Source organism: Urocitellus parryii, chromosome 14, assembly GCF_045843805.1.
Source record: "Urocitellus parryii isolate mUroPar1 chromosome 14, mUroPar1.hap1, whole genome shotgun sequence".
Classification (NCBI taxonomy): domain Eukaryota; kingdom Metazoa; phylum Chordata; class Mammalia; order Rodentia; family Sciuridae; genus Urocitellus; species Urocitellus parryii.
Genome location: NC_135544.1, coordinates 66,832,994 through 66,977,172, shown reverse-complemented (window position 1 = coordinate 66,977,172; position 144,179 = coordinate 66,832,994). Strand labels below are relative to the sequence as shown.

At 44.7% G+C, this 144,179-nt stretch overlaps 1 protein-coding gene across 3 annotated transcripts; it reads right to left on the bottom strand.

Annotated features, from left to right (window-relative positions):
• Positions 1 to 46,342: 46,342 nt before the first annotated feature.
• On the bottom strand, positions 46,343 to 124,994 carry Erich1 (glutamate rich 1). 3 transcript variants are annotated; one of them, XM_026380249.2, is made up of 7 exons: positions 124,900 to 124,994; positions 108,113 to 108,259; positions 92,463 to 92,597; positions 65,765 to 66,229; positions 62,253 to 62,447; positions 57,612 to 57,677; positions 46,343 to 46,425 (listed from the first exon to the last, which is right to left on the bottom strand). In XM_026380249.2, exons 1-7 carry the CDS (start codon positions 124,919 to 124,921, stop codon positions 46,349 to 46,351), a joined length of 1,107 nt encoding a protein of 368 aa, XP_026236034.2. In that variant the 5' UTR covers positions 124,922 to 124,994; the 3' UTR covers positions 46,343 to 46,348. The 3 variants fall into 3 exon arrangements, with proteins under 3 accessions (XP_026236034.2, XP_026236035.2, XP_077648712.1); XM_026380250.2 differs by lacking the exon at positions 46,343 to 46,425 and having other exon boundaries at positions 56,036 to 57,677; XM_077792586.1 differs by lacking the exons at positions 46,343 to 46,425; positions 65,765 to 66,229 and having other exon boundaries at positions 56,036 to 57,677.
• Between the last annotated feature and the right edge of the window lie 19,185 nt (positions 124,995 to 144,179).

The window sequence follows — 144,179 nt, the reverse complement described above, 5'->3', positions numbered from 1 at the left end:
CAGGCCCTGCTGGGAGCTGTCCACGGACCTGGAAACCCAGGGCCGCCTGAGCTGAGGGGTCCTACAGCCCCCTTCCTACTCACCTGGAGGGAGGGCATTCCTGGGCAGAGGGTCTATGTAAGAACTCACCCGAAACAGGTGTGAATCACAGACAGTGTGCAAAGCCCTGAGCACCCAGGTCTTCTGTTCACTGGGTTTCACGCCATACATACCCCTCACTGTATACACACCCCAAGCCCAACACACACCACATACAACACACATCTCACACAGACCTACACACACACCTGTATAAACACCCCCTACACCCAGCCACACACACAACACGTACCAGTGATAGAGCTCACTACCCCACTCTCCTGTCAGTCAGGTGCATGTGGGGAACACACAGACCTGACTTTCAGCACACGTGGGATTTGGAGAAGAAGGAGATTTCTCTGACCCAGGAGAAATTCATTTCAGCATGGAATTCCTTTTTTTTTTTTTTTTAAGATGTCAAGAGTACATTTCTTTTTTTAAAGAACAACAGCAGGATATAGGATCACAGCCTTTGGCAGAGGAAGCCCCAACCGTCCTCTTTCTCTGCAGCAAAGCCAGTGACCAGGGAAGGAAGTCAGATGTGATCCAATTCTCCAGAAAAAAAACTGTTGGACAATTAGGGAAGTTCAGGTGTGGGTTATCATGGTAGCAAACAGTCATTTCTGGTTCTCCACACTCGTTTGCAGACAGCACTTTGAAGTTCAGTTTGTCTGTATTTTCCTTTTTAAAACCGATGACATAATTACAGGATTTTTCCCTGACACATATTTCTTGCACCATTTCATTCTATTTAATAGCAACATATGCAATATTGGTATTAAAATAGTCTTTGTGGTGGTGCACACCTGTAAGACCTGGGAGGCAGACACAGAAGGATCACCAGCTCACAGCCAGCCTCAGCAACAGCGAGGCACTAAGCAACTCAGTGAGACCCTTTCTCTAAATAAAATATAAAATAAGGGTGGGGATGTGGCTCAGTGTTCAAGGGCCCCTGAGTTCAATCCCTGGTACCCTCCCCCAAAAATATTTTAAAATATATTTATTGTGCTTTTCTGTTTACAAAAGTGATGCAATGATAACAGGCAACTTTGTACCTAATGAAAAGCACAAAGTGATTACACGTTTACCAACTTAGAATAATTTAGTAATCCAGCTGGTAAACTTGATACTTCAACAAGAAAAGCAGAAAGGAAATGCTAAAAAGGTCCTCCCTCACACCCTCAGCAAATAGTTCATGGCTCCAACACAATCATGGGTGGGATTCATGGCCACAAAATTCATGCATAAGACATCATGGTAGGTAGGAGCTCAGATACCAGTTCAGATGTCGTGCATCACGTCAGTATGACTCAGTGCAGGGGCCATCATCACAGCCACCACCCTGTCCACACAGTGAAACAGTCACTGTTGCTCTGCTCTCCGGAAGAAAAGGGTTCTTGCAGAGTGGACAACACCCCTTCACTTGTCCTGCTGAGTGAGTCTCCAGAGGGCTGCAGGTGAGAACAGGAGTCCCCTGGTGGGGCTCTAGGGCCTGAGGTCAGGGCCGAGTGCCCAGCCCTGGAAAGCCAGGGGAAGTACCTTGGTGTTAACAGTGCCACGCTGTCCCCATGTGGCCAGGCAGCCACCCTAGGTAGGGTCTGGATGCCAGGCCTCCCTCCTGAGCCTTATTAGAGAATCCAGGTGTGTATGTCCACATGAGAAAACACAATTGAGTCATTTAAATTCTGTTTACGAGAAGAATTTTCCCAAAATTTAAAGGAAAAGAAAACTAACATTTTACACATATAAAAAAGTTACATGTGCTCATTTTTTAAAAAATCTGGGGGAAAAAACACTGAAATAAAGTGAAATTAGTATTATCCCCTACCTCTCAGCAGGTGGAAGACAACAGTCTCCCTGCAGTGACCCCACCCTGATCCCAGGACTGTGAATGTGGAGGGATACAGCACAGGAGACTGACCCGACCCAGGGAGACCTGGAGGGAGTGGGCACGCTGCTGAGGCTTGGTGCTTGTCTCTGAGGCCAATCCAATAATGAGAACATGGTTTGAGAAAAAGGAAAAAGAAGGTCTGTTGCTTTGCTAGCAAAGGAGAAACAGAGAGGACTCCTGTACCGACTGGACTGTGATTCCGCTCGTCCACAGGAACCAGGGGCTTTTTTAGAGGTGATTCAGTGAAAATGAGTTAGGGAGAGGATCATGGAGAAGAGGGTTAGAAAAAAGAAAAAAGAATGTAAGTTTCAAAGCCACAAGGGATATAGTCAAAGCATCGAGTGAACCCCTGTGGCCACCATCCCAGAGTATTGGGGTAGGAGCATCGCTGCAGTCAGTGGAAAGGGAGCTGGGTATGGTGTACACAACTCTTGATTCCCGCTTCTCAGGAGGCTGAGGCAGGAGGAGGCAAGTTCGTTCAAGGCCAGCCTTGGCAACTGAGTGAAACCCGTATCAAAAGTTTAGAAATTTTTAAAAGGGCAGGGGCTGTAGTTCTGTGGTAGTGCATTCCTGAATTCAATCCTTAGTACAGAAGAAAAAAAAATAGAGAGTTGAAAGTTTGGGGGCTGAAGAGAGAACCAGAGACATGCAGGCCCCAGAGCTAGAAAGGACGGAATTCTCCCTGGAGCTTCCAGAAGGAGCTGCCTGGCCACACCCTGGCTCCGAGACCTGTGCGGTGACCAGGAGGGACATCAGCACAGACACCCCACAGAGTTTTCTTGTCAGTGCATGAGCACTTGCTGTCGACTCTGTCTTGCCCCTAAAGAACACTATGCTCTCGATTCAAGCCTTTTACCCAGCCTTTGTTCACGTAAGTCCACATGATAAAGGTTTCCCCATGACAGTGAAAGTTCTCAGCAAGTCTGTGTGTCTTTGTAGGAATGTCCCGATCACTCTCTGGACTCGGTAACAGTCTCTGGAGAGGGACCCTCTCCCCAGCGCCGTGGTCTGAACGTCTTGCCCAGCTGGCTGGGAGTTCCTGGAGCAGAGCCCCACCTGTTTGATGCCTGTGCTTAGACTCTTGCTCCACAGTGTCCTGGCAGAGGTGGTGACAGATCAACTCAGATCATTCCCAAGGTGACTCATCTTACCATGTCCCAAGGTCTCGTGAAGGGTCCCTGTCCACTGACAATGAGATTCTCTTGGGAAGTTCAGGGCCTGGAGCTGACATGTATATCAGTGGCCTGTGCCTGGGCTGGATGCCTCTGTGTTCCTGACCCCAAGAATGTGGCGTGATGGCCACGCATGGCTGCTACTGATAGGAAGCTCCTCAGGTAGGACCCGTCTTCTGAAATCATATCTCCATGGAATGAACTTGGCCCCTGGGTGAACAGGAGCCAGTCAAGTGACAAGGGACACAGAGATCAGAGTGGTGGGAAGTGGGCCCGTTGTGCTGACCCCCACATGCTCTCTTCCAAGAAGAAATTCACCTGCTGCCCCACCTGGCTTAAGTGGGGCAGACCACCTGTTACCTGCAGGAGAAGTGCAGCCCCCAATAATGTCAATCGGGGAACCCAAGGGGACTTTCCAGAGAGCAGTTTCCAAAACCCGGGGAAATAAGAATGAGTCCTCCTAACCATAAAATCTGTAATAATTTATGCTTAAGAATCCAATTAGAGCTGGGTGCAGTGGTACACACTTGTCATTCCAGTGGCTCAGGGGGCTGAGGCAGGAGGATGGCGAGTTCAAAGCAGCCTCAGCAAAAGCAAGGCGCTAAGCACCTCAGTGAGACCCTGTCTCTAAATAAAATACAAAATAGGGCTGGGGATGTGGCTCAGTGGTCAGTGCACCTGAGTTCAATCCTTGGTACTCCCCCTGCCACATACACACACACACACACACACACACCCAGTTAGAACTGGTCAGCATGGGCCAAAGTGACCTAGAGTTGTCATGGCAGTGGGGACTTGACAGTCTGATGTCATCCTGTTGTCAGTCAAAAGGGAGACCTGAGTAGGATTCACTGGACACTTCCCACTTTCTCCTTTGAGAGTGTCCCCTTTCCCTTTAACTATGTGGACGTGTTTGAAATCTTTGACTTGATCACAAGAATCAGGGTTTGAAGGGGTCCTTTGTGCTGCCTCGGTGTCTTGGAAGTTCCCAGCTGTAACATTAGGAGCCGAGGAAAATGTGTCACGCCCAAGATAAGATACATCAGACAAAGGTAAGGCAGGTTCAGCGGCAGGACTGCCTCTCAGCGGGCAGGAGCTGAGTAATTTGGTAGCAGGTTGTGCATCACTTAACAGAGCAGCTCAAAATAAGGAGGATTTTGCTGGTTGGCCGTGTTCTGCTGGGCCAGTGTGGTACTTTTTCTCAGAGCTGCATGGAGTGCTTAGGAAAGTAGACACCAGTCACATCAATCTATCCCTAGAAATTGTGGTTTAGAGATGCCAAGAATATGTATTTTGGAAGAATAACTAACGATGCATCAGCACCAAGTGCCTAAGGACATCCAGCACGCAGACAGCAGCAGAGTGGGGATTTGCTTCCTGCTGCAAAGCCCAAGTGGGAAGGTACAGAGGCCGTCATTCAAGGGAGCTACTGTTGGGTCAGTCTGACGTGGCTAAAGGAACAAAGCACCAGGCAGCCCTCGAGCACAAAAGAACCACCCATCAGGCGCCAACAGACAAGCAGTGACGGTCCCTCTTAGCCACCTGTCAATCAGCGGGGTCTCAGCAAGATGCTCCCACAACCAACCCCAGGAGGACAAGGGACTCTAAAAACCTCCGTTTCCTGTCCCAAGCCCTCCCTTCCTGCCCTAAACCCAATAAAATTCCCATCTGGCTGAGCCTGGGTGTGCCTCCCCCCCCCCCAATCTGATGGACTGGAGGTCTCACCTGGTGCGAATCTCAATAAAGCCTTGTTCAGCTGCCTCCTGGTGATCCCTGGTGCCTGACCTGACAACTGCTATGTGGCTGTGCTGGGGAGACTCACCCAGGCAAGGGTGAGGGCTTTGCAGTGACTACCACAGTTGGTCCTGGTGGATGATGTGGCCTGGGGGTCATGGGGTCACTGCTGTGCAGCCCTGCTCAGGACTGGATGCAGGCCAGTTATTCCTCCCCGTAAGAATGTGGTCTGGGACTCACCAGACCCACCCAGGAGGAACCTAGGGGGAGGGGAGGAATGGTCGGAAATGCCCCCACACCTTCCCCACAGCTCAGCACCAGCTTGAAGCTACACAGTGAGGGCACAGGAGGAGCCTCCGGCCTGGAGAGCACCCTGCAGATCTCTTGCTGTCTGCACCCTCCCCCAAGAACTGGTTGACAGGAACTCACACCTCCTGAGCCTCCTGGGGAGAGGCTGGACTCCAATCCTCCTCAGGAAGCGGAGCCTGGGACTCCCAGGCCTGGGCACACTCCTTGATGCTCCACAGCCGCCGGTTCTAACAGATCGCAGCCCCGCAGGAAAGGTGTGGAATCAGGTTTTTTTGCAGTTTATGCCATTGTTGTAAATATTTCCCTTGTGAGTACAATATCTACCCACAGATTTATAAAACCGCCCCATCTGGTCTGACTTCAAAAGGGCTCCCTTCCCCCAGCCTAAAGGGACACATGCCAGGGATTCTTAGCAGAGGGCTGGGGAGGGGCAGGTGAGGAAGGACCGTCCTCAGCTGGGGGACGGGTGGCTTTCCTTCCCTCTGATGTCGCAGTGTGTGTCCTTGTCCTGGAGATACACCTGATTTACTTGTAACCTAATCCTCTTCTGAATGAAAATGAACACCAACAAACAAAAATCACAGTGATATTTTCACACAGACAGCAACTTGGATTTTTTAATTCACAAAATGAGCCCTTGTTATTCCCACCCTGAGCAACCTCCGGATGGCAGGGCTGTCTGTTTGGTCTTTGGGAAGTTAGAGAATCACTTTAAGTTGATCACTAGAAGTGAAGCAGGTGTGCACACCAGGCAGGAGGGTCACAGCACCGGGCCAGACTGGGAAACAGGGTCGGGTATAGCTCAGAGGGATAGTGCTTGCCTAGCGTTGAGAGACACCCTGCTCGATCCCTAGTACTGGGTGGGGAGGAAACCAGAGGGAAACATGAATCCCTGAAAGTCTACACAGCAAAACAAGTTCTGCCCTAGAAGACAGCAGGAGGCAGGCCTCCAAGGAGGTGCTGTGCGTGGGCTCTCTCTTGTGCAGTGAGGAGGCCCACGGGATAGGTAGAGGAGAGACCCAGCTGGAAGCCGGTAGGATTTTATTGCATAGTTACCGTGTGTATGTACTCGGTAGAAGCTAAGCAGATTATAGGCAGCCACCAATACCATTGCGGCCAACTGTCCTTGCGGCCACCAATCGAGGAGCAGGCCATGGAGCCAGTGCTGGGACCCCAACTTGTGGCCTCATGCTCAGGGCGCTGTGCCTACAGGGTAAGCCGTCCTGCCGCTCACATGCCTAGCACAAGGGGAGTGGCCTGCCACTCAGATGCCCTTCCTGTGTGCCTATATGTATGAAGATTTGAATTTGGTGTCAACACACCTTATACACAGAGATATGAAAAATCGTGGTATATAGGTGTACTAAGAATTGTAATGCCATTAGATTGGATAGAGAGAAAGGATGGGAGAGGAGGGGAAGAGTAGGGGGACAGGAAGGGCAGCAGAATAGAACAGACAACATGATTGATGTATGTACATTCCATGCATCTATTACATGTCAAAATACATTCTGCTGTCATGTATGACTAAAAAAATAAATAAAAATAAATCGTATGGTAAAGAAAAAAAAAGAATTGTAATACAAAAAAGGAGTATGTGTATAATGACATAATTTGGCGTGAACATACTTTATATACAGAGTTATGAACACTTGTGCTGTAAATGGGGAATAATGAATGAAATGCATTCCACTATTGTCATGTATGTAAAAAAAATAAATAAATAAAATGCAAGTTACACAGAAAAAAAATTCCTTCTATTTCACATAAACCTTTTGTTTATGATTCCTGGCAGGACACAAATTAATTGGGTCAAAGATGAATGTGTATAGATAGAAACATTAAAATAAAATCATTAGGAATATGCTAAAATAAAAAAAAAAAAGAAGAAGAGACTTGGCACAGTGAGCATGCGATGCCTGTACTCCACTGCCCACCTGGGCCCTGCGTGAGCCACTGCCCACCTGGGCCTGCACCATCCACTGCCCACCTGGGCCTGCACCATCCACTGCCCACCTGGGCCTGCACCATCCACTGCCCACCTGGGCCCTGCGTGAGCCACTGCCCACCTGGGCCTGCACCATCCACTGCCCACCTGGGCCTGCACCATCCACTGCCCACCTGGGCCTGCACCATCCACTGCCCACCTGGGCCCTGCGTGAGCCACTGCCCACCTGGGCCTGCACCATCCACTGCCCACCTGGGCCTGCACCATCCACTGCCCACCTGGGCCCTGCGTGAGCCACTGCCCACCTGGGCCTGCACCATCCACTGCCCACCTGGGCCTGCACCATCCACTGCCCACCTGGGCCTGCACCATCCACTGCCCACCTGGGCCCTGCGTGAGCCACTGCCCACCTGGGCCTGCACCATCCACTGCCCACCTGGGCCTGCACCATCCACTGCCCACCTGGGCCCTGCGTGAGCCACTGCCCACCTGGGCCTGCACCATCCACTGCCCACCTGGGCCTGCACCATCCACTGCCCACTGGGCCTGCACCATCCACTGCCCACCTGGGCCTGTACCATCCACTGCCCACCTGGGCCTGCACCATCCACTGCCCACCTGGGCCCTGCGTGATCCACTGCCTTCATTCTCAGTTTGGAAACTTTTATCTCAGTGGGGAGACTTTGCCTCTAAAACATCGATCCTGATCTACGTCACTCCTAAGGTGAGATGGGAAGATCTCCTCCCTGATGCGTCTGTGTTATGAAGCACCACTTCACTCTACGGTCATCTCATCCTCCTCTGGCCATACCTGGCACAAAGTGTGATGGACATGTTTGCTCTCCTTTTCACCCTGGGCAAGTCCCCTTGCTGCAGAGGGGAACACCTGCCTCTTGAGGTCCCTGGGTGTCAGTTTGAAGTAAGGGTCAGTGGCTAAGCTCATCTTTTCCATCAGGTGGCCAGGCGAGAGCCCCGGCAGGGCTGTGCGGCTGTCCTGCAGTCGGCTGCTGCCCTTTCAGCATTTGCCTTCCCGCCCGTGAACAGGAGTCTAAATGGCCCTGGGAACCACTCCATAAGGTCAGTGCAAAGATGAGGCACGGAGGGAGCAGCTGGTTTCTCGGAAGTGGTTTACAACTACGGAGGCGTGATACCAACTAGCCAAGTGGGCGCTATGTTCTGTGCTGTTTTCCTGCAGCCAGTGTTAAGGTTTTTTAAAATTCTATTTTATTTTTGTGGTACTGGTGGAACCTGGGCATCTCGCAGCAAGTGCTCTACCACTGAGCTACAGCCTGGCCCTTTTGTATTTTGAGGCAGGGTCTCACTAAGTTGCCTAGACTGGTCACAAACTTGCAATCCTCTTAACTCAGCCTCACAAGTTGCTGGGCTTACAGGCATGAGCCACGGTACGGGGCGGGCAGTATTCCTAAACCCATTGACTCGTTTTCTTCCAGGACACTAATGAGATTCCCTAATGCTGTTTATATCGAGGGAACATGGGCCACCTGTTAAAATTCTTTGCAGAATGGAACCCTCCTGCGGCCAGCTGACATCTCTGTAAGAGGAAGAGACAATTTCATATCCCCATTTTAACCTATTACTAAAAAGTGCTGGCTACAGATACACCTCAGAATCCAGCTGCATTATTTTGGAAAAAACCTTCTCCAAGTTAGACACCATGCACAAGGGATTAGAAGTGGCCCATCCTGAAAGAAGGTGCATCAGGAGGCTGCGGCCTTGTCACACAGAGCCATGCCGTACAGTGGAGTTCGTGATGCATCCATCAACAAGTATCAGTTAGAGTGTCCTGGGCCCCAGGTGGCCGAGGTTTCTGCACTTAGTTGTGGATTCCTGAGGGTGGAATGAGCAAGACCCACACAGATGGGAAGGTCCAGAGGCTGTCATTCGAGAGAGCCGCCACCTGGATGAACTGAGAGACCCACGGAGGCCCAGTCGGGGCTTCGAAGTGGGAAGGGCAGATGGCTCTGGTGGAGGTTGTGGTCGGAGGCTGTGAAGTCGCTGGAGGAACCTCGGTGTGACTTGGCAGAGTGTGTTTGGCTTTCTCTGGTTGGTTCTAAGTTGGAAGCAGGGACAGAGGTCGGGGGCTTGATCCTAGCCCAGGTTCTCATGGGACTCCTGCTCGCGGCTGCAGAGCCCCGGATTCCTGCAGGTAACAGGGATCCCGTCCAGGACGCTGGCTGGTTGGGCTTCCAGGGAACAGGTCTCTCACCTCCTCCTGCCTCAACTCTTCGACACAGGGCACAGAGAAGGACAAGGACCCAGAGCCTTGTCCATCCCCAGCCCCTGACAAGAGATCCACCCGACTCTGCATGGTTCTCCAGTTTTCCACAAACCTGAGCATAAGACACACAGGTGTGGTCGTGCCACCAGTCCCTTGCTCCCTGATGAAGTCTCTCTGTCACATAAAGATATAAAGCTGTCTGCTTCTCTTGTTGGTCTGTCTTTTGCTACAAGGTGGGCAAGGAAAGCCTTCTTCTCTGTACCATTCCATCTTCCTCTGTGCTACTTCCACTATATTAATTAATTCTGAACATCCTTAGGGGTGATAAAATGGACTGAATAATCAGAAACCGTCATCATTCAAGTACAATTGTCTAAACATCCAGAAGAGACTGAAACGACTTTTTCGGCTTAAAAATGATATCCTGTGGCTTCCACATCTCCTGTCTGTGTGTTAAAGGCACATTCCCCCATAGTCTCTCCTGGCTTTATTGATGATTATTCTTCCCGTATTTCCACACCCCGTACCCCACAGGTGTCCCCAGAGCAAGGTTCAGGGCCAAGGAGCTGCAGGGAGGTAGCATGGTGACAGGTCAGCCTCGGGGACAGTGGCCTGTGATTGTGTCCGCTGCCTTGGACCCAAGGCACTCCCCAGGCTTGGATGACCAGCACTTGGCAGCCGTGTGCCTCTGTGTGGGTGCTGCTGGGGCTCAGAACAGAACACCCTGAGACCTGACTGCAGGCACAGACACACACCGCAGAGTGTTGCTTTCTGGTGCACTGACGACCCCAGGGCAGGGTCCGTGTCAGGGGGCTCTGGAAAGTTGCCCTGTGGGAGGCCATTTCCACCTGCCAAGCCATCTCCGTCTGGAAGGCATCTCGCTGTCCTTGGCTCTTCCCTCCCCGGGGCTCCCTCCTCTTCTGTGCTTCAGCCAAAGATGATTTCGTAGATGTGAGCTGTTCTCTGGGTTCTCTTCCTTGTGAGCATATTGGTCTACTTCTGTTGTTTTCAGGGAGTCCCAGTTAAGAACTGCAAAAGGCCAGGCGTGGTGACACATGGCTGTGATCTCAGAGACTTGGGAGGCCGAGGCAGGAGAACTGCAAGTTTGAGGCCAGCTTAGAAAGGCCCTGAGCCACTCAGTAAGACCTTGTCTCTAAATAAAATATAAAAGAGGGCTGGGAAGGTGTTTCAGTGGTTAAGGACCCTTCATCCAATCCCCAGTACTCCCCCCAAGAAAAAGCAAGCAAGCAAGAAACCCACTAAAGAAGAGAAAATCATTCCTCTCGTGGTTCATGTGTTTCTGTACCTACCTTCCCACACATCAGTGTGTGTCAGTGCGTCAGCAAGTACACGTCTGTCAGTGGGCTGTGTGGCTGTAATCAGTACGTGTCGGTGTGCACCCATGTACACGTGTGACTGTGTGTGCACATATGTGTATGCACCGCTGTGGCACGCTGCAGCCACCTCGTGGAGGCAGGATGTGGGCCCAGCTGTCCCCACTGTGGCTGAGCGGCCTCGCCGTGATGCGTGTGGAAGCTCATGTTGGAGCAGCACGGTGGGTGGACAGGGGCTCTGTGCAACAGAGAGTCCAGACGGCCTTGCGCCCGCCCTAGTTTACTGTGAATTTTATTATTTACATTTCCAACACGGGATGCCTGACCTGAAGAGGTTCTCCTCTGGGAAACAGCTCATTGCGGAGAGCCAGCTGACCCGAGCAGGACAGGACCACCAGAAGGCCTTTCCCGGGGACCAGGCCAAGCCCTGTGTCCGGCCCACTCCCCATCTGCTCCTTCCAGGCTCCCAGGGACCTCCAGCACAGCCCATCTCACCTGTAAATATCAATTAAGATGTAAATAAAACACAAAAATAAAGATCAGGAACAAAGATCTGAAACTAATGCAGAGTGATCCAGAATTCAGGATGGTTCTGTAAGAGTGTCTGTGGGGATAGTGCATCTCAGTAGTTTTAAAAAATTATGTCAGAGTTACTGCAAGTATATTTTTAAACCTTCTTTAAAATGAGATAGAAGAGTATTTTCTTGCCACTGTTTCTAGTATGAAGCACATTCTCATATTTGCTAGGTATTATACATGGCCAATACCAGCACAATTTATAGGATAATATCATACTAGCAATGGTGCATGTAGATAAAAGAAACAAAATAGGATATAAAAATTAGAGAAGGGGAGATTAAATTATCTACAAGTGCTAAAATTGTGTGTCTAAACTTCTGAAGAAGTGCAGGACTATTCACTGTGGAAAGATGAGTTTTTCAACAAATGCTTCTGAGACAACTAGAAATCCACCTGGAGATGAAGGAGCTTAGGCCATTCCCTCCTGTCATACATAAAAATCAGCCCAAACAGAAGAGCAGAACCCACAAAACTCTCAGACAAAAACAGGAGTAGATCTTCACAGTCTTGTTTGTCGATGGTTTCTTAGATATGACACCAGAAACACAAGCAAAAACCAAAAAGAGGGGTTGGGGATGTGGCTCAAGCAGTAGCGCACTCGCCTGGCATGCGCGTGGTGCTGGGTTCGATCCTCAGCACCACATACAAATAAATAAAGATGCTGTGTCTGCCAAAAACTAAAAACAATAAATATTTTTTAAAAAAGATGGGCAACTGATCTTCATCAAACTAATACATTGTGCATCAAAGGGTACAAAGAGGAAAGTGAAAGACAACCTCAGAATGGGAGAGAATATTCACATATTCCACATCTGATAAGGGTCTAGTACCTGGAAACCATAAAAACTCTTACAGCAACAGCAGCAACAGCAGCAACAACAGCAACCCAGTTAAAAAGGGGCAAAGTATTGAGATACATTTTCCCAAAGATCTACAAATGGCCTACTAGCACATGAAAAGATGCTCAACATCATTAGATATCAGAAAATGCAAAACCACAGTGGGAGACCCCTTTACACCACCAGGACAGTTATGCCCCCCCCCCACGATGTGCTTTTTTAAAAGGGGGACAGCGAGTGTTGGCTGGCTGTGGGGAACTGGAGCCTGCCTACCTTGCTGGTGGACTGTGAACTGGGGGCCTGCTGTGGAAAACAGTAGGGGTCACTCTTAAGTTGAAGCTAAGATTGACATTGAACCCTGTACGTCTACTTTGGAGCGCATGCCCCAGAAAACTGAAAACACAGGTTCCAAGAGAAACCACACGGATGTGGTGTTCTGGGCCTAGACCTGCCCCGAGCTGGGGCAGCGTGGCATCCGTTCTCACAGGCACCAGGCATGAGCTTGCGAGACGGGTCGGTGCAGGGGAAAGTGGGTGTGAGAGCAGCAAGCCCTGATCTGAATTCCCCGCATCACTCTGTGGGGCAGGAACAGCAGTTTTTAGGCTGGGCCTAACCCGAGTTACTCCATTTTGAGTCCAGGTACTGGGCAGATGGTGGTGGTCTACAGGTACAAACAAGGATGGAGTCATTCTGCCTCGGCCCTGTACTCAGAATGGAGCCACCTACAGCAACAACCGCTATGACACAGAGTGGTGCCGCTTGGGCCCAGCCTGAAGGCCGTGTCTGATAGATCAGAGGTGACTCGGGCAGGGATGGTCACCGTCAGGGGGAGAGTGGGCCCTCAGAGAGCAGACGGAAGGCCCCTCCTGCCCTCTAGTTTTCTAGGAGGGTCCCACTCGGGTCACCTCTTGACTTTTGACTGACAGGAGGTTGACGTCCGACTTCCAAGTCACCGCTCTGGGTCGCTGTAGCCCAGGCTGACTGGTTCCAGTTGGAACCGGTTCTTACAGATGTCACAGTTACAGGGAACTTCCTTCTCTCTTTGAGTTCTGGCATCTGGTCTGTTTAAGGGTCACAAAGCCCCCCACTGCCCTCACTGTCCCCCACTGTGGTTTTTTTTCCAACATTTTGGCATTTCAGTCTTGCATGTCCTAAGCCAGACAAAGCCGCGTGTAAATTGCTTTTTTTCTCTTTCTTTCTTAAAAGAGAGAATCAGCACTTGTGAGAATCAGCACAGTGAGTGGGCCCAGTTTGTAAATTATTCCCTTAATCAACTGCTGACATCTGTCTGTTCCCTGTCAATAGAAGCATTATTTTCAGCACCAAATGTTGGAAACAACCTAATGTCCACCAACTGACAAAAGAAGAAACAAAATATGGTCTCTCCATAGAATCAAGGGACATTATCACACAAAAAGGAGGAAATGATGTGGACACAGGACCACGGGGGCTGGCCTTGGACGCTGGGTGAGAGAGGCCACGGACTGCGCAGCTCCACTTGTGCGGGACGCCTACGGGGCAGATCCACCGAGAGCTGGCTGACCTGGCCAGGAGCCGGGGAGGGCACAGGTGTGACTGGGGGTGGGGACAGGGCTGTCTCTGGGGAGATGGAATGTTCTGGAGTCACCTCTGCCGTGAGACATTGTGAATGCACTAGATGCTAGGGGAATTTCACACACACACAAAGGCCCTGCAGAATCAGGGAGCTGATAAAAGAGATCTGGTGGGATCCACAGAAAAGCGGCCTCCAACACCGGGAGAGTCTGGTGGGGCAGTGTGCTGCAAAATAAAGACAAGCGCACATTTTCAGGTACGGAAACAAAGAGGCGGAGGGAAAAGTCACATTTATAAAAGCAAGAGTCTCTGGATGAGCTGTAGCTCTCCTCCTCGTCTCACCTCCCTGCTCCTGTCCCCCCGCGGCCACCCAGTGGGAGGCGGCTGCAGGTTCCGTGGGGTCTGCCCAGAGGTTCTGGAAACAAGGAAGTCTCCTTTCCTTATTTCTGTAGTTCACGGAGGGAACCTAGGGTCCTGTCCACGCGAGGCCAGCCCCAGCCCTAAGCAGCATTGGAGGATGGCCCCATGACATTTGCCCGGTACTGCCCTGGTGATGCGTTATATGGCAAGTGGGCTCCATCGGATGGTGGGATGAAGCAGAGAGCTTTTTGGGTGTGGTGAAAGGGAAATCAGAGTCAAAGATGGCAAAGGACTCAGCTCTTGATGCTGCTTTGGAGACGGGGGCCGTGGAGAGTGACTCAGGGAGAGAAGCCCCAGGGGACAGTTGGTGAGGAACAAGGACGTTAGTTCTGCTGCCAAGACTGAACTCAACCATCAACCACAGGTGCCAGGCACCACAGAGAACCCTGCACCTGCTGGAAGGACCCCTGACCACTCACCTGCCACATACCTTCCTCTCCTCTGGCCAAAGTCCCCGTGGATGATGCTGGAAGAGAAAGCCTCCTCCAAACTTTCTGCCAGTCCATTCCCAAAGCATGATTTATGATGTTACCAAGTGGAGAGAAGATAAACCACGAGGCGGTGTTCAAAGTCTCTAGGACTCACTCTAAGAGAGACCGCGCTTCCTGTGCGTCCACGTCTGCTCTGGATGCCAGAGGCCTGGCCTCTGCACACGCTCACTGTGAACTGTGCGGCCAGGCACGTCTTACACGAGTCTGCTTCTCTGCTCTCTGTGTGGGACTGACTTGTGCACAGGCCCCTGGAACTCACGGTTATGTGAGTTGGTGTGTTCCAGGGAGTGAGAGAGCCTGTGTCTCTGCAGTGAGCCAGACATGTGAGGTCACAGATTTCAGGGAGAAGGTGCAATGAGCAGAAGCCATTGGGGTCAGACTGAGATGAAATGTGAAAGCCCTAGGGGTCTACAATTTACCAGAGAAGAAAGCACAGAGCAGAAACAGACAGGCACAGAGAGGGGCCAGTCGGGTCACAACGCCAGAGGCACCCTTCCTGAAGTGTCTCAGAACCTCAGAGGATGGGGCTGGGGTTGGAGCTCAGTGGTTGAGCCCTTGACTAGCCTGTGTGAGGCATGGGTTTGACCCTCAGTACTTTATTTATCTAAAAATAAGTAAATAAAATAAAGGTATTGTGTCCATCTACAACTAAAATAATAACAACAAGAAAATCTCAGAGGAGCTGGGCCAGATGGCACACTCCTATAATCCAGTGGCTTGGGAGGCTGAGGCAGGAGGATTGCAAGTTGGAGGCCAGTCCCAGCAAAAGTGAGGCACTAAGCAACTCAGTGAGACCCTGTCTCTAAATAAAATACAAAATAAGGCTGAGGAAGTCTCCGTTAAGGGATCAACAATATAAAACAATGCTCCATAAGGAAAGTAACCACAAAAGTGTGGGCGGAATCCCAGAAAACCAAAGGCCCAATGTTCTCTCTCATATGTGGATGCTACTCACAATGGGGCGGGGCACTAGGAAAGAAGAGGTTACCTTAGATCAGGTAGAGGGCAGCGAAGGGGGGGCGGGGGGTGTGGGGACAGGAAAGACAGTAGAAGGAGCAGACATGGTCAGGTATGTAGACATGTGCTTCATGACAACGAGATTCTGCAACATGTGCACTCAGAAAAATGAGAGATCACATCCCATCTCCGAAGGGTGTATCCAAGTGCAGAAATGCATTCTACTGTCAAGATGACTAATTAAAATGACTTAAAAAATTAAAAGAACAGGAGAGCAGCGCCCGGTGTGGCACGGCCAGGGGCAAGGTCCCCACAGACAGACAACCGCTGGGACAATGCCGCGAGCCTCCAGTGTCCCCTGGACACCCCCAGTCAGACCTCCTCACACACAAAGCCCGTCAGGGAAGTCAGCGTCACCAGGAGCAGGGCCCCCAGCCCTGGCCCCGCCAGCCACCAGCCGCAGCCCTGGCCAACGCCGGGACCGAGGAAAGACCGCCAGCTCCGCTGCTGAGCCCCCGGATCCTCACGCGGCCTTGAGGTGGCTGCCAACGACGGGGCGGTGTCCAGGGTCACCCGTGGAAAGGCGGTCCTTCCTCCTGGACGGAACGGCCTCCTGTCTGAAGTTGGTCGGGCACGATCACGGGTTTCTTTCTGGCTCTATTCTGATCCTCCACAAAAGCCACGTCCTGACTCTGCAGGGCACAGGATGAGTCTGCCGAGGGGACGGAACGGTTCCTTCCACCTCGCGGTTTCTTCCACCTCGCGGTTTTCAAAATTGTCTTTAGCTGTTCCAGTTCCTTTACTTTCCATATAAATTTTAGAATGATCTGGTCTATATCTCAAAAAACAGCTGGGATTTTGATAGGGATTTTGCTCCACTGTGTCTCAGTTTGAGACCCTCGCGCCTCGGTGAGTCTTGCACAGCTTCACTCAGGCCTCTCCCTCCATGGGACCTCCCTTCAGGGCAGCGATCTCAGCACCCTAGGACCTTGGGTGGCACGTTACTCTCAAACTCACTTTTTTAGTGATCATAAATGGTATCCTACTTTTAGTTTGGGTGTCTATGTTCACATCTGGTGTATAGAAATGCAGTGAATCTTTGTGTTTATGATGGTTATTGAAGTGTAATTGCTTTTTATTACTGACTTGTATTTGCTGATATTCTGTTAAGAATCTTTGCATCTATTTTCATGAGGGATATAAGCCCAGAGTTTTCTTTCTGTATACTGTCTCTTTGTATCAGGGTAATACTAACTTTATAAAATGAATTATGAGGGGCTGGGGTTGTGGCTCAGTGGTAGAGCACTCACCTCACACGTCCAAGACCCTGGGTTCGATCCTTAGCACCACATAGAAATAAAATAAAGTTAAAAAAATGAATTATGAAGTAATCTCTTTCCTATTTTCTGAAAGAGATGGCATGGAATTGGTGTTAATTCTACAAAAACTCAGGGCTGGGGTTGTGGCTCAGCGGTAGAGCGGTTGCCTAGCATGTGCGAGATGCTGGGTTCGATCCTCAGCGCCACACAAGAACATAAAATAAAGGTATTATGTCCCACTACAACTAAAAAAAGAATCCTACAAAAACTGGGTCGAATTCTCCAGTGAGGCCCTCTGAGCCTGAGATTTCCCGTTAGGATTTCAGTGTGCCTGACTGAGGTGGGGCTGTTGGGATCGCTCATTCCAGATGAGGAGAGTTGTGCGAGTCTGTGCGTTCAGAGCGCCATCCACTTCATCGGAGGCGGATCTCGGTGTGAAGTCGCTGGAGAGCACTTGTCTTTCTGGGGTCTGCGGGGTCGGATGACGTCCTCAGCCTCACCTCTGGTGCTGTGACCTGTCTTCCCTCTGTCCCCTGGGGTCCATTGTCCTCCTGCAGACGGTGAGAGCATCCCGTGGCTGCGGCTGGTTTTCCTGGGAGGTTTGGCTGGAGTAGGGCTGCGGTTGTCTCTAAGTCACCTCTTTCTAGGCTGCCCTGGGGGCAGTCGGCTGAAAGGGGCAGGCTTTAGGGGCTGTCGCTGGCCACTCCTCCGTGTGCAGCCCTGGCTTCTTCAGTTCCCAGGGCCATGGGGGGCTGAGAGCCTCACCGTCCCTCCTTCTTCTCGTGCGTGACCAAGAAGGGTGATGCGTACTACATTCCTTCACAGACGATGAGTAGGGTTTTAATTGAACTTCGTGTGAGGAATTTGGAAAGTATCTGGTTATCGTCCCATGAGAGGAAGTCCTAGGAAATCTCTTTTGGGGACAGAATCAGAGCTGGTTCTGTGATGCCAGATTCGTGGGACCCCAATGGACCTCCAGGAGCCGAATCCGATGCAAGCACCCAGAGTCTTTATTCAAGCTCGAGCCTGGACTCACAACTCTTCCTGACGCAGCGGTCCCAGGGAGTGAGTCCTGCTCCTTTGTTCAGTGAGATTTTATAGGTTTTGGGGGATACTCTATGCATCACAACATCACACAGCAAATCATTCCCTACCGCGGGAAAGTCAAACAACAACTCTTAACATTGATTAGCACGTTCACTGGTGGGAACAAGTTGGGGAGGGGTGATAGGTTAGTACAAGAGGGGGATTTGTTTGAACTGACTGGTTTAGGCCATGAGGGGTGTTCATACTGAACTACATGGTTTCCCAACACGTTATCCACCACCATAAACTACTGGGGGTCACCTGGCATCCCAGGTATCTCCCTGTCTCATGCTGATTGGTGGCTGCTAGGGGGCTGCTCTGGGTCCTCACCTGGCCTGACTGAGTCAGGGACACCTGGCACCACAGACCTCTCCTGTTATTTACAGACACACAACTCAGCAGGTGGGTATGTGCCTGGGAATGCTCTGTGGTCAGTTTTTCCAAGGACGAGGGTCACGCCCCCTTCCTGAGGACAGGCCTTGAGGTAGAAGCTGCTGTTATTTATTTATTTTTAAAAATGGAGTCACATGAGTTTCTCAGTTCTTCTTCAGTAAAGGGGCCTTAAAATAAAGAAATAATGCTGAGAATGACAAAGATTGTTCAGGAACTACAAACGTTTCATTTTTGTTTATTTGTGTATTGTAATCTTTTTCTCAGATTGAATCTGCCCTAGGAAAAAACCTAATGAACATTTCTGTCTTTTCTTCAGGGTTCTCTAACTTTTCAGTTTAAACTCATGAGATGAAGAATTTGCTGGCACAAACATCCTGATTGGCAAATAAGAATGGTCCTGACACAAGGCAGTACCCTGGAGGTCAAGTCAGACCCAAAGTCACAAATACTCCCTGAAGTCCACTGCACGTCCAGCACATGTCTCCTGTTATTAAAGGACACTAGATATTGTTGGCCAATTCAAATCTATTCCACTCAAGCCTCTCCTCACTTCTATCAGTTTATCAAGTTAGATCGTTGTTATTTCATCCTATTCACGGGGTGATGTCTAGCAAGCTAGCTGAAGTCTGGGTCCAACGTCCAAACCCTGAGGCTGGGTTAAGACTAACTAACCCCTTTTGTTTTGACATGAAGGAGTTCAGAATTTGTAATCTCAACACTTCTCACTTTGGCATATTACTTACTTTGAGCTGAAATGAATGGAGAATCAATCAACATAAAACAAACTCTTTACCTGCTCTCAACTACCTGAAATAAAGTGTGTGATTCCCCACCCCACCCCCTCTTGTTCTAGTGCTGGAGGATGGAACCTAGGGCTCATGCCAGCTAGACAAGCCATGTCCCCTGAGATACCCCACTCGCCCCCAAGTTTTCCCTTTGGTAAAGAACATTTATGTCAAAAGGACATTTCGTTGGGAAGAGAGTTGGTCCCAGACCACCTTCATCAATTGGAAGACCACCTGCACAAGGAGGCCACCTCCCTTCACTGACTATGCCTCCCCAGAATCACCCTAGAACCCCCAGCTCGCCTCCTGTCTAGCTCCCGATCGAACGGAAGCCCTGTCCTCTGGCTTCTCTGAATGGGCTCCCATTCCCATTTACCCAGCAGGCCTCCTCCTGTTGATCTGTCCTCTGTTAATTGAATTAACGGGCCAGCCAAGAGCCTAGGACGGCCCAGGAAGCAGCTTTCTCTCCCCTAAAGACCCTACATTTCCATGTGATCCGATTCTAGCTGCTCCGTGACTTGCTAAGGCTGTGTGGCTGTCAGACGCTGCTCCTTCGGTAGGACCACAGCTGAAGGGAGATCCAGGCGGTGTGCGCAGACTGCTTGCCAGGCTGCAGGGCGCCAGGACTCCAGGGATCACCCCACCTAGAGTAGCAGCAACCTTTGACCTCTCCTCTGGGTGGGTTCTCTATACAATTAAGTTCCACTTAAACACAAGTTTAAGTGGCTAGCTTAAAAAAGGTTCTGTGGTTTCACTTAAACATAAGTTCTCAGATCCTCTGAAAGCCACAGAACCAGTCAACCTCCTCATTACTTGAGGCTCCCAAAAAGGAAGCCCCGGAGCAAGTGGTTTGGTGGAGCCAGGCCCTTCCTGGATGGGCCCCAGTGGTTTCCAGCCCCAGGATCCAGGCAGGCCACGTGGATGGTGCACAGGCGCCTCCTCCAGCTGTGACCCCACTCCACGCCGCCGTCTGCGTCGGCCTGAGGCTGTTCTGAAATGGGACTGCTTGAGACCAACCCCCCTACACTGCCAGGCCACCAGAGCCACCCGAGGCCTCGACCCCCTCAGCAGGGTCACCCAGCTTCCAAGGCACCAACCCGACAGAGCGTTTGGAGGGCTGAGAGGCATCCGCTCTGCCTGCCTGTCACGCCTCCTGGAGAAGATGGAGTCGCTGAGGGGAACCAAAAGAGTAACCAACCCCAAACCCAAACCCCCAAGACAAGGCTTGACTAGCACCCTCCCATCCCACCCCCAAATTAAAAACAACAAACCACTTACCCACAGAGTTCTGACTCCTCGAGAATGCACGGGATGCTGCTTCTGCAGGGGACCCACCAGCAGGCAGAATGACTGGGCAGGTCTCTAGCCCACCGCCTGGCTCCTGGAATGTAGGGGCCAAAGGGATCCTCCCTGCACATTTCACCTTGGGTCTTCGTGTGTGCCAGAGCCTAGCAATCACAGCACACTTTCCATCATCCTGTGAAGGTGACTTCTGCGTTTAACCAGCCAGAGACTCGCGACTTGGTCCAACATCTGTTCTTGTTTCAGCGTCATCTCAGGGAATGTGTCCTGGGTTCCCTGTCAAAACAGAAGACGTGGCCTTTGGACATTCTAAGACTGTGGCAACTTTGAAATTCTCTTCTAGTGTCCTTGGAGTATGATTACACTTGAGAGACTGTATCTTATTAAATAAAATGAAACAAATCACTTTTATGTGTTTTTTTAATGATTAAAGAATAATAATTTTATTTCAGAAAAATAAGAAAATTCAGTAAAATATAAAGGAGAAAATCAGAATAATCCATTATCAAAAGTAACCATTATTAACATATATTTTCCAATATTTATACACATAAGTGAGATGAGACTGTGTATGCAATGGTTTTGAATATTTCACTAAACATGATAGACTCTATTGTTTAGAGCGGTTTAGGTTTATAGAGTAAGTGAGCAGAGGTCAGAGTTGCCCCGTGCCTCCCCCCACTCTTGGTTTCCTGTTGTTAATGTCTCCTAGGTGTGGTCCTTTTGTTGCAATCTGTGAGTCGATATTGATACCTCCTTATGACTAAAGTCCTGGTTTAGTTGAGGGTCCCCTCTTGCTCGTGTGCGTTCTGTGGGTTTGGACAAAGGTAAAATAACATGAACCCACCAGAACCGTATCAGAGTAGTATCTGGGCTCTGCCTACTCACCCCTCTCTACCTACAAACCCTGGAAACCACTGATCTCCTTACTGTCTCCTGAGTTTTGCCTTTGCCAAAATGACGCAATAGCCTCTTCAGATTGGCTTCTTCCACATAGTGACATGCACTTCAGTTTCCTCCATGCATTTTCATGCCCATTAATTAATTTCTTTTTAGCACCGTGTGGATGTATCAGTGTATCCATTCACCGACGGAAGGACATCTTGGTGGTTTTGGAGTTCTGGCAATTATGAGTAAAGCTTCTATAAATATACACATACAGATGTTGCATGAATGTAGTTTTTAATTCATCTGGACAGTTTGGTAAGGTGTGGTTAGCTTTCTATAAAACACCGGGTTGTCTTCCAGGTGGCTGTGCCATTTCATTCACCAGCACTGAGTGTTCCTGCTGCTCGGCATCCTCGTCCGCATTTGGTGCTGTAAGGGTCCTGGATTGGGGCCATTTTGGTGTTGCGGTGCTTTATTTCTGTCTCAATCTGCAATTCCCTGATGGTATGAGGTACAGCATCTTTCACATGCTTATTTACCTCCTGTAGGTTTTCTTTGGTCAGGTGCTTGTCCATTCCTACTGTTGACTTCTAAGAGAGTTCTTCCTATATTTTGCCTACAAATCTATAACAGACAGACTTTTTCAAAGGTTTTCTCCCAGCCTGTGGCTTACCTTTCATTCTTTTAACAGTGTCTTTCACAGAGAAGAAGTTTTTTATTTTAACGAGGCCCTGCTTAGCAATTGTTCTTTTGGTGGACAGTGACTTGCATCTAGAAAACCTGATCATCATGCCCCAGGCCACCTACACATTCTCCATGCAACTTCCTGGGGGCTTCATAGTTTTGTATTTCATGCCTAAGTCTATCACCATTTTTAGCTAATTTGTGAAGGGTGTAAAGTCTGTGTCTCTCTCTCTCTCTCTCTCTCTCTCTCTCCTTGTATGTGGAAGTCAAGTTGTTTCTGCACTATTTGTTAAAAATGCTATCATTCTCTCCTGACTTGTCTCTGACCCTTCACCCAGGATCAGGTGACTATATTTGTTCCTTCAAAAATACCACCCTGGCTCGGTTGCTGTAGCTTCGTGGCAGGTCTTGAAGCCAAGGAGCGTCAGTCTTCTAACACTGTCTCTATCCAGGTTGGATTGAGTGATCTGAGCCTTTTTCTTCTTCATATAAACTCTGGAATCAATTCATTAATATCTACACAACGAGTTTCTGGAATGTGGCTGGACAGCATTCATCTCCAGATCAAGTCATGGGAATGACCTCCTACCAGCATTGAGTCTTCTGCTTTTTATTTTATTCTTTAAAACATCGCCCTTTTTCTTAAACATAAATAATTTTCTTAAAACCATTTTTTTTAAAACAAACAAACAAAAAGAGTAGTGAGTTGCACTGCTTCACATTTTCACCAATCTCCTTTATGTCTGAATAGAAGACAATTGGATACTCAAGTCTGCTTGGTCATTTGATGCATTGCTTTGGTTGAAGGAGATAAGGAAAGTGGTTTCATATGAACTTGCAGATGGGGGGAGATCTGCCTGAACCCCCTGAAAGGGGTTCAGAAACCGCCAGGAACCCTCAGACCACACAAAAACCACTGCAATAAAGTCCACTGCTTCTCACTTGAAGAGTCTTATAGCCATTTAATTAATATTACAAAAGGCAAATCCTCCCATAGCAAAGATATTTGAACAAATTGCAAAGGGGTGGGATGAAGGAAACCTGAACCCTGGTAATTAATCTAAAGAGGTATCAGTTTTTCCTTTGTATAGTGCTTGGCCTCCTCCACATCACTGAGCTACATGCCTAGTCCCCATAGGTTTTGAAGATAAGTTCTTGTTCTGTTGCCCAGGCTGGGCTTGAACACCTGGGCTCAGTAATCCTCCTGTCTCTGCTCCCCAAGAAGCTGGCATTACAGGTGCATGACACTGTGTCCGACTAAACAAACATTTTTAGCTGAAGATTGAACTTAGGGCCTTACTTATGCTAAGCAAGCACCTTACCACTAAGCCTCAACCCAAGTCTGACAAGTTTTTAACTTGAGTTCAAAATTACTGTCAGTAGGTTGGGTTGTGGCTCAGTGGTAGAGCACTCACGTAGCACATGCAAGGCACTGAGTTTGATCCTTAGCACCTTATAAAAATAGATAAAATAAAGGTACTGTGTCCAACTACAACTAAAAATATATGAAAAAAATCACTGTCAGTAAAGTTTATATATTACAATTTTAAAGCTTACTTTTCCAAGCTAAGAGAAAGTCATGTCATATACTATCAGCGTTAACATTGTATAGGAGTTTTGCGTCAGGCAAGGCCCCTAACTGTGCCCACATGATGTCATTTAGTCCTCAGAAGCCCACATTAGAGAAAGCTCAGAGCAGAATCCACTCGCCCGAGGTTGCCAGACCCAGGTGAGTTCGATGACTGCAGGTCCCATGCTCTTCCTCATCCAGGGACCACTGTTGTCACACAGGAGGGACACAGAGTTGACCAGTCTCCGGGTGCCAGGGATCCACACTGCCCTTTGCTAGGCCAGATTCCTGTGATCGAGTGGTGACTCTGGGGTGTCTCTGCTCTAGCACTAATGAACAAGTACTTCATGGTCCACAGCTGTCCAGTTAGGGTCAAGGGGAACTTTCGCTTCTGTCCACTTTTTCACATACACAGAGACAGCATCCATTCTAGAATTCAACTGGACTTTATTAAACACACAATACAAGATGGCTGCAGGAAGCAAACGGAAAAGACAAAGGAGAAAAAACACAGTTCTACCTATTTTATAATTAGGTAATGAACACAAAACAGTGAAGCTTGATGGAAGATTCTCTGTTTCTAGTGTCTATAGTTTTGGATTCCACTCTCTGATGTCCAATGGGCACACCTGCTTGTTTTGAGCCAGCGAGAGACGCCGTGGAAGGGAGAAGCATGTGACAGACTCCCCATGGTACACAGTTCAGAAGTAGCAGATGCCTGGTTAGTGACACTCTGTGCAGAGATCCACAATGCGGTTCCTGCAGATGGCACAGTTGTCAACCACAACATCCCAGGCCCAGAGGGCCACTGCACGCCGCTTTTTCACTTCAAAGTACCTCTTGCCCACACCACTCCAGGCATCTACATCCATCACTGCAGCCTTTTTGAAAACATACCCCCTTGATTTCTTTCATCTCAGAAGTTTTCTTCATATGAATGTTGTACATATTTTGCTAGATTTAAACTTAATAGTTCCAATTTGAAGTACTGATGTAAATAAATAGTTTTGTGTTTTTGGGTGCTGGGGATCGAATCCATGGCTTTGTGCATGCAAAGCAAAACACTCTACCAACAGAGCCACATCCCCAGCCCTGGCTTTGTGTTTTTTAATTTCAGATTTCACTGTCGGTTGCTGGCACATAGGAAAACAGTTGACATGTGTGCATTTACTTTGCTCCTGCAACTCTTCTATTTATTAGTTTCAGGAGTTTGGTGGTTTTTTTGTTTGTTTGTTGTTGTTTTTTTTTTGTTGTTGTTGTTTTTTTTTTTGTACTGTGGATTGAACTCGGGGCACTTAACCGCTGAACCACATCCCCAGCCCTATTTTGTATTTTATTTAGAGGCAGGAGTGCAGACTCCAGGACTCGTAGTCCCAGAGACTCCCCTAACAACACAGAGAGAACCCACTGAGGCCCAGCTTCGGGGCATGGCTGCTCTCAGGTGAGCAGAAGTGTTTATCCGTCATGCACCTTTACTTTTTCTTTTCTAGTGTCTCAATATAAAATATATATATCGATTAAACACAAACCGTTGTCTTAGGAAAGTAAGGTCAGGGTTGGAGAAGCACTTCTCTTGCGCCATTTGGTGATGGTGATGCACCTGGGTGAAGAAGAGGGTCCCCCTTGCAGGTCCCAGCAGGAGGTGGGGCCACTTCCCAGGCTGCGAAGCCCCCCCTTGGGGGCCCTGGGTACCGCCAGCAGGAATGGCCAGCAGCTGAGTAAGGAGTGGGGGTGGGGGACCTCACCTGGTTCCCCAGGACATGGCAGTGCCCTCCTTTGGGTGGGAGGTACTGGCCTAGAGTCTCATTCCTGCAGGGGAGCTGCCCACTGAGCGTCCAGGGGCCTCCCCTGGCCTTTGGCAGCAGTGGGGCTCCTTCAGAGCAGCTCTCTGGCCCTCCTGGGCCTGTAAGTCGTCCTCCCGCGGTCCCCTCCTGCCCTTCTTTTTGGGTCAGCCTGGGTCAGCTTCTGTGGCTGGTTTATGGAAGCTGTGCCTGAAAGGCCAGTTCTTTTTAAAATCATGAACTATTAGGCTCAACTTGCCAAAGAAAAAATGCTGGTGCAAACCTCACGGTGGAGGATGTCTGATGGGTGTGGGTGAAGGTGACCCTCCTTCTCCTTCCCTTAAAGATGTGGCAGTTAGTGCCTTAGGTCAACTCTCAGGGGAGAGGCCTGACTGACCCTCTGGCTCCTGGTTTGGTTTGAGGGGGCCCTAAGCTAGCTGTGGCACTCCCTGGCACCACGCCCACTGTCTCGCTTCTCAAGCCTGGCGGCCGAGTGCTGTCTGCTAGGTGGGACAGCACTGTGTACCCCTGGGCTGGAGGACTGCTGCAGGCCACCTCCCCACCATGCTGCCTCTGCCTGTCCCACCTGGGGCCACTCATGAGATGGTGGCTGGTGAGTGCCTGGGGGTGTAGGTGGACTCCCGCTAGAATTCATTTGTGCCTCTTCAGTTTAACTAATGATTTGTATCTAATTCAGTGCAGTAAATATTTAGTGCTGCATTTGTCTGAGGACAGTCAGACAAATGTAAGCCTGGTCCACAGAACAAAAGTTAGTCAATCCAAATTCCTGGGCAACTGTGTTCATGTAGAATGAGCACCTGTTTGACGAAGGCTTTTAAAGTCATGCATAATATTTCTCCAAAATTACCCAATTGCCAAAATACCGTAACCTGTCTTTTCTCCCAGTAGAACAAATGCTAAGCATAGTTTTTGCTCCCCCAACTGAAACGTTCCACAATTAAGTAAATGTTCAACTCCCATAATTAGATTTCCATGTTGACAGCCCAGAATCAAATAGATTGGAGTAGACTGACTGTTGGAAGATCAATTCTTCTTATTTTAGCTTCGAGTGAACTTTCATGCTAATTAACTTAACATGCTAATTAACGTTGAACAATAAGCATCGCTCTATTCCACAGTTTAGGCCCCTTACTTTTCTCACCTTTAGACTTTAGGCCCTGTTGCTTTTCTCACCTTTAGAGTACCTTACATTGGGAAGCCACTGGTATCATCTCCTCTGACTTGGAGATGCTTCTAAGTTTACTTTTTTATTTGTAATAACTTGGAAATTGCCCACAAAAATTCCAAAAGACATTTTGATTTGGTTCAGAAAGATTCAAGGAAAAAAAAATTTAAAGGAAAAGTGAATAAATTGGACTTTATCAAAAAAACTTCTTATCTTTGAAAGCAGATAACAGAAAGGACAAGCCACACACTAGGAGAAAGTATTTTCAAAATAAGCAACTTGTATTCAGAATATACAAAGAACTCTTACAACACAATAAAAAAAAAAAAAACCACAAAAAAGCAAATTTTTAAAAGTGTCCAAAGATGTGGACACTTAATCAGAGAAAATGTACCACTGATAAATGAGGTGTAAAAGTTTGCTGAACACTGACTGGTGTTGAGTAAGCACAGGGCGATCACAGTGACTGCGGACAGGGATGGCTCAGCGGGGCTGTTCAAACCTGCACATTCCAAAGGCAGGTCTTCAGGGTCGTCCCTTGGAACGGTTGCTCTGCTGACAGAGTCGTGTATGCCTGAAGCTTTGCACCCCACTGTTCAGGTTTGATAAGGTAAGTCGTCCTAATAATGTGATCTTTGATGAACGCCTGGTTTGGCTCAGGTGGGTGTGGGGTGAGGTATGGAGACAGCACAGCTGTCAGTCATGAGCACTGTATGACTGCTCTCGCCGTCCCCAGTAGAACTCTCTCCACATCCTCGCCAACATGTATTGTTACTTGTATTCTTTATAATTGCCATTCTGATTGCAGTGAGCTGGAATCTCAGTGTAGTTTTAATGTGCATTTTCTAATCGCTAGAGATGGGGAATATATATATATCTCGCTACCAAACTATGGGCATCGTAGTGTCATAGATGGCACATTATGCTTTGTATTTTGCTAGTGTGAATATATATATATATATATATATATATATATATATATATATATATATGTGTGTGTGTGTGTGTGTGTGTGTGTGTGTGTGTGTGTGTGTGTGTTGCTGGGGATTGAACAGAGGGCCTTACGTATGTGAGGCAAGCACTCTACCAACTGAGCTATGTCCTCAGTCCTTCATGTATTTTTTGATCATTTGTATTTTTCTTCTGTGAAGTGTTTGTTCAGTTTCTTTGCCCATTTATTGTTTGAGTTATTTATTTTTCTGGTGTGAAGTTTTTTGAGTTCTTTGTATATCCTGGAAATTAATGCCTTACCTGAGATGAAGATTTTTTCCCAATCTGTAGGATCTCTGCACACATTCAGATTCAAGGAAATCAATCTTATGTGGGGATATAGAGAGTATCACAAAGTGAATTTTGATAAAAATAGACGTGTAAGGAGTCACATTTACAGACTTAGATACATGTAGGAGACAATATTTCACTAGTTTATTTTCTGTGGGCCAAGAGAAAGAATGTTTCCACTGCTGTTCATTTTGTTTGAACTTCTTTTTATGTAACTTGGCCTGAGAATGAGAATGACCATGTGGAGATGAGGTACCACCCCAGGAGTCACCCTGTGTCCTTCCTTCTAAAATGCAGCTTGCTACCAGAATCATGCTGCCAAAGGGAGGCGTGACAAGTGTAAAAGGCCCAGAGGTGACCTGCCCTGCCATCCCATTCTTCCACTCAAACAGAGTCCCCAGTAAGAGTCGTGAATGCTGCCCACCATTCCTCGATGGCCCCACACCAATGTTCCAGGTCTGAGAGAGTGAGCAAGGAGAGCCCCACCCAGCCCTCCTTTCCTCTGAGAATGTACCTGGGAGAGCCCCTTCTAACCCTTTTTTTCAATTAGGATTTCAGGCTGGGTTATATGAGTGATTCCTTAAAGTAATAAGAAAAGGTCGTATCCAAGTATTGAAAAACACATAAACGCACTGCGAATGCACAGAGAGGTGTACTCATTCAACTCCTGCTGCAGAAAGTCCTACGGTGACATAACACGCTAGTGATGGGGTCGCATTCGTACTTAAGACAGAGGTGTCCCGCTCCCCAGGAGGGCCTCTGCAGGGGCCCAGCCACCTTCACTTCCCCACTGCATAACCCAGGTATCTGGAAGCCCTTCCCAGAGGCCTCTTAGATGGAATAAAGCTCCGTCCATCAGAGGGAGCCACTCAGCCGGGGCTAGGGGCAGAGCCGAGGTGTCCAAGGCACGGGAGGGGATCCAGTTCTGCAGAGGCAGCAGAGCCTGAACGTCCTCTTCAGCAGGCAGAGCAGCCCTCGCTAGAGTCCACCTTTAGCCCCTCAGTTCTGGAAGCTGCGGGGGCCCTGAAGCCACCCTGTTGTGTCCCACCAGTTCCAGCCTGGTCCTTTGTAGCCCTCACAGTGCAGACTGGTTGGGAGCAGTCACGGCCAGCCTCCAGCTAAGTGGGGGAACGTGGGTGGTTTCAGGCAGTGTGGACCCTGCTGGCACTGAACATGAGGCCCACAGAGGCAGAGAGGAAGCGCAGGGTCAGTGGCCACTGGGCCCTGTGGGTGCCCTGCCTTCTGTGGATGAAGTGGCAGCCTCCTGAGTCATCTGATGAGGGGGACCAAGCTTGGTCAGCTGCTTCTACATGCACCCGAGCCTCAGAGGAGGCCGGCAGCGCTCAGGGGCGATCAGCTCTCGGCATCTGCGCCACCTTTAAAGAATGTCTTAGTTCTCATCGGAAATTAAGCTCAGGCGCCAGCTTTCTTTTGAACAGTGTCAGCACGTGACACTTTCTGTGTTGTTTTACTCTCATTTTATTCATTTTTGTTGTGGTGAGATGGAGACCTTAGTCTCTTTGGACTGTAATATCAAAACACCACGGATTGGGTGGCTTACAACTACCAGCATGCGTTACCCACGGCTCTGTGTGTGTGTGTCTGAGTGTGTGTGCGCGCGCTCGTGTGTGAGTGTGTGTGCGCATGTGTGTGTGTGTGTGCATGCATGTGTGTGCGAGTGTGTGTGCGCGCATGTGTGTGTGTGTGCATGCATGTGTGTGCGAGTGTGTGTGCGCGCGTGTGAGTGTGTGTGTGCACGCATGTGTGTGTGTGCGCGCACATGTGTGTGTGCACACGTGCGTGTGTGTGCGCGCATGTGTGTGTGCATGCATGTGTGTGTGAGTGTGTGTGCGCGCATGTGTGTGAGTGTGTGTGCGCACATGTGTGTGTGTGTGTGTGTGTGCGCACGCATGTGTGTGTGTGGCTTGTGGGAGGGTGTCAGGTCCACTGATGCCAACTTCTTTCTCTGTGCACACGTGGTCTGAGGGCAAGGAAGCTGTCCAGGATTCCTCTTATAAAGGCAGAAATCCCGTTATGAGGCTCCATTCTCAAGGCCTCACCTCCTCCCAAAGCCCTCACCTCCTGAGACCCTCACGTTGAGAGTTGGGGTCCAACATGCAAATATTGGGAGGACACTTCACTAGCAAAATGGAAAAACATAATGTGCCATTTATGACACTGTGCTGCACGTAGCTTGGTAGCTCCTACAGCCCTTGTCTGCTAAATAACTGTGACAATAAGCATATCTTTTGTTAAAGGATTTGATTTTTTGGTCTTGTTTCCTGAAGCAGCTTAAGAACAGCTTCAAAGTCACACAGGTGACAGGCAATCTTTTGTTAAAATGATGTGATGCTGTGATAACGTTGAGAGTGCTAGGACTAGAAGCAGCCTCAGAAAGCTACGTGTGCCTGATTGCGGCTCTCACCTTCCCTCTCACCTGGGCTCCCTCCCTCTAAGACAGGAAGGCCACAGAAACCAGACTCTCATAACATTTTTGTAAAGAAAAAAAACACAGAACTCCAAGAAATGCCCATGTTTGTAGGGATGTTCAGAGCAAGACGCCACGGCAAAGGAGTCTGAGAAGAAAGGCTCGAGGGCTTCCGAGAAGCAGGTCTTGTGAAGCCAGGGTCCAGGGCACACGGCCACACAAGGTGCCCAGGAGCCCAGTGTGTCCCAGAGATGGAGTCTTTCACAACCTTTCATGAGGCAGAATGTCGGGGAGGACAAGGCTGGTGATGCGCTGAGTGCGGCTCGGTGTGCGGCAGCTCCTCCAGCAGCTGACATCCACTTTGGGGCACAAAAGGGAGCAAGTGTTTACAGTGCAGAGTGGTGTAGGTGAGGACTGAGGTGTCCTCGGTCACCGAGCAGATATCTGGGAGGGACTTGTCAGCACTGCCCTCCCCAGTAAGCCAGGTACAGTCACTTCCACAGTCTGTTGCAAGTGTCACTTTTACAAGTGCCTCCAAATCCACCAGGACAGATGTGGCTTGTAAAATCGCAGCCCTTCAGGTATCAGGAACCTGCCCAGGGCTCAGCCACAGGAGTAGGGCCCTGAAGGAAGACAGGAAGTCTGCAGTGAGAACGTCTCCCCTCGGCCACTCCCTGGGATTAAACGTCAGGCTATCACTCCATTCTGGGTAGGGAGCTACCGAGTGCTTGCTGTGACTAAATCAGGACACATTTGTCCTTTGTTGCATAACAGAAAAGCTATCAGGGAAGGGCCAGGGTGTGGGACCTCCACGGTTCCAAGGACAGCCCTCTCTGGGAAGTGGAAGGTGATAAAAGAGAAGGGAGAAGAGAGGAGACCACAGAAGTACCCAGCCTTAGATTGTGAGGGTGGCTCACTGTGCAGACAGCCCTGGCTGGTCCGCCCTGCTCCTCCCTGACCTCTCCCGCTCCCTAATCTCAGGGGAAACAGGACCACCTCTCTTCCCCATCCTAGGAGAGGTACCTGTCCTGAGCACACACCCGCCACAGGAACCAGGTCATCAGACTTTGGGGATGGCACCAGAAGACCTCAGAAACGACCATCTCCCAAGTAACCAGTGGGTCACAACTCAACGGAGCCCTCGTGGAATGTCGGCTTTGAGTCACCTCTTGAAAGCCCCTGTTCCTGCCGATGGCAGAGTCACGGCCTCTGGGCCTGGAGTCCCGTGTGTTTCTCCCTTGCTAGCGAAGCCATAAACCTTCTTTTTATTTTTTCTTAAAACTGTGTCCTCATTATTGGCTTGGCATCGGGGACCAGGACAGAGCTTTCGGTAATAAGAATCTTACAGGGATCATACAGAAGCACCGTCCCATGCCAGTGACTTATTCTGGCCCCACGGGGGCATTTGTCAAGGTGTGAGCACGCAGGCTGAGCACAGAGTACCAGGACTGGTGGGTTGGGGCTCGACTGAGGCTCAACCCCAGACAACTGCCACTTCTCCTGTGACACTGGTTCCTCCTCCTGCAATCCTTGCTGTTGTGTCCAGGATCCCAGGAGGCAGGTGGTGCAGCTGCAGACCCCGTTGTCATTGCAGCTGCCCAGAGGCTTCACACCTCATCTGTCCTGATGTGGTTCCTGCAGGGATAGTTGGACACGGCTCTGGGTGCTTAATAAGCCAGGGTCCCCTTACAGTAAGTGTCCAGCTTCTCCAGGTCACTGCTTGGAGGGTCAGCAATCACACAAGATATGCAGATGCCTAGGTACCTGTAGGCTGCACTTGACAGTAGGTACTGGCACCTACCCCACATGTGTCCCCAGCTGGACCTGGGGTCAGAGGCAGGGGCCTCTCTGGGGAACGTTTGTTCCTGTGAAAGGGTAAAGTTTCTAAGCTGGAAAGCTTGAATGTAAAAGATTAGGTATTATTAAGTTCCTCTGTTACACCCAGAACTTGGAATTCCTGAGATAGTTAAAACAACGCCCTACTGGCCATTTAGCCTAGGGCCCTGTGCAGTTCGTCACAGGGCCCGAACCAATCAGTTTGAATGTGTAACCTGCTTACGAATGACCAATCACCCCCTCCCGACCTGTTCCCGCCAATCACGTCTCAGAGTTGTTGTTCAATTTCCCCGCGCCTCATGATGATTTGGTCTGATGTATGCAAAGCCCACCGCCCTCTCCAAAAAGTGTACTTAAGCTCCACCTGACCTCCGTTCTGGGCTCTGAGCTGTGCTCCCTTCTTGATTGGGCACAGAGTCCCAGCGTGCTGGAATGGATCCCCAATAAATCCCCTTTTGCCAATTGCATGGAGTCAGTCTCTTGTGTGGTCTCTCCCTCCGACGTTCCGCCGGACCCCCCCTTACACCTGGACAGCCAGCTGTGACTGGGAAGCATGACTTGAGGCCAGGGAGAAGCCAGGAGCCAGCCTGGCAGTCGGGTTCACTCGATGCTTTGACTGTATCCCTGGCGGCTTTTTCCCAAACTTCTTCTCCCTGACCTTCCCCCCTCCCCCGCATCTTCTTTACCCTAAACTTCTCCTTCCTGATCTCTCCTCGCTGATCTCATCTTCTCTGAATCACCTCTATGAAAGCTCCCTGTTCCTGTGAATGGGCAGAATCATGACCTCTGGGATAGGAGTTCCCTGTTTCTCCTTTGCTAGCCAAGCTACAAACTTTTTCTCCTGTTTTTCAAAACTGTGTCCTCGTTATTGGATTGGTATCCGGGACAGAGACCGAGGTTTTGGCAACGGCCTCCTGCCCATCTGAGGCCATGATACAGACTGAAGACCCAGGGGTCTCCCAGTACAGCGACAGATGCACACTGATGCAAGCCAGGATAGAAGCTGGGATGAATGGCAGTCTCCACCCACCCTCATCTCCCCGCATGCAGGAAAAACAGCAAACAAACCCCGTCAGGCTCACCTTTCACCTTATGGTCAGCCACCTTCCAGAATTTGCACAGGACTCGGGATGGCTTTTAAAAACGACTTGCCAGATTAAGAAAGCTCATTAGCAGACTTTCTTTGATCCTGAGTTTAGTGCACAAGAAAGGGAAATTCACCTTGAGAGATTGCCAGTATTTCCAAAGTCAGAAGAGTAGATCATGGACTCTTAGATGCTGCGGCTGGAGGAAGACTAGAGACACCACTGAATAGTTCAGTTCACCTGGAGGCAACACTCTTCCCCAGGCCACCATCCAGGGGCCATGGTTTTGACTCAGCTGCCCTGAGCTGACATCTCCGGGTCGTGGCTCCTGAGTTCTGAGACTAAAAGGAGGGGAGGCAGGCCCTGCCTGGAGGGATGTGGAGCAACCTGTGAAAGGAGAAGTGCCGCAGGGCGTGAGCCAGCACCTGACAGCCCTGTGCTCTGCCTCCTTCCAGCGAGTCTCTGAACATCCAGTCCCCAGCCCCAGGCGCAAACTTAGAGTCTTTTCTTACTCTTAGGTGTCGAATTGTGTTCCACCCTCCAGAGACTTGTGACAGTCCTGACCCAGTACTCCAGAGTGTGGCTTTATGTGGAGATGGGGTCATCAAGGTAAAGCAAGGCCACAGGGTGACATCTGATCCAACAAGGCCAGTGTCCTTCCAAGCAGATGAAGAGACATCAGGAAAAGGCCATGTGGGGGCCCAGGGAGAAGATGGCATCCGCAAGCCCAGGAGGGCAACCTCAGAGAGGCCATCCCCACCGTCACCGCTGTCTGCACCTTTCAGCCTCCAGACCTGTGAGAAACAGATCCCTATTTGCCACAGTTGTTACTGCCCTGCGAGGGGGCGGGGGCGGCTGTCCTGATAAAGTGAGCTCTCTGCGCACGGAGGAGTGGTGTCAATTCCCCCTGCAGCTTTCTCCGGTGACAGTCTGAGGCTGGCTCTCTGGTCAGAGCATCCCTCACCCCCCTCAAGTCCAGGCATCACCTGCGTCCCACATGGAGAGCCAGAGCCTGCAGGAGCACCGAGGGGCGTCTACAGCATCCTCTATGCAGAAGGCACCACCCAGGGAACACAGACAGACCTGCACTCCAGCCTCCACCGATCCCCCGGCCACGGCCCCAGGTCCGCCTGTCGCCTCCTCCAGGACCTGGGTCACGTGACTATTAGGGCTACAAAGGAGGTTGGAAAACAGAGTTCATCTGGTGTCACAGGAAGCTGGGAACCCTGATGTGGGGAACGGTGAGCACTCTCCTGGTCCCTGAGCACCCCATCTCTGTTTCTCCATAGAAGAAACAAACAAACAAACAAAGCCCTCTCCAAGGAAGAGACTGGAGTTCCTTCATGTTACTGCCTTTAGTTCAAAATTCAGGACATCGGCATAATACCTTCTGGGCCGCGTCCAGCAGAGAGATATTTTTCTCTTGGACTGAGACCCATGACTAAACAAATGCTGATTACATTCCCTCAGCGCCCATCCCACCAAAGGTAGATCATGGGCAGCAACAGGATTTTCCCAGCCCAAATCGAGGGGCACAGCCTGAAGTGGCAACAGTCTCCTGACAGTGACAGGAATCACTGGGTCATTTCCGAGTACTGCAGGTCTCTCCTGACGTCTGGACCAGCACCAGGAAACACCCCCCTCGGGTCTGTGGCCATCACAGCCCACTTTCTGGTTTAGGGTCCAATTCAGACTCCAAAAGCATCCTGGGCTTTGGAGATCCCGTCCAGGGGGCTGCTGCTGCCGGAGACCACGCCAGAGCCCTCTTCCTGCCTTTGTGGATGGCTTCCTTCTCTGCTCTCTGTTGTCCTTCCTGACCTCCCTCTGTCAGATGAAGACCTGGACTTGGTGAGACCCTAGGCTTGATGGGAAGGCCACGTCCTTAACCTGATCTCCACCCCGGAGCACAAATCCCTGGCGCTCTGACAGGTCTCAAAGCCGGTGGTGTCCGTCAAATCTTTCAGTCTTTTTATTTATTTGTTTGTCTGTTTATTTTTAGTTGTCGCTGGACACAACACCTTTATTTCACTTGTTTATTTTAGTCTGTGGTGCTGAGGATCGAACCCAGGGTCTCACGCGTGTGTGGCGAGTACTCTACCGCAGAGCCACGACCCCAGCCCGAATCTCTGTCTTAATCCTACTACGTGGAGTACGAAGTGGCTGGCTTCCCCTGCCCTGCAGAGCGCCTCTGTTGAAGAGCAGCCCATCCTGGCTGAGCTCCCCGTTTTATGGAATAACTTGGAAAGTACTGACAGCAGCAGCCTCCAACCCTCGGCCTTTCTCTGCTTCTCCTGTGGAGCCACAGATTGGTGGGCCTCATCTGCCTGCTAAGTGGCCACAGGAGACAGCTTTATCAAACGTCCTGTGCCTCCTGAAGTCGGGGATCTTCCCAGCTGGCCACCCCTCCCTGCTAACATTGTGTGATGCTGCCAACAGGTGTTTCAAGTTTTGTTGAAGCAGCTCACCACTTCTTTGTACAGAGTTCCTGGGTCCTTAGCTCAACCCACCATTCTGGTAGGCAGATCACCATGTGACGTTACTATCTGAAAAAATAATGAGAATGAGCTCTCCTCATAGAGCCGCTGAAGGAAGGTGTTCTGCTCCGATGGTCGGCAGGGAGTGAGCCGACCTAGGGGTTCAGGGGTCCACTCTTTCTGTCTGTGGTTCTGCTCTCTACCATCTGCAGACAGCTGCATTCCCGGCAGTGTGCAGAGAAGCTGTGAGCGGGTCCGGTCTCATTGGCCAGGACAGCCTGGGAGGCTGGGAGCACCTGGCTGTGTGAGGAGGAAGAGTGAGGTTTGGTGAGTAGCCAGCAGTATCCATGGAAACATGCTGGAGGTCACTCAGCAGTGGAGGAGTGCAATTTGAACCCAGTCCTCAGGCATGAGGTTGTATGGAAGGCTGGGCATGGGGGGCAGCGTCTTCAGTATGTAGACTCGACTGCTGGTGTCATGTGCCATGCCAGGCACATCTTACTGCTGAAGCTGTGATTCAGCAGATGTGTGGGGACCTACATTTTTTAAAAGCCCCAACATTCTAGTAACAGGGTTTCTGGAATAGTAGGATTTGGTGAGGGAGCTGGCACATCAAAGAAAGATCACAAATCAACCCGGCAGCCTTTTTTTAGAAGCCTTGAAGTGAGCTGTTGTGTGACTGTGACAGTGGTCAGGCTGTGGGAACACCACTCAGGAGGCAGTGGGCACAGGTAGTCCCCAGCCCTGGGTGTAGACAGTCCTTACTTTGTACTTCTGGTGCTTAACCTGCATCATCATTTCAGAACTCTTAGGATCCTAAAACCTTGTTTAAATACAATGAAACTGTCTAGGATGGGAATTTCCAAGGACACCTTTTTGCAGACAGTTAATAACATTGACCACACGTAACTGGATTCTTGTCAAATCTGCCTTCTATCCATCGCAGTTCCTTAAGGAGCATGTCAGCATACTTACCTAGCCTGGCCACACCCGCAGCCACCTCATCCTTCTTGATGTCAGCCACCAACTGGAGAAGCCCTGCGGCTCTGTAAGCTTGTTCCCACCACAGAAGCCAGCCAGAGCAGTCAAGTCGCTCTCTTCTGCTCCTCTCACCGCCACGGCGACACCCTCCCGGAAGTCAGCTGTCCTCCCTGACCTGCAGCCTGCTCCTGGAAGGGCCATGTTGACCAACGGTGTCCTGTTTTCCTATCTGCATTTCAGTGATCACCATCAGTCCAGGCTCTATTTGTACCCCCTGCCAGATTCAGAGATGGCGGTGCCTCAGCCATTCTAATTGAAGAACACACACCCATCTGCCCTCTGAGACTGTGGACATGCTCCAACATGAACACCTCATGGTACTGGGTCTGTCCATCTGAGACCAGTCTGTAGAGAATGTCTCCAAAGTCCTGGCTCTGGGTCTTTTTGCTTGTTCTACCCAGACCACAGAGAGTGCAGATGCACCAGGCTGTAGACCTTGGTCACCATGGTTACAGGAGCACTCCCACACAGCCCAAAGCTGGGCCTGCCCTGCTCACTCCCATGATGTGGTGCCTCTGTGACCTTGAATAGGGTGATCACTCCTTTCAGCCTGCAAAATCCCATCTGTAGGAGATAAAATATGTTCCTGGACAGACTGATAGAGAGATAAATGAGTGATAAGCATTTTGCTCTGAGAACTTGGTTCAGAGCCTCTGGCTGCACCGCAGGTTACCAAATGGCCCGTCTGTCAGACCAGTTAGATGTCCAGCAATGGTGATCAAGAGCACTGAGGCTAGAAATGACCCCACCTTTGCATCCCACTCTGCTGGTTTCTAGCTGTCTGACCCTAGTTGAATTCCTGAATTATTGAGTTGATGTTTCTCATTAGGGCTCTCACGAATTATAGAAAAAGCACCACTGAGGTTGGCCAAGCACCAGTCCTACGCTGATGAGAGGCATCACCTTTGAGACAGAGTCTGTCATTTCCATCCCACAGAGGAAGTAGATATCAAATAACCTGCCGGAGACATTCACAGTACATGGCAGAACTGTGGGCGAAACAAGAGAATCTTGGGCAGTGCACTACTTCAAGAACCAAAGATATGATGGTCCATATTTCGTCTAGAACGTTCTCTTCCTGACTCCTCCAGCTGCAGACTCCTCAGCCCAGTTGAACAGCCATTAACTTCCCCACAGTCTGCTTTCATAAAAGGACCCAGGAAAGCAGAGAAGGCTGGGGCACCAGATGCCTCTCCCCTCCCTCCAGTCCACCTCCTGCAGAGCGACACACAAAGACGGCCTAGATGTTCAAGTGGTGTCTTTCTATTCACGTTTTCTAGCTTGCCGTCTGGAAAAACTACCAAAGCCAAGGAAAATGCTTTAATGAGATTTTGCTATAAAGGGGCATTTATCTTCATTTCATATGTGTAAGGCAATACAACCCATTCTTAGCTACACTGAGCTGCTGACTTCCAGTCTCCCCTCGGTGCCGGTACATACTATTCTCATCCACTTGCATCTTGTTATAGTGAAGGTGCAGCATGATGAAGGCTACAGAAGGGTGACCACGCTGAACGCAGGGGCTGGCTCCACCAGTAGAGAGGTGATGAGCAACTCAGTGAGACCCTGCCTCTAATAAAATACAAAATAGGACTGGGGATGTGGTTCAGAGGTCAGGTGCCCCTGAGTTCAATCCCCGGTACCCTCCTCCCAACAGATAAATAGATAAATAAATAAATAAGAAAAGCAATGGACTTTTTGATTTGGCAGGAGAAGTGTACAGACAGCATGGCATTCAGGTGGTGGCACTGATATTGCTGTCCAGGTCCTGGGCATGTGTGCGAGAAGCCTCTGGCCAGTGCTGCTGACCGAGCTCACCGACAGAGGGCGCTCTCCAGCACCATCTCACAAGCATTGGTTTCTGCTGTAGAATTGGTTGTTTTTCCCTACTTTTGGTGCAGTGGGATTGAAACTGTTCCAGTTTGATTTTTTTTTTTTAAAGAGAGAGGGAGAGAGGAGAGAGAGTGAGAGAGAGAGAGAGAATTTTTAATATTTATTTTTTTTAGTTCTCGGCGGACACAACATCTTTGTTGGTATGTGGTGCTGAGGATCGAACCCGGGCTGCACGCATGCCAGGCGAGCACGCTACCGCTTGAGCCACATCCCCAGCCCCTCCAGTTTGATTTTGACAGATGCCAATAAAAGCTTGAAACCGTCCATATTTTAAAATACCAGAAATTGTTATTTTTCTTTAAAAAAAATTCCAGTTTTGTTTCGACCGAGACTTCATCACAAGTGCTTCCAGGGTCAATGAGTTTGAAAGGAGATGAAGAATGTGACAGATCACTCCAGAACAGCTCAGTTCACTTTTTCAGCTCGCATGGGGTTTGCCTGGGTTCTGCCTTGAAGAGGACAAACCCAAATCATCATTTCCAGTACTCTGAGACCTATTTCTGAATATGTCTGCACATCCTCTCATTTCCTGACAAGTTAGAGCAGAAGACTGAGCATTTACTGTACTCCATGATTCCACATTCAGGTAGACACATTGGTGGGAAACGGGGGGTGATTTCTTGGAACCTGACCATAGGTTCCTTTTTGACATTTCCTTTAATTAATTCTTGTGAAGGAAAAATCTTCAGCTTGGCATGGACCTGCCTCTAATGACTGCTCTGAGGAACAACGTTCCCACCCTAAAAGAAAGCCAGCTGTCCGGGATGCCCCTGAGTGGCTACCTATGAACAACAGAGCATCTTTATCAAAATCAAAAATGAAAATGAAGAAATCTGCCAGTCCCTGAAGGAGCGATCTTGAGAAAACTGATGTGAAGAAGTTACATGGCACACAATCACAACTCTGATGGCTTTTGTTAGCTTGGTGAAGGTCAATAGCTCGTACCCTGAAGTTTTTCTTTAAAGTCCCCTCTTGCTCCACATCTACAAGACCTTTTTCCAAAGATGAGTCAACTGGTGCTCAATGATGTTAAATCAGTGCTACAAGAAGGAAGGTGTCACCTCTGACTTGTTCCAATCCTGTCCAGGGAGTGTGGCTTCGGTCCTCTTGGCTTTGGTCTGAATGCCCTGCTCTTGCGGATTCCCTGCCTCCCATCACACTTCCTTTGACACTGCTCCTTCTTCCCAGGCTCATCCCAGACACCTGCACCTGCCTGTGGCCTTCTCAGGTCCCATCAGAGTGAGCGCCTCTCTGCTCTGTGCCCCTAGTCTCACGTGTGGCCTCCTTACCCCAGAGACTGGGGACTCTCACTCCTCCACTCTCCACTGGTCTGGCTCAGGAGCTTCGCTCAAGAGACATCACTAAAATGTTTGAAGAACAGACACATCCACATGCTACCCAGAGCAAGAGGAAAGAAAGCCAGGCGTGAAAGTGGCCTGCCGGGCACTGAGTCTGTCCTTGCCGACTCCTAAGTGAAGGAGGACTGAGGAAACCCACAGAGATGGCCTGACTTTGGGTGAGTGTGTATAAGGTTGGATGTCTGTGTGGGCTTTAAGACACCAGCTCTTGGAGATGTGTGACATCAAATGCTCTCATGCTGCGGGTCCCCATCCCGGGAGGTCATGGAGTACAGGTCCCTGGCGTGGGCACACGAGGCTTCATGATCCAGTCCATTAGTTTGTTCTAACTCGTCTCAGTGGATGAGAACTTCCTAAAAAGGACATCGTGGTCGAGAATTGAGTCTCCTCAGTTACAGAGACAAAGCCACAGTGAGTGTATCATAGTAATCATCCATTTGCTCAGCTGTGATGAGGTCCTGCTCTGGCTTTCTCACAAAAGTATTCCACATTAATCTTTAAGAAGCACCAGCTCCTGCCATTACCGAGTTCTAACCTTCTCAGAGGGTCTGACATCTCTTGCACACCTAGAATGTGTCCAGGATCCAGGGGTCTAAAGGATGGGTTAGGCTCCAGGCAGCTCAGCGTGATGGAGGACATGGGTACACACGCCGCTTCCAGACACAGATGCACTTGCTGGGTCATGGCTTCCAGTGAACGATGCAGTTTTGCTGAGCCATACCTGCTGTTAGTGGGCAAAGTCCTTTAGGATGCTTAAATCATCACTGACCCAAGATCCCAGGAACCCTAGACCCTTAAAGACCTAGAGAGAAGGGCCCCTGCTGCCCAGTCGGGAAGCCTGTGTGTTTCTTGCAGGCACAGCAGTGTCTGTTTTGATGCTCGGCTTCATCCTATCACTGGGCACTCTGGGTATCATTCCTGAGCATGATCCTGTGTGAAGAACAATGGATGGTATAATAGGAAGCTCCTCCACAGGTAGTGAGTTGGAGATTGGCACAGGGTGTCTCACTGGCTATTTCTAGTGATGAGCCAGGGGGTGGGATGTTATCAGATGTGGGAAATTTGGACAGTGGGCTGTGGTACTTCATGGTGATTGGCAGTGATAGGTGCAGTAAGGTGACCCTGGTCACAGCCTCTGTCATCCCTTTGCCCTGTGGTCCCACTCCTACCAGGTGAGTTCACGTGGGTGAGATACATGGACCCAACTTCTGGGCACCAGGCCACCCCCACTTTACATTTCCCCACTGCGCAGCACACAGTCACTCCAGTATGACGTTCAACGGGAAAATGTCTATCGTTTAATTAAACCAGAAACTATTAGAATTATTCCTCCAAGTATTTGGCAATTAGCTGTTCCAAAATGATAGCCATTGTAAAAAAATACCATGACTCATTTACTTTTAGCATATGCTTAACTAAGACTTTCATTAATTATTATGAAACTTAACCAGGAGATGTCTGTGTTCACAGGAGTGTTTTACCATGTTACAAGCTAGAATGACTTTGAACAAAATTGATATAGCATTTAGATGTTTTAATAAAAGGAGAAAAAATTAGAATATTTTCCCCTAATGCAGCAACCTTATGTATTCAGGGCAATTCTCCAACTTTTTACTAAAAATAAAAAGGAAAGCCTTGAAAAAATCTTCATGTCTCACAAAGATTAAAATTGAGAAATTTGCCTAAATTGATGTTTAATGAAATACAGAAGAGAAATTGGTTGTGGATAGTGCTTTTCATTCCAAGGTATGAAAAATGGCAGGGGAAGAGTCTGATGTACATTCCTAGACAGACACACCTCTTAGAGGTACCACCTGTTCAGCTGTCCTGTGCTCGGCCAGCTCTGAGGCTGGGTCTGATGCAGATCAGAGGTTCAGGCCAGAGCAGGCAGGTGGCAATTCCAGTCTTCAGCAAGGACTAACTCTGTCAGGAAAAATCAGGGTCCCTGAGCTCTTCCATTTCATCTATGCCTGTTTATAAAGGAAACAGTGAGAAGGGAAGTAGGTGGTGCCTGCGGTCAGCAGTAAGTAACATAGGTGATGCATTACTTCCTTAGCACGTCACCTCCTTAGTCCTTGCTGTCAGCACCAATGGCCCAGAGTCCTTTAGAGGTCATAGAAAGCAGTCACCGAGTTCTGGACACTCTGCCTTGCTGGGAAAACCAGGCATCGCTATGTCAAAGTCCTCCCAGACTCAGCTTCATCTAACATGAGCCTCAGAAGTTCACGCAAGGTCCTCATGGAGTCCCCAGCAGAGTCCTGTCAGGGCTGTGACTAGCCCATTTTCAGGATGGACACTGAGGCTCACCAGGCTCTGGCAGCCTGCCTCTGCATGCCCGTCCGGCTGTGAGTCTGGGCAGTGGTTACATGTGCTGCTCCCACAGAGTGTGGGATTAGTACAGCCGTCCCACGTTGGCAAGTGGATAGTTTAGGGACATTATCATTTTGGACCTGCAACTATCTCACAGACACTAGCCATGTCCATGGCACTGAAAACAAAGACACACGATGACAAGCGATGCTGAATTTTTTGTTCTTACTTAATTTCACAAGAAGGCATAAAGAAGACGGTCTACTCAGAAGTTCTAGCCATCGTGACCCTGTGCACAGGATACTTAAAAGGGACTCCACATGTCTTTCAAACCAGTGTTGCTGGAAGACTAAGTGGAAATGTGTTCCTATGGACACACAAACTGCTACTGTCTCAGAATGCACTATTTTTTCCAGTTAGCAGAAAACACCATGATTGCTAGCACCAGGCTGGAATTTTCTCAGAAATAACTTTTCCCATTGTTGGAAAATTTTTTAATCCAATGTTCTGCCTGGAATAACATAACACAAGCAGGAATTATGCCAATAATATTATATGTCTTATTTTATTTTGACTAACATGTGTTAATCATATACATTAATGCAATGTGATATGATTTTTCAACATATGCATTATGCCTTTCCCTTCCTAGCCTCTAGTAATCACTATTCTACCTCCAGGTCCCATGTAGGTTCCACATATGAGAAACAAAAATGTGATATCTGTCTTTCTGTGTCTGGCTGATTTCTCTTCACATAATGCCCTCCTGTTTCAACCATGTTGCTGAACATGACAGGCTTTCATTCTTTGTGGCCAAATTATATTTCACTATGTACATGTGCTGCATTTTCTCTATCATTCATCCTTTGAGGAAACTAAATACATTTCATATTTTAGCTATTGAGAATATTGCTGCCATACACATGGGTCTATAGGTGTCACTTCAGTATGTTGACTTAACTTCCTGTGGATGTATTCTCAGGAGTGGGATTGCTGGATTATACGGTAGAATGATACTCAGTTCAAGGGACCTCCATCTGCTCTCCTTAAAGCTAATTGACATTCTCATCAGCAGGGCACAGGGTTCCTTTTTATTCACATCCTCACCAACATTTGTTATTTTTCTGTTTTTATATTAAAAAAAAAACAATAGCCATTCTATTATAGTTTGGATGTGAGGTGTCCCCCAAAAGCTCATGTGTGAGATCAAGCAAGAAAGTTTAGAGGATAAAGGTGATGAGAGCCTGAACTCAATAAGTGGATTAATCCCCTGATAGGGCTTAAGTGAGTGGTAACTGAAGGTGGGTGGGGTGTGGCTGGAGGAGGTGGGTCATCGGGGGCACGGCTTTGGGGTATGTATTTTGTATTTGGAGAGTGTAGTTCTTTCTCTGCTTTCTGATCATCAGATGAGCTACTACCCTTTGCCACACCCTTCTGCCATGATGCGCTGTGTCAACTGGAGCCCCCAGGAATGGAGCCAGCCTTCTATGGACTGAGACCTCTGAAATGGTGAGCCCCTCAAATAAACTTTTCCTTCCCCACAACTGCACTGGCCAAGTCTTTCAGTCAAAGCAGAGAAAATCTAAGACATAAACTGGTACCCAGTGCAGGGTCATTACTCTGACTAACCTGACCAAGTGGTTCAGAGGACTTTGGAGATTCTTGGAATTTGTTGGAGGAATTTTAAGTTTTGTAGCAATGCAAGCTGGAAATTCTTTAGACTGCTGTAAGTATTAGGTCCTTAGGCCAAAATAATTCCATTTTGAAAATTAACACCTGCCCACCCAGGCATGACCTTCCTGTTAGGCCCACCCTCAAGGAGTCCCTAACCAAAAAACCACAACAAAGACATCAAGTAACACTCACAGGACCAGAAGGGTCATCTTTCACTACTCCATTGTCCGTGAGTATGTAGTTCAGAAGTTTTCTCAGCAGGTGCGGCGTGCCTTGCAGAAGGGCAGCCAGGCAGATATTCTCTGTCAATAAACCTCTGCTTGACTCAGAGATGTGTCTTTCATGGATGTCTGAGCCAGCTACCTAACAGTAAGCAGAACTTATGGCCAATTCTGGTGGGAGCTCAGAAGACCAGAATGCCAATGGGTCTGCAAATAGTGAAGACAGGTCTCGAGAGGTTTCAGAGGAAAAGGAGGACTGCGGTAATTGGACTAGAGGCCATCTGTGTTATGTGCTGGCTGAGAAGTGGCCTGTATTTTCCCTGTGTCCTGAGACTTTCTATGAGGCTGATTTTAAAAGCAATGGACTGTAGGGTATGATGAATCACGCCTGTAATTCAGCAGCTCCAGAGGCTGAGGCAGGAGGTTCATGAGTTCAAAGTCAGCCTCAGCAAAAGTGAGGTGTTAAGCAACTCAATGAGACCCTGTCTCTAAATAAAATACAAAATAGGGCTGGGGGTGTAATTCAGTGGTCAAGTGCCCCGGAGTTCAATCCCCAGCACCCTCCTCCCAAATAAATAAATAAATAATAAAAGCAATGGACTTTTTAATCTGGCAGAAGAAATGTATAGACAGCATAGCATTCAGGTGGTGGCATGGATATTGCTGGCAGCTTTTAGCAAAACTTATTGTGATCATCAGGAGCAGAAAACAGAGCAGAAAGATTTGAAAAACTTGGAGTTGAAAAGTAAGAGTGAAACTGGGACTAAGGAAGTTGCAATGGTTAAAGACGTTACTGCCACTAAAGAAAACCCAAAGACTTTGCCCAGAGACAGTAAGAAAGATGATTTGAGGGTATCTCAGGAATTGGCAAGACCACACTCATCTCAGACTCTGGGAAGTAAAAGCAAAAATTCCCTTAAGAGACAAGGGGGCACCCTTCTTGCACGAGGGGGCCCAGGAAGTTTGTTCAACATGCTCCGGCACCCAGGAAGCTAGCTCTGGTGAGGTAGTCTTGTGGGGTTTTAATTTGAATTTCCCTGATGGCTAATGACAGTGAATATTTTTTAACATTTATTTTTTAGTTGTAACTGGACACAATATCTTCATTTTATTTATTTTTATGTGGTGCTGAGGATTGAACCCAGAGCCCCACACATGCTAGGTGAGTGCTCTACCACTGATCCACAATCCCAGCCCCAGAGTGTTTTAAATTTATTTGTCGACTGTTTGTATATATTTTGATAAGTTTGTATTCAGATCATTTGCCCCCATTTTTAAATTGGATGGATTACCGGTTTTTGTTAAGATTTTTGAGTTCCTGATTTATTCTGGATGTTGATTCCTTGTTGGATGAATAATTGGTATATCCCATTTGTCTCTTCAATTTGTTGATGGTTTCTTGTGCTGTGCAGAAGTGTTTTAATTTGATATAACCATATTTGCTTGTATCTCGAACCCCTGAAGGTTTCCACCAAAGAGCCCCAGCGCCACTGTTCCTTCCTTTTCCCCTCCCCCTCCCCCCAATCACCTTCCCCTGCCCTACCCATCTCCTGTTTTCATGGGATCCCCCGCCTCTTTTTTTTTTTTCTTATTTTGGGCTAACTTCCACATATGAGGAAAAACAGCCAACTCTTGACTTTCTGAGTCTGGCTTCTTGGACTTAGCATGATGTTCTCCAGGTTCATCTATTTGCTGGTAAATAAAATTCCATTTTGTTCTTATTGGTAGCTGAGTGAAATTCCACTGGGTACCTGCGATTCCACCTTTATGTACACCATATATCACTAACTTAATAAACTGTACCTGGAGGGAGAGCCAGAGTAGAAGAAGGGGGATGGCAGCAAGGAAGAGAGAAGGGAATGGAAAGTGCTGGAAACTGAAGTGGAGCAATTCACATTTCATGCTCACATGATCATGGCAAAATGAACCCCGGTACGATGAATGACCATAATGAACTCATACAAACATATTAAAAATCCACAAGTTATCTTAAAATATTTTATTAGGATTTCAAAAAATGTCTACTGGCCTCTATGAAATGCTCTGATTTTAAATATCGATTTACACTGCCAATCTCTGATGAGTCCTCTGTCTCTACACATTTTGTGATATGGGAGAAGCGTCTCCTACCTTCCTCTTCCAGGGTAGATGTCTTCTTTGTCCTGGGTTTCGTGGCCAGCCCTGCAGTGAATGCGCAGGCTCCCTCTCCTAGTAAGCGCAGGTACTCGCCTTGGCGTTGCTGAGCCAGCGCCAGCTGAGGCCAGAGCCCAGGGGAGCAGAGGCAGCTGTGGAAGACAGGGCAGGCGGAGCCTCCTTCAGTCTTTCCTTGCAGGGTCCTTGCAGTGCCCTGTTAGACACCCTGTGGGACTGCAGAGCGGAACACGTCTCACACGCAGCACTGCCGCTTCCACAGCCACCATCCACATCCACCCCAGGAGCAGGCAGAGTGTGGTTTCCATCTCATGGTGGGAGACCAGGAGCTGAGAGTTGAGCTTTCCACAGTCCCCAGCTCACAGTCACCCGAGACTTAGATCCAGAACCCCATTCCTCGGGTAGACGTCCTTTAGGTAAGAGCACCTAGCCAGGTCACATGAGTTTCTAAAAACCTGCTTCCTTCTGGCAACAGGTATGGAAGGCATTTAAGGGAGCGTCTTGGCTTCACTTCACCTGACAGACAAACTGGTTCTCTGTTGTCCCCCACTCACCCCAAAACAACTACAACTAGATTGTGTAGGTAGATGCATGGTGGGTTGGGTGAGGGGGTAGGTGACTGGTTGGATGTGTAGGGAGATGGCTGGCTTGTAGGTTGGGTAGGTAGGTGGGCAGTTTTCCCTGACTGCTTGGTCTCCTCTTGCTGAGGTAATTGTGCAGTTTTTGTTATCATTCATCATCACCCTTGTTCTGTTAATAGCCTTTGCTCTAGCTTGCTCCAGTGATCTTCATTCATTTATTCCCTACTCCCATTCCATTCTCCCCCTTTTCTACAGTCATGCATGGTGAACTGAACATCTTTTTATTTAAACATATTCTTGCAAAAGTTCTATTATTGTTTTGTGTGTATACAATTTAATTCATGAAAATGTTCTACATGATTCATCGTATCTTCTTACTTTCCTCCAAGCACGCTGTTTTAGGGAAAGAAAAAGTCCAATGCTACTTGCCTGTCTGAAGTGCTACTTCCCACAGTCCCCAAAGCCAAGCCACTGGCTCACCCTCTTTCCCTGGGAGAGACACCAGGAAAACACAAAAGATGCTAACATGAGACTTATGGACCCGCATGAGAATTTCCCTGAGCCCTGCCCATAAAAGTGGAATTGTAGTCACAGTTGAGTATAATCATTCTCAAATCCTCCCAGATGCCTGCATTTTCTGCACTTGGTTCAGAGGTGTACACACCAACATCCCTACCAACACCTTCCTAAACTTTCCTCATCTTTTTTCACCCCCAAGAGTTATTTTGAGTCTTATGCTAGTTTGTTGCCTTTGGCTCTCAATTCCCTTTTCATTCTGGTCTATAATACCATATAGGCCACCCTCCACATGACCTGTGCTAAAGCCAGGCCCTCACTTATTCACTTATTTGACACATACCAAATTCTGCTATGTGTCAAATGCTGGGCGATAGTATGGAGACTGGAAAGGATACAACATCAGGCAGAACACTCCCTGACTTCCTGGGGTGTGGTGATCTACAGGGAATGTCAAGCAGTAAAGCCTAAGGTTGTGAGGAGGCAGCTCAAGAGACCAGGCTGTCAAAGCTGGGGACTGGCGGGGAAACCAGGCAGGGATCAGCCTTTGGCCAGGCAAGAGGAGGGGGAGAGTGTTCCTGATGGTGCCCCTGGCAGCACTGGGCCCTCCCCAGGAACCTCTATGAGGTCTTCAGCAGAGAACAAAGCTTCATCTTTTGCTGGGAAAGAAGGCACAGTTCTGGGCTGCACAGAGCTGAGGCGGGGTCAAACTCCAGAATGTGACATCCAGCTGCACCGTTCACCTTTCTTCTGGAGAATGTGGTGTGCAAAGTTTGAGCTTCTCATCGTCTCAGTCCTCCAACACTGCACATTCACTCGTTCCCCGCCAGTCTGGAGGCTGAAGTCCCAGATCAGGTTTCAGCACAGTTGTGTGGAGAGCAATCCGTGGACTTCGTGTGGACCCAACCTGCATGGATGCCCACTGAACAGGAAAATCTGGGATTTTGGGAACTTCCAATGGCAAGATCACCCAGATACATGTGAGTCCTATTTAGCTCTGCCAGGTCCCACACAGCACAGGAGATGGGTGATCTGCTGGAGCCACACAGCCTCTCAGAGATGGGTGTAGCCTGCCAAAATGCCAATCGACCTGCTGACCGCAAGAGATCAAGAAGCAAGACTCCACCCTTGAAACCTGATCCCTATCTTTGATGTACCCCCTTAAATAAACTACTGGAACCCTCTTTAAATCATTCAGCTCCAGCTCCTATGTAGGATGGACCTATCAGGTACTCCATGCTTCTTAAAATTATAATTCTGACTTTGTCTTATTTGTTCCCTAATTATTTTGGAATTTATTTTCTCAGGTGGCTTATCCCCTCCTGACCAGGAAAAATCACCCTTGTGAGGCGCTAGCTGCCTCGCGATACAGTTGGCTTCTGTTGAGGGCCTTTCTGGGTTGCAAATGGTACCATCCTACTACAGCTACAAGATGGAAGGGCAAGACAGCTCTCTGGTCTCTTTGGAGAACACTAGCCCCATCGCACCACCCTACCTCCATCACTTCACCCAAACCTAGAAAGCATCCCAAACCCACCTTCTGATACCATCTGATTGGGGAAGGGCCCTCCAAGGAACATCTATGATGGCTTCAGCAGAGAACATGAAGTTTCTGGGTGTTGGAGCAACACATTCTGTCCACAGCAGAAACCACTCTGAGGCCCTGGTGGACCCCTGACCCTCCTGAGTGGTCTGGTCTGCTCTCAGGTCTGCACTCTGAGGCCCTGGTGGACCCCTGACCCTCCTGAGTGGTCTGGTCTGCTCTCAGGTCTGCACTCTGAGGCCCTGGTGGACCCCTGACCCTCCTGAGTGGTCTGGTCTGCTCTCAGGTCTGCACTCTGAGGCCCTGGTGGACCCCTGACCCTCCTGAGTGGTCTGGTCTGCTCAGTGCCACGGCTCCCAAACTCTGAGGCTTTCCTTTCCTGTCCTCATTGTCATGAGCCACAAGCTGATGCCTGTCAGAGCATCTCCTCACTGGGTTTTGGTATCTAAAAAAGGTAAATGGCTGCTATGGTTTAGATAGAAGGTGATCCCCCAAAGCGGATGTGTGAGATACTGCACGGCCGATCAGAGGTGAGATGACTGGATCCCAAGAGCCTCAGCATAATCAGTGGTTAATCGACGATCTGGGTTAACGGGGTGGTAACTGTAGGCAGGGAGGGTGAAGCTGGAGGAGTGGTCCCTGGGGTGTGCCTTGGGCTTGTGTTTTGCCCCTAGTGGGCAGCACTCTCTCTCTGCTTCCCGACTCTCAGGCTCTGAGCCCTTCCTCCATGACGCTCTCCCACCTCAGGCCCATGGCGATGCCTGACCCTGAACTCCGTCTCTGAAATCATCAGCCAAAGCAGACTTTTCCTTCTTTGAGTTATTCTTGTCAGATATTTTGGTCACAATGACAAAAAGCTAAGAAAACAACAGCTGGTAGCCCACTCTCCCTACTGCGATATCCGAATTCTTCACTTCTGCAGTCCCTTGGCCCCTGGCACGGGCAGAGGCTGTGCGGGAGTGTCTGACATCTGTCTCCATCACTCTGGGAATAACTGAGCTGGTGTTTCAAGACAGGAGGGTCCTTCAAAGGGATCAGCCTCACAGAAGTGATATGGAAAAACACAAAACAATTACGATGGTTTTCTTTCTAACAGGCATCTTTCTGGGTTGGGCACTTAGGAGGGCTGGAGGGAGGAGGTGGGCATGGGTGAGGGAGCCATGTCCTTGGACATGGGAGCCTCTGTTGACAATGGTCCACTTTGTGCTTTGAATACAGCCTTGTTGCTCTGCCACTGTGACTTATTTTTAGAATGGACATGTTTCTTTCTCTTCCTCTCTTTCTTCTCTTCCCCAATCCTGGGGAAACAGGATTACCTTTCTTCCCCATCCTAGACAAAGTAATGGGTCCTGTGCACACACCTACCATAGGAACGAAGTAATGCAGACTTGGGGATGGCACCGACGATCTCAGAAATGACCACCTCCCAAATTAAAAAGTGATTTACAACTCCAGACAGAGAACATGTGGAACATAGCCTGTGAATTGCGACTTTAAAAACCTCCTGTTCCCCCTGATGGGCAGAATCACAGCCTCTGGGGCAGGAGTCCCCTATCTTTCTCCTTTGATAGTAAAGTGATAAAAATTCTTTTTCCATTTTCTCAAAACTTTGTGTTTGCTATTAGAATGGCATCAGGGACCTGGACCAGGCTTTCAGTAACACCTCCACTGAGCCTGGCCCCAGGAGACGTGGCTGGAAGTACAGTGAAGGGCTCATGTGGGAGCAGAAAGTGTTTTATTTAGCAAAGAAATATTTTGGTGAGGCCTTTTTGTAAGGCAAAGGCAAAGCCAAAATTCTGTCATGTAACAAACAGCAAGTGGAGTCCCTGTCAGCGAGTGGACGGTTGTTAGCAACTGACCACCCTGCCAGCCTCCACCTGACCTCCAGGAGGTAACTGGCGATGCTATTGGTGGAGTGTCCCCAGAATGGTACAGTGAGCCCACAGGGTGGACAGAGGCACCACTGTGCAGGCCTGGGAGGGGGGCTTCTTCACAGTTTCTTTTCTTGACCAGAACTTTCTTCCCAGAATTCCCTCCCTCTGTCTTCTGAGGCCACATTCTTTCGTGTTCGTCTCTTCCTTTGCATTCTTTCCCAGTGCTTTGGACTGGATCATGTCTCCCAGATTCATGTGTTGATACCCTGACCTCCCATGGGACTATGGATAGGGCCTTTGAGGAGACAATGATGACTCAACGAGGCACAGGGGAGAACCCTAATCCATTGGATCGGTATCCTACAGGAGGAAGGAGCCCAGCAGAGAACCCGGGAAGGAGGAGACAGGACCAGGGAAACAGTCTCACCCTCACCTTGACTCCGGACTCTGCCTCCAGGGCGGAGGAATGAGTGTGGGCCACAGGCGCCCGGTGCGGCCGTGCCACCCAGCACTCACTTCTTTGTGGGGCCACCCGTCCTCTCCAGTTATTTAGCTGCTCCTACCTCCTTGCTCCCTCACACGGCACCATTCTGCCCAGAATATGAACAATTCCTTTGTCCAGCATATCCAAATGCATGAACTACCCTCAGAAGAGTCACATTATCAAGGGACCTGTGTTCCAGTCAGCCTTATTTTACTTCAGAATGGCCCCAGATCACCAAACGGAGGAGGCATGAGAGGCACCAGGGCATAAGACATGGGAGGAGACTGAGTCTGGTGCTGTGTGGAAATGCTGCAGGGCAGGAAGGGGAAAGAGCATCCGTAGGATTCAGTGCTGTCTTTGGAATCTACCAGGTCTTGGGGTGGATCCCCTGGACCAGGGGCACTGGGATGCCCAGCAGCTTCCCTGAATCACCTGTATCCACAGCAACTATGGAGCCGCCGGTCTCTGTGTAAGCAGCTGGTGCTGGGCTCCAGCCCATCCCCACGAGGCGCCTTCCTAAACAGTCCATGAGAACTTGAAGGTCAGGTGTATCAGGGGGAGGTGTCAAGCTGAACCATCCATCCCCTGCCTCCAAATGCTAGTTGGCCACCCAACCACTGTGTCCCCCAAATTACAGACACACCACTCATGAGAACTACTTCCATCCATTACTGTCGTCCACGACTGACACAGCCAGGGGGATCCTCACAACAGGTCGCACCAATGGGGTTGTCTAAGCCGGGATTTTTGGCCTCTAATACTGGGAAATAAATAGACCTCTATTCATCATAAAGTTCCCAGTCTCAGATATTTTGGCATAGCAACTGAAAATTGACTAATAAACAATGTTTTATATAAGCATACTTTAAAAAAAAAGTAACAGTAACAAAAATGGCGTGATATTGGCACCAAAACGGATACAAGACCAATGGTACAGAAGACACAGAGACAAACCCACATAAATACAATTGTCTCATAATAGACAAAGGTGCCACAACATTCACTGGAGAAAAGATAGCCAGTATGGAATTTGGCCACATCCCCAGATTCACTACTGGTGTCACTCCTAGGCCACACTCAGACAAGCCTGTGCAGACACACTGCCTTTGGGAGCTCTTCACAGTGGGCAGAGACCCATGAGGACCCAGAATTCCAAGATTCTGCTGCTTTTGTCCTTTTGTGTTCATCTTAGGCTCCGTGTTTTTAAAACGTGACCATGAATGAACGCCACAGCTCTGAACCTGGAAGATATGCCCAGGCACCCTGTACCTGGCCACTCTTGCCATTTCTGAGGGAACTGTCCCTCCTCCTAGGGCCGATCCTGTTACTCTGCTTTACTAGACTTTTCAAAGTTCCAGAATCTGTAGGGCATGACACCTTCACTCCAGGGTGGCCCTTGGCAGCCAACACAGCCTCCAGAGTTCTTGCAGGACCTGACTGAGGGCCACAGTCTCACAGCTGCCCCCTCGCCGCCTCAGGTGAACACTTTATAGCGGTTTAGACAGACGTTTAGACTACCCATTTGATAGTGTCCTGGAGGTCAGCTACCAGACTGGTGGGGGCCATGTGGCTAGAGGTACCTGCGTACTAGTCAGCCTTATTTTACTTCAGGATGACCCCAAATCACCAAATGGAGGATGCAAGAGAGGCCCAGAGCCTAAAACATGGGAGGTACCTGCATTTTTTTTCTGGGGTGTGGAGGGGGGTACCAGGAATTGAACCAGGGCAACTTGACCACTGAGCCACTTATCCAGACCTTTTTTAATTTTATTTTAAGGCAGGGTCTCACCAAGTTGCTTAGAGCCTTGCTAAGTTGCTGAGGCTGCCTCTAACCCTGTGATTCTCCTAACTCAGCGTCCTGAGCTGCTGGGGTCACAGGCGTGCACCACCTCACCCAGCTTTTCTTCGTGTTCTTGATGACCTTGTTATCGTGGTCTTCTGCTGTGTCCTCTCTTTCCTCTTCCTTTCACTGAGACCTAAGGTGTCCTTGTGATTAGAGCCCCCTCTTCATACAGGTGAGGGATCTGGATGAGGAATCTGCTGCAAGGATACTGGTCCTGGCCACCGTTCATCTACAGCACTAAGGCGGGTCTCCTTCCTCCAGGAGCTCCTAATGGCCTCATGGGCCTGGGCTTTCCAGTCACCAGGCTATAATCCCCCTATTGAAGGAGGCTATTCATTAATAATGTGTGTTTGTTAGTATGAAAATAAATATTGACAAACTCATAGTCTTCCTATTGGTTCTGAACATCCACTTTGTATCTTTTAGGTGTGAAACATTTACATATTTTCCATGCCCATCAACTTAATGCACTGTTGGTGGGAGGGAAGTTCTAATTTGTTGCCCTTTATTTAATTTCACAGAATTCCTGTGGACGCTCCTTTCTTCTATAAAACCACTTTATGACTGTGTACATTCTCCTGACCCTAAAAATGCAGGGGAATACTGACACCATAAAATAAGTAAGTGGAATGACAATCAGGGTTCGTTAGTTTTGTATACTATTCTAATTCCAAAAAGAGCAATGCTTCTTCTAGAAAACAAAGCAAATAAATATTGTCTCTAATATGTCAGCATAAACATAATAATCTGTTTATCCCACTGTGATTGGAATAAGATAGTAATCAGATCAATTTATCCTCTATAGTGATGCAAAATATGCATGCAACCATGTAGTTTATTTTCTGTAAATTTTATCAGTTAAGACAAAGGGAAGGAAGATCTCAAGGAATGTGAGGAATTTTTATTAGATTGCTAATAATAAATTATAATCATGGCAAAAAGAAAAAAGATCCAGTATTTTCCAACCCTGTCAATGTTAGATTGAATCCTGTGATCTTAGTGCAGTTGGTGCAACTTGATGTGGCAAGAGCAAGCACAAGTGTGTCCCTGGCTGACCCAGAGCAGCCTGTGCTGAGCTTGTGCACACCCAGCTTGGTCCACTCTGGGTTCCCTTCTGTCCAGCTCTTACATGTGGCCAAAGCATCTCTGTAGAGTGTCTTCTCATTCCTGGCACTGCTTTCTTCTGAGAGCCTGATGAATGCATCCAGTCCTTTCCAAAGTGAGAAGTACACACATGACCACCCTGCCACACAAAAGTCCTGTGTGCTTTGAAGAGGTGATGCATTCCCCAAACAGATTTAGCAGTATACTTTATGCTGCTGCTTAACAAATTACCGAAGCCTAGCGCTTAAGATAATCCCATTTACCACCTTAGCGCATCCCTATGTCATAGGCTAGGTATGGCTAGGTTGGGTGGTCTTCTGAGATCTCATGGGGCTGCTGCAAGAATCCATTCCAGAGATTGCAGGACTAAGGTTCTGTTTACTTTCTGGCTGTCAGCCAGAAATATTCTCATCTATCTGAGACCCCTGAGTGAAAAAAAAAAAAAACAAAGGCAAGAGTAACAGGATAGGCCCTTAATGAGACCCTGTCTTAAAATAAAATAAAAAAAGGTCTGGATAAGTGGCTCAATTCCTAGTATCCCCCTCCACACCCCACAAAAAAATAAACAGTGACACGGTGATGCCTGTAGTTCTTGCTTCTCGGTGGGCCTTCACCTGAATCCACACGGGTGGGGGACTGCATCCCGTCTTCACTCTGTGAACCTGCTGGCAACACACAGCTACTCTGCCACTGTGACTCTGGAGGACCTGTCCTGGCGTGACCCAAGTGTGGCTCCACTTGCCAGTCTTTGCTAAGCTGGGGGTGCAGGTTGGCCACTTGTTGCAAGGTGACCCATCTCTAGAACCAGAAAAGATACTCCATTTCCATCTGCTTCTATAAGGTTCCACATAATGGAAGGGACATCTCTGGGGGAACTTGGTGATGATGATGGAGGGTGATCCTAAGGCTTCCTTTCCTCTCCGTCTGGTGGTGGTGGTGGATTCAGCAGCTGCTAAAGAACCACGGACATTCCTTGAATTTACACAGTACTCAGATCTCAAGCTATTTTTGCGGGATACATGGAACCTACAGATTACCACCAGCAGAAGTGGGCAAATTTATCATGGAGTCAGGTCTGAGTCCTGGCCACACTTTCTGATTGTGCAAAGAGCAGATGACAATGATGTCCTGATGACGCCATGCCCTCAGAGGAAGGTAGAGGACATCATCCTAGGTTCACTTTTGAGGAGAGATGGGTGTTGTCTCTATCAGAAGCCAAAATACCTGGCCTAAATCCATATGAAATCTTAAGGAATCCTGAATAGCAAAATAATCTTGAAAAAGACAAATTGGAGGATTTAAACTTTGTGATTTCAGAACTTAGTAGACATATACAGTAATCAAGATGGTATAGTTGATTCTGCAATCTGTATTTGGGGTAAAAATGGGAGTTCATAACCCACTTGAATCTAATGTATGAAATATGATATGTCAAGAGCTTTGTAATGTTTTGAACAACCAATAACAAAAGATGGTATAGTAATGGCACAAAGGCAGACATATAGACCAATGGATTGGGGCAAAGAGCACAGCAACAAACCCTCACAGATACCATCGGTTGATTTTTTCAAGGGTACTGAGAGCATTCACTGGGGGATAGTCACTTCAACAATGGGAAACTGGATATCCACATGCAAAAGAAGGAGGTTGGATCCTCACCTTACATATACAAAAATTAACAAAATGAATCAAAGATCGAATCTGAGAATTAAAATGATAAAACTTTAAAAAGAAAATACAACATAAAATCTTTATGACACTGGATTTACTTGTGATTTCTTAGATATGACACCAGAAGTACAGGGAAAAAGGAGAATACTTAAGTTGGACTTCATGGAAATTAAAAACTTTAGTACATCAAAGTATACTACCAACAGAGTGAAAAAGCAAGCTTTAGAAATTCGAGAAAATATTTCTCGAACACTCATTTGATAATAGATTAATATCCAGAATACATAAAGAATTCCTAAAATGCAACAGTAAGAACTAAACAATCCAAATCACAAATGGGCAATGGCATGGACAGACATTTCTCCAAAAAAGATATACAGATGGCCAATAGCACAGGAAAAGATGTCAACATCCTCAGTTATTAGGGACATTAAATCAAAACCACCGTGAGATACTACTTCACATTCATTAGGATGGTTATTATCAAGAACAAAAAAAAATCACAAGCACTGGGGAGCACAGAGAGAACCTGACGCCCTTTTACACTGTCGGCAGGAATGTGAAATGCATTTGACGTGGAAAAGTCTGGCAATTCCTCAAAACATTAAACACAGAGTTACCATCCGATCCACAATTTTACTTTCAAAAGAATGAAAACAAATGTCCATAGAGAATCTTGTGTATGAATGTTCTTATCAGCATTTTTCATCATAGGCTAAAGGGGGAGACAACCCAAGTGTCCATCAACAGATAAATGGATATAAAAAATATGGTCTATGGTCACAGACTGTGTAATGTTCTTTAGCTTTAGAAAGGATGAGAGTGTGATGAATGTACAACCTGGTGAAGGGACTAAAGCTTCTAAACCATCCACCTAAAAATGATCAAGGCAATACTTTTTATGTCCTGTACATTTTACCACTAAATGATAGCTATAAAGCTATCATTTTCATGGACAGAGACAATGCCCTTCTAAAATGTTAAACCAATTGACTGACGCTTTTAAAATTCAGCAACTAAAAACTGGTTACTCTTCCCATGACAAAGAGAGAAAAATAGGCTCTTGACACTCTCAACTTAGAATAATCCTCCATGAACAAATTACTCAGACCAGAACTTTATAATACTCACAAGGCAGTCCTAAAACCAAGATTTTCAGATACAAAATGATGTAAAACTTCAGAAAAACATAACAACTTCAAACTATATAGTTTGTTTAATAATGCTCATTTTCATTTTTTACAGCAATCAGAAAAACAACCAAGTTTTATGTAGTCATTCAAGACATATACAACTGCAGATAAGGGAGAAATTTCAATTTTCCCCAATTTCTCATTTAAAGTCTCAAATGTCACCTTACCCATTATATACAAGCACAGAAACAAATAATATGTCAGAAATGTCTTTAATGTTCCCAGGACTTGAGTTACAAAGAAAATATCAAGAATTTAATCTTCTTTGTATATAAGAATTAACTCTTTTTTTTAAAAAAAGAGTAGTTATAGTTGGACACAATATCTTTATTTCATTCACTTATTTTGATGTGGTGCTGAGGATGGAACCCAGGGCCTTGCATATGCAAGCAAGCACTCTACCACTGAGCCACAACCCTGAGAATTAACTCTTAGTCTATTCTGTATTTGTCTTTTACATTTTCTGGTTAAATACTAGCTCTTCTTAAAGTGGTACACTGATTTCACTCACTGTCTTTCTCAGGAAAGATGTGTGTAATCCAGTAATTAAAGAAGGCTGAGATGACTCTGGCATGGTCTGAAAGAAAACAAAAACAAAAACAAAACAAAACAATGAATAAAATAGAGCTGAAGCAAAAAGATAAATTACAAATTATTACTGTGTAGTTATTAGCCTTTAGGCCCCAAGTAGATCCTGAAATAGTCTAATTATGATGTAGACAGGGCCACAACACAACCTGTGAATCACACATTATGCAACAGACACAGAATTGGTTCTGAGTGTCTGTGTTCTACTGGGGCTCTCAAGCTCTACTGTACCCCAACTTCATGCTCTCATGGTATTACAGGGTTACACTTCACATGCGAATTGAAATCATAAGGAGATAGAAGTTCGTGTCAAAGGTGAACAAGCAGGAGAAAACTGAAAGGGGGACAAGATGGGTTTTAGGGAACTCACTTTCATGAGGCCCAGTACTATACCAGAACAGCTAGAGCAAATGGTCAAGGGACCAAGCAAGTCTTTTTTTTTATATTTATTTTTTAGTTCTCGGCGGAAATCACCTGCCAGTCCTTGCATGGCTTCCTGGGAGAACCCTAACTCTGATAAAGATTCTCTTTGAATGCTAGGCTTCCCAATGTGCAAAGACTCTAGAATCTAGTTTAGGACAATTGTACCACTTCTAAAGTCATCAGCCGAGGGCATAGGTACAGGGAGGAACCTCCCCAGGGTTAGTCAGCTCCTGGGTTGCCACTGCTGCTGACGTGGATGCTTTACTTCCAGACCAGATTGGAACCTGAGACCTGGTGCTTTCAGGAGAGAGGTCCCACCTGACCACTCTTCTGAAGCCACTCTGAGACCCTCCCCAGGCTGAAGCTCTTCTGACCAAGGGCAAGGTGCCTGACCTCTGCAAGCCTCCTTTTCTCACAGAGAGGGTGGTAAAACTTCGCCTCACTTGAGACTGAGAAATTCTAGCAGTAGGTCTCAGTGCCTGCCTGGGATAGCAGTTCAGCCAATGGCAGCTCTGACTTTAAAGTGTGTCTGTGACACAGTGTAACATGCCAGCACCAGATCCACTCTGTCACTGAGCACGGACCTATTCCAGGGCTGCAAAAGCACAAGAACTGGGCTTAGGAAATGTCTGTACCCGACTTGAGTGAAGTGTCGGATTTAGGACATGCGGCAGGCAGAAAACGTTTTGTACCTGATGTGAAATGCTATCCCTAGAGATGAGACACTCATTAGATTTCATAAACTAGTTTCATGAGAAAGTAAACTTAATTTAAATAGTTATAGAGGCCAAATCAGCATCAGACAAATTTGATCTTTGAAAACAAAGTTTGATCATATAAAATTTTATTTTACAAAATAGCTCAATATAGAAAAAACTAAGTGCCTCCTACCACCTGCTCAAGGGGAATACACTGAACAGAGATATTAGTTCTATCAACTCCTTAAAGCACATGTATTGTGGACAAAAACCTGCCCAGTGAGTTAATACTGGGGACCTCTGACTCCCCGACAGCTGCCCAGGCTCAACGCACTTCAGGACACTGCAGAAGAGTCTTGTGCAGATTTAAAGAACTAAAATTTCAAATTTTAAGTGGTTTATTTTCATCCCACAAAAATTTAAGTATGTAGTGGAGACTAGAGAGGGAGAGGAAAAAAAAATCTTTAAGGAAGAAGCAGGATTGTTTTGGCTGGAGATCAGTGTCTTTCCTGCTTCCCTTCTCATCAATAGGTGGGGTCATCTGTGGTTGGGCAGTATTCCTGCCCTCAGGATGGTGAAGGTCACTGGGGTGTCACTGTGTGGGGTAGTGGCTGCTGGGGAGAGGGGGAGTTAGAAACTGGGTACCTGGCCAGCTAGAGTTCCGACCTGGAAGTTGCCCCAAGTGAAGATGGTGATGAAAGTCGCCCAAGATGGAGGCGTCAGATCAGGCAGGGGAGCCGGGCAATGACGCTGGACCATGAGTTCAGAGGGGATCTCTGTGGCATGCAGCACGTGGCTGCTGGCTGACTTTAGAGCCTGTGTGAAGTTCTCGGTGCAGGCAGGCTACTGTGCATAGGGAACTATCTCTGCCGTTGCAGAGTCCCAAGATGGTGGCAACTGGGAGAGCCCCACTAGATGGGGGTACATACAGGGTGGTGGCCAGAGTTCCCACTTGTGGAAAGCTGCCAGGTGTCCTGCATGGGAGTGGCATTCTTGATTTCTGCTCGGGTGGGTGGCTGAAAGTTCTGTGTAGGGTGCTGCAGCTGATGGTTTTGCTCAGGTACCTGGTAGTCCTGTGTGGGAAGTAGTTGGGAGACCTACTCTGATGCTGAGGCTTGGAACCCTGGACAACAGGGTGCTTCCTGCTTTGGGGCAGGAATGTTGCTCACAGAGAAGCAGAATTCTCACTGCTTGAATCCCAGGTCACAGAGTGATACAGAATGCTGCCTCCCTGGGCCCGCCATCTTGGGTCCCCCAAGCATACAGTTTTAAACTCTGCTTTCAAAGTAACTGCTAACCTATAAGAAACTGGCTTGTCCTACTGTTTGTTTCAGTGTTGCCATTCCAGAGTGCACTGTCATGAACTGTATCCTTCTGATGCAGAGAATTTTATTATCTTCTCCTTTTGTTTTCTGCATTGCCACAGCCGGGAGGTGCTAACAGACACAACCCAGCCTGGTGGCGACTTGTTTCAGGAACAGCTTGGGCCTTCTGTGGGCCCAGGCCCTCAGTCAACTCTGTGGCTGTGATGGAGCAGTGATGGCTGCAATGGGCATCACTGGGCACTCCAGCAGCTGCGAGCTTTGGATGGGTGGCAGGCCAGAGCAAAGGAGCTGAGGGGATGCTCTTTCCTTCTGTGCAGGTGGGTCTATTGGCAGTCAGGAGCCGGCTATTCTTCTACCTGCCCCTTGAGCCGACTGCCTCCTCTAGTCTCTTTCCTGTCTTCCCCCTCAGCCAACCCTTGTGGCTGGTCATCTTTGTGCTCTATCTCTCCTGACTTCCTCTCCACCCCTCACCAAGGAAGTCTTCGTCACTGGCCCCTCTCTGCTGTGTTCAGGTGATCTCCACTCCTCACCTGGATGCTCCTACCCAGGTCTCCTGACAGGGCCACTCACACCAAACCTACTACTACTTCTTTGCCTACTTGTTTTTCCCACGAGCTAAGGCCAAAGCACCCATCTGCCCTCCCCCACCCCGACCCAGGCAGCCAGCAGATTCCGTTGGCTTTCTCTCCATGATCTGTCTGGACATTGGCCACACCTGTCCTTCGTGCCACTTCACCCTGGCCCATGCTGTGGTTAGCTCTCACCAGGGCCATTATCACAGCATCCCCAACTCCTGGTTTCTGCTCTTGCCCCCTTGTTCTAGCAGCCCAGAGACCTGACACTCAAAGCCTTCTAGAAACTTCCGGTTTCTCTCTGAATAAAGGCTAACACATTGTCATGACTACAAGGCTGGTCAACTCCCAAGCCTGTCATCTGTTCTACCCTCTGTCCTCTGTGCCACCACACTGGCTTCCTCACTGTTCCTTACTGTGGCTCCTTTTTGCTCCTAACTCAGGGGGCCATTCCTGTCTCAGTCTACACTTGGCTACAAGAACACCTGCCTCTGTGTCTTCCTCCTCCCTATTAGCCTCTTACCCACGAGAACTGCTAGGTATTTTACTTAACTGTCTGACTCATTTTGTCTTTCCCACTAGGGTACAAGCTCCTGAGAGCAGACTCTTCATCTGCCTTCTTCACCGTTGAACCTGGGACCTGAGCAGCTCCCCACACAGGAGGGTAAAGAGACACTGCTCCTCTACAAAGAGGGAACCATACACATGGGGTGGCACTACGCTATCCCAAACCAGAGCGACCTCTTCTACCCACGAATCAGTGTGCATTGCTTCTGCTACTTGCATGCTTATGCCCTAATGCGATTGTTCTTTTGTTCCCTGGCTTGACTTGCTATCTGGCTTCCAGGATGTGAGTCTTGATTTTAGGTGTGCTGTGATTTCAGCTGTCTCCGATCACGGAAGCCTGTGTCATCCTGTCCTGTAACTCCTCACAGCAACCTGTAGTTCCTCTTGCTCACTCACTCAAGTGAATCGCCCAGAGCCTCCTCAGCATTGGATGTGTGCTTGGATCTCACTATCTGGAGATTTCTTAATTACACCCACCATGGCCCATGGCCCCACACATGGCACTGGGGAGACACGAACATAATGGGTCCAAGCATGTGGCAGTTTGTAGGCAGTGGTACTGGAGAAGTACACAAAAGAAAACTCACCAAATCATCTAACACCCTTTCTCACTGGAGGGGTGCAATAATGCACCAAGATCTTTGGTGGGCAGAAAAAATCTACCTTCTGCAAACACAGCAGAAGAGAAGGAAAAGAGGAAGAAATGACTTCTTCTACTTTTTTTTTTTAAATTGGCTCTAAGAATTGATAGCTTACAAGTCTGGAAAACTAGATGGCATGTATATTTCTGCATATACTATGAGAAATACTTTTACATCACGCAGTGGTACAAAAAGCCTATGTCTCCATGGGATTTTGTTTCTCCAAACCATATGTGAGTTGTTGTATTTTCTAGCCCATTGCTGCTTTGGTGGGTTTTCAGAGGAAAACCTTGACAAGTGTACTGGAGCAGCACAATGAATAATGGTTCAGTACTTACCGGGGGGCATCATGCAGTGCTCTGGGAACATCTCCAGAGCATGCTCCAGTCGCTCAGTGTCTTGCAGAAGCAGCAGCGTTCTCATGTGATCCAGAATGGACACGTCAGAAGGAGACATGCTGCGAGACTCAAGACAGGTGAGCAGCTCTTTGGCACTCTCTGCTGACACAGCGGAATCTGCGTCTCGGGCAACACCTGGAAGAAGTCAGCATTACTGAGAAATACAGTCATAGGTTTGTTTCTGTAAGCTGGAGACAAATTCTTACCTTTTAAAGAAGCCTCAAACATGCATTCCACCTAAAATGAGACTCAGGAATATAGAAAGCTATCAGGAGAGAGAATCAGAGATCTCTGACAAGTGAACAAAGATAAGAGGTGTCCACTATTTGAATGACAATGAAAACCTGGATCTGTTTTTATGTCTGATTTTTAAAAACCTCTTCCAAGTATGACACAAAACTCTATCATGAACACCAGGTAATAAAACCAAGTTCTCCCCAGCCACGTCATATGTCTTTAAAAACCATTTAGGTTGATCAAGGAGAAGCACTCATGCAGGGACCTACCTTCTCTTTTACCTGCTGAAGGCGTGCAAGTGGTTTAGGTGTTGGTCTGTGAAGACAATGTGTGCTTTTTTCTGGTTGTTTCTGACATTTCTATCACTGCTTTCAGCTGTTGGACTGCAGTGTGCTCAGGTGTGGTGTTTGTGTGACCTTGCTTGAGTCCACATGACTGGAGCAATCTGTGACTGTCTCTTTTATCATTTTGGAAAATCCCACTATCCTCTCTAGATACAGCTCCTGGTTGGTCCTTCCTCCTCAACCTTGGATTCCAGCTACATGGAGGTCAGACCTCATTATGTCCATGTGGGTTAGGCTTCTTTATATTTCCCATCCTGACACCCTCATCCTGGGGACTTTCTTTGACCTTTCCCCCCAGCTGCTAATTCTCTTTTATGTTGAATCTGATCTGTTTTTAAACTCATCTTTTAGTTATGAATTTCAGTTGTCATATTTCTCAGGTCTAGAATTTCCATTTGATGGTCTTAATGTTATCTAATGTTTTTCACTTGAACATCTTAATTAAAGTTGCTTTAAGTCTCTGGACAACATTATTATCATGCTCTCTGCTACTCTCTAGGTGGGGTTTTTTGGTTATGTGGTCCTGTCTCTTGGCATGCGGGTAAATGCTCATTTAAAAAATCACAAAGGTCTTGGGTGATATTTTCCTCCAGAGAGGGCTCAGCCTTTTCTCTGCTATGCAGGGGGGCGGGGTCAGTATGACCCATCAAGGATGGGACCCACCACAGGGAAGGATGCACCTCTGCTCGGCCTGGCTCTGAGGGCACAGCCTGTGGGGCCATGCTCAAGCGTGGAGTGAACTCTTGCATGCTCAGATTCTCAAGGTTACCCAGAGGTCCTGTTACCTTCCACCTCCAGCCTCAGAATTTGGCAAAGGTTTTCAGGGAAACCATCGCTGTTGGGCTCTATTCTCTGGGCTCTTTTCTCACTTGTTTCTGAACACCCTACTTTGATAAATACTCTACTGGTTTGTCTGCCCCCTACCCACCAGGCTCCACTGGATCCTTTCCCCAAACCCTCAAATGCCCCACACCCAAGAAATGGCATCTACCTTGAAGGAAAAGTTGGTTATGGATGCTGGCTCACCTCCCCAGGGGGTGTCTGGGATTTTGTGTTCTTGGAGCTGGTTTCCTCTGAAGCTTTTGTATTATTTCAACAGATTTAATTTTTTTTTAAAGAGAGAGAGAGAGAGAGCAAGAGAGAGAGAGAGAGAGAGAGAGAGAGAGAATGAGAATTTTAATATTTATTTTTTAGTTTTTGGCGGACACAACATCTTTCTTTGTATGTGGTGCCAAGGATCGAACCCGGGCCGCACGCATGTCAGGCGAGCGCGCTACTGCTTGAGCCACATCCCCAGCCCAGATTTTTAAATTTTTAATCTGTCTTTTCTATTTATTTTTGGTCCAACTACTAGTCTGCTACAAGCTCCTCTATAATATACAGAATGAGATCTCTACTGAGATCTCCAGAATCCTACCTCTACTTGTGTCCTTCTAGTAAACCACTAATAAACATGTGAAGAGAAAAGGTGAATGTCACCTGCAACCACCTCCTGGTTAAAACACATCTATTCAATGGTATTTTTTATCACTCTTTAAATCAGTTACTTACTGCTCACATTATTGTATGGCCAATATTTCTTGATTTGTAAGAACACTGTCAAATGTCTTGCTGGCATTTGGATCTACTAAACTCACCACACTCCCCCAGATCTCCTAGCAGTATCATCCAAATAGGAAAACGGCTGGTTTGGAGCGCCTGGGTTCTGGGTCCGACCACACTGTGTGTGGTCAGCATTGGCTTCTTTCTAGTCCTGAGTTCTGTTGTTCAGAAAGCCTTATGCAAATGTGAGCAATTGTTGTCCTTGGGAATAACTCAATTTTTATTTCTCATATACTCTATCAATACAAATATTCACTCAAAAAATGTTTATTGAAAACAAATCAGTAAGTTACATGTGAAAGAGTAAAACACATGTGTCCTAAGGAGAGAGTCGTGCTTCTTTTACTTCTCTAATAGCTTATGAACAAACAGAAAGTCAAAATCTCCAAACTGGATTTAACTTTATTTAGAAAAACACTACTGAAGGGAAAGCGAGGAACAAGAGATGGTGAGTGAAAAATGAAAGACCGAGACCAGGCAGAGATACACACGAGAGAGTTCATTTGTTAGAGCTGACAATAAAGGCCATCTCTCTGTAGAAGAGAGAGGCTAAACAGGCTTGAGTTCTGGGACTTCTATGGGGAGGCTCAGGAATCGGAGCTGGGCGGTACTGATGGGGGGTTGGTTAGGGGTGGGTTGGTGTGAGGGAGCCTCAGAAAGGCTCACCTTGGGCGGAAAGCGAAACATTTCCCTTAAAATGGCTGTCACTTAAGATGGCCATCCAGGTGCTAAGGAAGGACCTTATAACGACCCAACATGATGCTCCCCAAACCTGATTTTGGAGGAATGAAGAACAAGCCCATCCATCTTGGAGCTGCTGCTCCCCTGCACTGGTGGTGCTGCTGCTCTAGGCAATCCCCCTTAGGCCACAAGGAGGAACAACACAGCACAGTAATGTGCTACTTCTGCTCTCTGGTGGAAAGAATGCAAATTTTCTGATTTTTTTTCCCTTTGAAACTAATTGTTTACTTTGAATTTTCTAATACATTTTATTTATTTTTTTTCTTTTAGAGAGAGAGAGAGAGAGAGAGAGAGAATTTTAATATTTATTTTTTAGTTTTTGGTGGACACAACATCTTTGTCTGTATGTGGTGCTGAGGAACGAACCCGGGCCGCACGCATGCCAGTCGAGTGTGCTACCGCTTGAGCCACATCCCCAGCCCCTCTAATGCATTTTACACTACAAATGTTTAAGTATTTTACTATATTTGTTTTTTCCTAAATATGAAGTGGATGCTATTATTCAAAGGAAAGCAGGAAAAGACATACCATCATAGAAATAAATTTCTTGTGTTGATTTCAGAAAGTTCAGGATGCCCTCTGCCTTTCGACTGTGAATCTCAAAGTCTTCCTGGGTGGTGGCCGCATCTTCTTCTTGGCTGGCCTCTGCTGAGGTGGCCTCCTTGCAGTGCTGGACTCCTCGTGTAGCACCCCTCAGGTCGTCCTGTTCACTGCCGCTCTCCTCAGGCTGGTACAGGAAGCTGACGCCAGTGGCCCTGCTTACGACGCCAGCTGCTTTCTTCCTTCTAATTTGCCGCTTCTTTTTTAGCTTCCTTTTCTTATTTTTGCTCATTATGGGGCCATCTGTCGGCTGTGGCTGTATTTGTTGTAAAAGATTCTGCTGTTTCTCTAATTCTGCCAGTTCTATATGAACATTATTAGGATTCTTAAATTTTTTCTTTGATTTATGCTTTCTAATTCTTCTTCTTTTTGACTGACCATGAGGATCCTGATCTGTTTTAAAAAAAATCATATAAAGAATTTTCAATGTACTTGAACCATAACAAACGTATTAGGTTAGCGTGGCAGGAATGTACCTGCCCATAATACCAGTGACTCTGGAGGCTGAGGCAGAAGGATTGCAAATTCAAGGCCTGCCTGGGCAATTCAGGGAGATCCTCAAAATAAAAAAATTAAAAGGGCTGGAATGTTGCTCAGTGGTGGAGAGCCCCTGTATTCAATGCCCAGTACTAAAACAAAACAAAGCAAAACAAAACATGTATTAGGTAAATAAATTTTCATTGGGATTTTATAATCGTAGTAGAAAAAGAATCTAAATTATTTGCTTCTGATTCTCAACCTTTCCTCACAATAATTATGCTACCAAGATCCTGGGATTGAGCAGTCTACAATTCCCTCCCCTCAAACAAAGTCACATATAGACATATACACACAGCTGTTACAATTATGACACCTAGAATGTTTTTTAAGGATATAAGAGTTGGTGTTTATTAGGTGTAAAGTTTCATTCTGATAGCCATAGGAAATTTTTCATGAATTTTTGTACTGTTTACATTTTAATAAAAATCATTCAACTTTTTACTTGCGAAAACTAGAAAACAAGCAGTCTTTGGGTAAAAAAGTCCTGAGATGTATTATTTGCCAATTTTCCTGATATAAATATTTCCAGTATGACTGACTGCAAACTGCCACTGTGACACCACAGAATGGGAAAAGAGATTCACACCTGAGTCTCTTGTGCTGGTGGGAGCAGCACCTCACCTGAAGGGTGCCAGAAGTAGAAAGGAGGAGGGAGGGCTGGGGAGGGGGCTCAAGCGGCTCGCCTGACATGCACGGGGTGCTGGGTTCGATTCTCAGCACCACATAAAAATAAAAAAATAAAGATGTTGTGTCCACCGAAAACTAAAAAATAAATATAAAAAAAATAAAGGAGGGAGGGGCACACCGCTCAATGGGGGTGGGGTACAGTGTCAAGAATGGGGCACAGCAATCCAGAAGGGCACACAGTGTCAGCCAGAAGCACCAGTAAGGAGAAATGTGGATGTATAAGTCACTGTTAGCATAGGAGGGTCTTGGATGTGTGGATCAGGCACAGTTTACAGATCACAACACCAACAATCAAGGTGCATATGGAAAGGAAGAAAGGGTGATGTAAAATCCTGCACATGTGTGCCCCCTTGAAGGTCGTCAACCACGCAGAGCTAATCGGTACCATATCGTGTGAAGGACACTCATGCCTTCTTCAGGTCCTGTCGGAGCAAGTCAGCCTCCGCAAAGCTAGCCACTGCACTTTGCAGTGGTTGGGTTTTCAGACAACTCTCATTTCTAGGAAGTTCTTGTTCAATTGTCTAAGCCACATCTTACCCCATGACAGATCCCTATGAGAAATCAAGATTAAGTAATGTACATGAAATTTTTGAAATACTGTATGAAGGCCAGATATTTTTAGATTGGACAAAAACATGTTTTCCTATGATTTCTACTGAGTCTATACTAATTTCCCTTCTGAAATTAGAATATGTCTAATTTGTCTTCCATGTTAAATTCTTCAAAGCTGCTCTCACAACCCACCCAAGTTTTCTCAATAAACTCAACAGGGAGCCGCCTGGCCAAGTGCTAGGGGACAAAGCTGTGGTCACATCACAAGTCAGTATGCAGCCTAACTGCCATCAAGTTGACTAAGCAGGCACATCATGCTTACATACATGCCATGCATACTTTAATACCCACTGAGCTCATCTCTCATCTGACCCAGATGCCCTCTCCAGCTTTGTGTTTTGTGGCATTGTCAGATCAGACACTGTGTGATGGGAATGAATGATGACTAATTCCACTGCTATTTTTGAATGAGAGTTCCCAGTTTTCTCCAGAAATGCTTAGCAACCGTATCTATGAAACCTACTGCTATCTCAAACTTGGCAGGGAGTCAAAACTCCTTCTCATAATATCATGATACAGGATTAGGGTCCAGCACATAATTAGTGTATTTCATTGCTTTCCTTCAATCACCAATGGATTTTTGAATACAGTATTTTCCCATTTCATCTGCAAGTGTGAGAATCGGTGTCAGGGACCTGCTAATAAGCGCAGCTGGCAAACGAATCCTGAGTGCAAATATCTCTGAAAAATAGTCGACCCTTGAGACGGTCTAAAAAATACTAATATTAAAAAAATTTTATTCCCTAGGTTCAGTTTTGAAAAGACAAAAAAAATTTCTTTTTGTTGATGTCTTTTTAAATAAAAACATACTTTACTTCATTAATTTGGATGAGAGATTCCACAAGTGTTTCATAACCCCAAAGGAGGCCCAGTGGGGGTCAGAAGGAGCGCCCTGACACCCACCAAGGAGAGCAGTCGGAAGCAGCTCTGGGATGCTCTCCACACTCTTCCCTGGCTGGGCCACGGAGCTCACGTCAGTTTCATCCTGGGTGGCTCCTTTTCTCTTTTTAAGGGGTCAGACTGTAATATAAAGGGCTGTCCTATTGAGAATGATCATACTAATGGTCTATTTTAAAAAGACTGTAAATCAGACCTCAAAAAGTGGACGTGGCAAAAATGCTCTGGAACAATATTTATCAATTTTCTCATATAAATTTGTGTGGGCACTTAATATTGATTTATTTTTATTATTTTATTTATTTTAAATTTTTTTTTAGTTGTAGATGAACACAATATCTTTATGTGGTGCTGAGGATGGAACCCAGTGCCTCACATGTGCTAGGCAAGTGCTCTACCACTGAACTACAACCCCAGCCCTATTTTTAAAAAAATTATTTTAAAAATTTTCTATTATTTTACTATTATTTTAATACACCTTTAAAAAGAGTTCAAACCAAGGAACTTAGAACTCACACTCAAAGACGAATTATACACATTGCTCTTTAAAAGTAACATCTCGGAAATACTCAGGAGGCTCCACTGTAATGTGTAGGATGAAGTCCAGTGATTCTATTTCTAGGCTAATAAACGGCATTTCTCTTTCTACAATGAAAAAGTGATAAAAACATTTGTTTTGTATTGAGCATGATCAAGTGAATAACATGGAAAGAAAACAACATTGATCAAAAACCAAAATCTGTTCAAAAACAGAGCAGTGGAGAAGATAAAATAAATAGAAACCAAAGACCTCATTTTATAAATTCCATTTACATCATGGGACTCAATTTCCATTTTTTTTTGCAGGGGGGGGGTGGGGGGTGGTATCAGGGATTGAACTCAGGGGCACTTGACCACTGAGCCACATCCCTAGCCCTATTTTTATTTTATTTAGAGACAGGGGGTAGCACTGAGTTGCTTAGGGCCTCGCCCTTGCTGAGGCTAGCTTTGAACTCACGATTCTTCTGCCTCAGCCTCCCAAACCGCTGGGATTACAGACCTGTGCCGCCAAGCCCGACTTAATATCCATTCTTAAAGAAATGTTGACCTCAATGATATACTGCTGTTGAGTTCTTGATGAGTAAATACTGACTTGGAGGCCACAGGTTGGCCCAGAAAATGAGAATACAACAGGCTACCTCCCTGATCACGACAGATGAGGAGATGACCCCACACAGCCACAGTGACCCTCCACTCCACCTAGTGTTGCCAAAAGCCTGGGCCTTGTCCCTGATGCCAATCCAATAATGATGACACAGTTTCGAGAAAAAAGGAAAAAGATTCATTGCTTTGCTAGCAAAGGAGAAGCACAGAGGACTTCTGTACCAAGGGCTGTGATTCTGCCATCAGCAGGAACAGGGGGCTTTTTTTTTTAATATTTATTTTTTAGTTGTAGTTGGACACAATACCTTTATTTTATTTATTTATTGTAACGTGGTGCTGAGGATTGAACCCAGGACCTGCTAGGCAGGCACTTTACCACTGAGCCACAACCCCAGTCCAGCACGGGGGGGGGGGGGCCTTTTAAAGAGATGATTTAAAGGCTACATTGCACGTGTTCTCTGTTGGCGTTGTAATTCACTTGTTAATTTGGGAGACAGTCATTTCTGAGATCTTTTGGTGCCATCCCCAAAGTCTGGATTACTTTGTTCCTATAATAGGTATAAAGTCAAGGACAGATAACACTGTCTAAAATGGGGAAGAGAAGTAACCCTGTTTCTCTTGAGATTAGGAAAGGGTAGAGATTAGGTAGGAGCATGGATAGAGGAAGAGAAAGAAGCATCTTAAAAAGACATCGAAGGGGCAGAGCACAGCGTGGACTACTGTTATACCACCACTAAGCCACACCCCCAGCCCTTTAAAAAAAAAGTTTATTTTAAGACAGGTTCTGGCGAGGTCACCCAGGTTGGCCTTGAATATAAATCCTCCTCCTCACCCTCCCAAGTTGTTGGATTACAGGTGTGTGCTACACACTCCCATTGGCATTTAAAGTACTGTTCTCCATCAATTCACAATAACTTCCCAGTTGGGCTTTGGAGGATGGAAGGATAGACATGTGGAAGGAGGGGAAAAAAGCAAAAAAGAAATAAAAGGTTTGATGCTCAATGACCTAGAGATAAACTCAGGCTGTTTTTACATGAATGTGAGTTCCTCTCTCTTACCAAGACTTCAGCATTATCCCTTTTCAGCCCAGTCACATCCAGCTTTGTCTAGAATTCCTTCTAACCCTTCATAGGCTGCCATTCTCTTCCCAGCCCAGCTCCTGATTAGCTTTCTAGTCAACGTGGGCATCATTCCCTGGCCTCCCTCTTTTCTATGCACCAGATCCGCGCCTCCCCCAAGCCCAGTTACCATCATTCCAAGGTTAAGATCTATGTGATTCCTTTGTTCTCCTGTCTGGCCACAGGGAGGATCACAGGGTGCTTGGGTAACCTACTATCCACACTGGACAACATCAAAGGCAATACCAGTATAGAGTCTTTTTGAGAATGAAAGATGGGTAGACAGGCCACTTAGTCATGCTTTATTTATAGCATGTTGGAATAAGGGGGTACAACAGAGTTGTGTGGCTCCAGTGTAGATCAGAGAGCCAGATTCTAGCACCAGTCTGAGATGCAGTGACCAAGGCCTCAGCTCATGGGCTGTGGAGTGGGGACACCACAGCCCCAACTGTGCTGCAAGCTCCTGGTGGAACCCTGAGTAGGTTGAGTCATGCGGCTCCAAAGAAAGGTTAACACGAAAGGCCCAGCTTCTGGCCTGGGAGAGTCCCTGTCCTCACCCACTTCCTAGGGCAGACACTGCTGACTGCCCTGCAGCTTCCTAAGTGTGCGTTTGTTTCTTTCTTTCTTTTTTAAACTCTGCCCACTCCCATCCCATCCATGCTGGGATTGAACCCAGGGGCTGGTGCACGCCAGGCAAGCACTCTACCACTGAACCACCCCCATCCCGGCTTCCTAAGTTCTGCCAATGGGCCCAAGCAGTGATGAAGGAAAGAAAAGTAAAGAAAGCTTAGCTCTTTAGATGCCAGGAAGGTCCCTGAAGACACAGAGTCAAGGAAAAAGGACCCCGGAAGCTTTATTAGACCACTGTAAGCCCCTCTCTGGTTCTTCCTTCCTACTGAGACCAGCTCTAAGGCACATGTGATCTTGGGAGGCAGCCTAACACTCTGCACTGCATCTCCCAGCTCCCTTCTCAAGTGACTTGCTCCAGCGTTTGGAGGCATATAACTCAATTCTTCACATCAAGAAAATGAAATCTACAGGAAAATGGGCACGTGGAAAGCAAGGATGGAATTTACACAGAGGTCTGGCTACTTACAATCTGAGAAGCACACAGTTTGAACTTACCGTCCCCAAAACACACCTCCCAGACATGCTAATTTAAAAAATAATCTAAATTTGTCAAAATTCTCTGAGATACTAATCATCACCTACATTCTGATGAAATGCTGGAGTAAGAAGCTGTACCTTGTTACAATAAAACAAGCTCCAGTTACAGAGATGATTTAGCTTTTAGTTCCTAATGACATTGAAAAAATACATGGAATCTTAATAGTATAAAAAAGAAGTTGGGTTAAAACACAAGTCTAGACACTGACTTTTTCATGATTTTAAATGTGGATGCCTGGTGGAAATTAGAAACCATAATGGGAAAGACTGATTTGTCATCAGAAGTGAAGTGTACATATCTGTTGTGAGCTAAATATTTACTTTATAAATACTTAATATGTATGTAAGCAAATATATATTACTGAATCATTTTTAAAAAGATCAGTTCTGTAACAGGGGTTCATCTGATGCCCTGACTATATCCGCTGTGGCTTGGAAACTTACACTTTTTCTTCTTTTTCCTAACTGTCTTCTCCCTGATCTTCTTGCCTCTGATCTTCTCTGACCTTCTCCCGGCCCTGATCTTCTTTTCCCTCATCTTTTCTTTCCTAATCTCATTTTCTCTGAATCACCTCTTTAAAAGCCCCCAGTTTCTGCTGATGGGCAGAACCCCAGCCTTTGGGACAGGAGTCCCCTGTGTTTCCCCTTTGCTAGCAAATAAACCTTTTTTTCCTCCTTTTTCTTAAGACTATGTCCTCATTATTGGGTTGGCATCAGAGACAAGAACAGAGCTTTCGGCAACAGTTCTTCCTAAACAGACACTGCACAGAAGAAAACAAGTGGTCAACAAATATATGAAAAAGTGTTCAACGTCTCTAGCAATTAGAGAAATGCAAATCAAAACCACTCTAAGATTTCATCTCACTCCTGTAGAATGACAGCTATCAAGAATACAAGCAACAACAAATATTGGTGAGGATGTGGGGAAAAGGCACACTCATGCATTGTTGGTGGGACTGCAAATTGGTACAAGCATTATAGAAAGCACTATGGAGATTCCTCAGAAAACTTGGAATGGAACTACCATTTGACCCAGCTATCCCACTCCTCGGTTATACCCAAATGTTTTTAAATCAGCACACTACAGTGACGCAGCCACATCAATGTTTATAGCAGCTCAACTCACAATTGCTAAACTATGGAACCAATCTAGGTGTCCTTCAACAAATGAATGGATAAAGAAAATGTTTTTACACACACACACACACACACACACACACACACACACACACACAATGGAATATTACTCAGCCTTAAAGAAGAATGAAATGATGGCATTTGCTGGTAAATAAATGGAGCTGGAGAGTATCATGCTAAGCGAAATAAGCCAGTCCCACAAAACCACAGGTTGAATGTTTCTCTGATATGCAGATGCTAATTCACAATAAGTGGGGTGGCTAGGGAAGAAGAGAGGTACTTTGGTTTATTTAGAGGGGAGTGAAGGGAGGGGAGGGGGTATGGGAGTATAAAGGATATCAATGAATTGGATATTATTATCCTATATACATATATGATTGCACAACTGGTGTGAGTCTATATCATGTACAACCAGAAGAATGAGAAATTATACTCCATTTATGTGTGATGGATCAAAATGCCTTTTATTGTCATGTATAACTAATTAGAGTTAATAAAAAAATCTTTAAAAATTAGTTTTTCCATTTTTTCCTAAAAAATATTTTGATACTGAAATAATCTTTACCTTTTCTATGTTAGTTTCTAATAGGCTGAAATTACATGTATTCAGGAAATGTGTTCACTTGTCCTGTTTGTATATTTGAGTCTTGAAAACTAATAGACACATAATGGCAGAGTGGGCAGGCAGTGCCTCACTGATAAAACACTCTGATGTGTAGTCTATGAAACACATTTATATTTGTTAATTTTCTATGTTAACTTTCCATAAAATGACCAACAAAGTGACAAGAATTTCATAAGCAATACAATAAAGGATTTAAAAGAGGGCAATAAAGTTCTAAATACCTGAATTAGAATAAAATCATGAAGCAGGCCATTAAATAAAAATTAAAATTAGATGAAGTTAATTTATTTTTAAACTTGAAGAATAGGAAAGTCAAGAAAGCAAAATAGTATAAATGAAGAAAAGACTTGTTCAAATTATTTAATATCAAGGTACAAGCGGCTTAAATAGATTAAACATAGCCTTGGAAAAGGAAGGAAAAGACAAGGGTGAAGTGCAGGCTCTCGGGACTCAGCAGACAGGCTGGAGTCTTCTTCAAGGGGACCCCGTGGAGAGCCTTTCCCAAGCTTCAGAGCAAAGCAGGGCACACCAGCCTTTCTTTTGAAAAACAGTATTGTATGCTAATAAAAATATATGACATGCAATCAATAAAGGCAATGTCAAGTTCCACTTATTTTCTCCTTTAATGTTAGATCATCTCTCAGGCGATGGTACACACACAGGAGCCATTTACACAAGGAGAACACAGCTCATGCAGAGTCAACGCCTGATGAAAGAAGACGACGACAAGTTTGACGCTGACATCTTTTCATCCAAAACAAACCAGACCTTTCATAATCATTCTGTCTAAAACCAGCCAATCCTTTGTTTACTAGGAACAGTTTGTTAACTATCAAGCACCAGCTCAAATTTCATGTCCTATCTAAACTCTCCCAATTGCCCAATCCTTTGTGTTCCCACAGCACATGGTCCAGGTACTGATAACAGTTGCTACTTATTGGTAGAAGCTGTTTTTTCTACATACTGACCTACCACCCCTCCATGAATAAGGATCGTACAACGTCTTTTTCCTTCTCTTCTCCCTACCCTTCCTCTTCTTCATTTTTATTGAAAGGGTAGGATTTATTCAAGTGAGAAGAGACAGAGCTCCCACAGGATGAGAGGAGACCTGACAGAGGCTGCCCATATCTCTGACTTCTGACCTACAAGGTTCCCCACAAACAGCTTAGATTTAGATGCCATAGAAGTAGATACGGAGCAATAACAGGACAATCCTTGCACTCTGAAAGTCAAAAGCAAAAGTGGCTTGTTGGGCTTGGGTTGTGGCTCAGTGGCAGAGCACTTGCCTAGAATGTGTGAAGTACTGAGTTCAATTCTTAGTACGGCATATAAATAAATAAAATAAAGGTTCGTTGACAGCTCAAAAACAAATTAAAAAAATTTGTTTATCTTCTCCACAAATAATGACTCAATTGTCTTTGGAGCTCAAAGTAATAGCTACCTGTGACCCATTTAAATTTACAGCAGCCGAGTTACTTGTTGATATCCCCATTTACAAAAAGGTACTCTCTTACTCTGGGTTTCTCTCTCCCAATCAGACTGATAAGGATTAAGTTAGGTAGGAATACTGGGTGCCCATGATTTTACTGAGAGCCCTTGACAGTGAAGGAGTTGATCTACGTCACACAGCCAGTGCTACTACAACCTAAAACAATGCAGTGAGTCCCAGGATTACTAGGAACCCAGAAGCCATGGACCAAAGTGTGCAAGAGAGCCACCTGGTGGAAATGGAGTATAAAGCCATCAGAATATGGTCAGTCGTCTCCAAGTAGAAGAGATTTATCAACTTGTCTAACTCACTGCCTAACTGCTAACCTTTGTGAGCACTAGTGTTTCTGAGTAGGCTGTGATTACCCTGGGATTAAGGACTGACTGAAAATATAAATGCAATGAAATTTACATTGAAAACTCACAGACTCATACTGCTTCCCTGTTTCAAGATTCAGCAGTCTTATGTAAATCCTTCCACCACAGTCCAGTGCCAAAAGCCAAGTGCCAATGTCTCGGCTTGGCACAGAATCACGAGCCACCACACAGCTTTGTAGGTTCAAACAGCAATTCTTTATTCCCGATCTCACACCAGCCTCCACACACGTTCAGGGGCAATTCCAATATGTCCGATCCCAAATCCTACTCCACGAGGCTTTTTCCAAATCCCATTTTAATCTCACGAGAACTCAACGGGAACAAGCAGCAGGAACACCCTAATCCCAGCATCAATAATCTTCAACCTCAACTTCCCTAAAACTCCTATTGTCACGCCCTAAACCCAAGGACGGAGATACTTCCTGCAGGAATACACCCTAATCCTGGATCCACCCTGGTGATTGAGCAGGGTCACCTTTCTCAAACACACAAGCAAGGTCGCAGCAAATTTCCAAGGCAAGTCCATTTAACATGGGGTACACTGGCAAGGATTACGATGCGTCATACCTACTTGGTAATGGCCCTCAGCAGTCCAGCTGCAGGGCCTAACCTTGGACTCTCATGGAGGAATGCTTATCTTAATGCATTGTGCAACAGGGAAGTCCTAACACCGAATGCTATGTTTTGGGACAAAGTGCTGTCAGAACACTGGTAAGTGCAGTTTCCTTGTTCCTTTGACAAGAAGTTTTTCCCCTGCTGGTGTGGGGCTGGGCTACAAGGCAGTTTCTGGACTCTTGGTGTCTTAACTTCTGTAAGGTAATACGTATGTATTACCCCCGGCTTATCATGACTGTTACATGTAACTGTTACATGTACCCACTATAAAAGCTATTCTTGCTGCACAATAAAGTAGATGCTGAACCAGGAGACTACTACTGGTTCTCTAAAACCATTTCTGGACGGGTTTTTCTGTGCCCTCAACCTCCCCACTGTTGATGATGGAGGGCTAAGCCCCCCAGCACAGTCCCATTTCTGTACAGTGTCCATGTTGAGTATAACAACCGTATGAATTTTTGCCACACCAGAAAAATTTTCCTTTCATATTTCATGAATAATTTTTAAGAAAAAGGAACAGATAGCGATAAAGATATTGTACAAATTCCATGGGAAATCACATGTAACCAGTAAACAAATTTGTATCCCTGCAACAAGTGAGAATAGGTAGGCCCGAGGGAATAACACAAGTCCTACTTAACAAAATGAAAACCACCCTCAGGTCAGAGGGTGCTGCCAGGCCACGACCCACGTACCTGGAGTCTGCAGAGGGTGATTGCTGGGAGGCAGCCGTCCTTCCGTGAGCATTCTCTTGCCCCTAGTACTTGCTAGGAGACGAGGTACAATCAGGAAAGAAGCCTTGATGGGTTCTGCCCTGTGAGGCTCAAAGCTTCGTCAGGTCACTCACTGGCCTGCTGATTTGTTCTGTGCCTGTCAAGTGCTTCTGTTCAGCTCCTCACCTTCTGTTTTCTCTCTCCTTGCTCTTTTACTTCTTTCTCATCTAATCCCTCGTTATACAGACTAGAAAAGTGAGATCCAGATGGCTGAAAGGTAAATGAGATGGGAAGACATCTACGTTCTGGCATGTTCCCCCATTTGGCTCTGCGGAATCGTCAGTAGCCATGGGACGGTCTCTGTCTAAGGACTCTGACGGCTCAGGTCACCAGCAGTGCCGTTCTGTGGATGAGCAGGCTTGGTGACCACACAACCAGATGAGGCCACGCATGTGAAAGGCTCTGACACTGAGAAGTGTTGTACGAGTAGTCTTCTTGACTTGGACTTCTGAATTGAAGACTAACTTAAAGCTCACTTTTTCAGAGGTTAAGTTGTGCCCTAGAGAATGTGATGGGCTCTGAGAACCTCAGATTAATTCTCATTCTTTCCTCAAGAGTTCTGTTTTCTTCTTTGGGCTATGTTTGTATTTTCTGACATCCTATAGATCTTTCTTCACAATTAGGATTATTACTATAATCATTTTTCCATACTTGAGTGTCTCTTCAGCTTTAGGCAATTTGCATTGTATTTTAAAATGATCTCCTATCTTATTTTCATACTGTCTCATTGTGGAACCTCTATTAGTTGAATACGCATTAACCAATATCTAATAAAAGTACTCATAAATCACTCTAGTAAGATCTAGAAACAGTATAAATCTTTGCTAAGATATAAATATTAGTGTAATCCAAATAATTTTGTGAATATGTGCCAACAATGCTTTGGAATAGGTAAGTGTGATTTACCTCCCTTCCTTCCTCCCTCAGCAGGCTTAAAAAAATTGTGTAGATTCCACTGATAAGGTATTTCAAAATTAACATATGACCTTCTGCACCCACACAATCTTTACTTATTATGACCATTTTTATTAATTGTATATTAATTTTATACATAATTCTATTAATAGAATTCAGCATGATATTTCTATACATGCATACAACATGACCACACACTTGTTGGCAATTTGTTTTTCTCAGATATTTTTTATTGGTGCACTATAATTGTTCATAATGGTGGGATTTGTTGCTACATATTTACTCATGCACATAATCAATGTTTTTCACCAATGTCATTCTCCAGTATTTCCTCTCTTTCTGTCCTCCCTCTACCTGGTCCCTTTCTCCTCTATTGACCTCACTTCTATTATCATGAGATATTTACCCATCTTTATTTTCTTTTGTCCTTTTTAGCTTCCACATTTGAGAGAAAATTTATGGCTCTTGACATTCTGAGTCTAGCTTATTTCCCTTAACATAATGTTCTCAAGTTCCATTCATTTTCCTGTAAATGAAATAATTTCATTCTTCTTTATGGCTGAATAAAGATATATCACCTTTTCTTACATCACTTATCCACTGAGAGACACCTAGGCTGGTTCCATAGTTTGGCTATGTGAATTGTGTTGCTATAAACATGCATATGCATGTGTCACTATAATACGCTGATTTTAATTCTTTAGGATAAATTCAGAAAAGTGGTATAGTTGGGTCATATGGTGGTTCCATTTCTGCTTTTTTGAGGAACCTCCATACTGATTTCCATAGTGGTTAGACTAATTCACAATCCCACCAACAGTGAATTTATTGTTTGTATTCTTGATTGCTGCCATCCTAATTGGAGTGAGAGGAAATCTCAGTGTGGTTTTGATTTGCATTTGCCTAATTGCTAAAGATGTCGAACATTTATTCACATATTTGTTGGCTATTTGTATTTCTTCTTTCACAACGCATCTGTTTAGTTCATTTCACATTAATTAACTGGGATTTTTTTTTTTGGTGTTAACTTTTTTGAGCTCTTTATACAGTCTAGATATTAATCCTCTGTCAGAAGAGTAGCTACTAAAGATTTCTCTCCCATTCTGTAGATTCTCTCTTCACGTTATTTTCTTTGTTGTGCAGAAGCTTTTTAATTGGATATAATTCCATTTGCTAATTCTTGGTATTAATATCCAATCTTTTTTGAATAGAGCATTATAGTTATACATACTAGTTGGGTTCATCCCGACAAGATCATACGCATGAAATCTAATCCACTCTATTTCAGTCCTTGTTCCTCTTCCCTTCCCCTCTCTCCCTCATCCTTCTATTCCACTCCATTGAGCCTCTCCTTGCTTTCCACACACAAAGAAGTGAAATTCCCTGTGGCATATTTATATGTGGACATAAGATTTTGTGAAGTCCATTCTGCATTTTCTCCCCTTTCCCATCCCTCTTCCCTCCCTCTCAATAGCCTTCTTCTACTCCAAAGATCTTCTCTATATCTTCATGATATCCTATGACTCTTCCTGCTGTTTCCCTTATTTTGCTCTAGCTTCCAATATGAGAAGCAGTCACCCCAGAAAACATCTGACCCTTGATTTTCTGCATCTGGCTTATTTCACTTAGCATGATGTTCTTCAGTTCTAACCATTTACCAGCAAATGCCTTAATTTCATTCTTCTTTATGGCCAAGTAAAACTCCATTGTGTACCTACACACATTTTCTTTATCTACTCATCTGTTGACAGGCATCTGGGCTGATTGCATAATTTGGCTATTGTGAATTGTGCTGCTATAAACATTGAAGTGGTTGTATCACTATAGTGATTTTAGTTATTTTGGATAAATACTAAGGAATGGGATACCTGGATATATGGTGGTTCCATTCCTAGTTTTTCGAGGATCCCCACACTCCTTTCCCCAGCCCACATAGCCTTTAATCAAACAAATACCTAATGCTGCGCTAGTTAGCTTAATGGAGACAAGAAAGAATCTGGGTATAGAATACAAGTGCCAACAAGACACCAGACCCTATGAAACAGGTCCAGACTTTTATTTCAACGTGTTGACAGGTGTGAGGCTGTGGAGGTCACTGATCTAAACGAAGATGTCTCCATCTTCAGTCTACCTCACAGCCACCTCACCTAACAACAAGGAACGACAGGCTTTGACAGAGTTCAATGTTCTGTCTCACTTTAACACATTAAAACAAGAATGAAAAACTACCATCTCCGACTTTTCCATATCCTGAGCAAGTGTGAAACACAGAAGCACCTCCTGAGCCAGCACAGGGCTCTACTGGACCTGGCTGTACCCTATTACTCAAAGGAACTGGAAATTGAGCAACCCAATGTAGCAGTCACCCCAGAATGCTCAGAGCTACGTCTCAAGCTCTTCTCAGCAAAGATAAAAGCTGAACAGTAGCTAAGACAGCATCAGTAAGATCTGAAAACTATCTGCCTTAGATCGAAGGCCTGATTCTGTCAAAACACATTTAAAGGATGGGTGTCTAACTCTTACAGAATGCACATGGGAACTGTGCATTCAGTTCATGCTTTCAACAGTTTGGAAATTAATACCTATTTCAACTGGTGCTTGCTATTGGAAAAATAAACACAATAGCTTTCATACAAATGACTTGGATCCAGTGACTCTGTGGCTTAATCCGAGCACAAAGACCATGTCATGCAGTGAAACACTCTTGTGATTATGAATCAGAAGAGTACTGACACCTGCCTTAAATGCTATTTGTATAAATCATTATTCAACTTAGTTCACCAAATGCTGACTTAGACATGCTCTAGCAAGCACTGGGCCAGGGCAGTTCAGGGAGGGAAAAGCTGGCCACACGCACATCTGTGCAAGTTTGTGTATATCCGTTTGATTGGCACAACAAACACATGTGTGTTAGGCCAGGATTACTGACTCCATAAGGTAGACAGGGAAAAGCCCTGAAGAAGGACCACACAATTAGGAGAGAGAGAAGGGAGAAGACATGTCTTTGTCTGTGGGGAGGATGGGTAAGAAGAGTTGACTTGAGAAGGCTGAGATTTCTCCAGGGAGGATGGACCTGATCATCGTGGATGCTGAGCAAAGGCCCTGAAGCAGGAGGCAGAGGGTGGGCAGCAGTCACATGCTGTTGGTTGGCTAAGGTGTATATTGGAGGGGGAGGGTTGTCACATGCTGTTGGTTGGCTAAGGTGTATATTGGAGGGGGAGGGTTGTCACATGCTGTTGGTTGGCTAAGGTGTATATTGGAGGGGGAGGGTTGTCACATGCTGTTGGTTGGCTAAGGTGTATATTGGAGGGGGAGGGTTGTCACATGCTGTTGGTTGGCTAAGGTGTATATTGGAGGGGGGGGTGTCAAAGAGGCTGCAGCCTGGGGCAGTGAGTCTAGAAAGACAAACTAGACTCTGCTGAGATCAGATGATGGTGGAGGACACCCCAAAGCCTTTACTGAGCAGTGCACTAACTTGGCAGTAACTGAGAAAGAGGGGAAGCCCAAGGCAGGCACAGGGGTGGTGGGAGCTGATCAGGTGCCCAGGGGCAAGGTCACAAATACAAAGAATGATAGTAAAAGAAACCTGAAGTGATAGAAGAAGAGATGATGAGCCTCACCACAGGCCAAATGGCATTGAGTAGGTGGGCTGGGCCTCCCAGGAAGAAGACCCAGGCCAGGAGGCCGTAGAGAGGGCAAGGGGGTCGTAGTCAGTTCTGCCCCAGTGTCCTGAGACCCACAGGGGTAGGACCCTGATCCTTTCCCTTTACCTGGTCTCAGCTGGACTTGCCACACTTGCTCTGCTACAGGCTGAGCTGACTGGCCATCCTGCCTTCCCTGCTATGGCTGGTAAAAATTGCTGGTAGGCAAGACAGCCAGAACCTGAGAGTGCAATGTATGCTTATTAGGGTTCGGACGTGAGATGTCCCCCCAAAACTCACAGGTGAGAGAGTGCAAGAAGGGTCAGAGAAGAAATGATGGGGTTGTAAGAGTCTTAACCAATCAGTGATTTAATCCCCTGATGGGGTTAACTGAGGGTTAACTGAAGTGGTAGGGCGTGGCTGGAGGAGGTGGGAATTAGGGCATGGCTTTGGAGTATATATTTGTGTCTGGAGAATGGAGTCTCTCTCTCTCTGCTTCTTGATCACCATGGTGTGAACTGCTTCCCTTTGCCACACACTCTGCAGCCCGGAGAAATGGAGCCAGCCTTCTATGGACTAAGACCTCTGAAACCATAAGCCCTTACGTTAATTTTTCTTCCTCTATAGTTGTGCTAGTTGGATCCTTTAGTCACAGCAGCAAAAAAAGCTGGCTAAAACAATGTTGTTTTGGGTATACACTAGTATTAAATTATTTAGATATTAGATATATTGTTGAAAGAAAAAAGCCACCCAAAATCATGAAATAGAATGGAAGGATGTGCTGCCCTGCGGAGGAAAGGCTGACGGGCACAAGGGGAACACAAGATATGCAGGGCTTCCAGTGAAACTGACCAAGTTCCTTGCAATATTTTCAGAAATAGAATAAAGAATCTAGGAATGGCTTATTCTCGTCTTCCCCAATTCTCCACAGAAGTGTGGTTATCCAGAGAGGTATACCAGCCTAAAGGGGGTGGCTGGTATACCAGAGTGATGAGTGTGCTCCAGCCTGGCTCTGCGTCCTGACCGTGGGCATCTGGCAACTCTTTGGGGTAGGGCTTATGGGAAGTACTAACAGGTAGACGCATCTCACAGGCACGGGGAGTAGATACTGGAGGGACTATGGCAACTAGACCAGCCATGCAGGAGGGTAAAAAAGCCTTGCTTATTCTGCTGTGTCCATTATGAGGGAGAAGAAGTGGCAGCCGTCCTTGGTTCAGGCCTCGAGGTGAGCACTAGGTAAGTAGCTCAGGGACTGTTTTGCTGCTGCTGAAATTACAGATATAGAGACTAGGTGATTCAGGATCTTCCGCCTCCCCATACTTTAGAGTTCACAAGGTTCATAAAATCTGTTATAAGAAGAAAGGTGGGCACCATCATGAAACATAGCAATTAATATGGGCCACACAAAAATGTAGTTATTTAAGATAGTAATAACTAACCAATTTATAGACTGGTAACATGGCAATTACTAAAGACAATGAAGCTTTTATGAAGAAAATAAGGAGAATGAGGGGACAGCTGGAGAATTCTAGATTTCAGTAGGCGGGCAAGAGGCACCCTGGTTTCTATAGGGCAAATGCCTCATCTGGGCATAGCTATGGCTCTGTGATACCTGAATGCCACCAGCTGGGATGTGATACTGCCATCAACTGCATGAGCAGACCACTGCCAGGGGAGACTGTCCAGCCCCAGATGCTAAGATGCAAGGAAAAGGGGAATTAATTTACTGTAAAGATGTTTTCTAAGTTCACTGAAGAAAATCAACAGATAATGCAATAGAAGGTGCTGAATTTAGGTAAATGATTTTTTTTCTTCCCCCTCCTCCTTTTTTTTTTTTTTTTAAAAGAGAATCTACGTCATGCTCTCCTAAACAATAGATATTTCAGATGGATCAAATGTTTTGTGTGAAATATATAAAAATACGGCACCACATGAGGATAATTTATATGTTTATTATCACAATTGTTCTTTTTTAAAAAATATTTTTTGTAGGTGGACACAATACCTTTATTTATTTATTATTATTTTTTTATTTTTATTTTTTTTTTAAAGAGAGAGTGAGAGAGAGAGAGAGAGAGAGAGAGAGAGAGAGAATTTTTAATATTTCTTTTTTAGTTCTCGATGGACACAACATCTTTGTTGGTATGTGGTGCTGAGGATCGAACCCGGGCCGCACGCATGCCAGGCGAGCGCGCTACCGCTTGAGCCACATCCCCAGCCTCCTTTATTTATTTTTATGTGGTGCTGAGGACTGAACCCAGTGCTTTACACGTGCAACTGCTCTACAGGGAGCCACAACTGCAGCCCACACAGCAGTTCTCCCTGGGGTAGAAATGGCCCACGTGGAGCATCCTGGGTGCTGCCTCCTCGGGAAGGTGGATGGCCAGCCGGCTCAGCCTCTAGTGGACGTCAGGCACTGCCATTTCAAGTTGGCTCACTCTATGGGGGTGATGATTTTTCTTATTGGTTTATAATAATGTGTTCTATTTTAAGGAAATTAACTTATCTACCATGTAACATGCAAATATTTCCTGTTTTTGTTCCTTTTTCAACTTTGTTTATAGTGTCCTTGGCCATAAAGAAATTTTAAGTTTCTTCATGGAAAAGCTGTGAGTTTACAGTTGTTGGAACTAGAATCCCCCCGGGACCATTTTCTCACATGAACATAGAGGGGATGTCCTATCTAAACAATTGGCTGAAATGTGAATTCACATTTTAGGAATATAAATTGGGACTGCTGTTCCAAAGACTCTAACACCTTAAAACTTGGGAACCTACTTCCATTTCTAAGAATTTTCTTCAGGAGCTGATCAGACACATCTGTAAAACATAATGATGCATACATGCCTGTACAAGGGTGTTTATATAAAAAGGTGCTAGCGTAGAAGAGAAAACTAGTTATAAACAAGTTATTCTTAAATTATATTTAATCCTTCTTGAAAAAAATGATATATCTCTATATACTGAAAAGTAAAATCCTCCATAATACATTAAAAGCAGTCTATAAGACAGCATATACAACATGGCATGATCCACACAAAACCTGCATATGTATACATAATATGCATGGGGCAAGATTTTAATAGATGCTGTCTCAAGCCCTGAGGTGATATCTCACTTTATGTATAACCTCTGCAATGCTTGATTTTTCTTTGATTAGCATTTTTGTTTTTTTTTTTTTTTTTTTTTTTTTTTTTTTTTTTGATTAGCATTTTTGTGATAAACAAAATATTCTCCATAGTAGGGAAAACAACACCCCCTACCCCCAGCCCCCAAAGGTCAGAGCATATAGAAAAGGAAGAGCCTTCCTTCCTAAAGGCTTGCTTGTTTTTTAGTTTAAAACAAAACATTCTGGAGAGGTTCCAGGACTTGTTCTGGCACCAATTGCAGGCAGGGCTTTTGCCCTTTTCATTATGAGACCAGCCTCTGCAGCTACTGCTGTGAACAGGTCCAGTGAGGAGGCTCACCTCTGGTGGCACTCAAGCTAGCCGCCCCAACAAATATGCCTCAGCTCAGTTTCTTCCAAATGACATACGTTTATCAATTAGAGAAAGGAAGGATGTGTGAAATCAGTAAAGGGAAATGGAAGAAATAGCTAATATAAGTATTTACTTTAATTGGGGAAAAAGGATACTCAAGTGGTGGTCCTGACAGATGCATTGCAAACCAAGTGAACACACTTCAAGTACTGCCAGCTCAGGATTACCAATGTTTTCAACAATGCACATGCAAGACATCAGGCTCCACAACTGCCTGAGGGTCCACTGGAGAGCTAGAGTTGAAATTAAAGATCGTAGTCATGACTCTGTTTCTAAGGAGACGGAAGGGGATCAAGGCTTGTTGCTATCTGTTGCAAAGCTGACTTCTCAGTCTAGCTACTCATACGTGTTAAACAAACATGGGGCAGAGCAAGCAGCACAGAATGAGACATGAAGATATAAATGTAAAAGGCAAATCTGTCATAAAATGAAATGTGACACAAGGCTGCCTGAACACAGAATGTTCATACTAGGAGAAGAGATGAAATAATGAAGGTCCACAGAGCTTAAAATCAGACTTTATTGGAGAAGACAAGAATTCTACAAAGGAAAAGTGAAGTTATTTCAGTTACAAAATAAAATGCATCAGTTATTGGAACAATACATAATAGTTTCATACCAACAGAAAACCAGTTTTATGAAATACAGAACTCATGCAAGTGGAAATGCAGTATCCAGTTCTGTTTTCAAGACTGCTCTCCTTGACTTGACTCACTGTGATAGTTTAAGTACAAAAAGATATGCCTTCTGATGGTCTTGATGAGGCATGTCAAGATTAGGGTGTGGGAACAGACATACTCACCTGTGCTGATGACGTTCCCATGTGTGTTCACACACAAGTACATGCCTAACCCTTGCTAGTGAAAGAAGATGCAGAGACAGGAGTCACCATGGCTCAGAGCTACACTGGGTTTGAGCACCTCAAGGCTTGACATAGTAATAATGAGTATGGACAGCAAAGATGGTGTGACACTAGACAAAGCTGGAGGGGCAAGACACAGGTTTTCAAACTCAATGGAGATCTTGAGGAGGGAGCTCAAGTCTAGTTAGAGTCCAGGAGGCCAACCTGCCATAATTAAATACAGAAGAAGCATTCTCCATGTAAAATGTGAATTGCTTAATGACGGGAGCTCAAGAGAGTTTACAAAAGACTTTCAAAAGCTTCTCCTCTAGTTTTTAAAGATCTTCTTTCTTCTGTGTCTTGCTTTGTGTCAGACACCCACGCAAGTGGGACCATGCACAGACTTGGAAACACAGAGATATGATGTTCTCCGGAGGGGGCTTCATTCAAAAGCAAATACCAGCACCTCCCACAGGGACTTTCACCTCAAGGTCAGAACTACTTGCTCACCACCCACATCGGGAGACACCCCTAACTGCTGCCATGTCTCCTCTGTGTAACAGTTAGATACCCTGGTGCCATTCAAACTCTTTCCCTTATTTATTTATTTATTGGTACTGGGAATTGAACCCAGGGTGCTTAAACACCGAGCCACATCCCCAGTCCTTTTTCTATTTTATTTAGAGACCGGGTCTTGCTGAGTTGCTCAGGGCCTGGCTAAGATGCTGAGGCTGGCTATGAAGTCACGATCCTTCTGACTTAGCCTTCCCAGACGCGGGGATTATAGATACGCACCATCAGGCCCAGCTTTCCCTCATCTTATGCTGGCAAACTGTCACTAAGACTAACAGCTCCCACCTTGGAAACCCTTCAAAACAGTTCTGTATTTTCTCTATCACTTGGTGGGCTTCTCATTTACTTCCCCCAGAATGAGAAGGTCTGGACTACAAATATGGTCCTGCTACCCACTGGACTCACAACGGGGCATGGATCCACACAGCAACAGGACAAATCTATGCCTCCTCCATGTGGAATACACATAGCTTGTCACTCTTCTACAAGGTTTTCTTGATACCTCTGCTCGTGAGTCCTCTGTGTGGTCCTGCTTCCACCTAATGGCTGACTTGTGCTTTGAGATCAGCACCCCAGGCCCTGCTCTGCCTTTTTCAGACGGGGCTCCCAGGCTCCCTCTTCCTGTTCCCTCAGGACCACCTCTTCTTTGACAGCTCACCAGCCACTACCATGATGGCTTGCATATGAACCACCCCAACCAGTATGACCACCTGGAAGGCAAGGTTCCTGTTTGCCATCTTCATATCATGAGGGTCTAACATAAACATCTAAAAGGCACTTAATAAAGAGAACTAGTTATGGAACATTGATGATTATGTGTATTTCCAAAAAGGGAAAGACGTAGCTCAGAAAACTTAATGTCTTCAGGAATTAATCTAAAAGGAATGAGTTACATAATTCAAAGGCAACTATCAGAAAACAGAGGTCAAGGAAAAGCAACTGCAAATGAATGAAAACAATGAAAGGCTAAAGGCTGAGCTTCCCGGTAGCTGAAGAATAAAGGGCATCAACAAGAAACACACTCATGTCCAGTAAGTATACCAGTTCATAAAATCCAAACATTTTTCTGAATTTTTATGTAAATGTTAGTGATTGCACTATGCTCAGTAATAATTTTTTTGTGGGGGGGCATACTGGGGATTGAACTCAGGAGCACTCAACCACTGAGCCATATCCCCAGGCCTATTCTGTATTTTATTTAGAGACAGGGTCTCACTGAGTTGCTTAGTGCCTTGCCATTGCTGAGGCTGGCTTTGAACTTGTGATCCTCTTGCCTCAGCCTCCCAAGATGCTGGGATTATAGGCGTGCACCACTACTCCAAGCTAAGTAATAAAATTTTAACAGATCGTTTTATAATAAGCAAAGGAAAAGAAACAATAAACATTCTATGTCTTTAACTAATCTGCAATAAAAGATGAATATAAAAATGAAACTCCAAGTCAGTATTTTTTTATGGACAGGTACAGTAACATAAACCAGGTATATGGCTTTCCTATGGTCTGACTTGATACAAAGAACATATTTCCAAAACCTAATGAACTTAATGATTCATGTTTTCTTTGAACTGAACTCTCAAATACTGGAGTTGGACTTTGGATGAAAACTTGACAGCTCACCAATACGCACTTTTCTTGGTGGTGCACCATTTAGGAATGCTAAGGATAAGAGATATTTTCTTCTTAAGTGATTAGACTTGTATCTTACTCGGGTGCTCAGGAACATGCTTCTGGACAGTAGTAAGGATGGGACACTTTCTAATCAGCAGCTCCTACCTGTCATGTGTATCTACTAGACATCATCTAGAGTCTCCAAATCCTGTAATGTGAGTCACCCAGAGATGAATGTGATTCAGTATATTCTGAGGACAAACATTACTTATGATTCTAGCCACCCCAGAGGAATTTTAATATAACTGCAATAGATTATATAACTTCATGTAGGGCAGCATCCTATGAATGTTCCAAGACAGTGAGCAAAGCAGTGTTCCTGCCAAATAAATGAGTTAACATGCTAAAGAAGATTGGTGTGCATTTCCCACAGAAAATATGCTAAAAGCAAGGCTCTCTTTTGGTATAATCTGTGGAGAGAATTGTTCTGTCACTAGTAGCCAAGGGTTCACAGGCTCTTTAGAACATGAAACATGAAGAGAAATGATGCCCTGTGGAAGAGGAAAGAGCAGGAGCCTCCACTTACCTACGGTTCTGCTGCAATTTAAACCACAGCCCAGGTGGGGAAAGTTCTCTGAAAAAACCCCATTTGCATAAAATTATGCATTTTAAGACTGGAATTCAGGTTTAACAACACCACTTCCCTTTCCTACAATTCTGCCCACCTGCTCCTAACTAATGATAAACTTGAAAGAAATCGGAGTCTGTGAAAGACAGGAGGCAGAGTGGAATGAACTGCTGAAATCTGGGTCTTGTTCTGGCTTCTGAGCACAGTACTGTCTTCATCACAGATACACACAAGCCCTGGAACAAGTTTGATAGTTAATAAGCACTGGATTCTGACTTTTCACAAGGCACTGGGCCAGGAACCAGGGAAAATGAGACAAAGAACATAGTCGAGTCCCATGAAGCTCAGGACTGACAGATGCAAATATGGGCCTAGAGTAAATGTTATAATGAAAGGCCTAGACTAGGGGTTCAAAGAAGGCTTCCTGGAAGGAGAAGTAGCCCCTGAGTGCCATGAGGAATTCAGATGTCACTGTAAAGGCCAGATGGGTGGTAGGGGTGCTAAGGGCAATCAGTGTGAGCTGCCCATGGACTGGTACTTACAGAACAGGTCTGAGCAAAGCCCTGAGCACAGTGTGTGGAGGAAACTGGCGGGGGCCAGAAATGGTAGCAGCCAAGGCAAACATGAGCCAGGTCTTATCTTTCACAGTCTTTAAGAAGTTACCATCCAGGTGATCAGTTGATTCTGGAAATTCAAAATAAAATCAACGACTGGAAGTACTTCTTTGAAAAGTAGGGACACTCTGACATTTTCTTTTCCAGCTTTAGTCCTCATGTTCTCTTTCCTTAAAATTGCAACTGAAGAAATTCAGAACCTCTTCTTTCTTTCCTCTTCAATGTCTCTATGTCTTATTCCTGTACGATCCTTGGAGGTGGTCAGAAAGAGGTGTATATCCTGGGCCCTGACTTTTTCCTGCTGCAGGCTCCTAGCGAGCCCCCTCAAGGCTCCAGGAAGGCAGCAGGCCTACCTTGGCATCATGCCCCACCTGCCTGATGCAGTACAGTGCAGAACTCTGAATATTCTTTCATTATGGAGGACATAGGTAAAGTAAGTAAACACTGCTGATTCATACCTTTCCTCCAACCTTATCTACTCCAGTGTTCTTAAATGGTCTACTTCATGGGGGTTACAGTAAAAAAAAAAAGGGAAATAAAAATGTTTAGAGATAAGCTATAAGCATTCAAAATATCAACTTCCCAGCCCAACTTTGATTAATAAGTGGTTTAAAACTGTTCTGAAAAACTGGGTTAATGGTTTCAGTTCATGATAAGTTATTAAATTAACTAATAGGACCTCTTGTAGGAGCTATTCCACAGAGCAGACGGCAACCATCCATGCTCCAAAAGGCCTTCTGAGGACAGTGCCAGATGGTGAGGGCAAACACAAAGTTGGGATCAGGTCAGGGAGGTTCAGAGGCCCCATCTGAGGAAACAACTGACAGGTGTAGGCCTGCTGCCAAGCCCTCATGCCCTTGCCCACCCACTCCATGGCAGTGATCATTATTCACCATTTCCTTCTAAAAACAGCTCCCAGGGACCAGAAAGCAAAGGAGAAAATGAAGTAAGAGTATTATTTTGCCCAACAACTTCTAAAAATGTTACTTGTAACAATGTATTCGAAGTTTCAATAATGTTACCATTAAATGTGCCTAGGTGCCACAGCTATTTAAATATAATGAATCCTAATTGCTCAATTCTCCTGTGTTTTTTTTTTAATTTTGTAGTTGTAGATGGACAGAATGCCTTTATTTTATTAGTTTATTTTTATGTGGTGCTGAGGATCAAGCCCAGTGCCTCACACATGCTAGGCAAGCACTCTACCACTGAGCTACAGACCCAGCCCCTCTCCTCTGTTCTTTGTAGGGCAATTAGGTTTGTTCTCACCAGCCCATAACTGTTCCCAGAAACCTGTCTGGAGGAGGTGGCACAGGCTACATAGGCCATTGGAAGAAAGTAATTACTTGAGGGACCAGGACCCTTGATCACGATGAAACAGTTTATGTAAGAGAAATATCTGTCTATGTAGCACTAACATCTTTCCATTTTCCAGAAGTTTGTCCTAGCTTAGTACCACCAAACAGCTTGGGAGGTGCTGTTAGCTTACAGCAAAGAGAGGCTTTCTCAACCAGAATCCCTGTGGCCTCTCGTTAACAGGCTGCCTGCAGGGATATCAGCAGCACAGCTACCTTACATTGTTACTGAGCACAAGTGAGGGCCAACTATATACAACAGCATGTGAGTAAATCAACTGCATACAACACGGCAAGGCTGAGAGCCAATTGCATACAGTGTATGAAAACCAAGTATATATGAAAGCAGATGAATGAATGAATGAATGATTGAATGAGAGTTAAATGTATGTAGTAGCGAATAAGTGAGAGCTAAATATACACCACAGCACACAAAAGAGAGCCAACTGTATACAATGGCACAAGGATGAGAGCCAACTGTGTACAATAGCACATGAGAGCTAACAATATTCAACAGCAGATGAGCCAACTGCATATATTGCCAGATAAATGAACTAACTGAATACAAAGACATGAGTGAAATAATTCCCAACAAAAATGTGTGAATAAGAACCAACTGCAAATAATAGCATGTGAATGAACCAAACATATTTTCTTGTTCAACACATTAAGTACATAATGAATTTACTCACCAGAGTAATTTATATCCATAAGAACACAGTTAAACTTTCTAGTTAAAGAATTATCTAATAACTGTATTTCAAAGATTTTCAACAAAGCTTGAAATAAATGAATATACAATGCCTTAGTTATCCCACTTTTGATTTTATGGTCTCTGACTCTTTAATTAGGAAGGCAGAAAGATCAGTATTAGAAAACTATATTTATTTCCTTCCTTCCCACCTTCCTTCCTTTCTTTTGGGTACCAGGGATTGAACTCACGGGCATTCAGCCACTGAGCTACATCCTCAGCCATATTTTATATTTTATTTAGAGATAGGGTCTACTGAGTTTGAATACATGATCCTCCTGTCTCAGCCTCCCGAGCTGCTGGGATTCCAGATGCGCACTACCACAGCTTACATTTTCTTAATATTCAAATTAATTAAGGTTTATAGTGTAGACTTTCTTAGTGTATACTTGCTAAAGTCATCTAGGGAAATTAGATGTATATTTTTCCAAAGAGATACAAAATAATTTCATTCCTTGATAAAAAAATTTTCAAAAGCTTGGAAAATTAAAAAAAAGTTCTATTAATAAAGACAAGTACTATTAATATTTTGACGTATTTATTCCAGACTTCTAAGTTCCCCCACTAAGTATTTTTTCCTATTATTACAAGTTCTTTTATAATCATTTTTTTAATATACCAGGGATTGGTATATTACTAGGTATATACCAGGGATGCTTAACCACTGAGCACATCCCCAGCCCTTTTTAATGATATTTTATTTTGAGACAAGGTCTCGCTAAATTGCTGAGGCTGGCTTTGAAATTGTGATCCTCCTGCCTCAGTCTCCTGAGCCACTGGGATTAAAGGTGTGTGCCACCCTGCCTGGCCTATAATCATTTTAATAGTTGTAAAATATGTATCTGTACACTCTGTGGTTGTTACACAATGATATGGTTACCCATATTCCTCTAATTATAAATTTAGATAATTAATTTGTGATACTAGAAAATAAAGATTTGTCTGCAAAAATTTCCCCTTTCTTCCCACACAACATTTCACCTTCTGCATCTGGACCACTGGAGGCACTCTCGGAATCTGTGCGGCTGCTGGGCTCTGGCAAACAGGGAACATACCCCTCAGGAGGCAAACTAACAGTATAGAGCCGTCGTTCAGGCTGGATCTTAATGTCACCATCTGTAAAGAACAAAGGGAACTGATGTGCACTGGTAAATATTACATAATGTAACCACACATTTATTTGTCCTGACTACATGAGAATTGTTTCTCCAAAAATATTCAATGAAGATAAAATAACAAATAGCTCAATAAAATCTAACCACTGACATAAATACCACTTTTAATAAACCAAGAATTTCACCAAAAAAGTGAGTCAATTATATATCTAGCCAGGAGAAAGGAACTTCTATGATTATTTAAATGCACATTAAGTTACTTATAAACTTCTGAGTTTTCATAAGATAAAAAATAAAACTATCTCATGAATATGAAACAGAAAATATAATAGTCCACAAAACATACCATTCATTATCATGTCATGAAACTTTCAACATTTTGGTGCAGTTTTTCCAAACCTTTTCTCCATATGTATTGATAACGCATATATACTGGGTGTACATACCCACAAACAGTCATAGACAAGCATGCACAGACATGTATGTGCACTCACACAGAATATATGCAGACACAGACACACACAGATGCATACAGATATATACAGACATCCAGACACATCAATGCCCCCTAAAGGTATACACACTTGTATGAATACAGAAACACAGAAACATATGCAGACACATAGGCACATGGGATCATGCCACATGTATTATACATTTTTACAGATTATAGTTAACTGTTCTCTTAAACTCTGCACATGGAGGCAGACTAGGCCTGTCATGCATGGTTGCTATGACCACCCCTACTGCCTACTCTTCTGCACACCTGGCCACTTGGTTCCTTCATATAAATTCCTACAGATGGAATTACTGATTTGAAGGGTATTAGCCTTTTGCTGACTTTCTATATGTACCATCTAGAAAGGAAACTAACTATAAGAGGGCTGCTTTCTTTCACACTCTTTAATATTGGGTAGTATAAATCTTCTTAATGCTCACATTTTCATTTAAAAATATGGCAAAGTGACTCTCTTATGTTTGGCAAACATGCATGAATATCCCAATTAGTGTTTAACAGATGAACATTTTATTTTAAAACAAACAATAACAAAGATGAAGCAAAATCACTGAGATATATAATAGAATATATGGTTTCAAGATATTTAATATAAAATATTAAAAGTAAAAACTTTGAAACATTTTGAAATACCTCTGCTACAATGTATTTCATTCTCTTAAAGCTAAGATGCCACAAATGTAGTTAATTTGATTCACCACAGTTGATTAATTACTATGTCACTCTCTGCTAGAATCAAGGGCAGATGGAGACGTGCTTCTGAGTATACTATCTCTATCGGTACCATCAACATTTGATCATTTTTTACAGAATATTTTTGGAAGTTTTTAATCAGCTAAATCTTTCTTAATAAGAAAGTTAAATAGAACGTAGAAATGTCATTGTTCACTTAATTATTAGGATGAATATGGGAGGTATCATGGAATTGAAGCATGAGATGATTCATGCAATGGAAAATTACAATGAATCTAAGAAGTTTTTGAAATGCATCATGGTAGGCAGACAGAGTCTTCTGGGAAGCCACATGCTGACTTTACAAGCTAGGCTTTTGAGCTGCAAAAGACAACACTGTCATCATCAGAGGTGTCTAGGAGAGGTAGGCAACTGTTACCCAAGGTCTTGGTCTGCTTTTCTGTAAGTAAATGTATCAGGTAATCTATAGTAACATCTATTTCTATTTCTATATTCTTTCCAGGGAAAAATGATTTGTTGTGATGACATTCACCCTTCTAAATGTTAGCCAATATACTCCATACTCAGTTATAAACAAGGAAGACATGGGTCACACTTTGTGGAACAGCCAACAGCCATTTGAGTCTCCAACCCACCATCTTCACCAGATATGTGGAACATTCAACATCTGAGCTCAGCTTTTGGGGATTGCTAGTCTTCCAGGGGAGTGATAGAGACATGGAGAGGCAAGAGGGATGCACTCTCTACTTGAGGAAAGTCAACAGTGGCATATCCCTAAGAAAATACACAAGAGGTCGGAAGTCCCTAAGTGTTAGAAGGGACACACTTTGAGCAGCTCTATTGGTTTTCTATGATTTAATCCAACTCACTTGGAACACAACCCACTGATTCTACCTCTTGCACTATCCCCAACCCCCACCCCTCTTTCCAGCTATGATTTGGTAGAAATCTGCTTATGTCTACAGAGCAGAGTTCCTTTCTCTCTCTGTCCACCTGGCCAATACCAGTGCTGAATACCATAGAACCCTCACTTCCTCTCTCACATCTGAGAGCCTACAACTGTCACCTTAAGTTCAGGACCAGGCATCTTTATGTCCTTGGTGCCACATGAAAACCATCTTGCTATCTTCTCTATAATGGCCCTTACTCTTGACTCACTGTGAAAACTAATAAAATGAGAGGGTTGGGTTTGCAGCTCAGTGGTACAGTGCTTGCCTAGCACATATGAGGCAATGGGTTTGATGCTCAGCACCACATAAAAAATAAATAAATAAAATAAAGGTATTGTGTCTGCCTACCAAATAAATAAATAGATAAATAGATGAATAAAATTGGGAGAGTTACACAGATGTCTGCCCCCCACAGTAGATGCCACAAGGACTTTTCATCAGACACAGTGACTTCCAACTTGCCCTAGGCAAGGTCATCTCGTCTCCCCAGATAGCACTCTAGTAACTCCTCACCAATTGGCCATTCTTCTCCAAATTCCATAAGGCCACAAATTCTTCTTAGCCACAGTGGTTTCCAAGTTTTACAAAACACACAAAAATAAGTACTTCTTTAGTATGGTCAAGAGTCAGTTACATTACCAGGACTTTCACCAGTTTCTGACGTCTCTTCTTTTCCCTATCATCCCTGCCTCCTAATCTAGGTTCACTTTGTTTTTGCTAAAACACACTGGATTGTTTTCTTGGTTAGGGTCTGTGGGTGGTAAAATCTCTGGTTTGTAGATATGATAATATCTTTCCCTTGGTCTCTATGTAAGATTTTATTCCTGACATTTACTTGATAGACAGCTCAAGACTACACACATGCCTGATAAGCCTCCTTGCCACGTCCGCTCTGGGCTGACTCCCTCCCAGGAGGAATCAAATACTACTATGTATTGTGGATTCTTGTAGCTATCAGAATTAATTCAAACAAATAAATCAACATATAACATTCCTTTTTCCTTCCTTTATTTCCCCCAGAGATAAACTCTCTCACTGCCTCATACACCTTCCTACTCATTTCTGTAAGTCATGAAGGGGCTCAGATCCCTTTTGTTGACTGCATATGCTTCCAGAGGACAAATGTGCCGAAAAGCATTTCACCATCCTTTCATCATTGGAAATTTAGACTTTCCAAATCCCTCTTTATTCTGAACACCACCATAATGAATAACCTTGAGCATGGCAATTCTGCATATGTGTTACTCTGCAGGAAAACTGGCTGGAAGTAAAACTGCTAGAACCCAGGTGTGTGTGTTTGGAGCTAACGATGTCCATGGTGTATGTTCAGGCTTTAGACAGTCAGATCTGCTCACCTGCCTGCTCCTGACCCAGGGCATGAACGAAAGTTTGACCTATGACAACAGGGATTCCAACACACTCTTGATTTGTTTCTATTATAATCAGAGATAGAGCATCTTTTTTTCAGGGATGAGAGATTTGTATATCTGTCTGTGAAGTGCCTCTGATGCTGCTTTGCCCAGAGTTCTTCTGAACTTGTAGTCAATTTCTTATTAACACGTGAGCTTTTCATACATTAAGGAAATTAATTCTTTGTCAGTACCAATATTCAAATATTTTCCTAGTTCATTGTTTTCTGCCTTCATGGCCTTTTGGCAATGCAAAATTTTGCATTTAAAATAGTATAATTAGAGCTGGAGATATATCTCAGTTGGTAGAGTGCTTGCCTTGTATGCACAGAGCCCTGAGTTCAAGCCCCAGCACCCCCCCCAAAGTATAATTAACAATCTTTCCTTTTATGCCTTTAGGTTTGTACATGAAACTCTACAGGGAAAAAAATCCTCTAATAGTTTCTTCCAGCACCTTTATGGTTTCCTATTCAAACTTAAGATTCTGGATCCTTGTGAAGTATTGCTGAAGGAGTTTCAGATGGTGAGGTTCAATTCATTTTTTCTCACATAGCTATGCAGGGGCCCCCAACAAAACCGTAAAGTAATCCACAACCCACTAATTCCCAAGTCCCATTGTGCTCTGTAGATAGAGAGCCCAGCAGCATAGAAATGTCCAGCCTGATAGAAATGCTCTATACCTGAGTGTCCAATTACTCCAGGACCAGGAAGTTTTTGAAACAGTGTCAGTTTAACAGGAAACATAAGTTTTAATCTTCAATTTTCAAATTAAATAGCTAAATGTGGGCACAGGCTGTTGTCAATAATTAACCATCCTGAGCAAAGGGAAGATCTAGTAGTCTGTCACCTAACTGTCGGTCAGAGTCTCACTGCCTCCTGACCCAGACGGTAAAGTCACCTCACTGTGGGTAAGGGTCTCACTATCCCTTGACTTGAGTGGTCGTCTTGCTCATCCTCTTGCTCCATCTGCCCACACTGCACTTCCTTCATTTGATACAGTACAGCACACTCTGACAATAAGCCTGTGCCAGCTAGTGCCTCTGTCAAGAATAGCCTGAGGACTAGGTCTCCATGGGTTCTGCACCTTGATGTTCTTCATTGTGTGTTTCATTCAAAATGTGCCTCTGTGACCACCTCCTGCACTATGCTATTTCTTTATAAGTTCCTATTAGATACTCTGGAAACATCTGCAGTCAACCATGTGCTGTGCATGGCTTTACTGTATTTTTTCATATTTTGCAGTTATTCACAGATTTTATCATGTAGTCCCAGTAGAATGTGAGTTTAATCTTGGCAGGATATATCCATTGCTATTCTACAATCAGCAATCATCATCCAATATCTTACTAAATGAATCACTGTCTGATTGGTTATTCTCAGTGTTGCTTCTGTAATACTGTGATGGATCTGAGGTGCCCTGATCCCTAGGAATCCATTGCTCTAGTCAACTCATCAGAATTTATAAATCCATAACCTGCAGCAGCATTTTGGCAAGGCAAAAACCTTCCTTGTGTACAAGATGAGTCCAAGCTATAATGTCACAGCTGGGTTAGGGCAGGGTTCAATCCCAACTAGCCTGGTAGTATGGGCCTCAGCTTCTCCATTTCTGGAATAGTCATCTCTCCCATAAATGACAGCTGTAAGATTGGATCATGTGTCTATGCCTGGCATGTGGCCCAGCATCAAGGACAGCAGCACAGAGGGTGTTGATAAGGAAGGAGGAGCAGCAGCACTGGTGAGAGGGACTCTGGGGCTCTGACTGCTCGTGGGGCTACAGCCAACTCAGAGGGCACCACACCTGAGTGCTACGGTTCCCTAGGCTTTCCCCAGGCCTGTGACCGCTCAGGTGCAGTCTACTGAACACACTCAGGAAGGCACAGCTTCTCTAAGAAGGATACTAGGGATGTCATAAGACTATGATAGGCAAGACCTCCATCCCACAGAAATAACTTCCTGAAGGGAAAGAGAAGAGGCAAACAGGCATATATTGTGTCACAGAAAGCTAGGTGACCTGAACTAATCTAACAGTGGGAGAGGGACACCAACCCTAGGGGACAGACTCACTGTGCAAAGGTATCAGAGTTTCCTGAAGTGATTCTGGCTACACCCAATTCTGGTCAGAATCCCTAAAGGCTGAGTAGTAGGCTCTTGGGCATGTGTGTCTGTAGGAAAATGAAGCTCTTATAATCCACATACCCTGCAGTTACTTTTCCACTCAAATTGTCCTTAACATTGAGGCTCATTTGTTGCAGTCTGGCTGGGCACAATTCAGGAGCCACTTGTCAAAGGAAACGAACTTTATTTTTAGAACCACACACGCCAAACAAAACAGCTCCTCAGGAAAAAAACCTTCAGAGCCCAACTGCCACCACCGGCTTCCCACAAGCCTCTCACCCTGCCCTCAGGGGAGAGCAGTTTACCTATTACTTACCCTCAGTCATTCCGTGGGGCCCACCATTGTTTAGAAGTCCCCGATACCAGGCACTGTCAGGATTAACCCATCTTACAGTCAAGACAGCTGACATTTTATGAAAAAAAGAAAATCAATATGCGAAGTGTTTGTTACCAGTCCTTTTATTTGCTTTACTTGCCACTCCTACATTTCTTACCCTTTAAAACTAGGATTCAAGTGATTCACCTTCCACCTCCTCTAAGTTATACACTGCACCAACTACCTTACATTACTGCTCTCAAAAACAAAATCTGCTTTTAAAATGATTCTATGGATGTCAATTTACAAGTTTTCCAGCTTAACTTGCTCCATGTGTGTACATCTTGAAAAGCTGACAAAATAGCAACATCTGATGATAACATGGGGAAAAACTTACTGCCACAGGAAATCAAGCATTGTTGGTTTCTTTCTTCTTGCTTATTTGTTTTATACTTTCTAGTTAAAACAAAAGACCTGCTTAATTTGTTATACAAAGATGTGTATATCCATATCCAACTGAAATTAATGTGCCAGAGTAGAAAATGTCCATATTCAGAGTCCATCGATGCTTTGGGATTCTGAGGTAATTTCTGGTATGGAAAACAGACTTAGCACTCATTGAACTAATTCATTGCTTTAAGGAGCTTGTAACATTCTATTAAATGAACATACCACACTTTGTTTCTCCACTTTTTAGTGATGGTCACAGGGATTAGCAGGGATTTTTCAAACCTATTTTAACAAAAGCAGTTGGGTATTTTCCAGTTTTAGTATCTTAAAAGACAACAATAACAATAATAAACATCAAAAATGTTACAGTAAGCATGGTAATCAACCAAGGAAGGTAATAAAAGTATCCCATAGTTCCATCAATAAGTTAGCAACTATTAAAAATCTACATAATTTTTTCCTATATTCAATATTTTAAACTAAAGTTCACGTGACGGTAATACATTTTTCCCATATTAAGGACACTGGCAATATCTACACACATCTTTAACATCTGACTTTAATGGGTGAAAAGCATTTCATCTTATGAATACAACACATTTCATTCAACCATCTTCAACTATTAGGAATGTAGATTTCCAATTTTCAGCTCAAATAAAAGTAACATTGCACAAGGTGGAGGTTTAGGCAGGAATATCACAAGTGTGAGGTCAGCATTGCCAACTTAGGCCCCCTCTCAAAAATAAAAAATAAAAAGGGCTAGGGATACAACTCAGTGGTAGAGTACCCCTGGGTTTGGTCCCCAGTAACAACAACAAGAGACAATTCTGCCTCCTGGAGAATTAAGAAAATTGGCACATGCTTCGAATCACAAGGACTGTGATTGCCCAAAGCCTCCTATAAATCTGCACACCCAGAGGCAACACTTTCTGGCATCTACCCTATTCTGGTTCCTTGTGGTGCCAGCTGTGTCTCCTATGTTACTTGCTAATCCAGATGAAAACCATCATCATCCCACACCTGAGAGTTGAGTGATTTTAATGGAAACTTGAGAGTTGGGAAGGGAATCATATAGCAGCCTGCCCCATCTTTGCCATTTGGTCTCCTGACCTCTCTTCCTGCATCTCCTCTCATCCCTATGGAAGTCTGGGTCTGCCAAGATACATGCCCCCAGCAATTCAAACTGTCAGACCTCTGAGAGGTAGGTAAAATATGGCAGTCAGTAACAGGGTTTTCTGTGAGAAGGGGTCGGATTTGGGATATGCTGAAGGCAGCAGATGCTGAGAGACAGAGAGAGAGAAGGGGGGAAGGGGGGGAGGGGAGGGGGGAAGGGGGGGAGGGGAAGAGGGGGGAGAGGGAGGGAGTGGAAGGAGAGAAGAGAGAAGGGGACTGCTGACTGCTGGTTTGGGCTTGAGCAAGTGGAAAAGGACACCACTTCCCTGAGATGGGAAAGTGGGAAAGCAGGCTTTGTATCCTGCTTTACAAAGTTTTCCTGCACAAAAATCCCCGAGTTTGCAGACAGCTTGGAGAGTTTAGTTTAGGAGCCGTAAGATACACATACATAGGAGACATAAAAGCCCTTTAAATTCCCTAGTAAGATGGCATGGTTGAGAGAAGAAATTTGAGGAGTGAGTTGTGGGGTACTCCAACATTTGGAGGTTGTGCACACAAGTTATCTTAACATGTGGAGGGGAATTATTGTGTCAAAGATATAGACTTTAATATTTTAATAATGCTATAAAACTACCCTCCAGCAAGGCTGTACTAAGTGACATTTCTACCATTAATTTCTAAGATATTCATTTTTTTTCTGAGTTCTCAATGACAAGGTGTATATATGTAATTATGAAAAACTCTTGTCAATTTGTGAGGCAAAAGTAGCATGAGGGCTCCTTAGCTACACGTTTTTAATCATGCAGAGGTTCTGTCAGGAGTCGTCCTAGAGAGGAGCCTCAAGTTCCAAACACAATGTCTGTATTAGTTGTAAAGTTCAGATTAGACACTGCACATTTAATTGCACTCTACAATTATCTTAATATGAAATATTTAAGTTAATTATTATCAGAGGGAAAATGGCAAACAGTATTTCCTATCTGTGTGGGGTAAGTGGAGATGCTACTGTAGGAATTCAGTCCCATGAATGGCACCAGAGAGGTAGGCCCAAACCACATGTCTTAGCAACACTTTTTCTTTCTTGGTTTCCTTATATTTCAAGTAGTTAGATCTACAGAAATACGTGGCCACAGAGCACCACAGTTTATTCTGCAGAGGTAAAACTGAGGTACAAATCCCCCAAAGTCTGTGCCAAGAATGCATGATGGGATGTCTCTAGAAGAACAAGAACACAAGAACCTCTCACAACAGTCAGGCACTTTGCTTCAGAGTGCACTGTGTCTCCGTGACCCTCTCTACTTTTTCATGGACTTCCTCAAGATAGGCTTTCAGTGGAGAAGAGAATTGCTTTCATTGTCCTTCTGATTTTCATTAGATTTAATTTAATGAATGCTAGTGTCCAACTTCTCAGCACATGCACACACATGCACATATGCAAATGCACACATCCTTCCAAGTGTACATGTGCACATACACAACCCACAATCTCATGATTGATTTTCACTTACCCAGCTTCCACACTACAATTTCATTACAGCTATTTTATGTGCTCCAAAGTAATCTATGACAAAACAAAGCTTTTTACTAAAGCTTCACTGCCTTGTAATTGTTAATTGAAAGTGCTTAGCCCTGGAATAATATCTGCCATATAATATGGATTTATGAGCCACTATTGCTGAAACAGTGAACAATTAATGTGGAATGACTAATATAGCAAATAGTGCCATATCCAGAATTTTATCATCTCACAAAATATTCCCACTTCAGTTTTAGTTTCAAAATGTATCTACCAGCTTTGTCACATAGTGCCAGCACACACAACTGCAGAACCAAACCACTTCAAAGACACTTCCCTCTTCATACTATTATTTCCTAGAAAGCACATATATCCAAACACTCAAAGTTCAAGATGCCTATTCTTTTTTTTAAAGAGAGAGAGAGAGAGAGAGAGAGAGAGAGAGAGAGAGAGAGAGAGAGAGAGAGAGAGAGAAGAGAGAAGAGAGAAAGAGAATTTTAATATTTATTTTTTAGTTTTTGGCAGACACAACATCTTTGTATGTGGTGCTGAGGATCGAACCCAGGCCACACGCATGTCAGGCGAGTGTGCTACCGTTCGAGCCACATCCCCAGCCCAAGATGCCTATTCTTAAAGACAAAATGAAAAATTTATCAGCTGCTTTGATTTAAATCATTTTTTTTTCTTTTCTTTTCTTTTCTTTTCTTTTTTTTTTTTTTTTTTTTTTTTTTTTTTTGTCACTGTGACCCGAAGACCTGACAAGAACAATTAGAGGAGAAAAAGGTTTTTTTGGCTTATGGTTCCCGACATCTGAGTCCACAGATGGTTGACTACATAATTCTGGACTCCAGAATTATGTAGTCACAACATCATGCAGACGGGTGTGAAGCAGGAAAGCAGCTCAGCACAGGACAGAGAGGAAGCAGAGAGAGAAAGCTCCATTCACCAGGGACAAAATACAAATCCCCAACACCTGCCCCAGTGACCCACCTCCTCCAGCCACACTCTACCTGTCCAAGTTACCACCTAGTTAATCCACATCAGTGGATTAATCTACTGATTAGGTCACACCTCTTATAATCTAATTATTTCATCTCTGAAAATTCTTAACATTGTCTCACTCATGAGCTTTTGGGAGACACCTCATATCTACTGAATGTCAATGAGAGAGTGAGGCAGATCATGGGACTGGCTGCCACCAAGCCTATTGCAGACTATCATTTGCTCAATTAACCAGTTAATCAGTCAGGGTAAAATGTTCCTACATCAGAAGTTTCCATTTCTGGTGAGACAGCAGATAAAAAAATATGAAAACCTTTCCATCATAACAGTGAGAAACACCCAGTGAAATACAGCAAATATTCCTTCAATGCCCAGTCATGCTCTTGAGACCAGGGCAACTCCAGGCCATCAATCCTGAGAGTTCAGTGCAAGAGCCAACATTATTGAATGCAATATGATGGACGAAATTGATTCTCTCCAAAGTAATCTGTGACAATACAAATGCAAACAAAGTTTTAAGAGTTTCCTTTTTTCTTTTTGGGTACTGGGGACTAAACCTGGGGACAGTTTACCACTGAGCTGCATTTCCAGCCCCCTCTCCCCCTTTTTAAATTTTAAGATAGGGTCTAAATTGCTAAGGCTATCTTTGAACTTATGATCCTCCTGCCTCAGCCTTCTAAGTCACTGGGATTACAGGTTTACACCACAATGCTCAGCTAATTTTTAAGAATTTCTGTGTGCAACTAATCTGATTTTAAAATATATACATATGAACTCATGTCCTTCAATTTTGGGACATGTGCTTGAATTTCATAAAGATAATTTCATGTATTTCTTCCAGGAAGGCACTAGAAAAGCTGGATATCACTATGGGGGAAAAAGAAAAAGTCACAAGCCTATATAATTGCAGACTTCAGAACTGATTTGAGATGAAACAAAAACATAAATGGGAAACCTGAGTGATAAACGTTCTTGGAAGGAAACAGAAGACTATCTCCACTGCCTGGAGGTGGACCTCAGATTTCTCAGAGGGGATGCAAAAAGCTCAGATGATAAATGAGAAAAAATTGGTAAGTGGAATATATCAAACTAACTTTCTGCTCTTCCAAATATTGATTAAAAATGAATAAGCAACCACTGGAAAAAATATTCATAGTAATGATGTATGGCAAAGGACCTGTGCTCAAGATGTGTAAAGATCTACCAAAACTGATAATTAAAAAGACAATCCAATTTTTAAATGGGCTAAAGATGAAAAGATATTTACAAAAGAAATATAAACAAATAATAGCACAAATAAAAAGTTAACAAAGCATTCATCGATAGGAAAATGAAAATTAAAACAGGAAGATTCCACTTGCCATATGTAAGAATGTTTTAATACATTAGATTCACAAGAGCTGGGAAGGTAGCTCAGTGTCAGAACACTTGCCCAGCATGTGTTAGACCCTGGGTGTATCCTGGCAAGGATGATGGGTCTTTCATTCATTGTTGGTGGGAATGTCAAGTAATAAAATCACTTCAGAGAACTCTTAGGCAATTTCATAAAACGTTCAAGCATATGTCTACTTCATGACCACATAATTCTACTCCTAAACATTTATCCAAGGGTAAAAAATATGACCATCAAAAAAAAGTATACAGATTGAGTTTCTCTTACCTGAGCTGTTTGTTAGCAGAAGTGTTTTGGATTTAAGGTTTTTTATTTTTGATTGTGAAATATTTGCATAGTCTTAATTAGACATCTTGGGGAGGAGACCCAAGTCTAAACACAAAATTCATTTGTTTCATATATTCCTGATATACATAGTCTGAGGATAATTTCATACAATTCTTTTAGTAAACCTGCCTTTTGACTGCGAATAGTCACATAATATCAGGTATATATCAAGTATACATATTTTTCTAGAATATTATAGTAGAAAAGATAGAAAATGAAGGAGAGGAAATTATCAAGGAAACAATCCAACAGCATGTATTTCCAGTCTAAAAGGGCCATTGAATATCTGAACAATGGATAAAAATAGACCTACACTTAAAACCTCAGTGTCAAATTCCATTCTACTAAGGCCAAAAAGAAAAACCCAAAACAATCTTGGGGTTGGGGAATGATTCCATCCATGGATCCAGAATCAGAATGACAACAAACTTCTCATCAGTGATACTGGACATTCAAAGTAAAGTCTATAAAAATAAGAGAATGATTTCTAACACATAATTCTATACCTGTGAAACTTCTAATGAAGTGTAAGAATGAAGATTTGACATTCAAAATCTCTAAAATATTTATCTCCCCAAAACTATTTCTTAGGAAGCCTGTAGCTTGCAGTGTTTATAGATACTTTCTTGTTGCTATGACAAACACATGAGGAAGATTTAGAGAAGGAAAGATTCATTTTGGCTCATTATTTCAGAGGTTTCCATCCATGGTCAGCTGACTTGAAGGCACAAACATCATGGTGAACGTATGGAAGGAGAAAGCTGCTCACCAAGTGGCAGCCATCAAGCAGGGAGGAAAAGTGAGGAAGGAGCCGGGGACAACTGTACCCTCCTTTCAGGGCATGCTCTCAGTGACCTACTTCCTACAACTAGGCCCAGTCAACTCTTCAGTTTCTACTACCTCTCAATAATGCCATCAAATACAAATCCTTCAGTGGACCAGAGCTCTCATGATTCGGCTATTTCCCCAAATCCCCACCTCTGAATACTGCTATATTGGTAACCAAGGCTTCAACACATGAGTCTTTGGGGGATGTTCAAAATTCAAACTCTAATACTTGTTTTTTCATTCTCTTTATAGTGTATTTTACAGATCAGAGGTTTTTAATTTTAATGAAATCCAAACTTATCAATTCTTTTTCATCAATCATGCTCATAATAAAAATGTCATCACTATACCAAGATTCCCAAGATTTTCTTCTCTATTATCCTCTTATTGGTTTGCATTTCACCCTTACGTATATAACTTATTTTGTGCCAATACGGGCGTGTAAGGTCTGTGTCTGTCTATCTATATTTTACATGTGGATGTCCAGCTGTTACAGCACCAATTGTTGAAAAATCTGTCCTTTACCCAACAAATTGCCTTTGTTTCTTTGTCCAAGATTGGTCAACTATATTTGTGTGCATATATCTTATTGCTACCTAATCTTTTCCATTGATCTATTTATATTTTCCCCCTAATATTAAACTACCTTGATTAATGTAGTTTTACAGAAAGTCTTGAAGTCAGTAGTGTCAGACCTCTTACTTTGTTCTTCCCTTTCAATACGGTGTTGACTATTCTCAGTGTTTTGCTTTTCCAATAATTTTTTAGAAAGTTTATCAATATCCACAAAATGCTGGTATTCTGACTGAGATTCCATTGAATTCAGAAATCAAATTAGGAATAACTGACATTTCAATGCTATTGAATCTTTCTATGCATAAACTTGGACTATCAGTTAACTTATATAGTTCTTTGTTGACTTCTTTCATCAGAATTCTGTAGTTTTCTTCATATAGAAGTTATATAAATTTTGTTAGTTTTACACCTAAATATTTTTTGGGAGTGCTACTGTAAATGGTATTGTGTTTTTAATTTCAAATTCCACTTGTTCATTGCAGGTATACAGGGAAGTGATTTTTATATATTATTCTTATATCCTGCAATCCTCTTTAGTGACTTATTAGTTCCAGAAGTTTGTTGATTCTTTCAGATTTTCATTACCTGCCTTTTAAACTCTGTTTTTATTCTGATTTTTAAAAACTAGTAAAATAGATATGCGTTAGTTTTCTAAGACTGCCATTACAAAGTACCACAGACTGGGTGAGTTAAATGACAGAGATTCATCATCTCACACTTCAAAGAGCCAGAAGTCCAAGAATAAGCTCTATGTTGGTTCCTTCTTGGGGCTGAAAGAAAATGTGTTCCTGGCCTCTCATTAGCTTCCAGGTGGTTATCTTCTTGGGTCATTCCATAGTCTTCCCCCATGTGTGTCTATTTCCTAATCTCCTCTTCTTGTAAGGACACCAGTCATATTGATTTAGTCCATCCTAATAACGTCACTTGACCTTAACTATCTTTTTAAAAAGACTTCCCCCTCTCCAAATATAGTCATATTCTAAAGTACTGTGGATAAGAACTTCAAAACATGTGTTTTCAGAGAAAGTGATTCTGCCTATAAGAGGAATATTCATTGAAAAGTAAAAAATACATTCAATGGCAGTCATTTACTCCTTAATTCAAAGAACCTTAAGAGTTCATAAGATTTTTAAAACATCAAGTCATATGAGAAAAATACAGAAAGGGAACGGGGGATATATAGGTTCTATAGGACAAATATGTCAGTACAGTCTCATATCTCTAAGAAGAAAATGTCTTCCTTCTCATCTGTCTTCTATCAACTGGTACCCCAAGCCAGAATGGTACCATAGGCATTCATTATATTGTAAATTAAACAGGTTTACTGAGCTTACCTGGAAATCTAATCACAATGCATAATGTTATTTCCCTGGAAAAATGTGTTCCAAGGAAGTTGGAGTCTGACCTGTGGCGCAGGAGTCTGACTGTGGGACTGCTGGGCCTGCCTGTCGAGATTCAACTGAGGGAGTGTTATATGATATAAACACTGGGAATTAAATTTCTTTTCTCAAGGTTCTTTAGCTGAACTAACAGATCAATCAGCTTTCAGCAACAGAATCATGTGAATGACAAATACCTAGTGAGAAACTATTACTAAAGAGATAGGGAACTGATCCTTAAAACGGAAATTCAGGAACGCAGTTTGGTTTGGACTAACACCTATACATTCATATATTTATTGGGAAAAAAAGCAGCTCTACCCATATGTGTTTGTATTTCATGTGGTCTATTCATTTGACTCTCATACAGTAGTTTCCCATTAAGTTAACATAGCTGCATTGCTAGGAAACCAAAGTTGGTAGTACTCTCATTGTAGACACTCCTACTGACCAAGTGATCTTGGGTAGGGCTGTCAGTGGTACAAACATATGCTAAAGACCAATATTCAAGGAACATCAAGCACCATTCCCAAATGGGCAGAAGCCAAATGGTACCAAGGTCATCAGGGGTCAGTACAACCACTGAGGATAGATGACAGAGATAGAGGCTACTTTCTCATTCTGGTTGAGCCCAAACCTCCTACAGTCTAATCTCTTCATCCAGAAAAGAACATGCAAATGAACTCAAGACGCGGTAGCTTAGTGTGTGGCTAGGGAGTGCTAATACTGGCTTTCCTTTACAAGTTGATTCTGAACACATCAGAGTGTGTGTAGAAGGATTCCTGTCCCATTGACCACTGCTGTCAAGACTTTTGCAAAACTTGATCACCAAAGAGAAGCCTGAGGCTAAGAGGATACATTTTCCAGTGTAAATACAAATCACTGAGGAAAACCTGAGTATCTAAACCATCCTTACTTACAGACAATCTCACCTGTCAAATGATGAATACGCTTGTGTTCCACTTTCTCAGAGATTGTCTTCCTGAATGGTGTTTCCAAGGGCAAAAGCTGGGGTGTTTCCTTTTCTTGGCCACTGGGAACATTAGGAAAAAGTCTCTTCAGCACCTTTTCAACAAACACTATAAAGGCAAGCAAATAATAAAATAAATAAATGCTTTACTATGTTTATTTAAATCAAACAGGGCTTTCATTTGAAATAAAAAGAAATCCTCACCACTTGAGAGTCAAGCAATTGGCTCCCCACACTGGTCACTGGACACTAGGGAACACCTAGTGTCCAGACTCTCAAGCCACCACTGAGACATACTCTGGAAATGACCTAAACACAGACTCTCAAGCCACCACCGAGACATACTCTGGAAATGACCTCCATTCCTTGCCCTTCAGAAGACATCCACTTTGCTGCCTGTTGGTGCCCTACAGGGCACACCCCACAGGCCATCAGGGAGGCCAGGCCTACCCCAGGTTAAACGCACAAAGATGTGCACCTGCTGTGCATAGACTCTGATCTTTCATCTTCTGTTGAATTTCTCCTATAGTGCAGCTCTTGAACCACCACAGAGTGGGGTTTGGCTCTGGGAACTAGGTACCTTCTAGGCTGGTCAGTCTGCATGAAGGCCACACAGTTTCTAGAGTCAGGCATAAGGCAGACCACCTCTGAGGAGACCAACAGGGTTCTGATGGGCACCACCCTCTCCCACCATATGTTTTTCTCCTTTAAATTAATCAGCCTGGCAATCATAATCAAGGAACAATTTTATAAAGGTCACATGGTTCTACCATGTATGTGGAAATTCTTCACTTTATTTTAGTTTACATTCTGCTTTAACTGGAGGTGGGATGGAACTATCCTAATGAATACGTCTTTACACATTAACTAAATTGTGGTTTATAAACAGCTAAGACCTCAAAACAGTATACTGGAAAAGGTGAAAGAGGAAAGGCTGATAAAAGGAGTTCCTTTTTAACCTCATTAAATTTAGAAACTTAAAAAAAAAAAAAGTAGCTTCGGAATCACCACAAATTCTGTGGCAGAAGTCAGAGCGCCTCATACAGGTGTCTCCATGTGCACAACGGAGTGGATAGGTAATGATCAGCAAAATGAAGTCCCAAGAGAGAAAATGAGAGTGGCTCCCAGGGAAAGTAGAGGGGTTTCCTTGGTTCTACACAAGAACACTCCACTTAAACACATCAGTCTTCCTAATTTCATCATCTACTCAGAGAATGTGTTAGAAGTAATTCCTTCAACATGTGTTTCAGCTGTAAAGAATACAATGTGGGTTTAAAAAACAAAAGGGCTCTTTGCACCCTGATAACACAACTTCCAGTGGCTTCTTGTATCATCTATTAAAACACAAACTGCTCAGTGAGGGAAGCAGGTAAGCACGAAAATCATGAACAGAAAGGCTAATAATCTGAATCTCTACAGCTCAGTGGATCCTGATGAATAAGAAGGTTCCTTTCAGTTGGAGCAAAAAAACCTCTGGTTAGGTGTAAAATGTGAATTTAATGATAACGATCACTTAAGCACTCAGAACTGATGAGGTCCTGGCAACAAGAGAGTGCCCACATACTATTAAAAATATTCTATGAAATCATTATTAGCATATAGAACCTTGCCAAAGTGTGGTTTCCCATACAATCTACGGAGGCTGAGCAGAGTCCAGGACAGAAAGGCTTCATGTTGAACAACCCACATGAAATGTGATCACCCAAGCTGGAGAGCACACCTTGGTCATGGGGAAGAGACAGGTGGTCTGTGCAATATTTTAAAAAATGTACTATAGTTCTCAAAAGTATATCAAAAGGAAAGTTCAAAATTCCACACCATAAAAGTCATGTATATTTCCTTTAAATGGCAAAGAAGAAAATGTCCCAGGGGCAGGGATTGTGGCTCAGAGGCAGAGTGCTCACCTAGCACACGTGAGGCACTGGGTTCAATCCTCAGCACCACATAAAAATAAAATAAAGATATTGTTTCCACCTATAACTAAAAAAAAATATATTAACAAAATAAGAAAATGTCTCATTTCAAATGACAGTGATAATCTCTAGAGGAAATTAAAAGCAGATAAAGTATACTTTATTTAAAGACATCACTGAATAAAAATTTTCATGAATTAGAAAAAATTCTAAGATAAAACTGTAAAAAGGCATTGGTTTTGCAAAGGAGGAGGGCAGAGAAGCTTAGAGCTTAAAAGACTTGCCAGAATGGCAGCATCTAGCTGAAATCATATCTATGTTACAACTTCCTCCATGTGCACAATACATGGGCCTGTGCATGCAGGAAATTATAAAAATATAATGGTCCAGCAATTCCAAGCAACACCTGTGGCCAACCAGCTGCCTAGTGCAGAAGGATGCACTACAAAGCCAGATAACAATCCCAAAGGAAAAGCATAGTTCCAGTCTCTGTGGGCAAACAGATCACCACTGGGAAACGCTGAACCAATATTTTGCTTAAACAAAAAAGCCAATGCTTAAAAAAACTGTAAAACACAGTATGAGGACAAAAACATGCAACATCTGGCCCAAGTTGTCTACCAAGGCTTTTGACACAATTTCTGGGTTGAAAAACAAAACATAAGAAAATGCTATATAACAAAGATTAGGGAGCATTTTCATTGAATTCAATTTATTACCCAAAATAAATTATATTTACAGCCTAATTAATGGTAGTTTCCCACCAAAACTACTAAATATTCCAAATTAAAGTATTCAATAAAGATGTATCAACATCATAAAAATTTTAAAAGTAAAAGTCATGGGGCTCGGGCTGTGGCTTAGTGGCAGAGCACTTGCCTAGCATGCATGAGGCACTAGGTTCGATCCTCAGCACCACATAAAAATTGACAAATAAAACAAAGGCATTCTGTCCATCTACAACTACAACTACAAAAAATTTTTTTTTGATTTATTATTTTTTTAATTTATATATGACAGCAGAATACATTACAATTCTTATTACACATTTAGAACACAATTTTTCATATCTCTGATTGTGTATAAAGTATATTCTTACCAATTCGTGTCTTCATACATGTACTTTGGATAATAATGTCCTTCACATTCCACCATCATTTCTAACCCCCTGCCTCCCCCACCCCTCTGCCCTCTCTAGAGTTCATCTATTCCTCCCATGCTCCTCCTCCCTACCCGACTATGAATCAGCCTCCTTATGTCAGAGAAAACATTAGTTTTTTGGGATTGGCTAACTTCACTTAGCATTATCTTCTCTAACTCCATCCATTTACCTGCAAGTGCTATGAATTTATTCTCTTTTATTGCTGAGTAATATTTCATTTTTTTTATCCATTCATCTATTGAAGGGCATCTAGGTTGGTTCCACAGTCTAGCTATTGTGAACTGTGCTGCAATAAACATTGATACGGCTGTGTCCCTGTAGTATGCTGTTTTTAAGTCCTTTGGGTATAGACTGAGGAGAGGGATAGCTGGGTCAAATGGTAGTTCCATTCCCAATTTTCCAAGAAATCTCCATACTGCTTTCCATATTGGCTGCACTAATTTGTAGCTCCACCAGCAGTGTATGAGTGTGCCTTTTTCCCCTACATCCTCACCAACACTTATTGTTGCTTGTATTCTAACAGCTGCCATTCTGACTAGAGTGAGATGATATTTTAGAAAAGTTTTGATTTGCATTTCTCTAACTGCTAGAAATGATGAGAATTTTTTCATATATTTGTTGACTGATTGTATATCATCTTCTGAGAAGTGTCTGTTCAGGTCCTTGACTCATTTATTGATTGGGTTACTTGTGGGTTTTTTTTTGTGTGTGTGTTTAGCTTTTTTATATTATTATTATTATTATCTACACATGACATTACAATGATCTTGGCAATTCATACATTTGTATCACTGGGGTATAATTTCTCATTTTTCTAATTGTACAGATTGCAAAATCACACTGGTCATAGAGTCACCTATATATACCCTAGAGATTATATATCTTTATATACCCTAGAGATTAGTGCTCTATCTGATGTGTGAGGGGTAAAAATTTGCTCCCAAGATGTAGGCTCTCTATTCACCTCACAGATTGTTTCTTTTGCTGAGAAGAAACGTTTTAGTTTGAGTCCATCCCATTTATTGATTCTTGATTTTAATTCTTGTGCCAATCTTATTAAGGAAGTTGGGGCCTAATCCCACATGATGAAGATTAGGCCTACTTTTTCTTCTGTTTTTATTCCTAGGTCCTTGATCCATTCTGAGTTGAGTTTTGTACATGGTGAGAGATAGGAGTTTAATTTCATTTTGTTGCATATGGATTTCCAGTTTTCGCAGCACCATCTTTTCTCCAGTGTATGTTTTTGACGCCGTTGTCTAATATAAGATAATTTTAATTTTGTGGGTTAGTCTCTGTGTCCTTTATTCTATACCATTGGTCTACCAGTCTGTTGTGGTGCCAAATACCATGCTGTTTTTGTTACTATTGCTCTGTAGTATAGTTTAAGGTCTGATATAGTGATGCCACCTGCTTCACTCTTCCTGGTAAGGATTGCTTTAGCTGTTCTGGGTCTCTTATTTTTCCAGATGAGTTTCATGATGACTTTTTCTATTTAAATGAGAAATGTCATTGGAATTTTGATTGGAATTGCATTAAATCTGTAAAGTGCTTTTAGTAGTATGGTGATTTTGACAATATTAATGCTGCCTATCCAACAGCAAGGTAGATCTTTCCATCTTCTAAGGACTTCTTTGATTTCTTTCTTTATGGTTCTGTAATTTTCATTATATAGATCTTTCATCTCTTTTGTTGATTCCCAAGTATTTTATTTCTTAAAAAATTTAAAAGTACAAGTAATGATAATCTTAAAATCAGTCTATATTCACAGATTGACGGTTGGTGGGATTTTGCCAAGTATAATCAATAGGAAATATCACTATGGGAAATCACAATCACTGCCTTCTGTAATGCAGGCAATTCTCTCAGATGCATTCTAATCTCAATTATATGTCCTTCAGAACCTAAAAGTCAAGCATAAATTTGTTGCTTGCAAAGACCATGGAATCCAAGGCCTTTGGATTCTCAACTTAATTGTGTCTGCTGTTTTCACCTGCATGATTGCTGTGGGTGACTGTATCTGTCTAGAGGTTCAGGACAGGTGGTTCCTTCCTCAAGGTCAAGATTAGGTCTGGCCTGTTCTGGACCCCACACCTCACCTAGTCCTCAGGTCTCCTTACTTCCATCAAGGGCATTAGTTCCCCCAGTCTCCTTGCTCTTCATGACTTTAATACTTTTGAAGAATTCTATCAGTTATTTTGTAGGATCTTCCTAATCTGGGTTTGTCTGATGTCTTCTCATGATTAGATTGAGGTTATTTAGGCAACATCATCACACAGTGTTCGTCTCTAATTTTTAATTGTAGATGGACCCAATACCTTTATTTTTATGCTTCACATGTGCTAAGTAAGCACTCTACCACTGAGACACAACCCCAGGCCCCAGGTGGTTTTTTTCAATGGATGGTTTCAGATATTGCCCTGTCCTAGCTCTGCTTCCGTTAAGCTTGACCACCACCAGGTGCAGGGATATCTGTTAGATTTCTTCTTGCAAAGTTACTATTTTTCCATTTATAATAAACAAACATTTGGTGCAGATACTTTGAGACTATACTGTGGTTTAGATGTGTGGTGTTTCCCAAAACTCATCTATGAGACAATATTAAAAGCTTAGAAGTGAAATGACTGGGTTATAAACCTTAACCTAATCGGTGTCAATCCACTGCTGGGATTAACTGAATGGGAAGTGTAGGCAGGTAGGGTGTAGCTAGAGGAAGGGACCATTGGGGTGAGCCTTTGGGGTTTACATTTCAATATGGTGAGAACTTTCCATTTCCTCATGTCTTGAGCTGCTTTCCTCTACCAAACTCTTCCGCCACAATGTTCTGCCTCACCTCCAGCCTGAGGCAAGGGAGTCAGCCATCTATGGACCAAGACTTCTGAAACTGTGAGCCCTCAAATAAACTTTTCTTCCTTAAAATTGTTCTTATCAGGTCTTTTGGTCACAGCAGCAAAAAAGCTGACTAAAACAGACAACATCCTTTTCTGAATTTTATCCACTAAATTAGCATCACATGTGGGTCCTGTCTGCAGCACACATGGCTGTGGCATTTCAGTGGTGTTTTCTGTTTCTCTTATTCCTTCTGTATCACATGGATCTCTCCTGTAGGGAAGCTGTCCCACTTCTTCATTTGTTTATTGGATTATGACTTTTTATTACTTATTCACTTCTGGATGCTTGAATGTTTCAGTGATTCTGACAGTTAAAATCCTGTATCATTATTGCATATTTTGTTGCTCAAATCATCCCACTGCTGGCTACCAGTTCTTCAGTGTGGATCCAGTGCCCTCTGGCAGGCCCATGCTCTCCTGCAAACAGACTCTCTGGCCCCAAAAGATGCAGCAGCTCATCCTACATTTTCTCTACTCCACATCTGGAACCAGCCCCTTCTATAAGGAGCAGGGTATTTAGCCAGCAGGCCTGGGGTTTTCAGATGCTGATTGCTATTACTTCCATCCTTTTAATCACAAATCTAATCATGCCTGGCCTTTGCTTAAAAATCACCAAGTAGTTGGGCATGGTGGCACATGCCAGTAATCCCAAAGGCTCAGGAGGCTGAGGCAGAAGGATCACAAATAAAAGCCAGCCTCAGCAACTTAGACCCTGTCTTAAAAAAAAAAAATCACCAATTATTTTGCACAAATAAGCCACTGAAGTCTGAGAAATGTCTTGGCCATCCTTAAAGACAAATAAAAAATCTGAGTAATAGGGGCTGGGGATGTGGCTCAAGTGGTAACGCGCCCGCCTAACATGCGCGGGGTGCTGGGTTCGATCCTCAGCACCACATTAAAAAACAAAAAATAAAGATGTTGTGTCCACTGAAAAATAAATATTAAAAAGTTCTCTCTCTCTCTCTCAAAAAAAATCTGAGTAATAAAGAGAGACAGCATACATGTAATCAAAAGTAAAAATGCGGAAGTGCCTAAAAGACACATATCCACATAACATCCCTCTATAAACATATAACAAAACTGACAGAATGAAATAGGTAATCATAAAGAGTATGTAGCAACTTAAAAGTTTTTAAATAAATATAAATACAGTTTAAGCATGAAAGTTTTAGCCTTTGAAGTTTAAATTCCACTTTTTGTTGAGGGTGGGGAAGAATGCCATATAACTTCAAATGTGTTAATTTATCAAGATGTCCTCTATAGCTTACATTTGATCAAATAGGAAGGACAATTTTCCTTTTTAAATTAAAATTGAGCAGTGTCAAAAAAATCTTTCCTTGGGGCTGGAGTTGTGGCTCAGTGGTAGAGTGCTCGCCTAGCATGCGTGAGCACTGGGTTCGATCCTCAGCACCACATAAATGTAAAATAAGTTATGTGTCTACCTAAAACTTAAGAATAAATATTTAAAAAAATCTTTCCTTATCCCATGCTAAATTGGGTTTAAGTGTCTTGTAAACACAAGTGGACGAAGTGATTTCCACCTTACACAGTGTTTTACAACCTCATAAGTACAAACACATCTTTTCCTTGTAAGCCACACAGGAGGACCTCTCTGGCATCCAGCCACTTCCCTGTAGCACAGACCTGTTCCATGAGTGCATTGAATTTGTGAAGTTCATCCCTGTTCATCCTATTTGTTATAAACGTTATTACAAAAAAATTGAACATTTAATAAACATTCCTTTTCAGCAGGAGTGAAGGCATGACTTTCAGATTCAATACTGGCAGATATGTCATCTGATCCATGCCTCACTACTAAAGTGTACTGTAAACAGCACAAACAAATGTGATCTCAAGCAGATGTCAAATGGATATCTTGTTATTAATGTGGGGCTTTTGTCTTTAATGAGAATTTTTATAAATTTTAATCTAATTCCAAAATCTAAAAATAAATTGGCTGACAAATACATCTAAATGCTTTCATTTGCTATACAGCAAAAAGTATTTCTGAAAATAATGATTTTAATTTTTTAAATTACTTAAAAAAGCAACGTTTAAAATTAAAATCTCATGAATTACTTTCTACTAATATTGCTGGCAGATTCATTGATGAATTTCATTAATCTCAGCATCTGAGATAACATCATAGATATTAAGACTGGGAATAAGATTTTGTGGGATACAGTAGCACTTGAATCTAATATCTGAAAACTTGTCTTCTGGGTTGGGGGAAAAGCATTTGATTCTCCACCCTTAATTCTCTCCCTTCTGTAATAGTTAATAGTAGAGAGTACATAATCCCTGTATATTCATAAGAGAGGATGCAACCACAGCACCTTGATCCAGGCAAACAACATCTATGCATCATAAGAATAAAAGGATTGCTGTTTTGTCACTAACAGTGTTCATGTCATTAATTTAAAAGAAACAATCAGCTATTTTAAACCAAAAACACTATATAGCCAACTAACTCTCACTGTGTCCCTCCAACCTCCAGTTATGAATAAATACCCTGTAAACTGCTTAACTGTTTCCTATAAATATGAACTTCTTTAGCAAACAAAAGATCTTCAACTGGCCAATTCACTTTTTGATCAATATTAAAAGCAAAACATTTTTTATTTCAGATACTGGGACACTGTACGCAAGTCTATTTTAGTTAAAGTAGTTGTCATTTTTGGCTTGTTGAAATGTTCCTTTTGACCTGATGTGTTATTGTTTCTTTTTGTTGTTGTTTTCGTGTGTGTGTGTGTGTGTGTGTGTGTGTGTGTGTATTTGTGTGTTTTAAACAAAAAAATTTCTTAAAAACAGAGCTGGGAGATCAGGTTCTGGGAGGCAAGCTTTTGCTGCAGGACCCAAAAGATTTGAGCTACATGCTATCATGCGGACAAATAAAAATTGCCTAGTGGCCATAACCAGCACTCCACCACCTCTACCAGGCCAGAAACCTGAGGCCAGTCCCCTTCTCCTTTTTCTCACACCTCATCAATATGCTCTTCTTCCAGCAGTGGAAGCAAGTTTAAACTTGAAACTCTATAGTGTCTGTCAAAAAGCAATCACCAGAAGACAAAAAAGCAGGGAATGGGTGTTTAATGTCAATAGGAAAAAAAAATAGCCTGAAGGAAAATAAATATAATTACCAAGCAGAACAGGCAATCAGAATTGAGAAATGATGGGCACGATAAAAGGTAGATGTGAAGAAAAACATCCAAGTTAAAATTAATATGTTGCAATACCAGAGAAATTAAGTTTTTTTCCAAAGGGGAACTGAGTTAATTTATTAAAATTTTCAGAAAGGACTGCTGCCTACACTTGCTATTTCAATTTAAAGACAGAAGCCAAATAAAAATCTTACAGTAAAGCATTCTTTGGAAATTGGACACTTAGGAAAAACTGTGAATATATGTGCCTCAGAAAGAAATGGAAGTTTGGTTGCTGGTGGTAAACTGTTTATTTCTACACTCTTCTTCAGGGCAGATACTTGGTTTAAAATCTAACAATTGGGTTCCAAAAAAATTTTGTTCCATTCTAACAAAGGTGTTAATGGCAGCATTTCAATGAATCATTTTTTTCTATTTTGTCTAAAAAGCTTTTTCAAGACATACGGCAAAAAATTCAATGATAAAGTGTCATATTGGTTCTTCTTTTTAACTGATACATAATATTATACATATATATATTTATGGGGTACAGTGTAATAATTCAATATATGTACATAATATATAATGATGAAATCAGGTAATTAAAGTCTCCATCTTCATGTCATTACTCTGTGTTTGGAGCCTTCAAGCTCTGGTCCTCTGGTTTCTGGTGAAGTATAGAGCTGTTGTTAACTACAGTGATCCAACTGTGCTGCAGTTAGAATACTAGAACCTAATTGCATTTTGGTACCCATTATGCAGCCTTCTTCTATTTCCTTTTCCCTGGTCTCCAACGACCACTCTTCTCTGAGATCAATTCTTTGAGATTTCACAAATGAGTGAGAATATGTAGTATTTGCTTTTCTGTACATGTCTTATCCACTCCACATAATGTCCTTGATTTCCATGTTGTACAAACAACAGAATTTCATTGATCATGGGAAATGGGTGTACATTCCATTTGACAGGCTCTCATGGAAAAAAGAAAACAGAAACAGAAACTTTTTCTTTTATAATATTCCTTTCTGAAAAAAGGAAAGTAAAATGAAAAATATTTAAAGCATCCATGATCTTTGAGACCACCAATGCTACCACCTATTAACGTCATGAATATTTTTATTTTCTTAAAAACATTTTAGGGGTTGGGGTTGTGGATCAGTGGAAGAGCGCTTGCCTAGAAAATAATAAAATTTGAAAAATATTTTTAATAAATTTTAGATTGGAAAAGTAACATATTTTCTCCTTGTTATCTATGAACATAATACACTTTAGTTAAAATAGTAATGTTTTCACATTTCATTTTACTGAATATACACTGTACATCTAGAACATTCTTTGGTGGAAGACATTAGGAATGATGTTCAATTGTGTTTCTCTAACCAAAACTTTCAAAACATTTATAATTCTTATGAACTAGTGGAAAAGTGAGACTTTCATGGGGGAAAAAAAAAAAAACATGTACAGCCAATTTGGGGATATGAGGAAAGAAATCAGTTAAAAGAAAAAAAACACTTTCAAAAAGTGAATGTTCTTCAGGTACAGCGGCACACACCTGTAATCCCAGTGGCTCAGAAGGCTGAAGCAGAAGGATCTCAGGTCAAAGCCAGCCTCAGCAAAAGCAAGGTGCTAACTCAGTGAGATGCTGTCTCTAAATATAATACAAAATAGCTCAGTGGTTGAGTGTCCCTGGGTTCAATCCCTGGTGCCAAAAACAAAACAAAAAAAAAGAGTGAATGTTCATGGGAAAATATACAATTGATTGGACATACTTACAAAAATCACATTAAAATAAAAGATATATAAATACAACCTGTTAACTTAAAATGTGACTTCTACTTGGGAGACTGAGGGAAGAAGACTGTAGGTTTGAGGCCAGCCTGAGCAACTTAGAGAGACTGTGTCAAAATAAAAAAATAAAATAAAAAGGGTTAGAGATATAGCTCAGAGGTAGAGTACTCCTGGGTTCAATCCCCAGTACTGCCAAAAATAAATAAAATGTTACTTTTTTTGTATTTCATTTTGAAAGAAAAACATACAGAACAAATAGGTTTATGACAAAACTTTTCAAAAGTTTTCACTTAATAGATTTTAATTAGATTTTAAAACAAGAGTGAACAGGCTTTTAAAAATCATATTTAAATGAAAACTTGCTACTGAATATAAGACCAAGAATGACCATTCATACGAATTTTCAATGTGGCCAGTTTGATGTTATTCCCTCTTCACCTTACCCTGTTGTATTAAAGAAATCTCCCAAAACATAACTACTAAAACCATAAAACAAAAACAAACAAAATTATTTTTATCAGTTTAAACTATGAAAAAAATCTCATCTCAGTAAATGCCAGGTTGAGTCATTTCCTTTTTTGTCCTGACATGTATCTTATTTAAGAAGCCACTTTAAATTTTCCTAGGGTTATTGCATTTCTTGGAAATCTAATACTTTGAATTCTCTCTTTGCAGTAAAAATGCTGTTTAAATGCTGATTAAATACATGCCCGCCTTCCCATAGATTATTTTATCAATCTGACATGGTATCCTCAAGTAGAAATACACTAGGTATTTGTTTTCTATTAAAACCATAGTACTTATAAAAGAAAAAACAATTCCAAGCAAATTTTGCCCCAAACTTTTCCTTATAGTTTTTCAGTAACTTTCACTGTCTTATCAACTGTTCATAATCATTTTAAATTTGTGTGAGGCTGCAACTGTTTTCATTATGGATTGGTAAAATGCCCTGACAGAAGAGCAAGCAGCACTATTTTGGATGTGGGTACTACTACAGACCAAAACAGGACCCTAAGGCAAACCACTTTGCTGTAATGGCTGTATTCTCACCATAACAGGTTAGGCTAAAAAATGCCAGTCAGAAGGTAATTTAGAAAGTTGTCTTTATTATAATCCAAAGACAGGGGTAAATTCTAATTTTTATTCCAGTTTCATTAACATTAGCTTTTCTATTACACAGATCCTAACTTCTAAGCAAAGAACTTGTAACAGACAGGGTGTACTACACCAACAAGACCCACCTCATTCTCACAGATTCTGTGGCTCAATAGACGGGAAAGCTATAGTGGAAGAAGACACTTCTGCACCTACTCTGCTTTGCCATCCTTTCCAGAGGAGGATAGAGCTACAGTTACCTACCATGTGCAGCCTCAAACCCATCATATTTTATGGAATCACACTCTTGGATTTTCGACACAGGACCTTGTATTTTCTGGGCACTGGTTCTCTTGTCTCTCAAACACACAAGCATCTCTCTCACCTTAAACAAGGTAATGCAGACTTCACCTGCTTGATACATTATCTGCACTGCTCTTTCCTTATAGGCAAAGTAGACCCCAGTGCTTTCTTGTCTCCTCCTATGCCTTAGGAAACAGAAACAGTGACAGTAACCAGCTGGCTGCCTCCAATGTACATTACTTGACTGAATCCTCACAACTCACCACTGTTACTGTTTTACAGATGAGGTGCCCAATAATTACAGGGAATTAGCTCCAAGGTATTGCATCAAGTGGGACTGAACTCGGGGCCCACTTCCCATTATAAGCATGGCCTTGAGTTCCTGAGCCATGGGTCACCAGAGAAGGAGTCCTCATGGCACGGCACCCCACTTTTCTCAGGCTTCTTCTCCTTCTATAGTCTCTACCCACACCCAGCTTTGACTCTTGCTCTATCTAGAAGCTGTCTGCCACTGCCCCTGAGCATCTGCTGCAGGTCTTAGCAGCTTGCTCATTACCATGACCAGCTTTTCCAGGGAAATATTTCTACATCCATCTCTCCCATTCCTTCCTCCAACTGTCACCACTTCCACTTGAACACCTCACTATACACTAGCTGGGCTTCCCATAGCTGCCCAAGCCCCTTCCCACATTTATCATTCCCACTTCTAGGATTATCTTTCAGGGACTCAGCACTTGCCCTGTTCTACTCAGAACCACATTGTCTATCACTACTGACCGAACTGTCTCTACAACTAGGATCCAACATAGCATATCATTTTGCCAGCATTTTTTAAACTCCCTGGTAGCATAAAGCTGGCATTTTCCTCCTTCTTCTCCCTCGGCCCATTTCCTTACCTTTCCCTCTGTTCCTTCCTACCTTCAACATTTCCTAAACATGTTCTCCTTCCTTAAAGATCTCTGGAAGGGAAAACAATTCCTGTTCCAGTGTGAAGGAAATACATCATACCAAGCAGAAAATATCATAGTAACAACACTGCTGAGCTTTTTCTGTAGGCAAATGAGTATCTAACTACACAGAAGCCACTGACTTGACAGAGCAAAAGCTGTACCTCAACAGTGTCACTTGCACCCTGCCATCAAGGACAAAGAAGTAAACAGGTAGGCTGTCTACAAGTTACTTCATGACATATTCCACTCCCAGGAGCTAAAGATACCCAGAGAGGCACTGGGGAGTCACCTGGTAAGGAAGTGGTAGGAATGCTCAACTGGACAGACAATCCACACAAGTCATTCATTCCTAGTTTACTCCTGTTGAGGCAGGATCCAAAGATGAGTGTAGCTGGGATCCTTCCTTGAAGAGCACATGGCCCTTGGGGGAGCTGCAGTCACCAAAGCTTCCCAGTCCACTGTGACTCTGAACTTCTGCTATGGACTTACCAGAGTTAGCATTTAGTTGTACACTGAACATTCACCCAATCTCCCCAAAAAGAATGGTAGTCACTTCAACCATACCTCAGACATGGTACTTTTCCTGTGATTCTCTTCAATTAAGGAGGTTCATTCATTGTTAAAACTGCCTGGCAACTCTCAGAGGCTGAAGAAACATCCCTCCATCACTGTTCAGACATTTTCTAGCATAAAATAGACTACATCTAAAATCTTTTCAAACATCCTTCCCACTAATCCTGCAGAATTTTGCTCTAATTGTAACAGGAGAAATTTTTCCATTACATTTCCTACCCAAAGCAATCTACTTTTGGGAAAACAAAACACATGAACAAACAAAACCTTAGAATCATTGTTTCAGAATCTCTGTTCCCCTAGTCAGACCATGACAACCTGGCACCTGGCTGGAGCTAGAGGCGGCCCATTTCAAGCTTTCTGGTCCATCCCAAGGCCTAGTGAGAGAACAGTCTGGCTCCCTCAGACCCCCACCATAAATCAGGCACAGCTTTATACTGCACGGGAGTCTCAGCGGGAAGAGGAATGGGATTTGTTTGGTCTCTCTCTAGCCTTGTGTCTGGAGCAACTGATTCACTCAGCAGACACTGGCTGGCTGAATAAACACTCTCTCAGTTGTGCTACCTCCTATTCAAGGAAGCCCACTTGGGCTGCGCAGTATCCTTGCTCATTTCCCCCATAAACATACAAAGCCCTGTCACCTCTCCCATCTTCTGGGACCCAAGGTTCTTGAGGTGCCGCAGTCTGGCTGGGCACAAAATAATCGAGCCACCACAAAAGCCTTATAGATTCAAACAGCAATTCTTTATTCCTGAACTCTCACCGGCACTCTACACGCACGTTCTGGGGAAAATACACTACCTCCAACCGGCTCTGCATACCAAATACTCTCTGAATCCCCCGAGAACTCAACGGGAACTCAAGGAGTGGATGCCTGAGGCAACAGGATACACTCTATTCCCAGCAGGATCCACCCTAAACCTGGACCCACCCTCATCCAGCAGGATCCTCCCTAAACCCGGATCCGGATCCGCCCTAATCCCTGAGCAAGGTCACCTTTCATGCAATGTCACTGCAAATGACCTGGGTCCAAGGCAAGCCCATTTCCACAATGGAGAGTCCTCCCTCTAAGCAACATTGGGTAGGCTGACAAGGAAATTGCAATGCGTCATTCCTACTTGGCTATGGCTCTCAGCATTGAGGAACAGCTGGACAGTGAGAGGAGATGTCCTGAAAATCCACATCCAGTCCAGTCTCCTCCATCAGTCATACACTTTGCTACTCCTAATATTCATCACAGGCCACACAAGAGGGGAAAATTGCTGAAGAGATCAGCTCTGGTTTCAGGCTTCAACAATTATAAGTGCATAGAATTTTTACTCCAACTCAGAACTCCCCAAAGTGTTTCCCAGCAGATGGGCTCCTCAGGTGACCTTGTTGAGATGCAGAAAACTAAAGTTTTTCACTGTCATTTTCTAATTTCAGGATTTATTAATCCATCCTTCCAAATCATGGTGCTCTTAAATAACATGATTTACCTGATGCTTGAGTCACTTATTTACTACAAAAGAAGACTATTTCAAGAGAAAAGAATTAAGAACTGATTAAACCATCTAACTCATTTTAATTTAGGGATATGAGAAAGGTTTTTAAATTTGACTAAGTATACTACAAATGATATAATAATTTCATGTGTAGGAAAGAGCATTTAATTTTATATTTGGAATGTCACAAACATAAGCAGGAATGCAGGAAGAGTGGGTGTGGAATCAACCCAGAAGGCAGGAGACAGCTTTCAGGTCTGTTCTGCAAACCTTTAACATTTTATCAACAGAGCACAACAGTCCAAGCTCTTCCAGTGGAGAGTTATAAAAATAGTTTGCTCATTAAAGTATGTCAATGTCCCCTTTGGAGCCTAACATCTGATTGTTCAGAGACTGTTAAGTCATTTTTAATATGTGAGATATTCTGGGTTTTTGCAGCCAGCAGAGAAGGAGAAGGGAAAGCCCTAGCATGTTTCCAAGAACAGGAGGACAGATCGATGGACTATTCTCCATATTCTGGGTTCCAGTTAGTCCGCTCCCTTTGCAAGCAAACACCTGTTCACTACATGGGCTTTTCATTTCAAAGGCAAAACCGTGGTACAACTAAGAGAAAAAGTTCATCACAACCAATCTCTCCTCCCAGAGCCTTGGAGAAGATCGTGTCCCAGCCTGGGGCCTCGCCCCCGACTGCAAACAGCACACTGTCAACCGCCTCACCAGGAGGCGGGACACTGAGACTGGGGGGCACTGGGAAGGAGCAGCACCCACCCACTCCTGCACCAGGTGACAGGGGTCTCCCGCGGGTGCTCAGGCCGCCACTCCACAAACTATTCCATCTCGAAGTCCTCACCCCTCCGCGGCCCCCTTTCCCACGCCCCCTAGCCCTGGCGCGCTCTCCCCCACGTCCCCTTCCCCTCACACCCCCTCCCCCTGGCGAGCCCCTCCCCCTCGCCGGCCTCTCCCCTTGGGGAGCCCCTTCCCCCTTGGGGAGCCCCTTCCCCCTTGGGGAGCCCCTTCCCCCTTGGGGAGCCCCTTCCCCCTCGCCGGCCTCTCCCCTTGGGGAGCCCCTTCCCCCTCGCCGGCCTCTCCCCTTGGGGAGCCCCTTCCCCCTCGCCGGCCTCTCCCCTTGGGGAGCCCCTTCCCCCTCGCCGGCCTCTCCCCTTGGGGAGCCCCTTCCCCCTCGCCGGCCTCTCCCCTTGGGGAGCCCCTTCCCCCTCGCCGGCCTCTCCCCTTGGGGAGCCCCTTCCCCCTCGCCGGCCTCTCCCCTTGGGGAGCCCCTTCCCCCTTGGGGAGCCCCTTCCCTCTCGCGGAGCCCCTCCCCCTCGTCAGCCCCTCCTCACACCCCCTTCCCCGGGCGAGCCCCTCCCCCTCCCCCCTCACGAGCCCCTTCCCTCAAAGCCCTTCCACTCTCGGAGGCCCTTCCCTCACCACCCGTCCCCCTCGCCCCGCCTACCGTGCCTCCGGCTCACCGACATCGCAGAGCCGGCAGCTACCCAGTGGCCCACCCAGGGGTCGGGACGCGCGGCGGCGCTTCCGGAGTTAGCCGGCCTAGGCCCGCCCACATGCGGATCGTCCAATCCGGGCCGGGGATGCCTGCCGGGTCCGTCAGTCACTCGCGTTCCTTCCTCGGATCGGCTGGTTCCAGGTTCAGGGCGTGTCCGAGCCTAAGGCCTCGCCCCCGACCGCCTCGCCACGGAGTCTGCGCGGAGGGCGCAGAAGGGGCGGCCTCGGAGCTGGGAGGGGGCGCGCCCGCGGGAGGTGGCGCTGGGGCGCAGGTCCGGGCGCGAGCGCCAGGGAGGAGATCCTGGCCGGCGAGACCGAATCCCGAGGCCTGAGGGAGCCGGGTCCCGGTCGCTCTGTCTGTGTGCGTCGCCGGCCCGTCCCGGCCCCGGTGGCTGCGCGGGACCCCGGTGCTCGGCCGACCTGCGCCTCCGCGGATTCGCCAGTGTGCGGTCCGCACGTGGTGCCCGCTGGGCGCACGGACCCCAGGCGGCCCCGTCCCGAGCGCTCCGGGAGGCAGGGCCGGCAGGGAGGCGCCCTGTGAGGGTCGGCGAGAGCACGCGCGCGGGAGAGGCGCCGCCGGGCTCCGGGCTCCCGCCGTCCGGGAGCCGCGGAGGGTCCTGGGGCGCGAGGTAGCCTGGGGCTCTGCGGGCCGCGGAGGCCAGCGGCGGTCGGTCGGCGGCGCAGTGGAGAGTTCCGATGTGCGTTCCAGAGGTGGTTAGCCGCCGGCCGAAAGCCCACTTCCCTGAGGGAATTGGGAGACTACTTTGAGTCAAATGCAGTGAGAAAGATGTCATGGGCTCGCATCTGTGTTGTCCTTGGAGGTTGTGGGAAGAGGTATAGTGTGGATGTGTGCGAAGGCAAAGTAAAGGAAGTTTACTGGCTGATCCAAGGGGCTGTGACTTTTGGAAAAAGGGAAGTCTAGAATGGACCCGAGATTTTCTTCTGGAAGCTGTAAAGTTGGAGTTGCCCAGATGAGGTGAAACCCTTGGGGGATCTTTTTTGGGTGATGGTGTGCAGCTTCAGACAGGTGACATTCCAGATACTCACAGGATGCACACACCCTTGTGATCAGGAAGGACATGCGCCAGGAAGACCCCCCAGGCAGACATGTCTTCCAAGGACAGCCCTTAGGGCCTCAAACCTTTGGAAAGTGGGGAGATGAGGAGGTCCTAGCTGCAGCCCAAGAGAGGGGGTGTGGCCAGAAGAGAGGGAAGAACAGGGAGTATCACTAAGCCAAGTCAAAGAGATCATTCTTCCCAAATGATGCTGATAGGTCAAGATGAGGACTGGCCACGTACAGTTGGATTTGTTAAGGGCAAGCCATTGATGACTTTGATTACAGTGATTTATTGGAATGTTAGAGGCAAAAACTTGATGGATATTCACAAAGAGAATTGTAGGGGAAACACTGAAGAAGCTGGACCTAGGCTACCCTCTAGTAGGGCCAGGAAAGTGGCTGGTGGCTAGAGGGGTTTTTAACACAAAGTTTGTGTGCCAATTTGGCCTGCTCAAATTGATATTGGAAAATAAGTCCTGTAGGAGAGAGGGAATAAGTGCTGGGATAATGCCCTTCCTTAGGTTACCCTCAAACTTCTTGTTCTTCATTTCAATCATTCTCACCAGCATTCAGGCCTATTCTGGACCTTCCTATGTTTCAGCAAAATCTTCCCAGGAGCCAAGTATTTTCCTCCAGCACTGCTTCTTCAACCATACCCTATTCTTGGAAGACTTGACTACAGAGTCAGTGTCCATTTTGACATCAGTTGACTTCGTGGCCCAACCCATCTTTTCCCTCCATCCCGTCAGTCACTGTACCTACTTCAGCTACAGTCCCCAAGGACTTCCACGTCACCAACTCTAGCACAAACTTATCCGTCCTCCTATAACACTGTTCGCAGAAGCACCATAAGCCCAGCTGCCACACCAGCTTCTGGAGACATCATTGCTTCCTCACTCCCTCCTCTCTTCCCACATGACCCATCCAGAAAAATCTCAAACATCCTTGTAACATTCCTTACTTCCCCTGCCAAATTTGTGTTTTCATCATCTCTCACTGAGATTTCTTTAGGCATTTAAAAATTGATCTCCCAGGTCCCACTCTTCATTTCTCATTCCCACCCCATCACCTTCTTTTCTCACTGCAGCCAGAAAGATCTTTTAAAAATTCCACTGCCATTCAAAAATCCACGGTAATCCATCACAGCAACAAGGCACAGAGAAAAATCATACAATCTTAACAACAGGTATAGAGAAAACTTTTGATAAAGTGTAACGTCTGTTCATGATTGCAAAAAAAAAAAAAAAAACAAACAAACAAACAAAAAAACCTGAAACTCAGCTAACAACAAATAGAAGGTGACTTCTTCCACTGGATAAAGAACATTTATAAAAACTCTACAGCTAGTAATAAAAGACTAGCAGGTTCTCCACTAAGAACTAGAATCAGGAACTAGAATGTTCCTTCTCACCATTGCTTTTCAACACCATACTAGAAAATCTAGCTAATATAATAAGACAAGAAAAAATAAATAAAAGGTATATAGATTGGAAAGGGAGAAATAAAACTTTTTTTTTCTGCAAAATTGCCCTGCTCAAAATCATACATTGGATCTTCACTGTGTATGACACAATTCTAAGTCCTTAAAATGTTATAAAAATGCTACTCTCTCCCTTACTCACTTAGTTCTGGTTATTCTAATTGGTCATTTAGAAGAAAAAGCACTAAGTCTTCAGGCCTGCTCTTCTGTCAGGAACCCTTTTACAACCACTGCCTAATTCCCTTTCTTCTTTAAAGTTCTGACATGCCAATTTCTGACTTCTTCTCATCTACTCACTTTTACCTAGAACCTTGCTGGTAGTTCTCTTTGATGCTGTGGGGCTATGGGTATTACTGGGGATGTGGAGGTGGAGGGAGTAACCCTTGATCTTTGGGGGATGGAATTCATCTGAAAACACATCCCACCTTCCCATTCTCAGGTACATTCCATGCTGTGCCTTAGAGAGTTCCTGGGGAGATTTAGGCCAGTTGCCTTCAGGAATGACCAGCCTGCTAATGCATCTTCCACTAGCTTTTCTCTCTCTCTCTCTCTCTCTCTCTCTCTCTCTCTCTCTCTCTCTCTCTCTCTCTCTCTCTATTTCCCTGTCTCTGTTTCCTCTATTTTCTGGGGATCCATCTCTCAAATATAGTATCTGCACTCAAGTCCTTGTCCTAGGTTCTCCTTGGGGGAGAACCTAGAGGAAGATTTAACTTACTACTTGCTCAGCTCAAAGAGTTCTTCCCTGATATCACACACTATTAACAGCACTTTTCATTCACCAGCAACACTCTTTATCTTTCCTTCAGAGACTCAATTGTATTTGTGATTGCACATCATTCCTGTGACTTTTAACATGACTTCATACCTAGACTGGAAGATCCATGTGTTTAGTGTCTCTTTTTTGGTTCTATGGTAAAGGGCATCTCATGAATCTAACCAGGATCTATCCCGACATGGCCACTGTTGCTGAATTTGCCAGATTGCTGTGGGTTGTTAGTACAACTTCCAGGAGATGAATTCTTTTCCCCTGGCTCGGGCCATCTATGTTCAGCCTTATCAAGCAGAACAGGGTCAGAGCATCTGGACCAAATTCAATAATAAAGAGGTGTTGTTCGGTTCGTGGGATCCCAGGGCACCAGGGGTGGATCCCTCTTTCCTAAGAACACTAGGACTAGCCGGTGGATAGTAGGAAGTTCCGTTTTACAGTGCCTACAGTCATGGCTTGCTCTAAGAGCAGCTGAGTGCCTTGAAGACACTAGAGGACGTATCCTGTTCTGTACTGGCTCTCTATGCCCAGTAAGCCCTGTGGTGGTGGTGGTGAAGACCTCACACTGCAAGTCAGTTCTTATGAATGCGCCGGCGGGTCCCTAATGTCGGTTAAGCACTGGCTGAGCCTTCCCAGGTGTTGAGTAATGTGTGTAGGTAGGTTCCCAGGCTAACTTTCAAGCAAGTTGAACGGTTGTCCTGTGTCCCAAGCCACCGCGGTCTCAGAGCCCTTGGTGTCCCCGGGTAACCCGCCGCTCCTGGCGCAACAGTTGGGTCCGGTGGTACAGCCGGCCTTGCGGTCGAGCTGTGCGCGCGCTCCCGGGCTCTGCGCGCCTAGAGACCAGGCTGCAGGGTAGCCGCCGCGCCGCGGCCTGGGCGCTCCCCCGAGGCGCGCGGGCGCCGGGTCCTTCCCCAGATGGAGCTGCGCGCCGGCCGCCCCCCAGTGCGCCGGTGCCTCCCCGGGCTCCAAGTGCGCAGGCGCCGGCCCCGAGGACCGACAGTGCGCGGGGCTGGAGCGCGGTCGGAGCGCACGGTGGCGGTGGTGGCGGCGGCGAAAGACTGAAGGATCGCGGGCGGACGGCGGACCCACAGACCTAGGAGCTTAGGAGTCGGCGGCTGTGCCGCACGTGCCGCCTGGCTGGAGGGGTGGCCACCTAGCCATGTCACCTAGTACCTGCTGAACTAGGAGTGCTTGAGGATGTCCGCGCTGAGGAAGGTGCGAACCGCCTGGGGCCGGGGGAAGGGGGACCGACACTCCGGGGCGCTGGACCTCGAGACCCGTAGGGGCGAGTAGGGGGCGGTGCGGTGTGATCAACCTGCGTGGACCCTCTGAGAATGGCTACATGGGGGCGGGGGCGGCTAGGGGACACCGGGGGTAACCTGTGTTAGGGGATTCTTCGCTGAGCTCCTCGCTGGGCTGCTACCGGACCCCGGGTTCCTGGGGTACTGGAGCCTGCGAGGAGCTGGGTGAGGCGGAGGTGTGAAATTTCCGGTGGAACCCCGCCGGGAGGAACGCGACACGAGAGCGCCGGCTGGCGAGGGTCTGCACGCCCGGCTCCTGGAGGCAGCTGTGGGGGAACGGGGGCAGCAGCCAGCGACTTGCATCCGCCCTCCCCCAGCCCAGGTGGGAACGCCGCCCAGACTGGGAATGAAGGAAAGGTGCTGGGAGCTGGGCAGCTGGGCTGTGCGTGGTGGTCGTGGAGGCCGGGAGGGGTCATTTGAGCTGGGTCGCAGCGGCTGTCGCGATGAGCGCGACCACAGGCTGCTCTACGGGAGGGGGTGGCCGCCGCCTGCTCTCCAAGTGCGAGCAGGAGCACGGGGGCTTTTTTAGGGGTGGTTGCTAAGCGAGGCGCTACCCAGCGCAGGGTTTTGTAACTAAGCCTCCCCCGGCAGCGGCTGTTGCTGTTCTCGGGCTTCTTCGCTAACGATCGCAGCAGAAATAATGAGGATGTAATTATTACAGCCTGCGCGGCGAGGGGGTGGGGGGCGGCAAGCACCGGCTCTTCTGCCTGGCACTGGCCAGGTGGGGCCGGGCGGGTGGGGGCTGCTCTCGCTCCTCGGCGTCCTCCTAGCGCGTCTGTCGCTTGGAGCGAGCGCGACCAGGACCTGGGCGGGGGCTCTTAGGAAAGAGTACAGAGGTGGGGAGGGACGACAAGCAGAGCGCCTCCGCTAGGGATGAGGGGTCGCAGGTACAGAGCCGAGCGCGGCGGCTGTGGGGTGCTTTGCATCCGAAACTCCACGTCTCCTGCGTGGCTTTTCCCCACTTCTTAGCGAACATTGTGCCAGCCACCCGCTTGTCGCTTCTCTCAAACGAATGACGATTTCTGCTAAGGTTGGAATCCGAAATGCGTGACTTATCAGCAGTGGCGGTCTCGAATCGATTAAAAATAAAGGGATGGGTAGCCAGTCCATCCTCTGCCTTGGCTGATCTTCCCGCCCGGGCTGTGGATGGCGAGGCACACCGCGCAGCCGCTCCCCTGGTGTCCAGCAAGGGGCCTCGGGCTCACTCTCCGTGACCCGCTCACGTCCCTTAACTTCCTATCTGAGTGGAGCCAGAACCCAGTGATGTGTATGTACTTTACCGAAGACTCGCTGCAGAAGGTGAATCAATCACATTTGCAATTGGAAAACAACCCAGTGTCTTGGATGGCCCCGGGGGAGTTCGGGCACCCTTTCAGGAGGACTCCTCACAGGTCTCCAGGTCGATCTCGCCTGGGAAGTAACCACCCTGCACCAGAGGTTAAAGTGCACCTCAACACCATTCTGCTCTTACTGCCTTCATGTTTTCTGTGGAAGGTAATAGAGCATAAGGGGAAAGAAAGGTGAAATGATGAAAAAGATGGTAAATTTTGGCAGGTCAAATTGTTACTTTGGTGTTTAAAAAAATGTCATTAATCAGGATTTTTCAGTAGCCAAATCGTCTTGTGCAGGCAGCTGGGTGACTCACAGAGTTGGCTCCCATGGTAATTGTAGAGTATATGTACTGTTTCCTTTTAGATGGTGTGACTTTTCATTACTTGGAGGAGAACAAATTAGAATGTTTTATACCCCACATCTGGCTGCATGGCTGGGCTCAAGCACCCAGAGCTGGGAAGATGGTGGACCTGGTGAGAGAAAGTAGGAGGAGTCCTGCCCTAACCCTGTTATCCACTTCCTATTACTCAAGGTCTTTCCCAAGAAATGTGGGATTTGTTCTTAAAGACAAGCTGCCAGGGCACTGGCACTCTGTGTCTGTGAGCCTTCTTCCTGCCCCTTTGCATCTCCTGCATCACCTGCCTCCTGAGTTCTTGGTGAAGAGGTCAGTGGAGGGGCAGTAACTTCAGTTCTTGAGGCATCATGTGAATTTGTATGCTGCATTTTAGGTTAAAGGGTAAACTTAGTAAGCAGAGTACCATGTCAAATAATATAAATTGATGAAATTAAAAATTTCTCTGAACAAGGATTTTTTTTTCTCTCAGAGAAGCACTCTAGGTTGACTTTACCTTACTAAGCATTGTTCCCTTTCCTTTTAAAGAGCTTTGCATTTACTATCCAGTTATCCAAAGTGGTGCTCCTTGAGGCAAAAAGAAGCACACTTATTTACTTATGTTTTTGTATGCTTCAGGCTACCTGTGATCTGGATGGGATAATAATGATGTTTTTATAGATTTCAGATTTCATTACATTTTTTCTCCTCAATGACATGTATGTCCTTCTATTGCAATTCATAGCTTTTCCCATTTTCATCCCCTTTAGTTTTGAAATTGCTGGAAATTCCAAATTGAATATTAAAGGCAGATATATACTTCACAAAATCTAAATAATATTGAATTCTGTGTCCCTGAAACCTGATCAATTCTGAAATTTGAGGAATATGTTTTAAGTATCAGAGAATTTGTTATTTTCATCTTATTTATTTATTTATTTATTTTTTGTACTGGGGATTGAACTCAGGAGCACTCGACCACTGAGCCACATCCCCAGACCTATTTTGTATTTTATTTAGAGACAGGGTCTCACTGAGTTGCTTAGTGCCTCACTTTTTGCCAAGGCTGGCTTTGAACACACAATCCTCCTGCTTCGGTCTCCTGAGCTGCTGGGATTACAGGCATGCATCACCATGCCTGGCTGTTTTTCCCCCTTTTAATACATTATCTCCCATAATATTGAAATTGAGGAAATTTCATAATTTTTTAATAATGATATTTGAAGAAAAACCTCTCAGATACCTAAAGAATAGCTTGAAATGCACTTTGATCATAGATTTATAAGGAAGTTAATTAAGTATATTATCTATGGACCTTTGGAATGGATATTCCATGGTCATTCAATGGCCATGATAAAATCACCATGATTCATCGTTTGGCCAGATGGGAGTCATATTCAAAGCATCACAGAACGTTGCTATAAAAGAATTACAGCCTACCACACAGGAAGTTGGGAGCAAAAACATTCTATGCAGTTAAAGTATTCTTAACCACAGTTTTACCTAGTAGTTGTTATTCATCATAGAAGAATTCCTGGCTCATTACCATTTTAATGGTATGTTGTTTCTAGGTGCTCAGTGTGTATAAAGCTGAGTGTAGTAATTCGCATGTCTCATGACAAAAGCACTCTGGTTTTCAGGAGGTCAAGCATCTGGGCCGACTGGTCATGGGTTGTAGGCTGTGCAGACTCCAGTGTAGATCTGCAGCTGCTCTTGGTCAGCTCCCCTTCTAGGTGTTCAGAACAGAGGCAGACAGCAGATTTGGATTCCACATTAATCTCCTTGACAATGGCAGCTGGCATTCATATGTGAACTACTGGTTTTCTTTTTTCCTGCCATTGTTCCTTGCTTTGACTTCATCTACCCATGAGAAGACTTCTCCCACCATCAGCTCTGGGTTTTCTCTCACTATCCTTCCTCCTAGCTCCAAGAGCAACTGCAGCTTCTTTTGGCTGTTCTCCATCCCCCACAAAGGGCACTATAGATGCTTCTAAGATGCACTCCCACCCCGCGGCCACTGGTGATTTTTTATGGGATACCAGTTCTTGAACATTGTATCTTTCTTTCCTGATGTTCCAGGAAAGTTAAGTTAGGTTTACTGGCCAATTACAATGAGTTCTGGTGTATTTGTGCAGTATGAATTTATTCCAAGACCCTTGGAAGGAGGATCCCCAACTCAGGGTATGGCTCTGGCAGGCCAACCTCTTGTAGTCACAGGAGTCCGTCCCTCTCTTGAGTCAGGAAATTCTCCAGGAAATTCTCCCTTTGAATTGGGTCTTCTTCCCAGACATCCAAATGGGGTGGGTTTAGTTTCTTCAAAAGTTTCCATGTCAAAGCTTTCATTGTGGGGTAAAAATTGTTCATTACCAGGTGATATATATATATATTTTTTATCCAGTATGCTTCTTATGAGGGAAAAAAGGAACAAAATTTAAATCAATCATTTCTGGAAATGAATAGACATTTGGAATCAGCTCATCCTTAAAGCTGAAGCAGCAGTTTTAAAAAGTAGCCTTGTGAAAATAATTGGTCATTGTTTTAAAAATTATATCCCAAGTCAGGTGCAGTGTCCTATGCCTATCATCACAGCAGCTCAGGAGTCGGGGCCAAAGGACAGTAAATTCAAGGCCAGTCTTACCAACTTAGCAAGGCTCTAAGCAACTTGATGAGACCCTCTCTCTAAATAAAATCTAAAAGAGGACTAGGAATGTAACTCAGAGGTAAGTGCCCTTGGTAACAGGTTCCAGAATACAGTCAAAAGGAAAAAAATGGGAATTACCCCCTCAGGCCCATACAGTACATATGTTAAGCCAATCAACATTAAAAAAACAAACCAACAAACCAACAAACAGAACGTGGTTTTGTGCTTAGTGAACATTTGTCTTGTTATTTCTACGATGCTGATGAGCAGCCTTCTGTCCTGTCAGCACAAGGCCGTGACTATGAGGCAGGTCTTCTGTGGGCCTGCCTGGGCTGCCGAGTGGCACTGAGAATCTCTTTGGCCTTCCTATGCTTCAGTTTCCTCCACACTCAGAGAGGTGCAGTGTTACCTTGCTAGGTAGCTGTGGGATCTCAGAAGCCTTGAGAACTGTGTAAGTGCTCAATACTGAACTTATTTAACCCTGCAGCAGTAAAGCCAGGTTTCGGTGTGGGCCACCTTTGTTGGATGTTATCGAGCCATTGAGTTCCCATACAGCTTTAGTGATTATTATGATTAGTCATCTTTTACTTATTTATATATTGTTTGGCTATTTCTTTTTCTTAAGTTTTTTTGACTGAGCTCTACCACAAAAAGCATGGTCAGAAATGTTAACAAAATAGAAATAGGAAGAGCCAGCCAGTGTGATGACCATGAAAGTGAATGCATTCTCCAGGCATCACATTTGACTTTGAGCTCAGCTCCTTGGGAGTCAAGTCAACAACAACAAACCCCACAAACCCTCCCCTGATTTCCTTATCAGGGTGGACATTCAAACTAATTTTCCAGTGGAAAAAAGTTTTCCCTAGTCTTAAATCATAAAATACTTTTTCATAGTAGATCTGATATACAAGAGTTAGACTTACATAACATGTAACACAGAAGTATCTTTCATGATTGTATCTTGTAGTAGACTTTGAAGGAAACCAAAAGTCAAACACATACACAACCTGCAGGAGGGCATGGTAATCCTTTTCTAGTATTTACACATTACCTCTGTGACCAGGTGGTAAACTATGGGTACAGGAGCCCAGTCTTCATGTCTTTGCACCACCCACAAATCTGTTGTAGTTACTGTTAAAGACACATGAATTCATGCTGCGAATCTTACAGACCAGTCAAGTTTCTTGAGTTTTCTGTATCTTCATGATCCCTAAAGACTTGGTGTGTAAATGCCCAGTAAACCTGTTTTAGTTCAAGGCAAGTGCCCCTGCCATCCTAAAAGTGGCAGATGAGGAGGGGGTCCCCCATAACTCCAAATGCTGCTGGAATGACCTCCTGAAAACTCATCATTAAGTGAATGTGCCATAAGAATGTCGTACATTCAGCCTGCCGAACATAACACCCCAGTCAGCTGCCATGTCCGTGCTCAGAACACACATTAGAATCATCTAACACAACATGATTTTATAATACAGGGCTGACTATTTCATGTAACTTATGGAATGCTGTACTGAAAGAGAGAAATGGAGTGTTGTGTGGGTATGCTTTCAGACCATTGGTAATGGGGATGATCTGTGTCGTCTCTGGCCTGATACTACTTCCAGTCCTTCTCCTCACTCCTGCTCCACACACTGGGAAAAGTCTTCCTTCACTCAAGGGGAACTCAGAGGCCATTTCAGCAGATCTGCTCAGACCAGATGGCACTGGTGTTTCTCTGCAGCTGCCGGGACGGCACCCATGCTGCCTCGTCTGCTTTGTCTTCCCAGCTCCCCTCTTTGAAGGGCAGCTTCATGAGGAAGGGTCTCTTGTCCTCATTGTGCTTGGCTCCTGGCTTAGGAGGTCCTGTTTGACCGTGAGTGGGTCAGATGCATGAGCAGAGCAGAACGGTGGTCTCCTGGGCACCCGTCTCCATTTCCCCAGGTCTGGGTGGTGTCACCCTGCCCCTCCCTCCACGCTGTTCCTTGGGTCCTTATCTAGCTGCACGCCATTGGACTCCGTGCCTTCGCCCTCGTTTAGCAATTTCTTCTTTTATGTCTTTCCCTCACATTTGCTCTTCCAGACCTTGTTGAAGGCTACTTCCCTGTGGTGTGTCTCCCAGGCTTGGTGCCAGATGAGGTCATCCTCTCAGCCCTGCCTTTGTGCTCTTGGAGAGTACGGTCTGTGGAAGTCATGCTGGGGTTCCTGAGGCAGGGCAGTGTCTGGCACTGTGCTCAGCACTGCAGAGATGGCAAGGAAGGGGACAGGACTGGTGCCCCTGTCCCCACATCTGCTGTAGAGCTATAGACCATACTACTCAGAAAACATCTGGGTGAATAAGTAAATCCACACCCATAGAAGACCCTATTACAGTACCCAGTTCCTCATCTGCACTTCTCATCCATTCTGTCTCAGTTGTGTTTATGTATGATCCTGACAGGAAACTGTAAGCATATTGATGAGTTTGTATGTTTTTCTATTTGCTCGCATGCTCTCTCTCTCTCACTCTCGCTCTCTCTCTCTCTCTCTCTCTCTCTCTCTCTCTCTCTCTCTCTGTCTCTTTCTTTGCTCTTAATGTAAAACCTTTGGTCCTTTAAAAATAATTTCAGTTTTTATGATACTTTCTGAACAAATTTATGAACCTCTGTTTTCTGACTGTCAAATGCTTCGTATAGACTGTATTGTAGATAATAAGGAAACTTGAATCCACAGTTGAGAGTTGTAGTTTTGAACTTTTGTTGGTGGCCCTTCTAGTATATGACATTTCTGAGTTTAAAACAAAGTGTTCTAGGTTATCAATAGAATTAGATTCCAAGTTTTATTTTTGTTGTGAAAAAGGAACTACATATTTCTTTGAGGTAGCTAGACAGTATTTCTTATTCAATTCATCTACTTGCCTGCTTCTCAAATGATGTTATCCTAAGCACCAGAAATTTCAAAAGAAAACTTATGCATTGTACACATATGACTATATCACAACAAATCCCAACATTATATATGATTATAATGCACCAAAAAAAAAAAACCCCTCAGAAAATCTTGAAATTTAGATTGGTCTCATAAAGATTGCAGTCCCTGGCCTAGCCTTTGAATCCACACTAGTCTGAAACAGGGCTCTACTTATTCTGGTGAATCTCATGAATTTGGGAGCTAAAAATAAAGGCATACATTTTTTCTCATAAATAACATACAGAAATTTAATTTTATTCCTACAATATGAAAGGATGTTTGTGAATTATAAATGTCTTTTGGGGATGGGGATATGGCTCAGTGTCATAGCACTTGGTTTGATCCCTACTACAGCAAAACAAATATAAATAAATAATAAAGTGAAAAATAAGTAAAATTTTCTTTACATATAACTAGTCCCAGCATGTTCATGTCTGGGAACTTATCCTAAGGAAATAATCATGAATTGGTAGGAAGTTATCTAAGCAGATGTTTGCTCTAGCTTTGTTTCATAGCATAATATTAGAAAATGGCAACAGCAGAGACTGGATGAAGTTATTATGGGGGGCCATACTGTAAGAAACACACCAGTTAAAAAGACGAATGTTAAATATCAATACCACAAGATGTTTCTGTCCTGTGAAGTGATTGCAAGATAGCATGCACAGCATCCTACATGCCCATGGAGCCCCTGAACTTGGAGACAGAGGGAAGACTGAAGGGTCCCCGTCAGCCCAGTCCCAGCCTGTCTTCACAATGGTTAGGGTAGCTGCACAAGGTAGTCTGTGCTGCCTTGCGTGTCCTGACTGGGCCAGCTGTCAACTCCTCTCCCCTTGATGATCCACTTTGTCCCTTCAGCTTCCAGTTCCCTGTGCTGCGTACTGTCTGGAGTTAGGGCCTTGACATGGGCTGCCACAACCTGGAGGGCTCCTGTGCACCATGCTTTCCTCCTTCCTCAGCTCCCTTTACTTTTTCCCCATATAGTGCTTCTCAGTTGACCTTCATGCTCTGGGCCATTTCCCTTGCTGCTTTCTCATGTGCTGTGTGATTTGCTTATTTATTCTTAATATTTGTCTATTGATGAATAGCATTGACTGGGCACTTCTTGTGTGCCAGGTTAATTAAGGCACCCATGTTGACTTATTCTCTCATAGCTCTGTGGGGTTAGGACTGCTGTTTTGCATGCTGCAGAGGAGACTGAGGGAGAGAGTCTGAAGTCAGGGACACAGTCTGGCCAGAGCTGCAGACCTCAACATGGTGTGCTGCTTTAGAGCTGGAATTTGTAATCACCACCATGAATGTTGCTGGTGGAGATAGAAGCTTTATGAGGACAGGTGTTTGTCCATTTGGTCACTGCTTTATCTTAAGCATCTGAAACCTGCTGGGCAAGAGGCATCTGGTCAGTGTTTCCTGAATCTATGAATGCTGAGCCATAATGATTTTGATTTTCCTGTCTGTGTCAATGTCTTGGGCCTCACATATACAGAGTCCCATGGATAGGACTTAAATAAGGATATCTGTTAGCTCCTATAGTAAAGGATCTCTGCAGGATGGGGTCACCCTTCTGTTCCATGGCTGTCACTACTGTGACATTCCCTCTGGAAGGCATGGCAGCAGTAAGCAGAGGAGAGACTTGTTCCCTCAGCAGGGTTTGCCAGCCTCCATAATGTGTCTATGTGGAACATGATACAAGTGGGCTTCTGGCTTGTACAAGTTCAAAATAGTTTTCCTTGGCTTGTGGTGGCCTTGCCCAGCACGGTCATTCTGTCCATAGGCCCTTGTGATTGATGGCTCTGTCATTGTCAGGAGAGAGCTCTGTGGTCACCCTATGCATCCTCAACCAGCAGGAGAGAGCATGGCGGGTGGTGTGTAGGAAGGTTTTTAGGCTTAGCCTTCTGCTCATACTGTATCAGCCTCCGTCAGTGTCACACATACCTACCTGCAGGGATGTGGACCCACACAGGCCATCAGCTGATCTCTGCAGTGAAGGAACTTTAGAAGTCCCCTGGAAGACTTTGCCTTACATCTTGGCCTGTCTGCATCAACTATTGACCAGATAACCAACATTTGGGGATTCGGTTAATCTTAATATGCCTTCTGGACTCAGCTGTCCCTGGTTCCCCTGTGGTCATGCAGTAAGTTAGAACTGGAGAACAGCTGACCTCTCTGTTAGGAGAGGAGGAGTGGCTGGATGCTCATTCACAAACAACATCTCCTGTAACTGTTCTTGTGTTCTGAATTGCCTATGGCATGTGTACTTTGGTAACCTAATGAAGCCTTACAGACTTCTTTTAATGTTCATCCAATAAAAGGACTGCAAAAAATATTGTAAACATTTAAGCAGAAATCTCCTCTGAACATCCATTAAACTTTGTTGGAAATTTCATTCATGACTTGTCAGTCATTTGTGCATTAACTATTGATTGGATTTAGCAGCTATGCCACTTGTGGGTCTCTGGCTAAGTGAGACTGACACTTTGGAAGGACCTGGGCTAGTGTACAGAACCAAGGGAAAAGCTGAAGAACAGGTGCAGGAAGGTTGCAACCCTGGCAGCTCAATAGCAGGGCAAAAGGGCTGCAGCCACTCTCCATCTCTGCCTTGCTGTTTTCACAATGCAACTCCATGGAGTTCCATAGCTCAGCCAGCTGCTTTGTTTTAGTTGAGAAGTACCAGATACCTGGGAAGAGGGAAAGGTGTGAGTCACTCAAGACAATGGCAGTGCAAATACATGGAGTCATGTACTGGGTGCAGAAGTCTCTTACCTGTCTTCTCTTCTCCTAGCAAAGCAATATAGTCCAAGTCACAGAGGTGAGAGATATCCTACTTTGTATCATCTTATAATGCATTCTAGTATTTTTTAAAAAGAAAATACTTGCATATGTAGTGGGTAAAATCCAGATCCTTGGTGTTACAAATTCATTAATAGCATCACTAATTACTATTCAAAATATTAATTATCTGCAGCATGCACAATTCATTCTTTTGGTCCTGCCTGAGAGTCTTTGCTCAGTTCTTTAAGTCTTTCTTCTATAATATGTATAGGTGGTTCTTTGAAATTCATTCATTCTTTTCTTTTGGAACAAGAATTAGGCAAAACCCAGAGGCCTATGTTTTATTGTACAGTGTGGTAATGCATTCCCTTGGCTCCCAGATCTTTTCTTCCTGTTAACTTTCTTTGTGTTATTCATCTTTTTTAACTCTCTCTTTTTTTTTTCTGCAATGTACTCTGTCCTCTCCCTTACCTGGGGGTGAAATTGGAGACTAGTTGAGCTACTTTTGAAAATTATCTCTTCCTCTTATTCCTCCTCCTTTGCCATATAATCAGCCAAATATTTAGAAATTATAGAGAAGCATAAAGTAAGATATTTAGAGTCATCAATAATTCCATGATCCAGAAATAATTTAAATCTGTTTTTTTTTTATACTTCTTTTCAGCCTTCTTTTCCTTTCTGTTTGCTTATTTGTTTAGGATTGAGGGTTGAACCAGGGTGCTATACTCCTGAATTGCATCCCAGGTCCTTTTGAAAATTTCATTTTGAGACAGAATCTCAGTAAGTTGCCCAGGATGACCAATTTATCCTACCTTAGCCTCCAGAATACCTGGAATTACAGGTGTGGCCACTGCACTCTGACCTTTTGTTTTTAAAACCCAAATTGGGAGCTATCCTGTTTTTTTTCCCTTTATATTCTTTGCTAAGAATTTTCTCATACATCCAAATTATTTTAATTTTAAATTGATATTTAATATTCTCATATGCAGTATGAGTCAACTATTTCCCTAATGATCAACATTTAAGTTGCTTTAAAAAATTTGAGCTTTTACTCTGTGATATTTCCTGAAAATATGGACTATTTTTCTCCAGTAAATTCCTAGGAATAGTATTATTAGTTAATGGGTATGTTTAGTTTATTAGGGTTGCTCTAATGAATTACCACAGTGAAGAAACTTAAAAGGACAGAAACACATTCTCTCACAGATCTAGAAGCCAAATGTTCAAAATCAAGATATCTCAGAGCTGTGCTCTCCCAGAGGCTCCTGGGAAGAGCCTTCCTCCTCTCCCATTCCTGGTGCTTTGAGCATTCCATGGCTTGTGGACCAGTGGTCCCAATTCTGTCTTGTCTTCTCATGGTGTCTCCCCTCTTCCACCCATTTAAGACTCCCTCCCAGGGACACTTGTGGTTTCATGTAAGACCCTCCTGGCTACTCCAGGACTGTCTCCTCATCTGAAGGTCCTTAGTGTATCATGTCCATAAAACCCTTTCCAGATAAGACCACATTCACAGGTTCCAGGGACTGATGTGGGCTCCTCTTGGGACCACTGTGTCTGTGCCAGTGGACATTTTTAGGAACCTGAAACCTCCATTCAGCTGTATTTTAAGCTGGAGGTTTCCACCAGCACCTGTAAGTGCCTGTTTTGCAATAGCCGCAGCAGTAACAAGGAAGGTAGAGCTAGGTGTGCTACCAGGCAAAGTGGCAAGGAAACTGAGTGAAGGGCAGCAAAAGAAGGGAGCGGCTAAGCGGATGGGGATTTAGAGTATTTTCTGAGGCTGCTTCGATGAAACCATAATGCAGCCACTTCTACCCTTAAAGAAGGGTTAGGATCCTTAAAATATAAAGATTTTTCATGTGTGCATAAGAAGAGGCAAAGATGTAGACAGACAAGTCATGAAACAATCAGGATTTTGGTCAATAAGCATTTAAGTATTGTCCATAAGAAATGGTAATGAAGAGGCAAATTGAAACTTGACTGTTTTAAACTGTCAAGGGGGTTATTATTTTATTTATTTATTTTCCTTTCATGCATCATTTATTTTTTATTTGTAAGGGGGTTATTATTTTAAAATAATTAATGGCCACACACTTTGGTGTTTGATTTTCAAGGGAACTGGAGCTCAAGGCCCCTTTCTTGCCTGCAACTGTCCTCTTCATTCTGGCTCCAGCCACTGTCTCTGCCAAGTGGTAGTCGGTACCCAGTGGGGCCACCTCCTCCTGTGTTTCCAGCTGATCAGAGAACACTGCGTTCCCTCCTCATGATCAATGTGAGCTTCCTATTTCAAAAAACTTAATGCAATAGCATTTTTTTTTAAAGAATTCAAGCTGGCTAAATTTAGTGTCTGAAAAATGTCCAGTCCAGAAATAGATCTCACTGGAATATCTGTGCCCAGGGCTGACTCTTTGCAGCAGGAAGGTACCCTGGCTGGAAGTTTCTTTTGGTTTCCCTGTTGTCACACAGGTGTCACTAGACACAGTGATCTCTTGCAGCCCCTGCCAGCTGAAAACGTGTTCCCATGAAGTTGTCACGCTAGCTGAGGCCACTTCTCAGCTTTCTGCAGCTCTCTTCCCAGCTCACGGTCCTCTCTTTTGGGATATTATCGAAGGTGTGTTGGGAGGTTACACAGGTGACTCCCCTTTTAGTTACTATCTATTTCTTGGTCTTTACAGTGAGTTTTAATATTTCTGCTTTGTCTGATACTTTTTGAAGGCTTATTATTATTATTACTATTTTAAAGAAGTAGTCATTTACTCTTGGCATAGAAGGATAACTTCTAGATATGCACACATGATGCTGGGGTAAATCCCAGGTGCTTGCTCACTCAGTTTTTACTTCCCTGCTGCTTGGGGTGGTACATATAGGATGCCCATTCTTTCCTCCCACCACTGGTGTCCTTAGTCCATCACTGTCCACGTCTGTCACACGAAACTCTGAGGTCTGCGTGGACAGGTCTGTCTGTCTGGTTGCTCTGTTGTACAGAAAAGAGGAAGAGCTGAGCATTCCTGACTCCTCATTGTAGTCCATGGAAGATGGGCAGTGTGTGGCTTTACTTTACACTCATCTCCATGTGTCTAGATTGGGTCATGTGAGTGCTTAAAAGAGCTGATCAGAGCATGAGGCACTATGTTTGATCCCCAGCACCACATAAAAAAATAAGCAAATAAAATAAACGTATTATGTCTATCCACAACTAACAAATATAAATATTAAAAAATTACCTGATCAGACTTGGTCTATACCCTGTAGGCTTCTTGCTGAGTGGGAAGCACCAACATGGGTGATTATAGTGGTCCACACCAAGTGGAGGGTGGCAGGAGCCACAGCCCAGAGACATCTGTGGGAGCACTTCCTGGTGTGTGCAGGAAGGTGGGGCTGGGCTGGGTATTCCTGTGTGGGAGGGCAGCACAGAGGAGCCCTGACCTCCTGGCTTGGCACTCTGGGGCTACAGGCAGTGCTGCCTAGGAAGAGGTCTGCACTGTCTTGGATTTATAGATGGGGAGGTACAAGTGGTAGCCAAGAAGTGTTGGAATGGGGTAATCTTGAAGCTCAGGCTTGTACCCATAGAGGATTACTTGTAGCTGGATGCTGAATGGTCAGGTAAATGGTGAGTCTTCTGCTGGACACTGAGCCTGGAGAAGGCAGGGTGGTCCTCTGAGCTACCTGGCTTCTGAAAGAGAATGCATCCCTTCAGTTTCTCAGTACAGCTTTCTTTTCAAATGTTTTATTATTCTTTCATTGGCTAAGTGGACTCATCTTTATCCAGATTCCCATTTGTTACTTTTAGAAACATGGCAAAAATCATGGTAACTGTACTATGATTCTCTTATACTTCCTCTTTAGAAGAACAGGGAAATTATAAGCAAAGAGAATGTCTTTCAATTTGGCATATTTAGATCAAGTATTGCTATCTCTTCTGCGAACATGAAAGCAGAAGCATTGAAAAGTTAGGCCACCTAACTGGGTGGACATGAACCTCAAGATTCCCTTAGGTGTAACAATGTAGTGTACATAGTTACTTCTGCAGGGGAGAGTTCAGTGTGTATTTTCTGAGACTTGCAACTCTGTATCTTAGAACATGAACTTTAAAACCATCTTTAGAGAAATGTCAAGTTCAGGGGAAGTTGGGAATTCCCATTCCTTTGCTGTGATTTTTGGCCAATGTGGTCATGGTTCTTGTACTTAAGTTTTTGATCAGGGGCCTCTGATCACTGGGAGGAATAAAGGCTGTTTAAGTACCCTTCCTGGTGGACATTCACTTTTATAAAAGAACAGAAGGAGGTGGGCTGTAAGGAGGTGGACTGCAGGTTTGAAATTTTAGAGAAGCCCATGAGAAATAGGGTGTGGAAGGTAAGGAAGCTGACGGAAGGCATGGGGCCTGAGGGAACGGGGGGCCACAGAAGGGGTAAAGGTAGAGGACAGACCAGGGGACACCATGGACCAGCTAGAAGTTTCTCTGAGTTCTTTCTGTTCATCAGTTCAGATGCTGTAGGTACGGAACACATGCCAGTGCAGCAGGCGAGCACCATCTAGTCCTCAAGCACTCCATGTGGCCATCGATAAGACGAGCAGGGGTAATAAAGTGAGATGAATAAGCATCATTTTGCTTGACAAAGTTTTATTAA

Bases quoted from the DNA above. Each gene is read 5' to 3' on its own strand.
- Erich1 (XM_026380249.2), bottom strand. From the start codon at position 124,921: ATGTCGGTGAGCCGGAGGCACG. The intron at 92,598-108,112 runs GTGAGATTGTCT...TGTTCTTTACAG, and splicing joins GCGTATTCATCATTTGACAG to ATGGTGACATTAAGATCCAG. The intron at 62,448-65,764 runs GTATGTCTTTTC...GACTTCTTCCAG, and splicing joins AGAAATTTATTTCTATGATG to GTGTTGCCCGAGACGCAGAT.